Raw genomic sequence first — 125,169 nt, forward strand, 5'->3', positions numbered from 1 at the left:
GCAAGAAAATGGGGAGAAGAAATTAATGGCACTATTTTAATGTCTTGGCTTAAAAAATCCCACACAATGGGATAGTAGGACATATTTACAAGACCTCCTATATCTCTGACAATTTTTGGCAACAAGCAAGTACTTTTGTATTAGAATTTTGTCCGTTGTCCCCACATTTCTAGCCCTAAAGACTGGTTACCTGCTTGGATCCCAGCACCCAGGAGTGCCCAGCTGGCGGTGCACTATGTCATGTCACTGGGGAAGAGCACAAATCTCACAGGTTTATAAAATTCAGGTAGAAAGTAGTTTTTCTTTGAGCAAGGGGTTGACAGTTATAGAAAGAAAACTAGCTGGTTTCTAAACGAGCCAGTTCGGGTGAAGGAGTTAGCTTTAAAAACCACGCTACAATAAGCTGGTGAGAATTACTAAACCTACCCTCTCCACAATGAACGCAGTTATACCCCGGGAGGCTGGAACAGCGTTAACGTCAGTTTTAGCATAAACGATGAGAACATCTGCATCTGGCCCATTGGTGATCCAAAATTTGTTCCCGTTCAAAACAAAGTAGTCTCCTAGAAACAAAGAGCGGCAATCTGTTAGTCCACAGCAGAGCAACACCTATGTCCTCACTCCAGTTACTTCAAAACAAGCTTCCAAGGATGCTCTTTAAGACCCCCGCACACAGCATGCACAAAACCTTCCCAAGTTCAAGAAGACTCAATTTCCTTAATTTCTGGAGTCCAAAGACAGTTTAACAAATGCCTGACAAACTAAGGCACCTACCGCCGGTTCCATCATACCACCAGCCTCCACCACCACAATCAGAAGCCCACTTTTAGACCTTCAACCATCCACCCTGTGAAGGTGGAATTTCACTTTTAGACCTTCAACCACCACTACCTGCCTTTATATCATGTTGAATCTCCTGGGAAGCAGCGCAGTTGAATCTCTTGCAAACGTGGCCCGGTATACCCAAGACTAAGCACTGTATCTCAGTGGTGCTGAGGAGGTTAATCTCAATTTACAGGAGATGTTATTTACACCGGCTGTCTCTCCAGGAAGCACACAACAGGCTTTACCTTTCTTATCTGCTTTCAGCTTCATGGACACAACATCAGATCCAGCGTTGGGTTCGCTCATTGCTAAGGCTCCAATGTGTTCCCCACTGATGAGCTGGAAGAAAAGACAAATGTAGGAAAGGGAGGAAGGACAGTAGCATCGTTTCTCTTCCCTCCTTAACCTGCCTCCCTTTTTTTTTTCCTGCACTGCATCTCCCCGGCAGCAGAACTGCAAACCAGAGCTGTAGTTCCCAGCAGAGCCCCTGCAGGGAGCAGGTGTGCCTGTGCCGAGGGAACAGACCCCAATCCCAGTGGGATGAGAAGGATGACCCCACTCATGCCTGAACTGAGGAGAACAGCCCTGCTCACAGAACACCATCTCCAGGAGGGTGCCAAAAGAACCAGGCAGGCAGCCATATGCCTTTCCCAAGCTCCTTGTTCCGTGCTTTACCACTGCCCTTTTACATAAACAGGAGTTGTTAAACACAAAAGGCCAACGAGGGGGATGAAAAGAGATTGCAAAGTTCTTTGCAGTGTTCTCACAGCCTGGTCCCCCCCACCCACACCACAACGGCAGATGGACACCCTCCTCCTGTGCCTGCTCGTACCAGGCTCTGGTGTAGCTGCTGCTTCCTCTGCACTGTTCCTTTCATCCTGCCCTTTTCTCCTTCCTTTTTTTCTTTTTTTCTCCCTGTGTACTTTATCTGTCTTCTCCTCCTTTTGATCTCTTATTTTTTTTAAAACAGACTCAATGCTTAAGATACATGTTCAACCAATTCAATCCATCAGTGTGTTTCTACAGAAGTCTTCATGATCTGCTCGAAACTAGTTAAGTACCACTAAGTCCTCTGTCATGAACCGAGACAAGTAAGAACTAAGTACGTCTCGCTGAAAGGAAGTGAATGAGGGCATTAAAATACACCTGAGCAGCAATGAGGACAACTCAGGGTCACGCATTAGCAGGCTGCACAACGCTTTGAGGAAGTGACACTGTACTTTGCATGTGGTTTAAATCAAGTTCCTTGCACTGATAATTTCACTGATAATTTCGGTAGCTGGTATTCAATGGACTAATTAAGTTTTTCCCTGCGTTTAAATACTGAAAACTGTTTAAAACTGGAAACTCTGCTTTTGAGTCATAAACATCAATATCCCAAAGGATGAAGAAGTTTCACATGTGATTAATTAGCATAGGCAAACCATGCATTTGGGCAGTGAGAAATGGAGAACACAGAACAGGGAAGCAGTGGCTGTCATTCAGAAATCTCAAAACTATTTGGGAAGTTGGCAGAATATCATCCAGCATCACCTCAAAGGCTCATTTAGGAGCACAGCTCCAGAGAGCTGAGCTATGCTGCTTACAGATACGGGTCTGTATGAATTAACAGGACAAAAATTAGCAAGCTGGGGAAGGGCAAGTTTGGCAAGTAAAATATTTCCTAAAGGTTGGGTCACTGAAATCAGCAAGTGCTTAAAATGCTGCATACCATGAAAGACACTCATCCTTCCACGCAGCCAAAACCCAAATGCTTTCCAGTTTCCCCCTCTTCCAGCCACACACCTTGGGCAAGTACTTCTTCTTCTGGGCCTCGTTGCCGTTCCGCACCAGCTGGTTGATACAAAGGTTTGAGTGGGCGCCATAACTGAGCCCAACAGACGCTGACGCCCGAGAAATCTCCTCCATCACCAGCACATGGTCCAGATACCCCAAAGCAGATCCACCGTATTCCACTGAAAGAAGAGAGACCTCCCGTTAACCACCGTGGAGCACATCACGCACACGTCCCAGGGTCGGGCTCAGCCTTGAATGAGATCCGAGACACCTGCAAGAGAGAGTCTGGTTTCGACTGACACTGGCCCTGAGTTGGGCACCTCCGGCTTTCCCCATCCTCCCTGTATTTCAGTTTTCTTAACTTCAAGGCACAGTGATACTACTTCTTCAGCATAATTGCTTGTATAGCATAGTTTTATACATATAACACACATAAGGATACATCTAAAACGTGCTACTGACACTTGTAAATAGCGAGTCCTTCTTGTCAACCATCCTGAAGCACAACCTTAATGTGATCACAAAGATTAAATCACGAAGGGGCAGCCTGTATTAGGTGAGAGGGCAAGGGAACACAGGCAAAGTCTGTAAAATTGACACGTCTGTCATAACAAGGACCCCATAACAAACGAGCAATCCTCAAACTGCTCAAAAAGTGGGGCACTAGGGACTTTTCCAAGCCCGCAAATGCGCAGGAGAGCAGCATTTTGATGGGTGGCCAATTCAGGATGAGAATGATCCATAAATGTAACTGCTGTAAATCACCGGTGGCAAGAATGAGGATTTCAAGAGAGGATGAAGTAGAGTGAGCAGCACAATCATAGTGTCCGGGAGTCTCGCTAGGCATGCTGAGCTGAGCCTCAAACCAGTGGTAAAAATTAAAGGTGCACAGTGGAACAGGGAGAGAGAAGGCAGGAAAAGGAGAAGGCTGAGAAACGCACGATGGCCTTGAGCAGCTGACAGCCTACATAAACACACACACACATATATACCTACACGTACATTTATATACATACAAATACAGTCACATCCCAATGAAAAGCTTTGTTCTACAGGCAAGAAGCAAGTGACTGCACTGCCAAAAGAACTCAAAGAGTAGGACATAAACACCGGGAAGCAGTCGGGGAGGTAAATTCGGGAGCACTTTCTCTTAATCACCGTGAGCGCTGTAAGCAAGGAACAACGATGGCAAGAGCAAATATGTTTGTGTGCTCAGAGTGGCCACAGAGCTGAATTCATAACCTGGGCTCAAAGGGGGCTGCTGACCCCAACTCATTAAATTAACACAACAGCCACTGGTGTTAATCGCAGCCTTTCCTCCCTTGTCACTCACTCTGACTCCTGTCTTTATCTGCAGGGCTCTTTAGCCTCTGAAATCACCTCTCTACCACAAATCAGAGTTTAAGGTTTTACTATCAATATCCTAAAAGATGGGTTTAACAATTTCTCATATATGCCAAAAGAAGAGAGTTTTCTCTTCATTCACAGAGTGGGCGGGTTTGGTGCTATTGCCTCAAGAAAGGACAGGTACCTGCCTGCTGTAAGCGGTACTGGCCCGGGATTGCTTTGTACCGCAAGAGGTACAGGAAAATAATCCTGCCAGACAACTCCACAAGTCATACAAACCACAGTGTGATTCAGAATGATGCTGCCCTTCCAAAATTACTCTTTATATATGGCATGCCCGCATTATCGCTCCATGGTAGCTACATATTTGCATTTCTTATCTTAGCTCTTTATAAAATAACTGGAAAATTACATCCAACCAGCATAGTTTTCTTAGTTTTGAGAAGAAAACAAAAAGCACTGTTATTTAAAATGCTCCCTTTATAGGCTTGATCCACTGGTGCCAAAACATGCCATTTAATTGACCATATGCCCTCATAAGATTTCACGTTACCTTCACATCCTAAACCCCAGTCCCCACCTCCTACAACAAAACCAATGCCAACAAAGAACGTGCACACAACTATACAATCAAAAATAAGGCAAAAAATTCTGAGCATAGGAGGATTTTAGAGGTAAATCTTTGAGGAAATCAAAAAGGACAGGACTCATGAGGGGATGGCTTATTTATAGTGTGGGAAACTGCTGTAAGCCTCAGGCACAACATCAAAGAAGAAAGAAGGTAAGAGTGAGAAAAAGCAGGAGCAGCAGTAAATTGGGAAGAGTAAAGAGAAAGAAAGCAGAAATACAGACTCTTTCAAGCCGACTCAGCGCCACTGAAAGAAACGCAGAGGCTTTATTTTGAGGCATTGCTATTCAGCTTGCTTCTGCAGAAGCTTTGCAAACGCACATCCAGAAACACAGACTTTACGATGGGGAAATAAAGGCCCCATTGGCTGCTTTTCTCCGCTAAGGGCTTCTCCTCATTACACTGTGTTAGTGCATTCAGCATGACCACCGCTGCCTCAGTAACCTATAACATTAATCAAAACACTTTTCAACTAACCTGAACAAGGCTGAATGAGATTTACCCTGATTTTTTTTCTGACTGGTTGGATGTGCTCAGCTCTCCATTAGTTATCACAGCTTTTCAGAGCATTGTTTTATGTTTTATACCCTTTAACTTCTCCTATTAGAGATGGATGTTTGTTCTAGGATACTTTTATCTATAGCTCTCGTTCTTCAAAACTTGCAGCAAACGCTTCATATTAGAGAAGTACATACATGTTTGAGTTGTGTATGTGGTACCTGGAGAAACCATTTCCGAACAGCACTTTTAAACTGTAAAAGGCATTTGGTAATCATCCAGAAGTCTGACAAGGAAAAAGGATTCCGAGTCAGTGAAGAATAACAAAAGTTGCGCAAGAGTTTTTAAAAACACATGAAGATAAGAACTTCCGGACAAAACTGATGTCACATCACAGATGAGTTTGTTACGAACTGGAAAGTGCGAGTTTAAGAAGTCTCTGTTTTGTTTGAAGAATCACCCAGCTGAAGGTAAAAGGTGGGAACAGACTTACCGGGAGCTGTGATCCCCAGAACTCCCAGTTCCCCGAGTTTCTTCCAGAACTCCTACAAACACAGAACAAGCAATCAGTCCAGACTCCCAGTCAGGGCACCAGTGTAAGAAGTTTTCCCAGGTAGCTCACCGGACACCTCAATTTACCTAATTCTTGCGATATCTCAGAAATACACACACCGATACCTATTCCTCCTGCAGCAGCAGCTCCCCTGTTTGGACTAAGAACCCAGACAGACTCAGGGATGCTAGTTATCATAGAATCATAGAATCATTCAGGTTGGAAAAGACCCTTGGGATCATCAAGTCCAACCATCTACCCTACTCTACAAAGTTCTCCCCTACACCATATCCCCCAACACCGCATCTAAACAACTCTTAAACACATTCAGGGATGGTGACTCAACCCCCTCCCTGGGCAGCCCGTTCCAGTGTCTGACCACTCTTACTGGGAAGATCTGTTTCCTAATGTTCAGTCTAAACCTACCCTGTTGCAGCTTGAAGCCATTCCCTCTTGTTCTATCGCTATTTGCTTGTGAGAAGAGACCAGCACCAACCTCTCTACAGTGTCCTTTCAAGTAGTTGTAGAGAGTGATGAGGTCTCCCCTCAGCCTCCTCTTCCTCAAACTAAACAGTCCCAGCTCCTTCAAACGCTCTTCATAGGATTTGTTTTCCAGGCCCTTCCCCAGCTTCGTTGCCCTCCTCTGCACTCGCTCCAGCACCTCGACATCTCTCTTGGATTGAGGTGTCCAAAGCTGGACACAATACTCCAGGTGTGGCCTCACCAGTGCTGAGTACAGGGGCACAATCACCTCCCTGCTCCTGCTGGTCACACTATTTCTAATGCAAGCCAGGATGCCGTTGGCTTTCTTGGCCACCTGGGCACACTGCTGTGTGTTATGCTACACACGGGAGCAGTCTGTTGAATTCAGTGAAAATTCACAACCCAAGTTGAATTCTGCAAGGAGGGGTCCTAACATTTAACTCATTCCCCAGTTAAAGGACAATTTTTTATAAATTAAAACCTCCCATTAATTTCAAAAACTGCATTTCTAGGCTTTTATATACTACCTCTTGCTAAAGATCACTTAGGATGTTACGGCCTAAATTTATGCATGTCTTTTACCTCACGCATCCTTGTCCCTGTGCGTTGGCAGCCTAGGGGCCTGTGGTTGCCGCAAACAGTGGTTCGAATAAGCTATCTGTAACCGGAACCCAGGAAACACCTAGAAGAGCTCCATTAGCTGGCACTTTAAAACTCTTCTAGTAAACCAGAAGCTGGTAAGTAAAGCCAAGGAAGCCACCTTGGGACAGAGTAAAGAAAGGGGATGCTACAGCTGGGACAGACAGAGGTGCTGCCCGCCCTGCAGGTGGGACTAGGAAAGTTATAAAAGATGACCACAACAGAGAATTTGTGAAGCTAAAGGAGCTGAATCCACAAGGGCCACCCAAGAATGTAACCTGTAGGTTCTCAGGACTGCCAGGACACATGGGGCTGGATGGCATTACTGAGCTATCCATAGCTGGACATGTACTCTTCAAAGATCACCTGCCAGAGGACAAGCTGTTCTCCGTGACTCCTCCAACTCCTCTGTTTGCCTCTTACCCAGATTTGTCACCCTGGCAATGCCACCGCTCAAGTGACAGCCACATGACTGGAGGCACAGAGACATACCCATCAGCTGTGCCCGCATCACGGAGGACGAGGGAAGCCATGAGATACTGCAGTAGCAGAGGATGTCACCAACGAGGACCACATGTACGCTGGAGGGGACACCTCTTTGCTGCTGCTTTAGCCTCTCCTCCTCTCCACGAGGGAGACACAGGGGAAGGCTTGTCACACAGCCTCAGAGTCCAGCGCTAGGATAATTATCAGTGAACAGTCTCCAGAGACTTCAAAAAGTATTATTCAATCGCTCGGGCTGACATCTGGTGCGCCAGGCTAAATTTATATACTTAACTTCAAAGCTGTGCATATATCCCTGGAAATGTCAACATCAGAGCTCTGGGAAATCCTAGCAGATGTTCTGAGCTTTTTAAAGTCTTGTGGAGCTTATGAAAACCAATAGTTAGATCTCTCATTTTCATCAATCAAACCATCCCGTTGCACTGAATTTGTTGTTTTTATTAGGAAGGCGAGTTTCAGCTCAACAGTCAAACAACTCTACGCTTCAGCATTTGCACACAATATTTTCACAATAAATTTGGGAGGAAACTCAGATGTCCAAGAAAGGACCCTAGCCAGGAGAATACAAAGCACGTATCAGAGAAGGAATCCGAATAGAGCAGAGCAGAAATACCACAATGAGAATCCGAACAAGACCGTTATCAATCTATATTTTTTCATTATTCGGATGCTGGCTGGGTTCTGCCCCAGGTCGCTGAAAGTTGTTAAGAAAAGATAAAACAGGAAATGAAAAAATTGTTTTCTCAATGGCTTTCAAGTTTGAAAAGTTAATGCATGTGTTGCTGTGGTGTGGACCGGGATTCTTCGTCTGGACTAACGCACAGATCAAAGCACAGACAGGCTTTCACTACCAGCTTTTTTAAATGCACACATGAAATACTTGCCCGCATGCCTTTGAATTCATTTTCCTGGTCAATCTGCTGGGCCTTCGGAGCCAAATGCTCTTGACAGAACTTTGTCATGGTCTGTCTAAGCTGGGGAAAGAGGTGAGGAGAAACACACACACGTTACATCTCATCAATACATTGTCATCTGCTTCCCCAGCACGCGGCCAGGAACTCCAGCACCCCGAACCCAGGAGCACAGACCGTGAGGAGATCAACCTACCCGCTTACTGCCTGAAAGACCATAAAAAAGGCCTTTTAGTGTTTTAAAGAGAAGATACTGCTGTACTTAAGCTCCTCTCAGCATCTAACCCTAACAATTGTACCCCAACAGGAGAGAACGTTACTTAACTACTGCCTGCTGCAGGGGACGGTTTTGGTCAGGGAGCTTTGACAGCTGATGAACACAGCTTATGATGCATTAACCCCATCCAGTAGCTGCCTACACTTTCATTTAACTATATGCAGATGCCTGTAATAAGCATGTATGCTAATTAAAATGTGTTGGTGTATCAAACTGGAACTACATTAGCTATCCCACTATTTTCCACAGCGGGAAAATTTGATAGGTATGCTCGGTGATCCAAGTGTTAAGAGTCCCAAAATCTTTTCCTAAATTTTAAAATCTAAATACTTACACATATGTATTCTGCAGAAGTCTATATGCATACTAAGAAAATACATACAATATCTTAAGTGTTTAATATATTTTAATATCAAGATTTAAAAACTTTGCCTACATATTATGGTAGAGTTTAATAATCCCATTTTTCCTTCTGGCTTTTTATTCCCACAAATTAATGCTGGTGAAGGAACAGTCTTAGAGACTGAAAGCCTCTGCTGTTTAACCAGCACCTGTAGAAGGGGTAGAAGCAACAAACCAAAATACACCCACACTTTTCTGCCCTTCTTCTCAACCCCACAACCAAAGCAGCCACTTTTTTACAATTAAGAAGTTAAGTTAGTTTCCATGGCTACACAGACCTCGGACTCCAGTACCACCAAATAAGCTTTCCCTGCATTGATAGATTTAAAAACTGTTAAAAAACCCAAACCACATTAGATATGTGTCCATTGTGACAAAGTTGACAGCAGTAAACTTGAGCATAAAGCTTAAAAGAAAAAAAAGTCTAAAACCATAATAAAAACAACTTAATCAATTAGAGACCGAGCGATAGACTCAGACAGGCATCCCTCGTACTCTAAGACAGTTTAGAACAGTTACAGTGCTCTTAATTCACAGCTTAACTAACATTACTGAAGGTTTATTTCTGATCTTTTTAGCTTTTTCACCAGCCAGATGTGAACTACAAGAATATTCTCCTCCTTTTACACCTGCTGAATGTAGAAGCACAAGGAAACATCAAGTTAATTTGAGCTGATATGGCTAGAAACCACGATCACAAACCTGGTAAAGAATAATTCTGTAGTAAGAAAGAACGAGTAAGTTTATTTTGTACATCCATACACTTGCACTATCATAATTATCTAGAAAGTGTGGCTATAGCTCCAGACCTGAGTAGCACCAAGAAAGAGTTTCCTCAGCGGGAGCCTGTCTGGAGCAGCAGGAATAAGTGCTCTGATAGCTAGAACTAGGCTGCTGTGGAACACGGGAGGGAAACAGCACAGCTAAGAACTATTATCACAGAATTGTTTAGCTTGGAAAAGAACTTTAAGATCATCGAGTCCACCACTAAACCATATCTCTAAGTACCATGTCTGCTCGTATTTTAAATTCCTCCAGGGATGATGACTCAACCTCTTCCCCGAGCAGCCTGTTCCAAGGCTTGACAACCCTTTTAATGAAGAATTTTTTCCTAATATCAAATCTAACACCCCCTGGGAGCAACTTGAAGCTGTTCCCTCTTGTCCTGTCGCCTGTTCCTTGGGAGCAGAGACCGACCCCCCCGGCTACACCCTCCTTTCAGGGAGCTGGAGAGAGCGAGAAGGTCTCCCCTCAGCCTCCTTTTCTCCAGGCTGAACACCCCCAGCTCCCTCAGCTGCTCCTCACAAGACTTGTGCTCCAGACCCCTCACCAGCTCCGTTGCCCTTCTCTGGACCTGCTCCAGCCCCTCAATGGGGCCCTTTTTGTGGTGAGGGGCCCAAAACTGGACACAGCCCTCGAGGTGGGGCCTCACCAGTGCCCAGTGCAGGGGGACGGTCACTGCCCCAGTCCTGCTGGCCATACTGGTCCTGACACAGGCCAGGATGCTGTTGGCCTTCTTGGCCACCTGGGCTCACTGGCTGGCTCACATTCAGCCAGCTGTCAACCAACATGCCCAGGTGCTTTTCATCCATCGTAAATCTTTAGGACTCCTATTGGGCGAGAGAACAAGCTGGGCAAGCTGCAACGCTTCTTTAGAGACCACTTGACCAGGCTCAATTAACTCGTTTCCTTGGTGATCACAATTCTGATCACACAGGCCCATGTAGGAATGAAGGAATTTTTATTTCCCGCCCCCGCCGCCCGTAGTGCTCCGTTTGCCCTGTTTATGTTGAGGAGGCGCCTTCCCCCGACGAGGAACGGCCAGACCGAGCCCCCCCAGGCCGGGCCCGCACCGATCGCTCCCGCCGGGCCCAGCGCACACGTGTCCGGGGCGCGCCCTCGCCGCGAGGGGCCGCGCCACGCCCCCTCTGCGCGCCCGGTGATAGGCCAACTCCCAACGACCGCAGCCAATCACCGCCCGCCACCCTCGACACACCCCCGAGTGGGCGGGACGGCACGCCGTCGGGGCCCGGGGCCTCCCCCCCGCCCCGACCCGTAGGGCGGCCGCCAGCGGGGTCCCGGGCGGTCCGGTACCTGCCGCTGCTCCTCGCTCAGCCCGTTGACCGTGTCGTCCACCGCCAGCCCGGCGCAGCCCCGCCGCAGCAGCCCCAACGTCTGACGCCGCCGCGCTCCGCGCAGCCCCGCGCTCACCGCCGCCCGCCCGATCACCGCCGCCGCCATGGCTGCCCACGGGCCGGCACCGGCGCGCAGGCGCGGCCCGGCCCCGGGGGGAGCGGCCCGCCCCGCCGCCCGCCTCTCCGGTGGGGCCCGGGAGGAGGAGGCGAGGCAGGGGGCGGCTCAGCACCGCGCCCGGGGCGGTAACGGAGCGTATCCCATTCCTTCCAGCACGTTTATTGGGTTAAAAACGGGAATAGTTACAACGCGGGGATGGAGCAGACCGGACGGGGACCCTCACCGGCACCGGGAGGGGCGAGAGGCCTGGGAAGGGCAGCGGGAGCGCTCGGCCCACGGGCAGGCAGCCGGTGCTGCTGCTGTCCCCAGCGGGGCGGTGACCCGCTCGGGGTTTCAGGCCACCAAACGTAAGACCAAGGTTTGCAACGTAGAAACTACTGAACTAGGAGTAAAACATCATCAAAAGAGAGACAGCACAGTCCGTCCTCACGCCTCACTTGGCCAGGAGCAGCTCCAGCTCGTCAAGGATCGCTGAACATTCCTTAATTTCCGCTTGGAAGGAGGAATGCTTCTCCAGGGACTGCTGCCTCCCTTCTTCCGCCCATTTCCACTTGGCCATGGCTGCCTGCGTAGAGAAGTCAGCGTACACGGCCTTTTACCAACACCAAAGCACCAAATAGCAAAGCCAAGCTCTAAAGCAGCTCCAGCTAAAACACCTGAACTCTTCAGCAGGGTCCTGCCTGCCAAACTAAGTCTCACCTGACTGGGACGCCTTCTACCTCGGCTCCTTGAAGAAAATGGCAATTTACCTGTGACCAAAGCTTAGGAAATCTTATACAATAGCAATTTCATTAACCAAGAGTTGTAGAACTGTGATTTAACGACTCTTTTGGTCAGTGCACAGTATTATTGAAGCTGCTTGTGCTTGCACGTTCCCAGAGAGATACCCAAGGTCACTGCTCTGCAACACTTTTCATCTAAATGGGCATCTCCTGAATTCCAGCCTAACAGCCAGACTGGTGGGTCAGCGCTCTGCCAGTGGGGCTCACAACCCCCTGCAACACAGTCCCGAAAACTCGAGGAGCTGGGCGAAGCAGAGGCAGCTCCATTTCCAGTACTGACATCGGCATGTACTTTGGAGCTGATTCAGCCGAAATGGAAAGCCGTCAGTCATTAACATCACTTTCACCTTCTACCTTGTTTCAAGGTCAATTGTGTACGATACAACTTGAAATGACTGGGGTGAGAATTAACATTGTCCCACCATAAACTTTGCTTTAAGCCCTCTATTTAGGAGAGGAATAAGTTTCCTTAATGCACGTATAACAGAGCAATAACCACAGGCTTTGCTGTCTGGTATCACTTGGAGACTGAGGAGCGCTGGGAGGAGCAAAATAACCTTCACTCTCACTCAGCAAAGTGCTCCTTACCTGCTTGAGCCTGAAACAAAGTCACAGTCTTACCTCGAGCTCCTCCTTCTCTTTTGTGGCTGTTTGATTAAATTGCCTCAATTCTTCTATGAGCTTCTCGGTTAACAGCTGTAGAGCCAAAAGGAAAACAGTTTAATATAATGCCAGTCTCAGCAGCTGTTCCCACATCTGGAAAGAGCAGTAGCACACAGACCTCTCCGAGCCCACTTAACTCCCTTCGCTATGTCAACGTTTTCTTACCGTTGTCTGCTTCTGGCATTCTTGTGTCTTCTCTTCCTCCTCCAAAATGTTGTTGCCTGTAACTGATTCATGAGATGCATCAGTGAACCTCTAATGCAGACAATTTTGCTTGTAAGAACAACTTTGCAAAGTAACTTTGTACAGCAAGAAAGACTAAATTATTTTCTAAGTTTATCCAGGACAGGGCCTACTACAGGAAGTAGCTTTTTCTCTTAAACTAGAAAAAAAACCATCCAAATAATCCCCTTACAGTTACAGCAGTATTTCCTTAACGAGGAAGCAGAGCCCAAATGTCTTATAAACAGTCACAACAGGGGAGGAAAAAAAAAAAAAAAAAGGGTTCTGAAGAACAAGTACCCGAATGGTATAAGTGCACAGTCACAGTCCTTACCAGGATCAATGTTCCTGCTTTCTAAAATCACCATGCAAGTCTCCTGAAATTTTTTGAGCTTCTCAACTTCTTGTACCAGGCCTTCATTCTCCTCCTTCAACTCCTTTATAGTGCCCTGTCATTAACACAGGTTGTAAGTGAATCAAGTTTCCAAGGAGATTTTCTTCTCATTAGTCAGTCACACCAAGTGCTCCACCAGCCCCAGGAACAGGATCTTGCCCTTCTGTCTCTGCCACCACAGCAAATCACCTGCTGCAGAGCCTTACTCCTGCTTCTTGACAGGATTAATATATTTATCACATCCACATGCCATAGCAATTACTAGAAAAATTTGATCCTAGCAATAAATTCCTTTTAGGCAATCCTAGCATCCCTTTTCTTGTGCTTCCTCTCATACATATAAATAATTCAAGAGTTTGACGCATTGAAGAGCATACAAACAATGGGAAGGAAAGGGCATGTTAGAATCTTTAAGGCACAGCATTATTCCCTACACAGTTCAGGCATCGCCAGGCAATGGGATAAGCTGATCAACCTCACAAGTTGAAGGTGATTCTCCAGGAGAATCAATAAGCGCGTGGATTAGGGTGATCCAGCTGATAGCGTCAGAATCTTTTTGAACATGTCATAGGAGGTCTCAGAGGCTCTTAAAGAAATCAAGCTGTGAGATAAGAGGAATGATCACCTCGCAGATTAGTAACTGGTTGAGAACTAGGAAATGAAGTGAGCTTCTACAGCTGGAGGTTACCAGTAGGACCTCTTGCACATGACAGAAATTGTGCCAAGTGTGTCCCAGAGTGGTCTGTAAGAGGTGGTGAACAATCAAGTGCCAATTCTGAATCTAAACTTGATTCAAGAAAGTCAAATCTGTCTGAAACAGAATCCACTGAACAGTCCCAGCTCTCTCAGCCTTTCCTCCAGTCCCTTGATCATCTCAGTGGCCCTTTGCTGGACTCTCTCTGCTATGTCCGTGTCTCTCTTGTACCAGGAGCCCAGAACTGGACACAAGACTCCAGGTTTGGCCTCACCAGAGCTGAGCAGATGGGGAAAAAACTTGCAGAAGCATAAAAAGACACTAAAAGATAAGGCAACAATATGACATAATAGTGCAGGAAGAAACATAAGTTTTATATAAACTGAGCTCTGCATTAAATACACAGAAAAGAACAAGGTCATTGTCCCTCAAACTTAGTGCTCAGCAGTGACTAAAATCCAAGTAGAATGTTCTTCATTACTAAAACGAGACCACACAGATTCCTGAACTTGCATCTTCAATCCTGTACGCGCTTTCACACCATGCTACGTGATGGGTCAATAAAGCCAAGAGAGATCGGGCAAAAGGAATGAGGAAATTGAATAGCTTATCTACCGTATGTTAGGAGCTACAGAAGAAAAAGAATTCATAGACCTCAAACCATCAGTGGCAAGTGATTATTTACAGTTGTAGCTAGGAAGCATCTGGCAATGTTGAGGCTGTTTTAATAAAATTTCATGTGAGTGTATAGATGTGAACTTTAAATATTCTCCCGCAATGAGTTTAAAATGGAATTAGAGCTCTTAATTAACAGTGATCTGGATGCCTTATCCATCCAAAGACATCTGCAGTTCTGCTGATTTCCAGGCTTCAGCAGATAACACAGGTGACAGAGGAAAAAACCCAGCCCACTCAAACGCTACTGACTTCTGATGGAGACAGGAAAATGAGCACAACAAACCTTTTATCTGACCCTCTAGGGATCAGAATACAAGAATTATTCCGTGATTTGTTTATTTACACCCTCTCTTTCCTTACCTGTGCTCCTGTTAGTCTGGAGTGTAGCTGTTGTTTGGCTGTTTCTAAGAGCTGATTCTTGGTCTTCAGTTCTGCTTCTAGTTTGTATCTGTTGAGTGGTCTGTAGAGTCAAACATCAAAGATTTAAGGGCAAAAATATCAGTATTACACACCTTCTCTTACAATTCCACAAACATGGCCTTTTTCAAAGCATTTGCTCTTGTTTCTGACCAAGCGCTTTAATCAGCAAACTTGGCAAGAAAGCTGCAGATGGGTGAGAGCTCATCGTACCCCTCCAAGAGCAAACCTTACTGCATGAGGGCAACTAATAAAAATTGGAGGAAACATACCCTCTTGTAGCCGTCTTCTTTGAAAGCGGTTCCACTTTCTTGGCAGATTTAGGCAACCTTAAAAGACAGGTAAAATACAATTACCAGAAGATCACTGCATTCTTGCAGACTGCTTTGAGGGTGCCAGAGCCCTGGAACAGGCTGCCCAGAGGGTGTGGAGTCTCCTTCTCTGGAGATATTCCAAACCCTCCTGGACATGTTCCTGCCCAGCCTGCTCTGGGTGACCCTGCTTTGGCAGGGGATTGGACTAGAAGATCTGCAAAGGTCCCTTCTAACCCTGACCATTCTGTGATTACAGAGTCTGTTAGTTTGACAAAAACTGCAAAATTCTAAGCCATCTTTAGGACATTTGCCAAGTAACAAATCCATCAATATTTTACTTTCGTTTACCCTTGGTTTGTAGCTTTGAAGACACCATCTGCTGGAATGTTTGAGCTAAAGTTAAAATTGGGATCTTTGTTGAACTCTAGATCTGCTGTTTTGCCGACGCATTGTTTCTTTGAAGGAAAAGCCATTTGCACTTCTGCAAGAAAAAGACAACAATGAAAACACTACAGTGTACAAGAGATCACCATAATACTGAACTACGGGAACTCTTATGCCTTCAATTTGAGGTAAACCACAATTATATCTGGCTAGAACGGAGACTTTAAGGTAGCGACAACTAAGGGCAGTCTTCAAACTTTACCCAGGATTAAGGGTCCAGAACAAGCCCCAGATAGCTCAGGTGGCAGGCAGTGACAAAACATAGTTAGCAGGCTGGCACTAACGAGAGAAAGTTTGAAAGTGATAACACAGGCATGACAAAAAAGGAGGTCCCAACATCAAGCAGCCAGCATGCCAGGGGCTCCACGCAGAGCTGCTCAGGACTGGAAGCAAAACAAACACAGTGCCTTTGAAACTCTCAGTTAAGAGAGCTTCAGATTTTATTCACACTTCTCAAATAACACTGTAGAGAACTAGCCTTCTATGTAAAGTTCACCTGGCTTTAAACCACAGCTGTTTGCGTATATTAAGCTTTGTTCACACAGGGGGTTCAGGAAGCTTTCCCCCCCCCCCAAGGTAAGTATTTTTCAGATGACATACACATAAGCACATTTATATTGCAGTTACACGGGAGTTCCCACTGATACAAATTAGCTCCCACATTTTTAACGTTAAGCCTGGGTGCCTCACGCCTCTAAACTGCTGTAAGTGGTGCCAAAGAATCCTGTAAGTAAGAGCCTGTGAAGAAAAGCATCTTTACCCTCAGCGGGGCCTGCCTTCGGTAAGGGGAGATACAGGCCCTCGGGCCTGCATCGCAGAGCGCCTCAGCGGGACACGGCCCGCCCTGCTCGGGGGTCCACGCTTAGCAAAAAAAGCGTTAACCGGAGTCTTAAATCCAGACAAAGCAGTTGGATAAAGCCCGTAATTAGACTTCGCGACTGCCGCTACCAGGCTAAGGCGGCACCGGAGCTCTGCGCCGGCCTAACCCGGCCCCCGGCCCTCTGCGCCCCGCTGCCCCACGGCGGGGCAGAGCCCTTCTCTCCTCCCGGGGCGGGTACGCACCTGCGGGCGGCCCGGCGCGATAAGACTGGCCGTAGACGGGGATGCGGGAGATTCCCCCCTCCATTCTCCGCCGCCGTTTGAATCGAACCCGCCGCCAAACGGTCCGGCGGCCCCGCGCATGCGCAGCACCCGGCGGCGCGCAGGCGCGGTGGGCGCCCGGCGGCGGCGCGCGCCGTTTCCCGCCCTTTCACTCAGGGATGGCGTCCGCGCGGCCCGGGCTGGGCGGACGTTGCTTCCCCTCGTAGCCGCCCTCAGGGCAGCCGGCCGATGGCGGGGAGGATCCTTCCTTCCTTCCTTCCTCCCTCCCTCCCGCTTCCCCGCTCTGCGGTTTGGGCACTCGGGGTCCGGAGCCCTCAAGGCCTCTGGCGGCCTTTGGAGGCGGGATGCCCGGCGGGCCGCAGGGCTCTCCCTGCCCGTGCCCTCAGGGCGCCGGTGCTGCCGCTGGCACCCGAGGTGGTTAAAATCGCCTTTCCATTCTGCGAGGGGAAAGGAGGCATCTGTATAAAGTGTTTCCCCGCTTTATTAGATGGTTTTTCAGTGTTTTCCAACCCAGTTTTCAAAATGGGTGAGAAGTCCAACGAGAGTCACGGAGGCGGCGCCCGTGTGGGAGGCGTTTCGGTCAGTGCTGGCTCCCAGGCCGAGGGCGGCCAAAACACCCACCTGAAGGCCCAGAATGAGGGTGGCACCACGAAAGCGCGAAACCGAAGTACTTTGTATATTTCAAGCATTGTTTACCGGCTTTAAAAGACATCAGGCAGTTGTGGCTGGTACCCCAGAGAGCTGGGGAAACTGCTTGTGAATGTCAGAGGGAGCCAGTCTTCTCAAGATGTGTATTTTCCTTTCGCTGATTATATTGGAAAATATATTAGACACTTACAAGATGAAGAAAATGACCCACAGTGTTCTTGGCGAAAATGAAGCATCACTCAGATTTAGGAAAGTTTGTCATAAGCATTTATTTTACGTCAACTTGTATAGAGAACGTTTTCTCTTTTTCAACAGATAAAGGCAAGGAAGTGTTTGTTTTCCTGCTTGTTTCCGGTAGAGAAAAAAATAAAATGTAAAATTCAAGATTCACCAGATACGCAAATTTTAAAAAGTTACATGTTTGTGGGGAATGCCTTGAGTGGAAACAAGCTTTAAAGATGACACACAAAGCACCTGGGTCACTGAGGGGATGAGGACACTTTTCTCAAAGGGGAAATCTCACACTGAAAATCTTTGGCAGGACTGGAATTTCTTCTGATAAAACCAACTGAAATTGTTACTGAAAACAGATTTGGGCTGGATTCTGCAGCCTCCTCCATGATCAGTAAAAGACTATCAACTCAAAAGTCTCAATAAGATTTTTTTAATAATATTTGAACTATTTTGATGGGATCTATGAACCTGGACTTCACATAAAGCAGCTTCTGAGTCAGTAGAAAATGAAGGACTTTCTTTTTTTATTAACAATACACTCTTCACTTGATATCTAGACATTCAATAGTTGTGGGTTTGGGATTTTTTATTTTTTTTTTAACGCGCTCTCTTTCTCAGTTGTTAAATATCTGGGAAGATTCACCTCATTATTTCCCTCCTATGTGACCTCGACAAGAAAACAAAATCTAATCACCTTGTAGTTAATGAGAAAACAGGTTTACTCCGTGAGTTTTGCAGTAGAGTTGTGAATATGGCACCACACACTGGGAGGTCAAAGGGCTGTACTCCATCAAGATTGATCTCACGTCCTCTCGCTAGTGTCAGATTTGCTGGTTCTGTGAAAACACAGGAGAGGTGGGAGGGAAAAACGGATATTTACAGTTCCAAGGAGATTTTGACTTCCCCTTTCCCTAGCAGGACAGTTCTGTTTTCTGCAGGGTTTCAGCTGTTGTAACCAGAACTTTGTGCGCTAGATCGTTTGATCCAAACATCGGGCATGTCTGGTTGGCTGTTCGGTAACACCACCGGACCCTCGCTCCCTAATCCAAACCGGTGTTTCCACGAAGAGCTGTTCTGCTGCGACGCTGCCGGAGAGACGTCAAATACAGTCTCCCTCAGGTCCAGCCGCAGGGTATCTCTCTTCCCGTTCAAGTAACCTCTCTCCGTCTGACTGTACGAATCAGACAGCTCTAAGACATCGGGACAAGAACTGGCTGATTCAGCGAGCTTCAGGCCTTGCTCAAAATCACTGATGGACGTCTCACTGGAGATGTTGAGCATGTCGAAAGAGCTGCCAAGAGAACAAAGGCATCTGTGAATTTTGTAGATGTCAGCAGCAGGGAGATGGCTGTTGTCTGAGGTATAATCCGCCTGCTGCTGGGCAGTGTCACTAGAGCACTGTGATTTATTGAGCTGCCCTTCTTCTTTCATGCCCGCTGGCTGGATATGGTCCAGCCCAGGCCCATCCCAAGCTTTTGGGCCGTACTTTCGACATCGACAGTCTCGGCAGAGTCTCTCCCTGTGACTTTCTGCTCCTGAGCTGCTGTGCTTGTACGGAGAGGAGGTTTGCAAGGCGGGACACTGGCACAGGCCGACCTGCTGGTCTCCAAGGGTCTCCTGCAGGTTCTGTCTCTCTCTGTCAAGGGAGGGATGCATTCCTACCCTGGGGCATCTGCTCTCTTCAACTTGTGTGTCCTCAGAGAGCACCGAGGGCCGGTTGGACAGCTTGCTTGTGGAAGTGCTGTTGTCAAAACTGTCGCTGAGTTTTCTGGACAAGGGCTGGAGCTCGTACTGCTCATTTGCAGTGTTGGACTCCTGGACCTTCCGCAACCGGTTTTGCTTCTCGCTCCCCCCACAGGCGAAGCTTCCGTTCAGCCCGGAGTCATCGGAATAGTCTTTCATGGTGTGGGCACAAGGCCAAAGGATCTGCCCACAGTTCTTCTCTGGGCCAAAGAAGCAGCACAGCGACTGGAAGAAGAAGCTGGCAAACCCACAGCTGATACACTTGATCATCATGATGAAGATCCCCAACTTCCGATACGCCAGGACTGTCGCAGGCAGCATAATGACCCCTGCAGAGAAGAGAGCAGAAGCTGCCATGGCTGTGGCACAGCTCATCTGCTTGAGGGAAAAGGCCACTCGGCTCAGGCGGTCAGAGTGGGGGCACAGGTGGTAGGAGATGCAGTAGTTGACAGTAAAGTCAACGGAGAGACCCACCGCAGCTGAAATGAAGAGAGACTCCACTGCATTGAGCTGCCACTCCAAGAGGACCAAAAGGCCAATGGTTACCAGGACAGTGCCCGCGATGGCAGTGACAGAGAAAATGCTAAGGAGAACATTCCAGGTAGTGAGCAGCAGCACCACGAAGGAAATTGCTATGGAGAGCCCCATGACCACCGTTGTTTCAGTGCTGAGACTGTGCTGGAGGTTGTATAGCTCTAGTTTACTGGTAAACCACCCATTCTGAAGCCCCACGGGGGCAGTTTTCATTTCCTCTGTTACCCAGAGGTTGATTTCCTCGTAGAATTGTTTGGCTTTGCTGTAGTTGAAGCTATAGTGATAAATAGTTTGAAACTGCAGGACTAAGGCAGCGAGATTTCCCTCCCCGTCAAACCTGAGGCCCAGATCGTATGTTTCTACCCCTTCCCTGCCTTGTTCCAGGAGCATCATTTTGATGCAGTGTAGGAAGACTTCGCTTCCATAAGGGAAGGAGAACTGGTTACAGCAAAGGTTGAAGCTGTGGTCTCGCTGGGAGCACTGGCGGCTGTCCATCCACCTGAGGAACTCCTCCATGAAGCACACAGTAGATTTCTGCTCTGCGTTGGGGTAATAGAAAGTTTTGTTCTTCACTTTTTGGCAGAATTCAAGGAGCCACTTCTGGGCCTCAGGGTTTTGGATTGCGAAGGTGCTGTCTGTCACTAGGGTGCCATTGCTTTTTGGGTTGAAATGGTCCCCGTTATCCACAGGCAGAACCCCCCAGACTATGGTGACGGGCATACGCTGCCCTTCTCCATGCTCCAGCCTCTCAAACATGAACTGGTGGCAGTACTCGGAGTCGTACCTCTCAAAGGGGTGGCTCAGCCTAAACACCTGGACAGATGACGTCTCGAGGGTCGGGAGCTTGAGTTTTGGGTTGGAACAGGAAATGTAGGCACCTCCTATCGCTAAGGCAGCAAACCAGCAGATCCAGATGTACCGAAACTTGATGACCCCACAAGGCAGGAGCTTTTCAAATAGCAGCTTGGAGGTTTCAGAGAGCGTGTTCTGGAGACCCCTGAGAATGTAGTGGAGGGAGAGAGCGACTCTCTTGTGGCCGGTGTTGTCCCAGTAGTCCTCTGGCTTGTAAACGCAGGTGGTTGCTATGTAGCGCTCGTACAGCACGGCCGAAGAAGGGAGCCAAGTCATCATGAAGACCAGATTCACCAGCACGGAGGTGCCCATGTAAATAGCAAAGCAGCGGATGGCTATTATATTGCTGATGTAGCTGGCGTAGAAGGCAGCGCCCGTTGTGAAGCAGGATGCCAGCACGAGATAGGCGAAATGGTGCATGGTTTGACTCACCCAGTGGGAAAGCCCAGCGGAAGGGCTCTGGCTCTTGCTGAGGTTCCAGAGGTCGAAGAAGACAAAGGTGTGGTTGGCACAAATGCTGCTGAGAATGATGACTGCCGTCAGGTTTACGAAAGGGAAATAGGTGAATCTGAAGGCCACCGTATACAAGAAGTAGGAGATCATTAAAGAACTGACAACAGCGAGCAGGACCATCAAGGTAATAAAGACTGAGCGTAAATAAAAAGAAATGCTTAGAAAAATAGCTAATATTGCCAGGACTGGATACTTAGTATCCAGTAAAAGATAGTGCTGGAATAGTTTCTGTTTAAGGCCCAGGTCCATTCCAGTGATAGACGTGTAGTTATCAAACAGATCCCAGGATTCAAGATTGTCTAAGTAGATCCCCATCATAGATGCACCTTTCCTTGTAGGCAGAAAGAGCAGGCTGTATTTGAGAGATGGCACTTGGTACTCCATCGTCTGGGGACTAAGGAAGTCTCTGTCGACCAAGAAGTGGAGAAGCTGGTAAATGGCGTTGAAGCGGGTACATTTTTCGGGGAGTTTGGCACACTGGGAGTGTTTCTGTCTCACAGACTCAGGGCCAATGCAGGAGGGAGTGAGGATGCCTTTGTGGTAGTCTGGAGCACAGGCGCGAAGGAGGGCCAGGGTGTGGGAGATGTCTCCCTGGGTTATCTCCAAACAAGAGGACCTGTTGTACAGGACGGCAATGTAGTTCCCCAGAGACCAGCTTGGGCAGCATTCGTTGGCTTCGGTGCGTTGGCAGAGGTCTCTAAAATGGACATGGGAGCGTATCTGAAAAACAGGGGAGGGGGCATCGTGTCAGACCCTCTCTGCACGCTTCATCTGGCAGCCCCACAGTGTGCCTTGCTCTCTGCAGTGATCCTCCCCTCTGGCTGGACAAGCCATGGCTTGCCATCCTCCCAGTGACAAACCGGGAGTGCTACGGCTATGGAGACATGCTAGCCTTTTGCAAAAATTAAACCCTGCCCATTATTTGTATTTTATAACCTCCGATTCGAAAATTTGGATCCTGTGGCGAACACAGCTAATCCAATTAAACTTCCCACTTGCAAAACTTGCTGTCACAGTCTCCAAGCTGACAGCTCCATTTTGGTGATTAGGTTCTGCTGCCCAAAATTGTCAGCAGCTTCTGGTGGACACCTTTGGCTTCTGGACCAAACTCCTGTTCAGTGTCTGTTTATTCTTGTTTAATGGCAGCTGCTGCTTTGCAGCTGGACTTTAGTGACAAGTGGAATGCCCCGTGTGTTGCTAAGTAGTTACAATGCTTTGGAGTCCTCTAGGCTGAAACCTGTTCTGTAGCTTATGTTATTTTGGTCTGGCTTCGTTTCAGCTAGAGATTAAAGATTACAGCAGTCAGAAAAGAGTCAGCATGTATATATGTTCTTCCTGACATTACTAACCTTGTCTTGTTCAATTTGGCACATGGACTGAATAGCTTGCAAGTTCCATAAGCTCCCGGCAGTTGTGGACATAAATACCAGCTGGGAATAGCTCTTTTCTGAAATAAAGAGGAAGAAAAAAATATTAAAAAAAGGATTAGGTAATGAAGATGAATCAGGCAGGCTGTTTGGAGCAGACTCTCTGTGCACAGGAAAAAAAGATAGCTATATATATTTATATTGCTGTCTCTGTGACTGCTCTGGAGGGCTCCCTGAAGGGAAGCAGGTCACAAAGACCTGCTTGTCATGAGTGCTGCCATCTGCCCTGTGTGATCTGACATCTGCCCCTCGCCTGTCTGTCAGGGGCAGGAGAGCAGCACCGGGGCGTTTTCAAAATCCCCTCTCTGTGGTCGGCAGGCTTTGGGTGAGTGCTGGCATCTGGTTCTGCCCCCCTGGCACAAAGAGAGGGGCTCGAGTTCCGCCAGAAACTCCCGAGGACCTGAGGGTTTAGTGTTTGACTGGCTTCAGAGGTGGAGCAGAGGCAGGGAAGGGAGTAGAAATATCTGCATGCTGTTCCTCTTTCTTCTACTGTCCATTTAGAGACAATTTTTGTGTGTCTTGGCATTTTCCTCTTTTTTCTTTCCAACTTGTACTGCTACTTCCATTTTTCAAGAAGAAAAGAAGGAACAGGGAGGGAGTGGGAACAGGGACGGAGTGGGGCGTATGCCACCTTTTTCAGAGTATTCACTTTCGATATGGGTAAATGGTGAAAACGTTAGTCCCTTTACTGGTGCTTTTAAGGCATTTTCTAAAGGGGAAAAAGAAGTATGGCAGAAGGTTAAGGAGAAACAACTCTCCTCCAGAATTTCAGAACAAGGTTTTTTCTAACCACGCAGCTATGAAGTGCTGGATGATGGCTGTCCGAAGGGTGGCAGAGGTTTCACAGGGTGGTACTGTACACACTGATTTCTCAGAGCACTTTCAGAGCATTTCCCTGTGTCCTAAAGCACTTCGACAGTTCTGTAAGCTGTTGAGTTTTGGGTGTGTAATACTGACTGCCCCATCAAGATTGCACTCACCTGGGGGCCCACAAAAGAAACCATCTGCTCCATAGATTTGTTCCACCATTCTCCGTGTCCTCGCCTCTTGTTCTCCCTGAGCAGCCTTCTGTCCTCTGCTAATGCCGATGTCATCGTAGCTAGCAAGAGATGAGATTATTTGTGTAAGTAGAGATCACGGCTATGAGTTACGTTCGCTGACAGGGCTCTGGTGCCACAAACAACACCACCACAGCAGTAAGAGTCACAGGCTTGAGAGAGCATTGCTTGGTGCTTTTTGGTATCGGGTTGACCGTGTAAGAGTAAGTGAGAAACGGCATCCTCTTGTGCAGACAGCCTGAGTCGCCTCTGCCGTCTCTCAAACAGTGAAGTAAGCGCACAAAGAGTTTAGAGCCTAATTCCTGGTTTCAAGAATAGGGAGCCCAAATCCGCTGCAGACAAACAAACTTCAAACCCTCCAGTGCCTTGATGGCTTTTAAGCGTAGCATTTATGTTGTGATTCACATAGATATCTTAGAACATCGAATCTATAACTTTACAGCCAACATCTTCTTCAAACCCCCAAACCAAACTCAAATACCTTTTCTTCTCGGTGTAGGGAGAAAGGGAGAAGGTCTTCTTGTAGCCCGTGTGGCTCTCTATGTTCCTCCACACAACGAGCTTCCTGCCAATGTCAGTATCTCGTGGCTCGAAACCCTGCAGCCAAAGAAAAGGGTTTTGTCATCAGCTTGCATTTTAGTTTAGCTTGGCTTTCCTTAATCCTCCTCCTAGACATAGAAACTATATGAGATTATTACTGCATCTTGGAGAGATACACAAATTGAATTTTCCCTGGAAATATTGCATCCCAGAGCTGACAGAGAAAAATATTTCTCCTTTCCTTTCCTTTTTGGGCAAGGATGGCTATCATTCTCTCCCTGATCTCATTAGACTCTTCAAGTAAAATAGTCACTTACAGAAATGGGAGTAATTTTCCTCTTTCTGGACAAACTCTAGCCTACTCTTACTTTCTTAGGATTTTCCCATTAATGAGAGACAGGGATGACTTTAGAAAATGTGGGATCCTGCATGGAAACAGGATCCTGTGCAGCCACGCTGGGAACAGGGCAGCCTCTCCATTTCTAGAGCCTCCCACACAGGCTGGAGGAGCCAAAGTCAGGTCCTCCATCCAACCTCCGCCCAGCCCAGGTAGTCCTTTTGGGCAACCCCAGCCTGCCAGCAGTGGAAGGGGAGCAAAAGGAACAATCCCAGTTTGTGCTGGCAGTGTCTCCACACGAGGTGAGGGCACTGGTGTGAGCCCAAAGCAGGGCTGAGGTGGGTGGGTGGCTGTCACTGGCACAGGCTGTGCTCTTCCTGTGGTGTCACAGAAACAGCAAATACTGTGCTTTACTCTGGCACATTGTGTTCATCCTGAAGGAATCTTGCTTTGGTTGAATGCTGTGAAGATGTGGGTTAAGGACAAGCAGATCACTGATAAACGTGGTCATTTTTGCTTGTGGGTTTGATGTTCTCCTTGATTTACTGTCCTGCCTCGCTGCCTCTCTCTGCAGAGAAGGAAGGCAGCACAGGCTCATTTCACATGGCAGAAAGAATACGGCTGGCCCGTGGATTTGCCGTGGATATGTTCACGTCAACGTAGCGTCTGTAGGGACTTACCATTAAAGGTTCTGAAAAGTCGGGTAAATTTCCAACAAGCAGGCCAGCTAACGAGCAAACAACAGCCAGCACGGAACACAGCACCAGCACAGCTACGGGCCACTCCGCCATCATTTGAGAATAACTGGAATCAACAGGAGAAGAAAAAAATGCAGCTGTTAAGGCGCTTCTGCTGTTAGCGTGAGACCTGCTGTTGAACCAATGTAGTGCTAGGAAAAGGAAGTAAAAGAATTAGGGCTTTCTGGTTTGAGCATTTATTTATTGAAAAGCTTGGAGGCTCTAGTACAGCTATTAATGAACATATTATGCCTCCAACTGGATGTTTGCAGGCAATCCTAATTATCTCGGGTAATTACATTTTGCCTCTGAACATTTTCCTGCTTTTTCAATCAGAAATAATAAAAAACAGACTCTTGTGTCCTAGGGCAATATGAAGCTTTAAATATTTAACTTAAAAGATTGCATTTAAAAAGAGCTTCCTCGTTTTTCTCCCCATGGTGCAATGTAAGCGAGCAGCTGCCCAACAGTTTGGGCTGCAGATTTTCAACCCATGGACCCTGGGAAGTCTTGGGGCTATTCTGAAGGGTCCCCTAAAGATCACTAACTCAAGCAAGCCCGTTGTCATTGGTCTAAATTCACTCGCTATGCAGGGGCCTGCCTTACTGTTGGGAAATGTATGGACATTGCACAGCAAAAAAGGGTGGAAACTGCCTATTTGGTGTGTCACCGGAGTTAGGATTGTCAGCAGCACTCACGGGGTGGACAAGTGGTTTCAGCATCCGCAAGATGAGTGAATCACCCTGATATCAGAAGCAGCTTATTCTGGCCAAAACTCTTGCCAGTTACTTTTGCTCTTAAGAGATGGTCTGAATTTTTCCATCCGAGGTCTCTTTTTCTTTTGGGACAAACTGTGTCTCCTATATTTTACCAGCGCAGGTTTTACTGCCTCAAGATTTTTGACTTCCTCAAAAATACCTGTTGAAATATGAGATATCGGAATGGGTTCCTGCTCTGCTTTGGCAGGTTCTAGGTAGTTCTTCTGTATTATGATATATTTCTGAAATATAAGAAATTCTTTGTTCAAAAAGAGTTGACAAATATTTGAGCTTCATGGGGAAGTGCAATATTTATGAACTTTAGAGCGGCTGCACCAGTGTGTATCAGCCTCGGGGTGGAATGTTCCTGCTTGCCCACTCTTTGGCTTCTCTTGCCTCCAGCGTCACTGAGTCAAATAATGAAGCTATTCCTCATAATTAGAAATCATCACAAGCCCTTCACATAGCTTTTCACATGACTTTTGGTCCAGCCTGGTATTTTTTTCTAATTTAAGACTGCTTTATCAAGTTTGTTTTTAATAGATGAAGTCTTTGCTATGAAAATGAACAAAAGTTGCCCTTTAAACATAGAGTACATAATTGCTGGAGGCTGTTTTGGGTGATTCTATGTCCAATTACCAGGGAAAAAAAAATGAAAAATAAAGAATCAGCTGCAGTGTCTGATGATGGAAGATCCTTACCCAAACCTTCCAGAAAAAATAGTTTAGAAAAAGCAGCTTTTAAATAGAAATTGAAAGCAATCAGATTATTTTAATTTGGAGAAATGTATTAAAAATCCTCTGTCTTTTGAAAAGGTGAACTTATTTCATGGGTGGGCTATCCTGATTGCTCATCTGGTGGGACAAGCTGGATTAATACTATATATATATTTATATATGTACACACAATATATGTACACACATACATATAGAATTATTATATATATCAAAAGCTGTTGTACGGACTACAGCCAGGCCCCGGCCCCAGGAACAGCTCTGAAGACAGTGTTGCTATTCATTAGTGCAGGCTAAATTAATCTCAGAAGCGAACTGAGGTTTTTCCGAGCGGATGGGAGCCCTGAGCGGGGAGCGCTGCCCTCGCCTCTGAAGCTGGGCCTGTCGGGGATGTCACCGGCAATAATACCCTGCCCTTCCTAATAGCGGGGTGGGAGAGCAGTGATAATAGGGTGGAAGGACTGGAAGCTTTTGATATTAAACATACCTTTTCGGCATCCTGAAAGCTTTGTCATGTCTGCAGGCAGAAAAAAGAAGAAAAAGATGCATTCATTTATTATTTTCCTGGGCTGCTCACAAGTGAGGTCACCCTGTCAGGGGCTGTGGAGCACCCAGCCGAGCCATTGCCGCAAGAGCACTGGTAATACGTGAATTAGTCTAATGAGTAATGGAATCTTTTCGTCTCCCGTTGGCATTTTAACCAAAGAGGATGGGAAGACATGTAGTCACTCCTCCTTTTTGCCCCTCTAAGAAAACCCTGTGGAAAGTAATGGACATTAGCAATGTAATCCCGTAAAAATCACACCACAGCTCTAGCCATGCAAATCCATCTGTTTTAAGCCCTTTCCTACTGCATTTTTAAATTGTTTCTTGACGAGAGCATCCCTCTTTATCAGATTTCATCAGTTGGGCTAGCAATGCCTGTAGATAGGTCTTATTTCCTGTTCAGCTCAGCAAGGATTTTCCAAAAAGCTGGCTCTCCCTTGTTTCCCGGGCCCTTCCAGAGACAGCGCCTGACCAGTCTAGGGGAGCAGAAGCCCAGTGGAGCTGCTCAAACATTTTACCGGGGTTTCCTTCCCAGGGGAGCATTTGTCATTCCTGCTTGTAGGGCTCTGAGGAACGAACTAAAGAAGCCTCCCTCAGGGAATCCAAGGTTATGTTTGTTAATGAATCCCTGAGGACAAGCTTTCCACTGACAACAGAAAAGCTGCACCTCGGTGGCTCACCGTATCTGAGGGACCTTTCATTCTGCTCTCTGTTTCCACTGAAATGTCACCACGGCCTTGGGTTGTGATGCAGCTTCCAGCAAACTGCTCCCAGCCATGGCTTCCTCCTCTCTCCAGGACCATACCAACCTCGGCTCAGCGAGCCCTCCCTCCTCACTTCCCTCTTGGCTTAAACTGGGAGAAGCTGCCGCTGCCCTCGGACATCTGCATGGGGCAGATGGCCCTGCTCTGTCCCAGGCAGCCAACTGGTGACCTTGTGGCACCTCATCCTTCCTGGCAGGTTGTTACGAATGGAAGAAATGGAAAAGCAAGGGAGGATAGTTCCCCATGGCAGAGTCACTCTCAGTGGCACGTGTAAGAAATTATATTGTTTTTTCGTCATCACACTAATGCTCTGTAGGTTTGGGAGAGAAAGGAGCAAAGAAAAATTCTCACCAGCTTCCTAGAGAGAGGTGTCTCTGGCGGCACACTGCCCATCCTGTGCTAATTCTCTCACAATAGCTTCTCAAGCAGATTTGCTTGGATTAAAAACCCTATTCTAGCATTATTATGTTATCACTTTTCTGTCTGCTGGTGCTGCACGTTCTGCCAGGGATTTGCAATCCAGCTGCGCTTCCGACTTAAATAACCTGTTACAGAGAACGTAGTTGACAATTTTGTTGATAGCGTACGAGCTAAAACAGATCCAGGCTCCGCTCCTCTGACTGCAATTGCTCTACCCTGCAAACACAAGCAAATTAAATCCTCTGCTAATGGCTAGAAAATGAGACCATAAAGGGCTTTTGTGCCTAGCCCTGCACTGCTATGCAAAGGGAAGGGATCCTGTGCCATCTTTTACCGGATTTTGGTGGCTACTGCTGTGGTAGCAAAGGGGTCGTGGTCTTCAGTGCCCACAGTGGGCTCCAAAAGGCACACGCAGGAAGGACGGGTGGTGCTGGAAGGGGCAGAGGCTGTAGCTCAGGTGTTGGGGATGTCCATCCATGTGTGTCCTAACAGCGCTCCTGAGAAACGTCCACCACCCAAGCTCTGCACACAAATGAAGTTTGCCCGACTCTGTCATGGACAACAGAATTTACACCCTCGTTGCCACCCAACCTGAAAAACCAAATAATCTTCCCCACTTGTGTATTTCTCACCGCTCAGCTGTAGCCAGTGCTTACCCTCGGCTGCCTCTCCCTTCCAGCACAGGCAGCAGCTTCAGTGGGGGGAGAAAAAGGAATTAACTGTGATCTTATCACTGAGAGGCTCTGCCAAGATAAAGGATTAGCCAGCTGGATGTCTTGCAGTACAAAAGGAGAAAATACAAAGATCACAGAAGATGGGCGCAATCACAGCTGCCTGATCTAGGAGCAACCTTGGCTTTATCCAAGGAGTCACCTTGAGCGGCAAATGCTGCCTCTCGCTGGGGTGGGACTGGCAGCTCCTGTACACTCTTCACAGACTGGATCCCTCTGTGCCTTGGTGGGGCAGCTGCAGTCCCAAACTGAGGAGCAAAGCCACGTTTCATGCATCTCCACTCAGACCCTCCTCATCCCCTCCTGCTTCCCACCCCAAAGTTCAGGAGATGCTTTTTGAAAGCCCCTGAGCCCCTCCATGTGCCTCTTACCTGACTGTTACAACGTGATGCTGCACTGGCCGCCGCTGCCCGGGGGACCACTGTTTCCAGGGGGCTTCCGAGGCTTTGTGGTGGGAAGCTGGCGCAGGATCACCACTGGAAAGGTGGGAACACAACATGGGCCTCTCGCCGTGCCCGGGGAGCGGGGGTAGGCTGTAGCTGCCCCGGGGCTCCTCCTGGTTGCAGGGGTAATACAGGTGAGGCTGCTGCGAGTCCTGGGAGCTCGATGGCACCTGGCCATTGGACTGGATGGAGACTGGCCCGAGCGTGTGGCTGGAGGAGGGCAGGTGGTCTCCCCCCAGCCTGGGGGATGCAGGAATGGGGCAGTGATGGACCGGGCAGATTCTTTCCCAGGAAGTGCCACTGTAGCTGGGCTCAGTGTTCCCGATCTCTGGCATGGCGAGACAGGTCTGGCAAGGTCCCGCATTTTGTTTTCCTCTGTGAGAGAAGATAAAGGTATGATAAAACAGCCGAGGAGTAGAAAGGCTACGCAGGGGAATCGCATCCTGCAAACTGGAGACTCTCCCAGGCCTCCCACATAACACCAGACGTAAAACCTTGCCCGCTATTTGCTGTACCAAGAGCCAGACTCAGGGCTGAGCCGGATTATGCTTTTTGTAAAGACATCCATGACTCACTCACTCCAACTGATGGAGAATCCATCATATATTTGTGCGTGTAGCTCTAAAAGTCTGAAAAATTAGGTAACATCTCCTCAAACAACTCTCCAAGATATTTCACCGTGGAGGGGACAGAACACACTGGCTGGTGATAACGGCAGGGCCCTAACTCGGGACCCCAGAGCGACTACAGAGATCTGGGGGAACGGACACCAAAGGAGGCTGCATGTGAAGACGACACTCAGTTATCTGCGCTTCTTGGGAAGATGAATTTGTTTGATTGCTCTGCAGAAAGACTGGCTCTGCTCCACGCTGAGACAGTGGGAGAGTGAATCATCCCTGGGACCAAAAAATCAGAACAGTGAAGTGTTCAGGGAACACAACTGATGGCTGTGACAGTATAGAAGGGGCTTCAGCCTCCAGCCTGGCACATGCCCTGACAGCTCCCACGTCCTGCAGACTCCACTGGGATCTTCAGGATCATTTTAGACATACATCTCCCAAGGGTGTCAGCAACGGGTATTATTGGTTTTGGTCTGCAGGAAGGGGATGGACTAGGATCTCTCAAGATCTTTTGAAGCTTGACTTTCCTCTGACTGCTCAATTTACTGAGAGAAAACATTTGCAGACTTCCATTCCCAAGTAATGAGGTCTCTGCAGGTTACGCTCTCTTCTCTCCACAGAATTTAAAAAAATTATTCCATTCCTACAGGTCTTGATTTATGGAACCTGAGAGATTTTGCTAGCTTGGAGAAAGTTTGGGTAATACTTTGAGGGACTGGTTAGTCTGTGTGACACCGAAAAAACCTCTTCGCACACAACAGACTGAGGTCACGCTGCCCCCAGAAATGCCTTAGGAGTTGCTGTCTCAGGTAATGCAGCTGGCCAAGGCATCAGGGAGTTTCAGGAGCACCCTGCAGTCTGGAGCTCGACAAGAAAGCACAGTGTGGAACCACCAGTAGTCCATGGTTCTTGTTCAGAACACGTGCCATGGTGTCTACAGCTGACTTACGGGTTTTCCTGTAGTATCTGGTGTCGAGGATTAAGTATGACGAATGATTCAGGCCAGCTAGAATCACAAAGTGTCTTGAGTCATCAAAGAATTATGAGTGCTGGAGTGAGACTACAGTGAGATGAATTTTAGCCTGAGGCACCTCATGCGATGTGGGAAAAAATGAAGGCCAAATGTTTGAGAAAGGAATATTTTTGAAAATTTACAGAGTCCTTCTCATTGCTTTTTCAGACCGCTACAGAAGTTAAATGGCATGATAATATCAATGACAAAAGGGCTTTGAAGAATACTATTAGCTCAGTATTGCTTGAAAATTGGTATTTTTTCCAGAAAGAAGGCCATATTGGCCTTGGCAGCTCATGCTATGTGCTTTCCAACATCAATTGAGTTTATCAACACTGAGAAACTGTATTACATGGCTGTACAAAATGGGCTTGTTTCATTAAAATCATTACAACAGAGTAATGTGTGTGGTAGCAGTTACACCAGTGGAGACTCATGGCCCAGACATTGCACCCAGCTCTTCTTGTGCAGTGAACCAGTCCAGGGACTAGGAACAAAGAAATCTCAGCTGCTCAGACACACTGATTTTAGCTTTTAAGGCAGAAGAAAGCTGCAGCACAGTTACAGAGGGCATGCTCATGGGTCCTCATTCCAATGACACTGACTTCAGAAGCAGTAACTGACATTCAAATGTGGATTTTCTGAAGCTCAGGCTGTGCAGGAATGGGGAACTACATGGGAGATTTTACTTTGAGTCATCAAATTCCTTTGCTGAATATTTTTTGGTAGTGGCCAAGGAAGGAGAGAAGAAATGGCAAAATAATATTAAAATAGTATGCAGATATCTGTGTCAGTGACCTTCTTTGCATCCTTGGAAGAGGCTGTGCACCCAAAGAGAGCAACATCAGAAGAATCTGCATGACCGTTAACGTTCCCCTGTGACAATGGATGGACAAAGTGGCTGGAAAGAAGTGACAGTTTGCACTGAGGCAGGTGCCCACACCCCATTGAGATAAGCTTGGCAGGTTGTCCCCAGCAGTTTCAGTGCTCGGTTGCCTCTGCTCTGCAACCCAAAACACCAGTAAGGTTTGAGCCAGTCCAAGGTAGCAAAAGGGAGTGCTGTTGGGCTGAGCAGGAGCTCCTGAACAGATTGTGGCGACGGTATCCCACTCACCCACAGAATTTATCAAATGAAATAATATCAGCCACATTACATGAAGTCCTTGCTGTCCTGTCCCAGATGGATTAGGGGCAGGATTATCCAGCCTCTCAAGCACGTGATTTGTGTTACAGTTCTATGTAAAGGTAGTTTACAACAGACTACAAATTTGTCACTGGTGTGTATGGATTCAATACATGAGATTATAAATGGAATGCCAGCAAAGCTGTTTATGAGGTGTCATCTCAAGTCTTGCCTGGAGTCGTTACAGCCTCATCAGAGCCAGCCCTGCCCTGGGAGGGATCCAGGTTCAGCTGGTGCAGCACGGGGCAGGTGCGCTGCAGGCAGGCGGAAGAAAGATTGTCCTCGGTAGGTAGGCAACATATAAAATGGCATCTTTAATTAGTCATTGCCCATCTGCACTAGTTATAGAACCAACCTGACTCAGAGGTGCTATCCACCACATCCCAAACACACAGGGACTGTGTTCCTCCATCCTCTCTCTCAGGCTTAACGTGTAATTCTTCTCCCTCTTTCCAGGTGTCCAGTGACTGCAGTGAGGTTTGTAGTTCTGTACTAACAGTCCTGGCTCAGGGAATTTTCATCAGAGAGTGTCATGCTTTGGCAAGGTCTAGACCTTTTCTCACTCCCTTTTTGATGCTTCTAAGTTGCTGTTTTCCCTCTACCTTGATCCTCTTGTTTTTCCTAATTTTTGTGCACTTTAAATAGGTGGTGGTTTCCTACAATGCATAATAATTCTCAGAGACGCTGCTGCACTGACAACTTGTGCTTTTGGTATTTCCACATCTGTACAATATTTCTGTTCTTTTATTTTTCAAAGCAAAACCAAAATTCTTTTTCATTTAACCTGTTGGATCTGCATAGGGGATTGGGACCAGAGGCTTTTCGTAACTAAATTAGTCTGATGGCTGTACTGCCACATCTGCCTCATCTGATGGTGAGTATGTAGCCCTGGACAGAACAGAAAGGCTTTCACAGAATACACTGTGAAGATGGTCAGGGAGCTGCAGGAGTCATGCAATGAAAAAATCCTCCTCCAACAACCCCTCAGCTACAAAACCTGCTGGTGGGGAGCCGATGACAAACTCTTGGATATCGCCGATTGCCTCCAGTTTTTATGCACATACGTTAATGTATTGGATGCTAATATTTCACATGAAAGTCTGTTCTTGTTTACCATCTTTGCTGTGAAATGCTGTCAAGTTCCGTCCTTCCCCCGCACATTGTCTCTTAACTCAGTCCCCTGCCTGCTCAGTGACTTCATATTTTAGAATAACTTTGGCTACTTCAAATCATTCATTCGTGACTCTTCTCCATTATCTCCTTTCCAGACTAGACAATTACAGCTCTGTCAGTCACCCTCAGGATAGGAGTTGCCTTATGCTCGCCTCTCTCCAACTCCGTAATGATGTGACCTTGGTTATCCAAAATCTCCAGGGAAACCTGGAACTCACCAATAATGATGGGTTTGGATAATCGCTGCTGGCAGCTCTGCAGAATTTGAGCCTTCACTTGCGACTCTCCCAATTATCCACAACGCTGGCAGGCTTAACATTTGATCTGCTGAGGTCTGCACCGGGGATGTCGGCTGCTCCTTGTTTGCCTGCAATCATGTCGCTATGACTTTTCCGGGCCCGCAGGACCCTGAACTATGCTAGAAAGATGGTTGTGGGGGAGTTTGTGATACCTGTTTGGTGTCAGACAGGAGAAGAAGTGGGCAGAGCAGCGCACTGGGCTCTGCTTGCCACGCTCACGTTGGGAAAGACCAATATCAGGGGAAGAGAAATTTCTGTTTAACATTCATTCCCAGTCTGGGCCATGTCAGATACTTGCCATCTTTGGGACTGAGTGGGCAGAAGCGGTGTCCCAGCCACAGAAAAGCCAACAGAGCCAGCCTGACAGTTTTCTTCTTCAGGCTCAGCTGGATGCAACCAAAGAGATGGTGGGAAAACAGGGAAGGAGGAGGTGTAGGGCAAGGGGCAGACTGGAGTTAACTGCTCCTGTTACTCATGGCAAGGAGTTGGGTTTCTCACGCTATTTGCTTCCCCATCTCTTCCTTTGAGATGTCTAGACAGTATAATAATCCAATTTATGGAACTGCTCAAGCCACTTTGAGTGCAGCTTTTCTGAGACAAGTACCAGGGCACAGGTAGCCGACTTCCCGGGGGGGAACCAGAGAAAGGACTGAAGCTTTTTCCCACCAGAAACCAGGCAAGATGGTCAAGATTTCTAAGGAGAGAGCTTTCTGCCATCCCACCTCTGCTGGGCCGCGGAGCAGTGGAGACACTGCAGAGTCTGTGGGGGGAGAATGCTGTGAGCGAGCATTCAGCAAGCGCTGAATGCTGTGAGCCCACCCCCAGGCATGGGCTACCTCCCTCCCCCCAGAGACCAGTGTCCCGCTATGAAGCTCAGACTCTGCCCTGCAGAAGGTGTCAGCAGGACGTGGCTTTAGCTGCCCACCTCCCCACCAGCCTCAGCATGACAGCCCCAGCCAGAATCACGCTGTGTCAGCTGCCAGCCCCCAGCTCCATCCCCCTCGGGACCGTGTCACTCTGCCAGCACAGGGTGGAGGAAGGTTTGTGGGGCAGGGAAATGACAGCATGTGGTCACCGTCCCTCTCCTCAGCCGCACCATCTCCTTGGCACAGGTCTTGCTTCCCTTGGAGCCAGGCAGCAGCAGAGCACGTGCGTCTCTGAGAGAGCAGAAATGGGCCAAAAATATTGCACATTTTGAAAGAATGGCTTCTTTATTGGTTTGCCTAATTAGAATCATAGAATCATAGAATTGTCCAGGTTGGAAGGGACCTTTAAGATCATCTGGTCCAATCATCAACCTAACTCTGATAAAACCATGTCTCTAAGCACTGTGTCAACCCGTCTTTTGAATCCCTCCAGGGATGGTGCCTCAACCACTTCCCTGGGCAGCCCATTCCAGTGCTTAATAACCCTTTCTGTGAAAAAATTTTTCCTACTATCCAATCTGAACCTCCCCTGGGGCAACTTGAGGCCGTTTCCTCTTGTCCTGTCACCTGTGACTTGGGAGAAGAGACCGACCCCCCCTGGCTACACCCTCCTTTCAGGGAGCTGGAGAGAGCGAGAAGGTCTCCCCTCAGCCTCCTTTTCTCCAGGCTGAGCACCCCCAGCTCCACCCTCATAGATTCATAGATTGGTCCAGGCCGGAAGGGATCTCTCTGTAAGCACTTCTTTTTTTTCAATGGAAAGATTATCTCACCCTCTGCTTACTGAGGAGAGGGTGAGGAGAGCAGCACTTTGCATATGAAAGCCGGGAAACACGTACGGGGTGAACGGAGCTGTCTGATGCCAGAGTCAAACTACAGCTTCTCCTGTTGACAGAAGAATCTCAAGGGGGAACAAAAACAAGCGAGAGAAAGGGCAAGAGTCTGTGTCTTGGCTACATCCAGAGCCCTTTTCCCCCAGGAACCTGTGCTCAATTAGACATTAAGCACTGCAAAATCTCATTCATAAAAAAAGAAGCTAGTTTTATTTTCTTGCCCCTTTTTTCTTACTCTGGCAAGGGTTTGCTTGCTGTACAAGTTTTCCCAAATGAAAAAAAAAAATAAAAATTCTTTCTGAATTAAAACCATGTGCTTCCATCTAGATTAATGGCTTTTTCTCTGAGAGCTGTAAATGACTTTTTAAGAATGGGGTTTTCTAATGGAATATAAATAGAGGTTTTCTCTTTGAAACACCAGCAGCAAAACAGCAGTGGAGCTCTCGAGAAAAAAAGAGCTCCTTCGCTTGTGTTTCCTGAGGAGCTGAGTGCCGTTGCCCACAGATTAGGGAAGGGTTCGCCGCACTTCACCCTCGCCTTGTTATCTCGCTGCCCTGTCTGGCTGATGGGGAGAGACAGGCACCTCCCCAGCGGTTTGTCTCCTCCTCGGGCTGGGTCAAATCCCCCTGCGGAGACATTGCTCTGTGGCTGGGATTTGTTTTGCTTTTTCGGTCTAGCAGCGGGATAGTGTGTATCCGTGAGAACACCTACAATCTTTTTGTTAATGAGACTCCCGAGTAGGTTAAAATCATCATGAAAAATTAATGAGACTGCAAAACACTGCTTCCCACGTAGTCTGCCAAGGAAAGTTTAGTTTTATAATCTTCCCCATTGACTTGTCTGAAAAGCCTCAGCCCCGGCAGGTACTGCTCTGCGGGGCAGGTGTGTGTGATGGGATTCCACCAGCCCCAAAGGGCTCGAGATCCCCACCGTGTCCCCAGCACCAGAGCGGGGCTGGATGCACTGTCTACCCTGGCCGTGTGAAAGGCGCTGGGAAGATCATGTTTGCTAAGCCTGGTTTTGAAGAAAAATAAACAAAAAGAAATGAAACCAAACGAAAAGAGGAAGGAAAACACCGCCTAGCTATCCCAGTGGGAAAAAGGCCAGAAGGAAGGCAGTGTTTTCAAACACCTGTAGCTTTCTGATGATGAATTGAGCACGGATGATAAAGAGCATCGGCGAGGGCCAGAGGATGGGGACGAGAGAGCTAACCCTCTAGCGCCTGTATGAAGAGCCTTGCATTTACGTGTACGCATGCTCAGGGGGGAGAGAGCTATCTTCTTGCGCTTCATTGCCATAAATTTTAGTTCCTGAGTGAGCAGCCCGAGTGAAATTCAAAATACACCTGTTTCAGATGGCTTAACTCACCTGTGACTTCACTCTCGGGGGTGCAGCATTCCTTCCGAAAGCCCTGTGTAGCTGAGCAAGGCTCACTCGGGCAAGCAGAGCTTCAGCCACAGCTCTGACCCCACCACACGCCCGAGACTTAAACCCGGGCAGTCACTCAGCGAGACCCACGAGCACGCCGGCCTCTGGCCGAGATCTTCAGAGCCCTCTAAAGAGAAAAGACCGCCCCGTGGGTGCCCCCAGGCAGGCGGGGGTGTCTCAGCACGAATATCCTGTATCAGACCGAAGCGAGACTCTCTGGCTTTCAGAAGGAATTTGTGTGCTGCTGACCTCGGGCTGTGCTCTGGTCAAACACAATCGGGAGAGCTCGGAAGATCCGTTGCCTCCGGTCTAACAAATGGCAACGGGCTTGCGAATTTGGGGATGGCTCCTTGCCCGTGGTTATGGGCTTGTTGACGTTTCCAGAAAATGACAACGCTTGTGGCTGCCAACCTGGTTTGAGAGAGCAGGTGAGGGAGCATATGGCGCAGCGGGGAGCGGCTGCGGGGGGTTAGAGATCTTTGGAGCGAAAACCCTGCTTGCCCCGAGCCTAGTGCAGTGGGGCTGGAACACGCTGAGCTTCACCGACAATAGCTCACCCGCTGCTGCAGAAGGGAGAGCTCACCATGTTGCAGGATAAAAACCATGCGGGGAGGCCGAGCCGGGCTGTCGCCCCCGACACGGTGGGCTCGGCATGGTGTGCGCGGGGCAGCCCGGGCAGCGGCCGGGCACCACACAGCGCCCAGCCCCAAGCCGGGGCGGGCAGCTCGGCAGGGGCTTTGCCGAGAGGACGGGACACACCTCAGTGGGGCCGGGGGGGCTGTGCCCGGCTCCGGCTACACCGGCCGCCTCCACGCCCGCCCAGTCGGGGGTGGCGGCGGGGCGACAGCTCCCACCCGCCGGGGCACCGCCTCTGCCCCACCGCACCGGGCACGGCCTGCGTGGGGGGAGAAGCCCCCGCGCCCCCGGCCCCGCCGTCCCGTCCCCCGCGGTCCTACCTGGGCGAGGCGGTGCCGCGGCCGCGGCGGGTCCCCTCGGGCCGCTGCTCCCGGCGCGGCGAGCCCGGCGCGGCCTCCATGGCCACCGGCGGCGGGGCGCTGTCCGCAGCCCGCGGTGCTGAACGCTCCCGGCGCGGCGGCGGCGGCGGCGGCGGCGGCAGCGCCCCGGCGCGGTAACGCGCGGCGCTTGCGCGGGCGCGGAGGCGGGCCCGGCGCGGGCGGCCAATAGCCGCGGGGCGAGCGCTGGCCCGGCGCTGCCGCTGCCCCCGGGAGCTCTGCGGGGGTGGCTGGGGGGGTAGGGGAGCGCCGAGCACGGGTCTCCCGGCGCCTCCTTCCGCCCCCGGGGACAGCCCCGCGCCGCGCAAGGTGCGGGACGGGAGCGCAGGGGCACTTGGCGGTGAGGAAGCAGGGGCTTCTCCAAGCCTGGAGATGGAGCAAACCGCCTCCCCCGGCCCCCAAGTCCCCTTCTTCCTCACCCCGGGCGGCGGCGTCTGGTGGGGCTGCATCGAGGGGGGCTGCAGGCTCAGACAGTGCACAAATCATAGAACGGTTTGGGTTGGAAGGCACCTTAAAGATCATCGAGTTCCAACCCCCTGGCATGGGCAGGGACACCTTCCACTAGACCAGGTTGCTCAAAGCCCCATCCAGCCTGGTCTTGCTTGGGTGACAACGCCCTCATCTCAGCGGTTGTGCTCCTGCTTTGGCCCAAGCTGGGAAAGGTCCCAGAAGCGCTCCCAGCCCCACCTGGCAGGGGCAGGGCAGCATTTGGAAGTGTGTGGGTTCACTCTCTGGATTTTAGCAGCATTAAATAAGTAAGAAATTTCTTGAAATAGATGGTAGTTTTCAAACAACTGAGTTGAAAGCACAGAGAACACAAGGAGGTCAGACACGTTCCCCTCCTTGCAGGATCCTGCTGACATTGGCTACTGATACCACGAAAGTGCCCTGAGCTGCATGGCAGCCACGCGTGTCCCCTTGTGCCAAGGGGAGAGCTTCCCACCCAGCTTGTGGAAGACTCAGGGTGGCTGCTCCTTCCACAGCCTCTCCCATGCCGATGACCATGACACTACTTGTGCTAGGAAGGGCCTGGGCCTTTCTCATTACTATGCCTATGGCCATGGGAGTGACCTTATCCCTTCTCATCATCCTGTGTGTGGCCATGGTGATGGCTACGACCTCCTTTCTCATGGCCCTCGCTGCGGCAGTGACCTTCTTTCTCATGAGGGTGGCACCCTTTTCGCTTCACGTGCTACAGAAAAGCTGAAGGGAAAAGGGAGAGTCTTAGACCAGAGAGTATCCTGTAACTCCCACTAATCCTCTCGCTGCTTAGAATAAGCCCTTCCTGCCTTAATGACTTAAATGCCCAAGACAGTTTAAAGGACAAGAAGCTTTTCCTAATGCCGGGGTGGGTGATTCTCTCCGACCGTAGGCTGATGCCTCTCCCAACCCATCAAGAGGGAGTTTCTAAGGATAGGCTGCAGGCAACGCCAGTGTCCCAGCACCACGATCCCTGCTGGCCTGTAGGGTGCTGCCTGCACCCAGGGGATCCCAGCGTGATGATCCCTGCTGGTTTGTGTCGCAGGGTGCTGCCCATACCCAGGGGACCAGCCCTCTTTTCTGAGCCTTAGCCACAGAAATGTTGCTTGCCTGGTAGGATCAGATACGCCGTGAGGAGCAGCTACAGAATAGCTTGTATTATGTGGCCCAGCAGGAAAGACTGAAACCTGGTATCTGCTGAAAAGACTGGCTGGCATTAATGCGATGACAAGGACATGGGTGCTATTTCCTTTTCTTTCTTCCTGGTGCTAAATAATAATACTTGCAACAGTAACGATAATAATAAAGCCATGGGGGCTGAAAGGATGGTGGGAACAGGCTGAATTGCAAACATCCCACAGCTTCTGACAGACAGTCACATCCTACAGCTTTTAGCTTGGCTCAGCCTGATGTGTGAACTCCTTGTCTGTGAAGTGGAGGGGGGATCACACTTCCTCACTCCCGCAGCTTGACAGGTTTCCTCTGTGGCCTGTGAGGTATTCGAGATACGGATTAATTTTTTTTAATTGCCCTTACCCAGGGCCTACAGCAGGGCTCGTGCTCCCAGTGAAGCACTGTGGGAGGCAGGCACTGGGGCTGCCGCATCCCTTGGGGTGACTGTGACAGGCTGGGGCTGGGGCGGCTGGTCGGTATGTCACGTCACCTTGGCTTTTTTCTGCTCTTTGGCAGTGCGGGAGCTAGCTCTTTGCCATGGCAACCCACAGTAGAGACCTGCCAGCATCAGACCCATCCAGTTGGTCCCCACTGTCCCTCCGACATGAAGGAAGGTGGAGCAGGGTGACAGAGAGAGACGTGACCAAAGAAAAAAAAGTGGAAGCAAAGAGAAAAATAGCAAAAAAGGGTCAGGAATATTAAAAAAGCCGACTGACAGTAATGGATATGTGTGGAAAAGAGAAAAAAGTTGGTGAGCAGAGAAAGGGGGAGAGAGGGAAATATATGAGCAGGTGAATGGGACAAAGATGCACTGGGGGTGATGTGAGAGGGGGCTTAGGGCTAAGGCAGGTTGTGAAGCTGGTGTGGTGCAAAAAACTCTGTCATCTGAGACAGCAATTTTCTGCTGCTGACCCTGAGAAACTTAGGGGATCCATCAACTGCTCCTCCTTTCATGAAAAGTATCCAAGAGTAGAAAGGCTGCTGGCTCAGGGCTTGAGCTCCCCAAGCGGGGCTCAAAACCTCTGCTGTACTAAAAGGCTTAGGTACTGACACATGGGAAAAGGTCAGAAAGTACCACTCCTGGGGAGCCAGGACATCCGTCCCCTCTGCACCACTCCTGGGGAGCCAGGACATCCGTCCCCTCTGCACCACTCCTGGAGAGCTGGGGCAAACATCTCCTCTCCTGCTCATACCCGTTGTCTCCACAGGAGAGGTGAGGCAGGAAGGCTGCCAAGGGCACTGTGTAACGGTGCCCTGGGAGGCAGAGTTGGGTATTTTTAACACTAGTTCTTATTTGTGGCAATTGAAGACTGATTTCTTACCTCTCCTGCTTGATCTGTGAGAGAGATAAGAAAAAAAAAACATCACATTTGAGCTTTGATATGTTTTTTACTTGAAGCATCTCTTTTCTTCGTGTTGTATAGCTTATTGCTTCTCCTAGCCCTCCTGCTCACCATCCACTTGCATTTCTCTCACAAACGAAAAGCAGGACCTTGTCTCTGCAGCTCTCCTTTGTCTCGGGAGAAGTCGGGGTCAGAAGTGAACACTTTACTTCATGTGCTGTGTGTCCAAAGTCCCCCCAGTTTGGAGGCTCCTCCCTCTCCCACCACAGTCAGTAAGAAGGCTCCCTTTATCTTTAGGAGTACAAGCCCAGCTTTGGGAGTACAAGCCAGGAGTATCCTTAGAGAAGTCCAGGAAGACAGAATAAGGCTTTAACCTGATGGGCTGGCAGACGTGACCATTTCCCAATGGCTTTTCTTTGCGCTACAGTCACAGCTCAGCAGGGCTCGTTTCACGGTGTCTGATCTTAGCACTGTTACTTTCAGCACAATTCGTTTTCCTTCACCGTAAATCAGCATTTCCCCAAGCAGAATTCAGCTCGATTCCCCATGTCCTGGCTCCTGCTAGCAGCGCTCAGCGTTTCACACACCAGTCGTGGAGGCTCAGCACAGCCCACGCAGCAGCCGGGAAGGACAGGGTGCTGGAGCAGTCCTGGGCTTGCAATGTTTGGCAGTCTCTTGCCTGATTGCTAACATTTGCCATTGGCTATCTTGGCTCGGATCATTTCGGTTCATCTCCACTGTCGCTGTCACAAGACAATCCCCCCCCATGCTCTGCCCTTTCTGCTTTTGCTCCTGTTCCATCGTCAGGAATGGGCAGTGGATCCATGCGGATCGGGGGCTACCAGCTCCCCCATTAGCCCACTTTTGCTACTTAGGCAGTGCTGGCATCGCCCTCTGAGATAACTATATCTCTAGGACTGGCATCATGGGTCCCTGAGCCTCCAGAATCCCTCTTGTACTCTTCAAATAGATTAATTTAATTTAAGGCCTTGATCTCTTTTTAGCAAGGTGGACCTACAACCCGCTGTTGAGTCCTGGGCATTGGTTTTGTCATCTGTTTCTCCCTCTTGCTGCCCTGGGAGATGTTTCGGGGTTTGGCCCCTCTGGAAGCACAGCCCAGGCTATTTTGTGGTTCTAAACTATATAACTAATTGTTAAAGACACTACACCGGCTGGCATCCCTGGGATGGCACAGGGACTGAAGGTGATACCTGCCCCTGGAGCTACACGTGCTCTTCTTCCCATGACTGCCAGTGACATGACTTCCCATGACTTCCTGACACTTGGCTCCCTCGGAGTAGGACAGAAAGAAAGATCCAGTGTCAGCAGCAGCCTGCAGAAGAAAGCCAAATCTTGGGCAAAACCTGAGAGCATCTCAGTAACAGCCAAAGGACCACTCACCTGGTCTGTAATGGGCTGTTCCACCAGGAGGTGACCAGTGAAGAATAGGGCAACAGGAATAAAAAATGAAGGTGCTTTTATTGCAGTTGAAGAAGCCTCTTTCTCAGCCCCCATGTGTGCCCGTGACTAACACCAAACGCTCTGTGCCAAGGCCGGTCCCGTATGCAAAGAGGCTTCCGCTCACGAAAACGTCACTGAGCTGTGCACGAGCTCATGGCTGGGCTTGAAAACCAGAGAGAGCTGTGACGGTCATCTCGCTCCTCTACAACACAGACCATCATATTTCCACCAGTCACTGTGTGGGTGAACCTGGGGGCTGCTGGAGACACACACAGCTCCCAGCAGAGCTCCACCACCCACCCACCAGTGGCACCAGCTGCAAGGCAGGCAAGTGGTGCTCTCCTGGCACCAGTTCGCTTAGGGTCCTGGGGCTTTAAAATAGCCATTTTGGTGGTTTGGTGGATACCCCAAGCACCGGGGGCAGGAAAGTGAGATGGAAACATTTCCTACACACCAGTGCTGCTTCCAGCTGGGGCAAATCCTCAGGGTTTTGCTTCCCTGATGGAAGCGATTCACAACAAGCAGCACGAGAGCACACACACCACATGGTTATCCCCCAGCTGGGGCATTTCCACCAGCCGGTGCAGCCACGTTGCAGAGGGATGCTCCAAAACAAGGCCTGCCTTTCTGGCCAGACACCCGCATTCTGCCGCTTCCCCGCTCTACTGTGTGTGTCTGGTGTCGTGAGCAGCCGGTGCCAGCACGGAGGAAGAAACAGCAAGTCCTGCAGTCCTTCTGCCAACTGAGACGAACAGACTGCTGCAAATATGGCTGCGTTGGTGCCACGCCATCCACATCCAAGGAGGGGCCTGGCAGGGAGCAGGAGCTCCTCCCAGACCATCGCCTGGACCTGCTGTGTGGGCTCGCACCCCCCTGCAGTGGGGCTGGCTGCGGTGGCCGAACGGCTGGAAGCCAGGAGTCCCTTTCTTCAAAATCTGCTTGGCTCTTGCCCCCGCACTGCAGCAGCGGAGGAGCTGCCTGTGCCCATCGGCACACATCATCAGCACACATCGTTGGCCGAGAGCTGCTGCTGTTCCCAGTGCCTGTTGCCATTTAGGATATTGCCACTCTGTGGCCTCTCTGTGCTTGGCCAGTTTGAGACTGGTGGAGGAGATCTCAGTGCCATTCTAGGGGAGGCACGTGCTGGTCCCCACGTTTCATCCCCTTACAGAAAAAAAAGCTAAGAATGAGCAGGAAGGATGAGCAAATGGGGCTCCCAAACTGTTTTAGGAACAGAAATGATGCCCAAAAGACAATTCACAGAATCCTAGAATGATATGGGGTTGGAAGGGACCTCTGGAGATCATCTCCTCCAACCCCCTGCCAAAGCAGGTCCACCCAGAGCAGGTCCCACAGGAACGTGTCCAGGGGGGTTTGAATGTCTCCAGAGACAGAGACTCCACCACCTCTCTGGGCAGCCTCTTCCAGGGCTCTGCCACCCTCAAAGTGAAGAAGTTCTTCCTCATGTTTAGATGGAACTTCTTGTGGTCAAGTTTGTGCCCATTATCTCTTGTCCTATCAATGGGCACCACTGAGAAAACACCAGCCCCATCCTCCTGACACCCACTCTTTGAGTATTTATAGGCATTGATCAGATCCCCCCTCAGCCTTCTCTTCTCCAGACTAAAAAGCTGAGACCATCCTTCATCCAGAGGAACGTTTTCTTCCCCAGTGCCTGGCAAAGGATGATGGCTGAGTCGGCAGGATGGAGACAGAGTGGTCTGGACCGGTCTCTTTGGAAGGAGATGCATCCCTGCCTCTCTTGCTGCAGGCAGTGCTGCCCTGGGTCGCAGGAATTCCACACTCAAAGCTGACTGCTTGCAACGGTGACACCACCACAGTGTTTTGGACAGTGCAAAATCACTTATGTTATGAGTTTTTCCTGGACAGCCAAGGCCTTGGAGTCAGCGTGGCCAAGGCAAGGCTGGAGATGGCTGTGTAGCTGTTCCATGTGCAGCAGGCTGCCTGCTTCCAAGCGATGTGCAACGTCTCGCAGATCCGCAGCCAGCTATGTTCCAGCCCCGGCCTGTCACTGCTCAGTGGAGCAATAAAATAGCAAGGGTATTTTTGCTCCTCAAAGCCAGCGACAGCGTGCCAGGCACCTCCTGCGCTGGAAGATTTCTATGGGTACAGCAGCAGCAGTCCTGGCCTCTTCTGCTTCATAAACCTCCCGTGGTCTCAGCCCGTGAAATTGCTTCCGCAGCCAGAGTACGGGTCCGTGGCGGGGCTGGTGCTGTGTTAGCACATCGAGCCCCACTCACCTTCACTGCACAGGGCTTGTTTTACAGGGGAGTGTAGCCACCCACCTTCTGCAACCTCAGGAGGGCTGAATTTAGAGATAGAAATACGCTTTAGTCAGGGTTGGAATGCCAAGACCTGAGTCAGGCCTGTTTATCTGAACAGCCACTTACATCTAGGCTGACACTTGTGCCAAAAACGCCGGCGCTGGGTGCCTAAAGAGAAGGGCCTGGGGGCATGGTTGGTCCCCCTTACAGAGCCGCTCTGATCTGCTGCTCATCTGCTGTGCCAGCAGCACGGCCCGGCAACGCCGTCACGCACAGCAGGACGTACGTCTCTGCAGACATTTGCACCCACCAGAGCCCATCTTTTTCCTCCTCACAACTCCACCTCCGTGAGTCAGCTGAACCGGCCCAGGATTGCCTTCCTCTGGCTTGTGGGCGCACTGATGATGTGAATTCTGAGAGACATAACTACTGAAAAAGTAAGATTTAGTGCCTATTTATTCAAAGCCATTTGTGACCGCTCTGTCCTGGGCTGGGCTTGGAGGAGCTCTCACCTTCCAAAATCTGCACCAAGTTGTCTGTGCCGATGGGAAGCACCCTCCACAACGTGTGCATCGGTGTAAGGTACGAGATTTCAAAGGGACCGAGGAATCAGGCTCACGGGACAATTTAAATGGCCAGTTATCATTTCTGCCCATCACGTGTGCCCAGGGTGTGTGCTGGAGCACGGCCCACATGCCGCGCAGGAGGAGAGGTCCCTGCAGGGTCCCCCTCTGCTTCTCGGGGTGACTGTGAGGTCCCTGCAGAGCTGGAGACCTCTGAGTGGCTGCTGACACAGTACCATGGGCTGAGAAGGTACCAGGCACATGGCAGTTACGTTTCTGGGCACCAGTACATTGCAAAGCGAAGCAAATAAGAGATGTGATGAGTTTCCTGCGTGTTTGAAGGGGCAGGAGGCCCACGGAGACCCAATTCAGCATTGTCTTGGCAGAGAAAAATCTCCCTGTAGATAGATTGTACCCTTTTCTGTGGTGCCTCGTGCTGGGAGCGCAGCCACGTTTGCTCTGAAGCAGCCCATATGTTCGCACCGTTTCCCAGCGTGACTGACAGTGAGCCAGTTCCCTCAGAGCATCCCCAGATATCCCAGGCTGGCTGATCCTCTGCCTGTAAATATTCTTCTTATGAGGATTTAGGACATAAGTTCTCAGCCTGGGGAAGGCCAGAGAAGGTGTTGGGATATATCAACATACCTCGACTAACAGTGTCTGTTACAATGCCTTCTCCAGCTTCAAAAAGGTTTGAAAATCACAGCAGAATTTTAGCGGAACTGAGGATCTTGCCAACAGCCTGCACGGGGTGGCCCTGCCAGGTCTCAGCCACATACTCCTCTGAGATCAAACACTTCAAAACCAGCCATCCCCTCTCCTAGGCTCCTGCAGTTCACGAGCCCCACATTTCAAGCCTCATTCTGCAAAACAGGCTATACCCAGGTGTCTCACAGCACGCTAACGCCCAGCATTGAGATACCCATGTCTCTGGAGTATAGGAAAGGAGACCTGGCCATGATAATGGGGCAAACACCCTCTTTTTAAACCTTAAGAATAAATAAAGGTGTGTGACCACTTATTGGGAAGAGGTTGAGTCTTCAGGAAAGCCCTGGTGCCGCACTTCTGCACACCCTGCTTTTCTCAGGCTGTACCTGCTCCTGGCTCCATGCAGGGAGATATTGCTGCTGAAAAGGGCGAGTTGCAGGTCAGTGAGTCTCAGGCATCAAGTTTTCACTCCAGAAGGATGGGCCGTTAATAACCGTGACAAGGAGGACAGCGGGGGGACCATGTGCTGGCAATACCTGGGGCCTCTAAGCTGTACGGGGGCCCAGCTTTGCAAAAAAGCGGGGTTTTTGGTTGATGCTGAGGAACACGCAGGTGAGAGGTGAGCTCCTTTCTGCTGTCTGTGAGTCTGGGCACTTTGTCTGGAAACACAGAAAGGGCCACAGATCCCAGATTTCACAATACTTTTTTCTTTTGTTTTTTTTTTTTTTTTTTTCATAGAATCATAGAATCATCCAGGTTGGAAGAGACCCTTGGGATCATCGAGTCCAACCTCTGTTTTATACAGGAGATTTGCTGACACAGGGCTTTTCACGTGAAAAAAGTCTCTTTTTCTGAACTGACATTTCAATGGGGAAAAAATGTTATAAAAAACCCTCGAACTACCTGAAATATTGTTAGATGGAGGTAGATACGCCCTTGGAGACTTATGTCCCCTGCTTTGCGTAGAGCCCTCCCGTGTCAGCAAAAGCGTTTGCATTCAGAGTGTTTCGGCAGAGCCTCCTCCGAGGAGCCGTGCGATGCTCCGCAGTGCTCACAGCTCTGGGGCTCCCTCCGGACCCGGGGGTCCCTCCTCCCCTCAGCTCACTCCCTTCGTTAGCGGTGATGCTTGCAGGAGATCACCAGCACTGCCGGCTGCCGTGGGTTTGTCTGCCAGCTTTGCAGGCTGATACGACCCGTGTTATCGCCGCTGGGCAAACACAGCCCGGGTATCAGTCACCAGGAGACTCTTGGCCTTGCGATCTAATTTTTCAGTAGGGAGGTTGGCCTGAGAGCTCCAGGGAGCTCCCGCTCTGGCCCCGCGAAGAGAGGACGGTGTTGCTCTTTCTGTTGTGGCAAGGCTTATTTCAGGGGTTCCCGCTCTCCCCTTCCTCTTTTGGGGGTGTGAAGGCAGTGCTGACAGAGGTAAGGACATGAGAAAGCCCCAGCCTGCGTGAGCCTGTCCATGCCGAGGAAAAGAAAACCAGAGGAAGGGTCCAGCAGGGGTCTCAGCTGGGAAGTTTAACATGAGGAGAGCTTTTTATTTTACAACCTTATTGTGTCAGTCTTTTCTTGATGAATCTAAGCGTTGCCACAACACATTCAAAATTGGAATATTACAGTCTTGCCAAGGATGAGTTTAAATTCCCACCGTAAGAGCTAGCGCTAGCAGGGGTGGCTTCCCTAAAATCGGGTTGGTGGTTCTGGCAGGTTTCTGGACTGTTGTGAAGGTGATGGTCAAAGCTGCAGGGGGGAATAGGACCAGGTGTAATGAAGGACAGAAGAATTACTCTGAAATGCAACCTTAATCCTGGCTGTTGAATGTAGCCTTAACAAGTGCCAGAGAAACGCCTCCTGCCTGCGCAGGGCTGGCAGACGGAGACATCCCATCCTTGCGGGGCTGAGCTGCCAGCCCCATTCCTCATCGCTGTTTTAATTACTAATCGGAGCTGAGCTACTGTTAACCTTCCTCCCGTAAGCTACTTAGTGCTGCCGGCACAAGCCGTTCCTTAGCCCTCCGAGCCTTCATTGATAAAACACGGGCAGCAGCTGATGCCCGCCCAGACCCAGCCCATCGCGAGCCCAGGGCCATCACAACCCCAGAATTAACCATGAACCAGTCCCTCAACCTGTATTCAGCTGTGAATTTGCCCTTTTTACTTCGTAATAACAACCTTAATCCTACTCACACCACAAATACTAGCTTTATGGCTGGATCCCACAAGATTACAGCTGCTCTGGCTCCCACACGGTCCCCTGCCATGGGAGGAAAACTCCAGCGAGCAGATCTGGCCGGGAAGTGCTTGTGCCGGTCTCATCTCAGCCCCACGGGACTTGCAGGATCCAGCAAGAACCGAGCTCTTCTGTCCCAACGACATCAGTGCCAGCGAGTCAGTGACACCCAGGGATGACCCAGTTGACATTTTTGGAGAGGAAATTGGCCAAAATGGTCCATTCTAGGAGAATCAAAGCCATGGGGGGGGATGAAAAGCAGTTGTTCTGGCTTAAAAGCAAGCAGAAGAGTGGAGGGAGAAGGTTCCATCTCTCAGATTGCTGAAATGTTTCTGCTTTTTTGGTTAGAAACTGAGCTTCAGAAATGCTCAAAATATTTCACCTGATGCTTCCAGAAAAAGGCATTTTTAAATGTTTTTTTTTTTTTTTCAAACCTTTTTCAACAAAAGGTTTAAATAACAACAGGTCAAAAGAAGAGTGTTATTTAATCTGTTTCTCCTGAAGGTACTGAAGGAAACACAGTATTCCAGGGAGAAAGGAAATGGAGTTTTTCCTTTTTACAAACCCAGTTCTAACCCCTGTATTTTAGCCCACCCTAATGCCATGTGTTTGGGCTGCACAGTGCCCCCAGCCCAGGGCCATGTGCTCGCCCCACAGCAGGGACCAAGGCAGAAGGGCCAGCAAACTGCCCACAGCCCCACAGCCACCTCACTCAGGAGCTCCCAGAAACCTGAAATGGGTGCCCAGAGAAAAGCAAGAACAAAGCAAGTGCATGTGATGGCTCCCAAGTGTTTTACAGGGTTTATTTTCTGAGTGTGATGTGATGTGCGCAGTTAAGAAGCCTCCCAGGGGTAATTGTGTGGTCTCCTCTCGGACCTTGGTAAATGCGATAGAAATTTATCACAAGCTGAGCCTCCTCTGCTCGTTCAAGAGTTGAAATAAGGCCAAGGTGGCTCAAATTCTGGCCATAGCTGGGGGAAGGACCAGTGTCTCCAGCTGGGTTTTAATTCACCCTCTCGAATCATGATTTCCATCCTGCTGGAGCATGGATTATTTGCAATTTCAAGAGTTTTCTGCCACTTGAGCGAAGCACTCAGCCAGCCAGGCACAGCCAGCAAGTGTCTGCGAGTGCTCCATGCACCTCCACCCTCTCTCTCCACTCAAGTATTAATTATTGTTGAACTGGTCCTTTAATATTTAATTGCCACCTCGACTCTCCTTTTCATCTCCTCCCTTCTCAGGCGTCTCTGTGCCTCTTGCAGGCTGGCCCTTGCGCCTTCCCTGGGCTTGGCCCCCAAACCAGCTCCGTCCCTTAACCCTCTGCGCAAGAAAAGCCCGTCTCGCCGCCGGCTGAGCCCAAACCGACCCCATGCAGCATCGGTGCGATGCGACGCCGCTGGAGTCCCTGACGAGTCCTCCGTCCGGCTTAGACCCTGGAGCCAAGGTTGGTCTCTGGCATTTGCTTTTGAGTTCTGCTGGCCAAGGGAAGTGAAATGGTTTGGTAGGTTTTAATGGAGCTTGGTCGGGATGAGAGGCACCCGTGGGCCCAGAGAGCAGCCGCTGAGTTTGCCAATTCTTTCTTCCTGCATCGGACTGAAAGTGGGTCACGCTGCCACCGGTGTAGCCCCAGAGCAGCCCTGTGTCGAATAATTTTGACTTTTTGTAGTTCACAAGGGGCATGTGACCATGGTAACAGCCAGCTGGCTCTTGGCATGCTCGTTTGCAGCTTGTGAAGTACAAGTTAGAGGCCATTGGGCTGCCCACGTCCTCCGGATCTGGGCTGAAGCCATGGGCTGGAATGGGGAACCTCCCTTGGGCCCTGCTGATGACAGCTTTTGCCCAAGGCGGACCAGTTGGTGTCTGCAGCTCTCCCTGCTTTCCCCAAGGACTGCATTTCCATAAGAGATGGAAAGAACCTGCCCGACTGGTTGACCCGGCCACTTGCCACGGCCTGGCGCCCTTCCCGAGGCTGGGGCATATGTCCTACATCTGAAGGCTGGGGTAGCAAATGGGGTCAGCACAGCTGCATTTGGCCCTGCTGTGCATGTCTGGAAGTGGGAAGAACTAAGAGGACGGATCCTCTTATCGTTCGCTCGGCTTCAGAGGCCCTGCACTAGAATTACAAGTTTTTCAGGAGCGGAAAATGTCAGGTGAGGTGATGAGATCACGAGTTATTCGAGGTGGCATTAGAGGCGGGTCGGCACAGATCTCACCCACAGGACTTGGGGCAAGGACCTGCGGGCTGGGACGACGCACAGGGAGGGGGGAAAGGGGACAAACTTGTCCTCCAAAGGGGACAGGGCTGCTCTGCACCTCCCGAGAGGGTTCTGTGCTGTGTTTGGTGTCGCTATGGGAAGGCAGCTCCAACAGGCAGATGTGATCTTCACTGATTTTAAGCAGGACCAAGCTGGCACTATATCCTTTAAGTAGCTTTGGTAGTTTTCCTTTTAATTGTGTATTGATACATTTAAAAATGAACGTCTCAGCAGTCCTTTAATCCCTGAGTCTCTCCAGCTAAAGCCTGTTGACTGGTCCCTCCTCCCAGTCTAGGGAATATACTGGCCTTTCTCCTGGCTGGCAGGAGGAAACGCCTCAAACACCTTTTAATCCTGCAGATCCCTGGCAGAGGGATCGGAGCGGGGGGAAGCAAGGGAGGCAAAGGAGGAGTTTGCTTATTGCGGGGAAGTTTGCTGGGTGGTTGATAGGAAAGATGCCTCCGGGCTGCCGGGAAACTCTTTTTTGACAGACCGCGTGTTCCCATCCCTCCCTCCCTCCGACAGGCCTGGAGAGGGGTTGCTGGTTCTGCTCGGGAGCGAGATCTGCGAGCTCATGGCTGCACAGGGCAGAGTGCAGGGGTGCCTCCGAACCTCGGCCTCTCTGCAGTCCCCATACACGATATGAAACCAGCCTCCCAAAACTGCCAGACTTCAGGCTGCTTCTACAGTGGTGGGCTTTTTGGCCGCCGGCTCCCAGCTTCTCCCGGCAGTTACCGAGTGCCATCTGTTGACTAAATTGCAGCCATGCAAAAAAGGGAGAGGAGCCAGGATGAAATGGGTGAAGTGCACTTGGGAGAAGTGGCAGCATGGGACTGAGTGGCTCTGGAGGAGTTTCACCGAGTGCAGAAGGAAAAGGAAGGAGGGTTTCAAGCCAAGGTGGTTCCTGCTGGTGGACAGGCTGATGAAGGGATGCCAGGAATGCTTCTCGGGGCAGTCAGGTTTGGGTTTATTGGGGGATCAGATTCTTTCCTTCAGCCTTTGTGTAAGGCAGAGACAGAGAAGAAACATACAGCTTTGCTGTCAAAACGTGCAGCAACACTTTCTGCAAGTGCTGAACGCTGTCCTGGAGCAGGGAGATGGCAGACTCCGGTCAGAGAAGACTTTCTGCGAGGAAACTGGTCAGGGAGAGGCTTTGCAGTGCACAGCTAGAGAAAGGGGCTATTTCACTGTCACGAGCACAAAACGGACAGGTCAGTGCCCTGATTTCCTTCCTCTGCCCCAGAAAAATCTCCAGCAGACTTTGTGCTGAGCTGAGAGCAGGGGCTCCAAGTAGTCAGTGGGAGGCTGTGCTTACAGGAGCTCAGCCGAGCCTCGGGGGAGCTCAGCCCCGGCAGGGAAATGCAGCAAAAACCCCCTTTTGTCCTCTTGATTCCTCCAGCTTTCAGGCTTTCCTGAAGAAAGCTGCCGTCCGCTCCAGGGACTGCTCCTGCATGGGATGCCAATAGTTAGCAAGAGCTCATAGATCCTCCTTCCCTAAAGCAGAAGCCGCAGAGCCAACCTGGGGTGTCTACCCTGGGTGCGCCCCACAGATTCTGCGCCAAATAGGCTTTGGAGACGGCACAAGCCAGTCCACGGCAGCCAGAGCACAATGAAGAACCCAGAATCAGGCCATCCTGCTTATTAAAGGTCTTCTGGCGATTTTAGAAGAATAAAGGGATTAACTCTGGGGGTGGTGGACAAATTCCCGGGTGAGTAATTAAGCTGGTTTCTCCAAACATCCTTCCTGTGGCACATGGATGCAATACTCGCTGGCTGAGGCACTGGGTCAGGTTGCTGCCTGCTGGGAAATAGCTGCTGCCAACTGCCTGAGAGAGCAGTACTGATGTGCTTCACCCACCAAGGTGGGGGTGCTCGTGTGAAAAGGATTCAGTGTGTCCCGAGGTCCTGCAGCACCCCCAAAATGCCACGCAGCCCCCATGCCCTTCTCACTGGAGCAGGAGACCGGGGGCCACCCTTGACTCCTCTCCTTCCCAAGGGGCAGACCTCTGGGTTTTGGTGCTCCCTGGTGCTGGGGTGATGGTCCTGGAGGATCGCCCTCACCCTGCGGGAGGCACAGACCCCATGGGAAGGCAGTGCTGATCGCGGGACTTAAGAGCATTGGACAGTTCAGAGCAAGCCTTCAAGTTGAGGACAAGCCTTAGTGTTATTGCAGCCCTTTCTGGCCACGACACCAGGTACAAGCAAACATATGTGGATGTATATAACCCCATAAATCTCAGCATATTTATAAGATTCTGATTTCTACATCCCATGAGAGTCCCAAGAGCACAAACAGGTCCCCAGACCAACCTGTTCTGCCCCACTGCTGAAGCTGCAGATGCTGCTCCCTTGACTGGGCCCTTTTGCCCCTGGGTTTCTGCAGCATTAAGTGAGAATTCGCCTCCTCGTCGGTCTCAGATGATGATGCAGAAGTATATGCTTGTCATTTATGCCACTCAGACATAGTAAAGGGCAGCTGAGAAATGTCAGCTCTTTGTGTTGAGGGCAGTGGAGGAGCCGACGCTGCCCTGGAGGGAACTGCAGCTCTCCAGAGAAATTAGGAAAGGCAAAGCTATTTTGGGGCTCTTCATGCCTGCTCATGGCACGGCTTGTTGCTGGAAGAGCTTGTCACTGCTGGAAGAGCTTGTTATTGCTGGAAGAGCTTGGCCACACCATTGATAACAGCAGGGACTTTGGATGCCACAGCTATGAGGTCTGTAGAAACTCCTTGCAAGCACTTAGCTTAGACGTGGTCCCTTAGCTACGGTGATCCAATGGACCCCACTGTACACGGTGCTTCCCGTGCGCTGTGCAAAGAACCTGCCTGGTGTTTGGGATAATGGTGTGGGTCTGTGTTAACCTGGACCCGGGTGTTAGCAGCATGTACAGACTCCTCAGGCCCAGGAACACAGCCACCACACAAACAGGATAACGCACAGTTGCTGGAAAAGTGTTTCCATGAGCACTGACTCCCTGGCTCAGCCCAGCATCACCTCCCAGGACTGACCTTGTCCGCACAGCCACCAGTCCAACCAAAAATGGGCCATCACTCCACCCTCACAAGGGGCTGTGCCAGCTTGGAAACCCAAGGCAGCACCATCCTCCCATCTTCCCGGTGTTGCCAGGGCAAGGAAAAGCCCCGTGTGGCTCCGGTCCGGATCTCCTGCATAGGCTTGGCCACCACAAACCTCTTGACAAGCAGCTGGGCTCTAGCAAAGCTCCTGTGTCTTTTTCCCAATTTTCCATCCACAGCAGAGTCTTCCTTTCCTTCCTCAGCCTGAATCCAGAGGCAGTGCCTGGGAAATGGTTTCAATTTCCTTTCATCATTTGAGTAGCTACTAATTAATGTGGGTCAGTCTTTCCCTCTAAGCACTTTTACTAAGCTGTGCTTCCATCTCTTTTAGTGCTTCAGACCTGATCTCCAATGCTGCCTGTTTTGTCAAAGCCCCGCTATTTGTGACTCTTCTGGGGGTCATTTTGGCAGCTTTAAGACAAGGACTTACTGGGGGCCCTCTCCTTTGACTGTGGGCTTTCTGCCAGTCATGGTGCTGGCTGGCGATGCCGACCCCACAGCATCGCTTCTGCTCCCTCCCTGAAAGGCAGGCACATTTTAAAAGCGGGGAAATCATTCCCGGAGAATACTGAAATTAAACAGAAAAAGGCAAATCCAGCACTTGTTTTCCCATGCAGATACTCGCCCTCACAAGACATTCAGGACCCCAGATATTTTCCCGGTCCCCCGCCAGGCGTGCAACTAGCCATGCATAACAAATCACACGGCCCCATCAATGGCCACCAAGTGAAGTCAAGCTGTTTGCCTGATCCATTTTTCATTGTTCACCCGGCGTTTCCCGCTTTGAACCAGGGCTTGTGGCATCAGGAAGTTAAAAGGAGTCAGGAAGGGGGGGGGGGGGGGGGGGGGGGAAAGGGGGAGTGTTTCTTTTTAAAAGAGAGTGAGATTGGAGAGGAGGACACAGGCACTCAAAACCCTGTCTGTGCTTGGTATATTAGGCAGCCAGTGCTCTTGGCTGGGAGCCCAGGCGAGGCTTTTGTAATCAAAACATGATCTTGTATGCTGTGCAACCAGTGCTGAGAAAGGCCGTCTGATGGCTCTCCTCTTTTAGCTCTGCTCTGGAATCCGCCGGGCTGCGCCACCGATGTCCAACATGCACCGAGCCGTGAGTGCTGCCGTGGTGGGGCCTGGGAGGGGCGCGGGGCGGAGGGGTCCCTCACCCAAAAAAGCCACCAAAGGACGTGCACGGGCTTCCTTCGGGGTGGCCTTTCCCTGCTTGTCGCTTTGTTGGATTTTTTCTCCCCTTTCCCAGCTGCCAGCAGGCACGGGGAGCAAACAAGCCCTACCGCATCGTGGGGGGGTGCTGGGCGGTGGGTTCTGGGTGCCGGGGTTTGCGTGGCCGTGGCCAGGGCAGGTTGCAGTGGCTGGTTCGGGACAATGTGCCTCCTGGGAGGGTGGGAGGCCGGGGCAGAAAACAAACCGAAACCCGGGCGGTGCTGGATGTTCCCTATCCCAAGGGTTTCAGCTGCAGCTGTCAAGCCAGAGGATATTAAAAAGAGCGGATGGATTTGCTTACGCAGAGGAGTGTTAGCGAAGGGCCCCGCTCCTCTCTCCTCTTCCCTCCCCCCCACCTTCTGTCTTTCTCGCTTTCCCAGCCCCGCTGCCTCCGAGGTCTCTCGCTGGAGGAGCAGGCGATGGGAGAAGCATGCGGGAAAACACTGCCTGCAGAGACAGTCTGGAGCGGGGCGTCCCTGCGGCCCCCGAGGAGCTGCGTAGCGGGTGTCTGTGCCGCTTAGGAGAGGGGGCTATGACAGAACCAGATGTCGTCATTTCATTGAGGCACGAAGCCGCTCGCTTCCCATTTCTCCTTTTGTGACATTTTTATTTGCGATAGAAAGAGGCCTCTCGTTCTGCGGCTTCGTCGCTCGGCCGTGCTATCGAGGAGGCATCGGGCTCGGCTGCTTTCTGATTCAAAGCCATGGCACGTTTGTTCTGCCAAAGCCATTTATAACTCTCCTGCCGCTGTGACATACGGGCACCGTGGCTCCCCGGAAGAGCTTGACTCTGGGGAGGGCACGCAGTAGCCACTTTTCATCCCCAGCATCAGCTTGGGCACGGGCTGGGGCGGCCGATTCGTTCCAGAAGGGGAGGAGAGGGCACGTCCTCCTGTTATCGGCCGGCTCGGAGCGGCGGCTGACGGGCAAACGCTGACTTGGCTTAACGTGTACAATGGGGGAGCCCCTGGGGGGGCTCCAAACGCCGCTCGGCGATTCTGCACGCACTGGGGCTGTGCGGGCAAGGGAGCACCTCTCGGCCGCAGCTCCCCACCACTTGCTGAAACAGGTCGCGTAGAGAGAAATACGTTAATGGCTTCATTAATAACGGGGGCAAAAAGTGCTGAATACCAGCAAAACTTTCCTTCCAGGGACTCGTTTCCAGCTGGAAATGGAAGGACCCCCCTCCCCCCGGCACTAGCTGTGTTGCAATGTAGACAAAATGCTGACAAATGTGCAGTCTCGTGCCGGGAGGGAGAACAGCCCGACAGGTCTTTCCCATCCTTTGCCTTTGAAAAGAGAAGAGCACAAACCCCATCTCTGCCGGGATTTTTAAATTCTTGTGAGCCGGCAGCTCTGTCAGCCCTCCTTCAAAGGAATGTGAAGATGAAAGGGGTGTGTTTGAGGGCACGCACCCCTTTGATCCCACCCTCCAGCAGCCAACACCCCAGCACTCAGCGAGCCTGCCAACTGAGCACTCACACAACAGCTTCTGTGCAGGTAAACACCGAATTCAGCGTTAATCAGCCTTGCAAAATGGCCATGAAAGCGTATCCACCCACGTATACGATATACTCACCTGGCGCGTACCTGGTTGATGGAAGGCGGTGGAAAAGCGCGTCTCGCTCTCCCGCAGACCCTGACAAAATCCCATTGTCCAGCAGGAGAATGCATGGAGGCGGTTTGAATGTCCCTGTTGTTGCACCTGAACACAAACGGGCGCCTGTGTCTGGGCAGAGCGGCCCTCGGCAAGGGCAGTTAAATCAGCACGGATAAAACACCCCTCCTTGGGGGTAGGAGGGAAGATGCGCTTGTGCAGGGTCTGCTTTAGCAAACGGGGTCTCCTGCCTCTCCCCTCTCTGGTTCCTGACACCCAGCAACACCTCCTCGGTGATGGCAGCACGTTTTCAACCTTTAATCCTTTTTCTCCAAAGAACATGATGTACCCAGACCTCTCCCCCCATCCTTGGCCCTATTATGTGCAGATCAAGTCTAGATCTGCTTGATCAGAGCTGAAACCTAGTTACCTCTGGGGTGCTTTTTCATGTAAAGCCCTTGAAAGGTAGACCTAGTGTCTCAGGGATGCGCGGTCATTCAGCTGGATCCCTTCCTTTGAAGGTGAACGCTGGCCGTGGACGCAGGGGACATTTGCAGCCCTGGTTCCTGGAGGCCGGTGACACTTTTGGGAGAGCAGTGACGCTCACCCCTGGCTGAGTTCCCACGCGCTACCTGGAATTATTTTTGGAAGGTCCAGCTGATCAAACCCGCCCGCATTCTTCCCTGGTGCCCATCTCCCCAGTAGCTGAAAACCCTCCCGTGTTAAGAAGGTAATTCCTGCAGCTCGTCTACAATCCCGTGCTTTCAAATGGGCAGGATATTCCCACCCGGGTGAAATGCTACACGACCCATAAAAATCAAGGGTCAGGTTCATAGTGCCTTAATTCCGCCTTGTTCGATGCACTGGCACAGTATAAACATACATCTTCAGGAGGCCGGAGCCCCTGTACGTGGCTGGGTAGAGTTCACGAATGTAGTTCCTCCCCTGGGCTGTAGCATCTGTGGTTTTACTCTTTGCCTTCGAGCTCGGGTTCCCACCGCGTGTTTGCTCAGTTTGCGAAGGCACCCCTCCATCCCTTCCTCCAGACCTCCGCCGCTCCAACTTGTCCTCCGGTGACCTCCTTAGGACCGGCCAAAAGGCAGCCGAGGTCTCCAGGAGAAACCCTGCCTTCCCAGGAGAAAGGGTTTTGCAAGCCCGTTGGCTACCGCTGGTGGCCGGGCCCTGGGGAGCCCGGTGGCCTGGCCCACAGCCAGCAGGACGGCACGCAGGGCATGGCGGGCGTCAGGGCCAGATCCCGTGTCCCCAGCTGCCGTGGCTGGCCCCTGACGTAGCCTTCCCCGAAGGAGGTCACACCTGCTATGTCATGATTAATGAAGGAAAAACCCCTCCTGCCTGCGCAGAAGCTCTTCCCAGCCTGGAACGCTGCAGGGCCCGCCGCGGAGGATGCTGCGGGGGGTTTTGCCCTGGGGGTGGGCACGGCCATCGGCCCTGAAGAGGGGAGAGCAGCAGGAACACTGGCTCGCAGGGGTGCGGCGGGGGTTCGTCCCATGAAAATGGGGAAACCGACCGTCGTCCTGAGGGTCTCGGTGTGTCTCTGAGGAGTTTGATAGGAAGCCAACAGGGATGGGCAAAAACATGCCTTGCCCATGCATCGTGAGCAGAAACACTTTACTGCTTCAGAGAGATTTAATCAATTTTACTTGCCAATTAACCCTCTATTAACAACCGATTCTGGTTTTAAAGAAAAATAAACCCAAACAAACACACCCTTAGGAAAAACACCCCTGCTTCCCTCCTTGTACTACTCTCCCCTGTTTTTTGGTTCTCTGTCCCCCTCAGCATGGGGCACCCCGTCCCTTTGGCAAGCTGAGGGCAGCACCAGCGAGGGGGGGGTTTTCTCCCCTGGTGGCTCCCCCCTGGGTTCCTCAAGGGTCCCCACTTGGGTGGACCTCTGCTGGAGCAGGGCCAGAGGAGGCCACGGAGATGCTGGGGGGGCTGGAGCCCCTCTGCTGTGAGGACAGGCTGAGAGAGTTGGGGGGGGTCAGCCTGGAGAAGAGAAGGCTCCAGGGAGACCTCAGAGCCCCTTCCAGTCCCTCAAGGGGCTCCAGGAAAGCTGGGGAGGGACTCTGGATGAGGGAGGGGAGCCATAGGAGGAGGGGGAAGGGTTTGACACCGAAAGAGGGGAGATTGAGATGAGATGTGGGGAAGAAGTTCTTTGCTGTGAGGGTGGTGAGAGCCTGGCCCAGGTTGCCCAGAGAAGCTGTGGCTGCCCCATCCCTGGAGGGGTTCAAGGCCAGGCTGGAGGGGGCTTGGAGCAACCTGGTCTGGTGGGAGGTGTCCCTGCCCAGGGCAGGGGGTGGCACTGGGGGGGCTTTAAGGTCCCTTCCCACCCAAACCATTCTGTGATTCTATGATTCTCTCCTCCTCCCCGCAGCAGGGCCTTTCTCTTCTCGACCTCCTCCTGCGCTGGCCCCTTTCCCCCTTCCCTCTCAGCCCGCTCTCCGCACACACGCCATTGCTCCCTGCAGGGGGCTGAGGAGCCTCGCCCCTCAGGGACCTCAGGGGCACCATGGGTCCCCCTGATTGGCTGAGAGGCCCCACGGGCTCCTCTGATTGGCTGAGTTTTGGTGGGCGGTCCCTGGGGGAACTGGTTGGAACCGGTCGCAACCCTCTGGGGGCGGCCCATGGCCTCCTCCCTCACAGGGCGCTCTGCAGCCGCCTCCTCGTTACTGAAGCCTCAGCAGTTTTGCCCACTATAGCCATGAATCTGGGGTGGTTGAAGGACCAGGCTTGTAGAAGCCATCAGGTTAGCACTGGGTGGGGGACTGGGAGAGTTTCCAGGGCTGTGGTTGGAGGTGGGTGCAGCTTCCCCTGGGCAGGCCCCTCTCCTGCCCCCGGGGTATGGCTGGGGGCCGAGGTGCCCAGGAGCAGGGACTGATACCAGCCCCAGAGACCTCGACAGGTCCAAGGAGGGGACGGGGACAAGCTGGGCCTGTGCAGCACTGGGGCCACGGAGGACACTGGCACAAAGAATCCTCTTTGCCAGCCCTTGGGAACCCTCAATATGCCTTTGACCACACTGTGGCTGTTTCCACTTCACAGGGACACAGCCCTGAGGGTCACCCAGAGGAGCAGGATCCGGCTGTAGCGAGATGGGTGATGGTTTTGCACCATTTGCTTCTCGATTCCTCCAAACTTTGCCGGCGCTGTGGGCAGTATGCATCGCGTGCGGCAGCTGGATTTGCTGCAGTGCACGTTTACTGCACAGGGGTGAATGGCGAAGGGAGCAGGCTGGGGGCAGCCTGTTGGTGGTTAGAGTTGGAATCCCAGCAGAACCGAAATCCAGGCCTGCAGTGCCTGCTCAGAGATTTGGGGTTCCTTTCCTTCCCTCCCCACTCTCACTTTGTCTTATCCAGCACTCGGTGTGAGCGGAGGAGAGGGAATACGAGATCTCTGCAGCATGCAGGTGCCATGCTGATAAGGAGAGCAAAAAACACTTTTTAAAAATAAACCTGTAGTGCCTTGGAGATCTCAGCCTTGCCACCTTGCTCTTCATGCAAACGCCAGGTAGAGTCTAGACGATATGGATCCGCTTGCTGCAGTGAGTCAATACTCCTCAGCATTCATTTTCGCTTAATGCTGCTGTCACTAGAATTTTAAAAATGCAATTTGATATCCCCTGTGGTAACCAAGGTGCTCTCTGAATGTAAATGGAGGGGAACTGATGTGCCTGAGAACACCTGAACTAACAGCAGAGAGAGAGGTGTCATTTACTGCATGCAGCCAAGCAGGGTGTTAACTCTGAAGCCTACCGACAGCCACCAAAGTGGGGCAGCAGCTTTTTGCTCTAACTACCTCATTGCTGAACAAAAACTGTAAGAAAAGAAAAAGTCAGTTCTGCCAGGAAAAAGTCAGTTTACAAGATACGGTATTCCTTTTAATGGAGGGCAAAGGGGAGAAATGGTGGGGAAGGGCTTGCGCTTCCCATCCCATCTGTACAGGAGCAGGTTTCATCCTGTTTGGTGTGATGACTGAGAAGATCTTCGCTCCTGTTTTCAGGATGCTGCTGTGGATGATGCAGTCTTAAGGAAGAAAGAACAGAAGGATGTTGAACTCGATAAGAAAATCCTGGCTTTGCGGAAAAAGAATGAAGCGCTCATACGGAGATACCAGGTGAGTCTGCGGGTTCTGACCTTTCCCAGCTCCGATTTGGAGTCCTCAGCTCGCAGTGTGCAGAAAACGTTCAGCAGTGTCAGAGTGACTTTGTTATGTATGTAACATTTTAATATCAGAAAGCATTCGGAGCAGATGGGCAGAGCTCTGCCTTTAGCTACAGCTCCCCAATTGTGTTGGAAAGCAGGGTCACTGACACTTGTCTTGCTGCTGCAGCATCTCCTCTCGCCCTACTGTCTTCCTCTGTCTGTATCACACCTTTCCCACCCCTGCATCTCATATTCCCCTCACTTTCCCCCCCGTCTGTCCTTCCCAGTGCCTCGTGCTTATCCTCCTGGATGCCTAGGTGGTTGCATCCTCAAGACATTTGATAGGTTTATTTTCCCTACCAGGGCAGTGATATGGGTCGAAGCTTTTCCCTGGCCAGTCCCAGTGTTTCCATGGAGCACAGAGGTGTCCAAAAGAGTTTCCATGAAAAAACAAGGAAGAGGAAGGGAAACCAAAGCTTTAGCAGGCTGTCAGTTACTGCAGCCTTACTCTCTGAATTAGGAGGAAGTACTCCAGCTACACCCCCTGGTTTTTTGATCCTGCCTTGGCCAAGAGAGTCTGCCTAGTGGCCTGCAGGAGGTAGCCAGCCTGGCTTTTATGAGCTGGTTTGGGTGACATTATGGTGCAATGGAGCTCTCGCTGTGGGTTTGTTTATTCTTCACCACAATTGTCTGCATACGGCAGTGCAGAGTAGTACAGAGGGTACCCCTTGGCTTGTCTGAGGTATTCTCCCGCCTGTGCCCGAGGCCACCTGGCTTTAGGGGCTCTTTAACATTCACCAGCTGGGTGGGCAGTCTGGAGTTCGACAGAGAGCCGTGCTGAAAACCCAAGACCCAGAGGGCACTTTGTGTCTTGGATCCAGAGCTGAGAGATGTGAGTGGTGCTCTGGGCTGGGGCTTGCTTAGAAGATATTTCCTTTGATACCATAGAAGCTATTTTGGACCTTTTCTGGTGGCAGCAAAAAATGGCACATAGTGGAAAGCAGTGGGAAAGGTCAAATGCCACAAACAGCTGGGGGAGAGGAACTCTCACCCCTGTATGAAATGCTACCCATCTGCCACCACCCCTTGGCTTCTACGAGAAGCTGCCTAGTAGATTGCTAGATCTCAGCCACCTTCCCTTGGCCACAGATGATGCCTTGGCCCCAGACTGGCACAGGGACCATGGCTCCTCTGCACAAGCCCTCCCTTTCTGCAGGCCTGGTGTGTCTTCCAGCCTCTGTGCTTGCTTCCCATCGCATGTACTGGGACCACAGCAGACACTCTTGAGTCAACAAGAGATTTACTACGGTGCCTGTGGCACAGGGGCAGGTGATGCAGGTCACAGCTGCCTGTGACACCTTCCAAGGGCACACGGATGGGACACAAGTTGGTCCACTCCCTCTTAGAGGTGGGTCCATTTAGGAGAAATCCTAAACAGGAAGATGGACATCTATGGGCATCCAGGTTCTGGCTGATGATAAGGATATATATCTATTTCAGGAAATAGAAGAGGACAAAAAGCGAGCTGAGCAGGAGGGAATGGCTGTTACCTCCAGGAGACCCAAGCAAGATGGACTCACAATTACTATCACCAAGGCTCACAATGTAAGTGCTGCCTCTCCTTCACCACCGGCCAGCTCTCACTCCAGTCCTGCCTCAGCAAAGTGACATTTCTGAGAGGAATAGCCTCCACAGCAAAGCTTTTTCTGGCGTGGGACATAGCTCCTAAGCCGTCAAAAGAGGATGTAAAAACTGCAGAGGTGTGTGCTCAATGTGATTTTAACTGATCAATGTAAATTTTTCAGCCATGCCCAGGCACTTGTACCCAAACATGCAGATTAACAAACAAGTAAATGAATGTGTGAACAGGCACCCTTGGCCCTTGGTTGCTTTGGGGCTTCCCACAACTGGGGCAAATCTTGTAAGTGCCAGTCTTCCTTCCTAACTGGACTGAATCTGTGTCTGACAAGCCCTGTCCACCCCTCCTTGCAGCGTGTGGCTTGGTAAAGAACCCAGCCAGTCCTGCTGAAACCCCTGGGGGAAGTCCTCTGCCAGAGCGAGCCAGCCCACCCTCAGCACTCCTGGGTTGTTAGATCCAGGCTAGTGCATTGCTCACTTCTCAGCCATGCCCCGGCCCTTGCCGTTCTCTGGAGGTGCGCTGTTGCACACGTTTTTCTCTCATACAGGACCTGAAAGATGCAATTACCCAGACTGAACACTATGGACAAGATAGCCCAGCCCTCTCGATGGTGAGCACCACCCTCAGGAGCCAGCCACTTGGCTTCCAAGGCCATCTCCATCAGAACTTAGGCTTTCCTGATCTAACTCAGAGTGCTGCAGAAAGAGATGAGGATGACATTTGTTTCCTATGACTCTGGCATTTTAGTCTGAAATGTCAGATTTGTAAGTGCAAAGGATTTTCCAGACCCGCTGTAATTGTGGGTTTTGCTACTGAGCAGACAAGGAGCCCCTTGTTCCCTAGGAATGTCACAGCACCGCGCGGGGCACAGAAAGCGTCCTCGGGGCAAGGCCTGCCTTTTCTGTAGCCGGCCCCCCCGCTCACGGGCAGGTGTGTTTGGGGAAGGGATCGCATCGGTGAGCCAAGGGGCCTGGATTTGCTAATGGAAATTATTCATTTTCCAGGACAAAAGGATTGTGAGTGAGAAATGGGGGAGCCCCTGTCCTACAAGCCCGAGGTTCGGCATTGGCAGTGAGGAAGAGGAGGAGGAGGAGGAAGCAGATCATATGTTCACATTCAGGATGGGGAAGAGGATGCAGCTGGCTGTTACCATGGACAACAAAGCCAAGGTGAGCAGGGAAGAGGTTTCCTCTTACACTGCAGCCTCTTGACTTACAAAGGAGCTTCTGTTCTGCCTTTCACTTGAGCTTTCTCCTCAGCGTGTCCCCCCAGTGTCTCATCTCCAAAGGGAATAGTTCCCTTCCCGCTCCTTTCCTGTCATTTCTCAATCCTTAAGCGCAGCGTCGGTCTTCATCTCGAATTGCCATGCGTTTCCCTCCCCATGTCTGATTCATGGGAACCAGCCCCCAGGCTTGCTGAACCCCTGCGGCTCCATCCAGCCATGCGGAGCCGGTTCCCTTTCTGAGAGATCCATCCATTGGCCTCCTGGGCCACCAGCGGGTTCGTTAAACTGTGTCGCTGTGCCTGGAAAGGGCATGGAAATAAGCAGGAGCTCTGGCAGATTTAGTTGTGTTACTTCCCAGCTATTCCTAGGGAGGCAGCGATGTTTGGTGGTACAACCAGCATCATTTCTCCCTGTTCCTGTATTCCAGGAAGTCCTAAACACAGAGTAAAAGCGGAGTGACAGGGGTATCTGTTGGCGTTCCCAGTGTGATGAGCAGAAAGTGTGACACAGTATTTGCAGACTTAATTAAAAATTGTGCAAACCAGCAAAAGTAATTGGAAATGCTACTTAATTTTTTAAATCCCAAAGCATCCCCTCCTGGGCACTTCCCTGTCCCGTGTGGAGTCACAGCAGCACTGGAAAAAGGAATCAGTGGCAGCAAATGGTGCTCCCCTGGGTCCCCCTTTAGGCCCAGCAACGAGCTTGGCCCACAGAATGAGAGTGGGCTCTTTATAACAGAGGTCCCAGCCAAAGACATTCCCCAGAGTAATGAAGCAAAACCCCATCCTACCTGCTACCCTGGTGCTTTGGGGCAGGAGCACTGAAAACCTTGGCTGTAAACAAAAGGCAAAGACACATTTCTCCCTCTGAGGCAGCTTGGAAATATTTTTCTGATTTTGTGCCTTGAATGCCTTTCATTTCTGTTTCTCCGTGACTTAGTTACCCTTTCTTTCCATGAAGAAATAGGCCACAATCACTCTGCCATTATAAAGTCATTATATGCTACCTTGAGAGAACTGAATCATTTAGTAAATAATGCGCCTTTCAGAATGATTTTTCAGGAGAAAGTGTCTGAGGCCTTTCATTTCCTTTGTTCCAGATAGATTACTGGTAGCATGAACATCCCCTTCAAATGAAATCTCATTCCAGCACAACCAAACCACCTCCTGATGTAAGGGGAAAAAATCTGGTTTTTCTTAGAATAGAGGGTACACAGAAATCTAACCATCCTCGTTACTGACTGAGCTTTGCCAATGTTCAGGGTTTCTTGTGTCTATGTAGCTCTGCATGGGGGGCTTCTATCTGAGGCAATCACCTTTGCCGAGTGAGTGGCTCCCGCAGGCAGGCTGTGTCCGCTGGAGCTATATCCGTAATTTATGGCTCAGAATTCAAGACCTAGACTGGGATTTGTATTAGCGCAAAGCACTGGCAGCTACATCCCTTTGCTGCCTTAAACTCTGTGCCAGGGATTTTCAGCGTGGCCGATTAATAGACCTCTGAGATTTTTCTGCTGGAATCACAGACCTCTGTGGAAGCTCCCTGTAAGTTCCCTCTCGTATGGTATATATGAATTTGCTTGCATTCAGCGCCTTTCCCAGGCCTTAGCAGGGCCCCAGTGTCTCCTGAGTGTTGGTGTAAAGCACAACCCAGCAGCCTGACTTGATGGCAGAGGAAAGCTGATTTATTGGTGAATGTTCTAGTGGCATCAATCCAGAACCTTCCTTTAGTTACTTTAAATATAGTTCGCAAAATGGATGAGCAGGAAGAGCATGGGACTCTAATGGGTGAGAGGGAAAAATTACTGGTAGTTTGGTCAAAGTTGTGTTTGTTATCACATGAAGTACAAGCTTATTTGTGGCTGCTGCCCCATTAAGGCATCCTCTGGGCTGCTGAAGATTAAAAGAGAAGGTAGATAATTTGCTGCAGCTTCCTAGTGAGCAAGGATTCACCAGGTGTCCCTGGAGAGACTTGCTCAGTGATGCTGGGATGACCGAAGGGGCCATCGCCAGCCTTCCTGTGACTGTTGCAAGACTCAAGCAATAGAGCAGCTGGGCTGTGCAGAAAACCGTTTACATTCAGTCCTAAATACCACAAATCATTGTAATGGGAGAAGCCCCAAAGGAAAGGCAGCTGGGAAATGGCATCAACTGGACAGAAGTCCAGGGTTTTCCTTTGTTCCCCGTGTTCTTTTCCTGACACTCCTCAGATGGGCATTTTTAACCCTACCTTTGCGATCTGGGGCGTGCTTCAGACAGAAGGTGGGCACTTGGCAGTGTACAGTCTCTCGGTGAGATGCTGCAAGGGGAGCAGTGTGGGTTTGTCTGACTGCAGCTAAATAACTGGTGCTGGAGTCTGGAATCTCCTGCGGGCAGTGAGGGAGCCGGGACAGGCCCTGTGGCAGGGAGGAGGCGGCTCTGCCAGGCACTGCCGGCTCTTTGGGCCCCGCTCTCTGTTCCCATTGGCTCTGCATGGGCACTTTCCTCCGCTGACATCCCTCGTTTTGGGAGCTGGCCCACCGAGGGCCAGGATTTCCCAATGTGGGACAGGCAATCTAGGAAATCACTGGTATTCTTAAAGCGATAAGCAAGCAAAAGAAGACACATGTCAGCACGTGTTGTGGAAAAATATGCCGTTAATTTCAGAGAGGGCAGTTAGTTAGAAGAGACTTAACTGAAAAGTAAAATTACTGAAAAGAAAATTGATTCTGTTGTATCTCAAAGCAGGACAGCACATCAGCAGAACGTGCCTTCAAGTGGTGCCTCTTTGCCAGAAGCAATACGGGGAGCGAGGGAGGGAGGGAGGGAGGGAGAGAGGGTATTACCTCGAGAAGCTGGTGGTCTCCCAGCCTCTACACGTCCAGCTATCACAGCTCTGCAGAATTGTTATTTCCTCTGTCAGCCTCTGAGTCTTCCTTGCCATCTGCTCTATAAACTGCAGGGTTTAATGGCTTTGCCAATGTGCCAGCCTTCCCACTGGGACTTTTAACATCTAATGGCCCAAGGAAGGTGCCGCCTCCCTGTACAGCTAATAGCGCACTTGAGGCTTCTGTCCCGCTCGTGGATTTGGGTACAAAGTCCTCTGTGTTGGTTTTCAGGTATTCAGGTAGCAGCTTTGCTGTCGCTTGTACTCAGGGCCCATGTCCCTCCTCAGGAAGGACCTTCTCTGACAGCAGTGATGTCATGGAATCATGGAAGCATCTTCCAAACATCATCCCCGGTGTGGGGCCTCCCTGGCAGGAGTTACTTGTGACCACGTTACTTGTCTGAAGAACAGGCCGTCACCACCAAAACACTGAAGAGCCCTAGGGAACAGCTCTTGGCCTAAGCAAGAATTAAGGTTTGATGTACAAGTTACGGATTAATAGCTTGCTATTACCTTGCTAAGCCATCACTGGGCTTGCTTTCTTAATTAAAAAAGAAGTTAACTAGAATGGTGAACACCTTGTATCGATGCTCTGTTCAGGGCAGAACAAGCCCAGCTCTCCAGTTCACACCTGGGATTACTGTGCATGCCTCAGCGCTTAAAGCAGGGAAGGTTCAGTGCCTGGAATGTCCCAGGAAACTCAGGATTATCCTTGGAGCAAAGATATTTCCTGGGAATAATAACCATTGAAGAGCAAAGCGATGTACAGCTTCAGCACCTAAGTATCTATTGCTGGAGCAATTCAGTGGTTCCAAAGCAAAGCCAGGCTGTATTTTCAGCCTCTGAATCAGGCTACAAACAGAGCAGGGAGACAGGACAGTGAAGAGCCTAATTCTGCAAGGCGTAATGTGTCCGGCTGCCTTCAGAGGATGTCAGCAGATCTCAGCTCTTCCCCAAAGAGACTATGGACATGCAGGACTGGACCCTGTACAGGAGAGTAACTCGAGTCGTTCCCGTGATTCCCAAGAGCCTTGGAGAACCCCGTCCTTTGTGGGGACTGTTTGGGTGTTGAGGAAACAGCAGAGTCCCTCGGTGGCAGCAGGCAGCCTCCTCGGCTGGAGGGTTGCTGCCAGGGAGGCAGATGCTGGGGAAAAGAAAGAGATTCTTTCATAGAAAATTGCTTTACAGATTGCTTTGGGCAATTGCCCAGCTGGCTTTACAGAGCCCTCCTCCCCAAAAGACGTGAGCGAGGAACAGGGCTTTACAAGAGGAGAGGCTACTGTGGGGAGAGAAAGGAGAGAGGTCTTGTGTACACCAGTTCCAAACCAGGGAGGCTGTATTTGTCCCTCTTGCGACTCCACTGACATTTCTGGGGTTAAGTCACAGACCCATGATGTGTAGGGGGCCTAAAAAAAGTGCTAAGCACTTCTCTTCCATGCGTCCAGGCATAAGAAGGGGTTTAGTTTTCCTTATAAAGGGGAACTGTGAGGCACACACAATGGTGTTTATCACTTCGTCCTTTCTGGCTGTGGGAGCAAGTTTAACTGGGAAGGCTCAGGTTTTCAGAGGGGCTGACAAGATGCTGGTTTTCACTACCTTGTCACCACAATGGGAAGTGTTTGTTCATATATCTGGAAGACACGTGATTCTGTTAGCACAGCTTTGCAAGCTGCCATGTAAGAGATGTCCATTTACATAGTCTTTAATGGAAGAGTTAAATAAAACTGCATTTTCCTGTGTTTATCACAAGGTAAAAGCACCAGCATGGCCTGCTAGTGCCGATACACAGTAACTTCCTAAAATGACCGTGTTAATACTGTATTTCTGAGCTACTCAGCAGCTCCTCAGTTTCTCAGCATGACTGCCAACGCGAGTGAGACCAGAGGATGCTCTTGTGGCCGCAGACATTGCCCCATGAACCCAGAGGCGATGGCAGGAGAGATTTACAGCTTCAAATAATCCAGCCCAGCTCTGTGGTCTGAAATACAAGGCCAAGAGTGTCTATTCACAAGGTTAATTTTTCTTCCACCCACGTCCATTAATAGTGACTTGCACTGACATAAAGAAAAGCCACACTGGTTTCTTCAACTGCAAGCAGGAATCCTGTGCTGACCATTCTAATTCCAGTCTCCGGTTTCAGTGAAATTTTGGAATAAAATATCTGAATCATAGAACATAAACAGGATTTCAGGATCTGAGATATTCTTTTCATTTCAAAACATCCTGTGTTTGTATTGGCTAATAGCTCTGGCAATGGAAATACCTTACCTTTGGACATGATGTGATTCAGGCATTCAGAAGCAGGTGCCGCTTAAAAGCCAAGAGCTACGTGCTTGGGAGCCTTGGGGCTGACTGATCTTCAGTTCTGGTCTCTGCTGCCTAGTTCTAGGTGTATAAAAGCCTGCAGAAAATAGGCAAAATTACTAAATTCATACTTGCATATTAAATCAGTTACTTAAATACATCTGCACACATGCACGTGTGCATATAGACACTTATACAGGTGTAAAACCTAAGTAAGTTTTATTTCCCAGTTGAAACAGGCTGCAGATTGTGGGCACAAGCGTGTCCTAGGCTTGGTTACCCTCCACCAGACTCTTTCCAGTTTGTCTGTACCTCCTTCATCTTACGGTGAAGGGAAACTGGACACAGTACTTCAAATATGACCCAAACAGAAGGAAATAATCACTTCTGCCATCCTGATGTCCATCCTTGTGCTAATGGAACCAAGTGAGCGACGAGCCTTCCTCACTGTTTACTTCTGGTCAAGCTGTTGCCCACCAAAATGCTTCTGCAGAGCTGCTCCCAGCCAGCTGGGCCCCAGCCCGCAGCGATGCTTGGGATTCTTCAGGGTTCTTTGGTCCCAGGACTTGTCATTTGTTTTTGTTGACCTTCCTCCGCCTTGTCAAGGTCCCTCTGAATGACAGCACCATCCTCCAGCCTATTAGCTTGGTGTCACCGGGAACTCGATGAGGGTGTAGTCTGTCCTGCTATCCAGACCGCTGAAGGAGATGCTCGGCAGTAGAAAGCAGCCTGACAGCACTACACCCTCAGCACCTTGGATGCAGCCCACCCAGTCCCACCTTCTTACTTTATTTAAATGGTCCAAAACTGAATCTTCCAGGACACTGAGGGAGTGAAGCATTTCTCTGACTACTGCTAGGTTAAGGGGCCTATGGGAGGTAGATAGCAGACCTTAACCAGTAAAAGACAAAGAAGGAATGGAGTAAATGGTCTTTTCCATGCCCTAAGTTGCCCACCCCATTCAGCAGAAGGCCAACAGCTTGCTTCAACTCTCTTCACTGCTAATGTATCCACAGAAGTCCTTCTTGCTGACCTCCACATCTTTCACTTGTTTCAACTCTGGGTGAGCTTTGGCTTTCCTAACTCCATCCCTGCATGCAGGTCCTGCTCCTGTCATCTTCCGTGAAAGCCTGTCCCGTTCCACCTCCCCCCCACGCCCTTTAAGTTCAGCCAGGACCTCCCTGCTCAGCCCAGCGGGGCTCTTTCCACACCTGCTCGTTTTCTTGTACAACAGGAAGTCCTTACTTACGTTTTTGTGCCTTCTCCATGAAAATCAGTCAGGTCTCCTGGGCTCCTTTCCCCTTCAAGACAGTTTCCTGCAGGATCCCACCTACCGGTTCCCTGAACGAGTCAATGTCTGCTCTCCTGAAGCCCGTGGTCTCTAGTTGCTGCTTGCCTTCCTTACTGCTCTCAGCCCCCTAAAATCCACTGTCTTCTGCTCACTGCTGCCAAAGCTGCCATCGACCTTCCCATCTTCAGACAGTTCTGCCTTTATTTTAGGAGCAGGGCAGTCACTTCCAGTAATGCAGTCACCTGTACCGCTGTGACAGCAGTGGGATGTGTGATTAAGGACAGCGTAGCACGCTCTATTCAGGGAGGGGGAGTAAAACTAGGATTTCAGAGCAGTTTAGATTCTGCTTTGAACTTTCTGGCTCTGCTTGGCCTCTGGTAAAATCATATCCTTGTTAAGACAGATACATAGATTAGGCCTTTAAAGCAGCTCACAGTTCATAGGTATGGGGGCTTTCCCAGGACATATATCCTGGTAAAAGGATAAAAGGACACCTAAATGTCTGGCTGTGGTAGATGCCAAGACAGTTGCACTCCATATTTAAATAATTGCCTGTTCTCTTGACTATCAGGTTTTACTCTCTCAGGAAAAAGATCTTGACGTCTCTGGGGATGGCTCCCAGATGTTGGGCCTCGGCAGCAAAGTAGGAGGGTGCATTGACACAAACACAGAGAACAGCAGGGAAAGTGCTAGAATGGCACTGAGCAGATTGGCAGCAGATCCTTGCTTTGAATGCAACATGTGGCTTCACTTACTTCAAGAAAAGCAGAAACAGCAAGGGTCCTGCTAAGGGCAGCAAAACTTGTCAGGAGCTACGGCTGAAGCCTAAACCCAGAGCTGTATGTACTCAAGGAATGTATGGAAAGGTTCCCACCATGGCCCACAGCTCTGGCAGACAGGAGGAGGGCAGTGCAGGGACCTGCTCCTCCCCTCGCACGCGTCAGGCCAACTCAAGAACTGTCTCTGCTGAGACAGCAAAATTACACAGATGTGAGAGAAGAATAAACAAGGGACTGAAGGGCTGATGCTGGAAATACTCCAGTACCTCCTGAAACATCTATCATCTGTTAGGAAGCTCGATGACTGGACAAGCGATAAAAAAGGCCCCACTGATGGAGGCTGTCTGCAGCAGGGCTCCCTCCAAGCTAACATCTGCGCTTCTGGTGGAGCCAAGTGAGGATGAGGCTCACGCAAGACATCTTGATATCGTATGTCATGGCAAATCCACTGAGCTCGCATGACGCCCATACAAACCAGAGGTCAGGGTGTGCTGTTTTTGAAATCAAGTTTGTAGCAACAAAGAGTTCCCAAGTTTCACTAAAATTTACTTGGAGATTTTGAGCTCCTTTGAACTCAAGACTCCAATATGGGTGGAAACAGGGAGAAAAACAGAGGACAACATGCCATCCTGTAGAGAGGGAAACTTCTGAGGTTTGTTCATCCCTGGTAAAGCCGAGCAGAAGAATCATACTGTTGAAGATCAGAGATAAAGATGGAGATGACTTATTATGTCTCTCCTTTCCTTGTAAGGCAAAAATAAAAAGGCACATGATGGAACTGAAAGATGATACTTTTAAATGAGAAAAAAGTATGTATTTTTGTACAAAAGATGTGCTCATTTTGTGGAAGTGATGGCTGAGGGCACTGGCTCAGCCAGCAACAAAGATAATTAACAGAATAAGAACCAGATGTAAATCCATGCAGTAAAGTCATGAACTGATACAGACAGCTGGAAGTAATATCTGAAAGGGGTAAACTGTCCTTGTTCAAGGAGTTTATATATCGCTTTTCGAAACTATTCCACTGCAGAATAAATCATTCCAGAAATACAAACGCACAATGACGATGTAGATGATAAATCATCAAGTGTCAGTACACTTCAGGGTAGTAACTGCTTTGTGGGCAAGGCTGGAGGGGCCACCACTGTTTCCCTTCTCTTTCAGGTTCTTGGCTTCTGCTCCAAAGTAGCCTCACATTTTATGGGACGTGTTGCTTGGTGAGAGGACAACTTCACATTTGTTTCACAGACGCAAATGCAAGATGGCTCGCCTGTCTAAAATACAACAGCAGTCAGTGTTCATGCTGCAAAGCATCTTAACAGGGTCCATCCCACCCTACCTGAGTGGTGCTCAGTTAACCAAGCTTATGTGATGTTACATATCCCTTACAGCATCTAGGCTGGCAGGTTTATAAACCAAGACGACTGACTGTCTGGCTCGCGTTTCTGATCTGCCAGACCAAAATCCTGTGCAATTTTGGGGGTGGCCACTCTCCCAGGAAGGGCAGCGCACAGGGTGTCATTAATTCATCCTGTCCTTTGCAGGGCAAGCGCATCGTCAGTGAGAAACGCGCTGAGTGCTTCCCTGGCCCCGGCAGGGTGCCAGACCTGAGCGAAGAAGAGACGGACCATTTGGTGGCTTTCCGCCGGGGGAGAAGGATGCAGATTGCCATCACCATGGATAACAAGGAAAAAGTAAGTGCATTGCGAATGACGGGACTGCAATGAGTGAGTGGCATCCGCTGGTTCTGCTGGCAGAAGGGCCATGGGGACAGATTCGGCGTTAGCCCAGCAACAGGACATTGGGAGACAATATATATTAATAGTGTGGAGTTTGTCACCCTAAAACTCTGGCTTCCATCACTGTGAAAGAGGAAAGGCTGCAGTCCTTTCCCTTCTCTGAGCTCCTAGCTAGAGCTGGCAGGCTTTTCAGCATACCGGGTCCATAAGATGCTGTTTTGGAAGGATCGGTGACAGCACTGCCGGATATAGGGCATGAATCTCACCTCCTGTCTCTTACCAACTGCTTTTTTGGGGCCACACCGCAGACTGAGTCAGGAGCCCTGTCCTCTTGACACATGGCTTAGAAGTTAACAGAGCTGGGCAATGACTGCTTCCAAACCCGAGTCCCGCTGTGCCTGGCCATAACCTAGTGGGTGAGCAGGCTGCACTTTGTTAATCTTTGAAACATATTTCAAATACTTCTTCGCAAATACCTTCCTCTTTACACACACGGAGGCATGTGATATTTTCCTATTTGAGCTTTTGCACAGATAAGTAGGAATGCCTGCAGCAAACGGGGTCAGCAAAGCCTATGAAGGAAAACAACACTTGGTGTAGCTGCCAAACACACCCAGGAACACTGGGGGACCTGTGCAGCTCCTCTCTGGGACAACAGCCAGCCATCTGCTAACTGCCCACGTTCAGCGTCACCTTCTCCTCCTCCCCAGGGTTTACCTAGGCTCTGAGAGCCCCGGCGCTCCTTTCTCATGGCTACCAAGCAGTTTGTTGAAAGCCATAAACCTCATTTAGGCTGCCTGAGTGAGTAACTATCCATTTACCAAAGGTTCACGTGGCAGTTGTCCCCTGTTTCGGTCTAGGCATCACGAACACACCTAGACACGATGGTGGCATGAGAGTGGCCTGCCCATGCCTGTGCCGTAGCTGTCCTTGAGGCTGTCAGTGTAATTCTGTCACGTGCAGGGCAAGTCTCTGCTTTTGCTCTTGCTGGGCTTGTTTAAATCTTTACCTCTGAGGTCATCGAGGCTGGGACTGTGCTAGGAGGGAGCAGCAGGAGGAGGGCCTAGATTTTGGCTTCAGATCCTGAACCCCGTTTTAAAAGTGTATGGACAGCCCTGGAAAAGGTCGTATCTCATATGCTTTTATTATGGAACATGAAATCTGAGGCTGAGGGTCCTCGTATGTGGTTTTGGTGATGGCTTGCTCATATTGGCCCCAAAGCTGTTAGAGAGCAGGCCTGCAGCTGCGCTAGCTTAAAGCCGTGTCTGCCTACACCTTTTCTTATGAACCACTGAGGATCTGATGCTTTGAATCGTAGGCTGGCAAAGAGGGTGTGAGGTCTCTAATGCCTGGCAGGTTTGATTCTGGTGTTTCAGCAGAGGTTGGTGTCTTGGGTCTTGCTCGTGCTACTTTCAGCTCCCACTGTGCTGCCGTTCATTCCATCTCATTCCCAATGAATGCAGTTGCCTCCACAGAGCAGCGCAAGGAGCTCACGTAACTCTGTCAACCCTCCTTTCCTCAATTGTACGTAGCTGCAGTGGTCTCCTCCACACAGCTTGGGTTGGAAGGTAATCCTGATAATCCTCAGGAATGCAAATAACTCTCTGCTGCTTCTCCTCCAATACCAAAGTTCATTTAAAGTTTTCCCTTTTTTTCCCCTTAATCCAAACTGAGGGGCTTAGTTGGCTGGGGGTTGGACCGGGAGAAGGATTGTGCAGAGCCTTTTGGTGCCTTCACACGTTGGCTGAACAAGAGAAGGGTCTCTGTCAGGAGCACAGGAAAGCCCCAGAGGCTTCATAGAACTCTTAACTATTGAATAACACTACCAAGGAGCAGTATGTACCCTCAGCATTACTTAAGACTGAAAAGAAAGATGAGTTTTGCTTGATCACCCGGTCTTCTGGCTGCTTCTCAACAGTGGTGTTGGACTAACGTTGCTGGCAAGACCCATTTAGTGATAGCATCATGCTTCTTGCTGGCACAGAAGAATTGTCCCCTGCTTTCTGTCACTGAGCTTTAAGTCATACCTCCCCCAGCCTCCTGGAAGCTGAGGGAGAGCAGGATGTGAGCTTGCTGCTCCCTGGAAGCCAAGGTGCTTTCGGGACCACATCCTCACCCAACCTGCACAGGGACTGCCACAGAGCACACCTCCCACGGCTGGGAAACAGAGGGGCCGGAAGAGCGTGTTAATGAGCTTATTGTGAAAATGGGCTTTCGTGGGAATGCTTCTTGTTGTTCTTTGGATTCCTCTTATAATTTAGAACAAAGGTATAAAAGTGTTTGAAACTCTGGTTTCCAATACCTGCTACCAGCTGGATATGTTTCAGAGCCCAGCTGTGCTCGGGAGATGTCCTTGTTCCTGGTGATTTCCCTGGATTGGTCCTGTTCCATCCCTAGTTAATGAGGATATCTTCGCATTACTGTTTTAATTGTGTAACTTCAGACAACAGCTACAACAGCCAGGACAAAATCCAGCTCTCAGGACGCAGGCACCTTACAACGTGACTCAGAGGACGTGGCTGTAAGAGAGTTAAACAGTGGGATTTCACCGTCACCTCTGCGAGCTGCTTTCTTCCATCCCCACTTGGGCAGCCTTTTCCCGGGGTCAGCGACAGAAGCAGATGGGGCCTGAAGTGACAGGTCACGTTGGCATCTCACACTCCGTGCCAGCTCGGGCTGGCTGAGTCAAGGGAGGATTGGGCTGGCCCAGCCATCAGTTCAGCTGTTCCCGAGCTGCGTCAAGGATTAGTGTTTTAACCGAGTGCTTCTCTTTACTGGTGCTTGAAAAATTGACAGCAGGCAAGTCTGTTTGCCATGCTGTGCCTCAGAGCCATGTACTTCTCCAAGAGGCACTGGAAGGCTGCAGTGCAGAGAGCAGATCACAGTTAGTAATACCAAAATGGATAAAATGCTGTAGTAAACAATTTGAGCCTGCGGAACTCGGTGTGTGTCACGGGGATGTTGAATACGGCAGTTCAGTCTGGAAACGGAGGCCGAATCTCAGCAGCACCATTGGGATCGCAGCATCCCCGAACCCTGCCAGCCCCGGGCTTCGGTTCCCCCACGGAAACAGGGCTATAGCACGCCTCTGCCATCCCGGCCGGGGTGCCACAAGCAGGGGATCGAGGCTGGGTGGCTCGGCACTGCGTCACCTCAGGAGAGCTGGTAAACTGGGAACCAGCTGGTAAACGGGGAAACCTGCCCGGGTGGGCTCTGCAACCCAAAGCCACCCCAGCCCTGCAGATGGGCTGGGACCTGCCCAGTGAGGGCCGGGCACTCGCAGGAGTGTCAGTGCAGCAGTGGTTGCTCTAACGAGTGCTAGTGCAGCAGTGTTTGCTCTAACGAGTGTCGGTGCAGCAGTGTTTGCTCTAACGAGTGCTAGTGCAGCAGTGTTTGCTCTAACGAGTGTCGGTGCAGCAGTGTTTGCTCTAACGAGTGTCAGTGCAGCACTGTTTGCACTAACGAGTGTCGGTGCAGCAGTGTTTGCTCTAACGAGTGTCAGTGCAGCAGTGTTTGCACTAACGAGTCAGTGCAGCACTGTTTGCTCTAATGAGTGCTAGTGCAGCAGTGTTTGCACTAACGAGTCAGTGCAGCACTGTTTGCTCTAACGAGTGCTAGTGCAGCAGTGTTTGCACTAACGAGTCAGTGCAGCACTGTTTGCTCTAACGAGTGTCAGTGCAGCAGTGTTTGCACTAACGAGTGTCGGTGCAGCACTGTTTGCTCTAACGAGTGCTAGTGCAGCAGTGTTTGCACTAACGAGTGTCGGTGCAGCACTGTTTGCTCTAATGAGTGCTAGTGCAGCAGTGTTTGCACTAACACCAACATTTGCAGCAGCGTTTGCACTAACACCAAGCGTTTGCAGCAGCAGCACAGCGGCAGGGAGAGAGCAGAGGACCAGGGAAGCCTGCAGCCAGCCCTCCCCTCAACTCAGCACCCCCCAGGGTGGAGGCTTCCTCTGCCGAGAACAGCATCTTTCTCCTTGACAGGCTTTTTCTTGCCTGGATACTAATATTCTATTTTATTTTTTGAGTCCATCTATACTTTATCCCCCACAACGTCTCCAGCCAGCAGCTGCAGTGTTTACTGACGTGCTGTGCTGAAACATCCATCCCTTCTTTTTCTTCAAACTTGTTCCCTGATAACTTCATCCGATGTTTCTGCACCACGGGAAGCAGCGCGTAGATCAGCCCCTCTTCACTTTCCCACAGCACAAACGATTTTATCGACCCTTTTCACATCTCCCTTCAGCATCTCTTCTGCAGGTTGAGAAGACTGACCCTATTGAGACGTGTCCAGTGAGGAAGTAGGTCTATATTTTCGATTTTGTGCCTTTGTTATTTTTACTATAGTCTTTTAATACAAGAAGCCCAGAGCTGTACCTGGTATTCAAGCCGTGGGCTCTTGTGGATGTACTCAGTGACATAACAATGGTTCCGGCTTGTTCTCTTTTCTTCCTCTAACAACTTTGCATTTTCTTTACTTTTTTTCTAAATAAGTGAGCTAACATTTTCAGAGAACTAGTCACAATAACACTAAAATTCCATTTCTGAGTGTTAATGATAGTTCAGGCTTCATTCCTGTGTGTGTATATATAAGAAGGGGCATTTTTCTCCGTGTGAGTTATTTTGTATTATTGATATTGAATTTCATCTGCAGTTTTATGATGCAGGCATTCAATGTCAAGAGATCTTTTGCAGCTCTTTCCTGGCAAATTACATTCTTTGCCCTGGATGATTTAGTATCATCAGCAAACTGTCATCTCTCTATTCAGCTCCTTTTCCAGACCATTTATGAGCATGTTGAGCAGCGCGTGTTCCAGTGGCACACCCCTACTAATCTTCTGCCATAGAAACTGGCATTTTCTTGCCACTTTTTGTTTTCTATCCTTTAATTAGTTGTTAATTCAAAAGATAAACTTCATTTTTATCCCCAAATTGATCGACTACTGGGGGATCCTGATGGGGTATCGGTGTTGTCATCCAAGAGGCTGTGTGTTACGACCTGAGCCGAGACCCCCAGTCTGAGGGTTGGCGCTCAGCCTCCCTTATTGCCCCAGCACAGTCCATCCTTTGGGGTTTTTCACCTCATGCCCCAGCTGGTTCCCTGCTCGTGGTGGGTTATTGGTGTCCTCCCCCACACAGAGGCCTGTGGTGCCCAGGAGAGAATATCACATCCGTCACCCCCCTTGGTAACGTCCCGTAGCCTGGCCACTGTCAGATTTGTCTCCTCTTCTCTGCACTTGCCAGATTTATCCTATTAAAACATTTGATGGGCATCCTCGTCATCCCACATTTTTCTCTATTTTTATTCATGATGAAATTCAATTAAAAGAAGAGACTTCCATTCTTGCTGCCCTTGGTGCTTCCCGCTAGCACCACATTGTCCGTCCCAGACCACATCGCAGCTGTGGCAGAGGCTGCCAAAGAGGAAATGAAAGGGAAAAAAAGCTGTTCTCGTGATTTTCTTTTCCAAAGCAGCCCCAGTGCCTTGATATTACCCTGCCATCTTGAAACCTGTTTTTTAATACCCAGTGACAGGCTCGCTCGCTCTCTGTTAGCACCAGACAAGGCTGGAGGGACTAAATTATCCTGTCTCCTTGTGGAACGAATTAGCCTGAGCACGTTGCTCTACTGATGCCACTTCACGCCCTCCCGTGCTGCTGCTGGCTTGGAGGTGCCACATCTGGGACCTTCCTTCCCACCTCTGCCTGGTGCCCCTAAATCTGCAAGTGGGGCCAGGGATAACACCTCATGATTAGCACCAGTTTTCCTAAAAAGCTGCTCCGTGCTCTGGCAATGATTCAGGCTCATTAATGCATTAGAGCTGCAAGCTGGCAGCCCCGGACCAGTGGAGTACAATGCTTAATTAGCAGGTTACAAATCATCTTTTAAATGGACAGTTGATAGGGCTTCGGGGCTTTTAAATTGTCCTTTTATTAACAGAGTTTCCCAGGATGGTATATCAGAAATGACTGTTTGTAATCAAGAGGCACAAAAGCTGCTTTCAGGGACTTACACAGATGAGTCTGACCCCGGTGCTCGTGTGGGAGAGGAACCAAACCTGTGGCAGGAGAAACACTTGCTTTTACATCGCAGGTGGGAGGGGAAGACAGGCAGAAAGGGTGGCTGAGAAGTCTTTAGCTCCCTTCAGGCAGCACAATTAGTAGGCAGATTTTTCAAAAGAGTCAGAAAAAAAATACACTTTCATGTACTAGTTTCAAAAATCCTGCCCAGTGGGGGATCTGAGCACTGGAACACCAGCTCTAAGCTCTTACAAAAACCTCCTTCTGCAGAAGAAATGCCGAGAAATGGCTGGAGAAATGGCTACCAAAAGGTTAATTTAACACATCTGTTGGTACTTATTTTTAAAACAAGAAGACAATGAAGTAGCTCAGAGACGTCAAAGCTTTTGGTTTGGAGAACTGTTAATACAAAGCAATACTTAGCATGGCTGGAGAATGGCATCAGCACCGTCCCCACTGCACATTAACATCAGCGGAGGTTATGTGCGTCTGGAGGTCGGACCAACCCAGCGGCAGAAAGCACTTGGGATCCCAGGACTGTCTCCTGGTTAGGAGCAGGCTCTGCCCTCCCCTGTCCCAGACCCAGAGAAATAGAGAAATCCTTGCATAAATCTCAGGATAAACAAATGTAATCTTTTCTGTCTTCTTCAGGTTTTTGCTCCCTCCTCACGTCTCTTCCCCTGCTGTACAGGAACAGTTAAACTATGAGATGATAATGTCCTTGTCATATTTCATAATTTTGGGGGCGGAGAGGAGGAAGGAGGAGAAAAACATGTTTTGCTTCCCCATGGCCCGGGTGTGTCATAACAGGCTGACAGCAGCTCCGGGGCAGCACGGAGCAACTGCGAGAATCTGCTCCTCAGCCAGTGCAAAAGCAGAGCTTCCAACCTTGACGATCCTATGATTCTGTGTTTTCTTAACAGCACAGCTCAGACCTGCTTTCCTGGTAGGAGAAAACCGGATTTTTTTGGTCCTCTCTGTCTTCCACAGTGCCCTTTGAGAAGCGGTAATAGAAGCAGACTAAGGGAAAAGGCAGCCTGGCTTTGAGTGAGGGGTGTAAAGGGATGAAGAGTTGTAGTGTCCCTGTGACAGCAATTTGTGGTGTGCGCCCAAGAGCTGGTGCCCAAAACAGGACAGGCTCCGGGTTACGGGTCTCTGGCCATGCAGGAGCTGTGTCTTCTCCTGTGTCTCACGAGCTGCAGTGCGGTCTCTCAGCCAGGCCATCTCAGCACGTTCCCTGGGCTCAGGCTCGCTCTTCACTTGGCAGAGGCAGGGCTGAAGTCAAGCTGTGCAGGGCTGCGCACAGGCGGAGGCACTCTGCTCCCCCCGCAGCTTACGCACACCCTGGCTCCCTGCTCCGGCTCTGCGGATGCTCTGGCTTTCCGGTTCCTGTCTTCAGGGACACAATCAGGCATTGTGAAGGGTCCAGACTGAATCATTCTTTGCATGAGCTTGCAGGAGAAATATGCAGACACAGAAGAAACAATAAGCACACCCATGCAGCTCCCTGCCTCAGTTTCCCCATCAGTTATGAACTGTTTGGCATTTCCGAGGCAATCAGTGCTCCTTCTCTCCCGTCTCTCTTCCCACACAAGGTTTCCCCTGGGACAAATGGGGTCCAGTTCTTCTGCAGCAGCTGTTCTCTTTCTAAAATGGTGAGTTTCTTTTACAGCTGCTTTAAAGGCTAACATCCATCTGCACCGTGCTCCCCCGCCAGCCTTCTCAAATAAGCAAACTTCCCAGATCTCTGCTGGTTTAATCTCTCAATAAATGCAAGGACTCAGTTTGGGGCTGCAGAGACCCGTTAGATCCCTGGCTAACAGATTCTTCACGTGGGGCCGCGTGGGCTGTTGACTTCAAGCCTGGAGGGAGCATTTTTGGGTACATAATTTTTTGCAGCAACTTTTTGAAATAAATACCCAGTATTGTCTTTCACTGTATCCCGTCCCATTCTGCAACAGGCCAGGGTATGGTGGGGGTGGCTTCTCTGAGAATAGACCCCTCTGCTTTTTTTCCCAAATCATTGCTGGGAAGTCCTAGGATAATGTAGCTAGCACCTTCCTCGTTTCCAAGGATCTGTTTACACAAGCTTCCACCTGTACTGGAGCTACACCAACTTCACACCAGTCAGACCAGTGAAGCTGTGGTGCACTGAGTGCCATCTCCATGAACACTGCCTGTAAGGTCGCGCTTCCACCTGCCTCAGATTTAGCACGTGTGGACAGTCCCCAAAAAGACTGTCCCCAGCTCACTCGCCGGGAACACAGGCGTGGGCTGCAGCGGGGGGAGTTGCCGAGGAGGCTGGGCAGAGCCAGCAGGTATTGAGTCTGGTAGCCCAAATTTCACGCATCCAGCCCTGTAATGCTGGGCTAAACCTGGGGCTGGCAAATGACTGGAATAAAAGTCCTGTTCCCTGGACTGATGCTTTCTCGAACGGCTGACCTGGCACTTTGTGCTGCCACTTTCCTCTTTGTATTTTGGTTTTGCTTGGCGGTGCAAAACGGCAGCACGATAATCTCAGCCCCACACGCTCCCTGCCCCCCAGCGGTTGAGCGGGGAGGGGAATTTGGGGATGGCTCAGCTGGGCTGCAGCACACTGGGGCCTCTCCGCTCACGGCAGCGTTTGTGCGAGGCAGCTCCAGGGCTGCCATGTAGGGTTACGGAACAGGGGGAGGCAGCCCTGATAAATGCTGAGCCACTTGGCAGCCACCGTGCCGCAACCCACGTGCTGTGGCAGCGTCCGGGTGGGAGTGGGAGTGGGATGAGTGGCCAAGCCCCAGACAAGCACCAGCCCCTGCCCTGAGGGTACCCCGTGAGGGGTTCAGCAGCATGGGGGGCAGGCTGGTACCCTGCCCACATCTGCCCGGCACACGCAGCGGCCCGCAGCTCTCCCAGGAGCACCCCGACAATCCTATCTAACCAGGGCAGAAAGCCTTTCCTAAAAGATATTTGTGCTCTACAGACTGTTTTGCTAACACCCACTGTGACCCCAGCCTGGCCTCGGACATGGCTGTGTCTGCGTCATCAGTGCCATGATGGGGCAGAGAAACTCCTGGTCCATGGGGTGCCTTGTGTTTAGTTCATCAAGTCATTAAGTCAGAGGGACTAATTTTTACCTCCTGCTGGGGAGGGGGATACCAACACAAGAGCAGAGCTTGCCAGTCTGGTAGCAGCATGGCTGAACGCAGCGGGAGCAGGGATGGACCCCGGCAGAAAGGCACTGTGTTTGACAGGGACAAGAATCGCCCCCAACGTTACCATGCTGGCTTTTAGCTGCATCTTAGGTGGGCTTCCAGCTCTCGTACAGGTGAATCGTAAGCTGGGTCTTTGGCTCAAATCTGAAAAGGTACCTGAAACTTGGTCTGCCTTGGAAAGAAATGAGACTGTACAGGACACCTCTGCCTCTAGCTTGGGAGGAAGAGGGACCAGTGGGAACACATCCCTTTTTCTTGCTTTTCTCATACATCCTTTACTTTCTGATTTGTATTTTTTCATATCAGTTTCATTCAGGCCCCCAGAAACCAATCTTTCCTCTTTTGCTGACCTTTTCTGGGCAGTTCTTACATGTCCTGGTGGGCACAGGGTCAGGCACTTGCTCCTCTGCCAGGAGTCCTTGCTTAATCCTAGAAGTAACTCGTGTGTCTGTGCTCTTGCAGGCAGAGGAGAGGAGAACAGCAGAGAAGAGGAGGTCAGACAGTGACAGAGGCCCAGAAAATGAGCACGGCCGGAAGGTGAGTTTGGCCCCATGTCCCTCTGGGGGGACCATTGTCTTGGAAGAGGAAACCAGTAGGATGTGCCTCCCAACCAGTAAGAGTTGCCTCAGTCCTAAAGGAAGCAGCATCGTGCTCTGGTGTGGTCCCCACCATTCATTCCTCTCATCATCCAAAGCTTTGCTGAGCTGCTAACACACATGAAACACAGCAGCTCTGGAAAGGGGTGGTAGGGGACCTGCCCTTCATACCTTGTTGTGGCTGCTGAAGTCCCTAGCACAGCAGCAGGGACCTTACGAAGGGTGACACACGCTCTCCCGTGCTGCAGCACAGCCCTGGCTGCGTTCTCTCCCAAAAACACTTCCTTGTGGGTTGAAAGGCTCAGGCCGCATTAGCTACAGCTCCTCACTTCAGCAGGAGCTGAGCAGGATGGAGGTAAATTAAAGCACGGGCCTTCCCACTGACTGTTTAATGCAAACCCTGGAGGACGCGCTGGCTCCCCCGAGCCTGCAGATGCTGTTAATTAGTGGAGCACAAATTGAATAGCCCCATCTCAACGTGATTCATTAGGAGGACACAGATGGGCTCTTAGACATTAATTCCAGCTGAGCCCCCCAGAGCAGAAAAGGGGAGCACGATAACGTCATGGTCCAGCTTACTGCAGCTATGGGTGGAGGCCTGGTGAGGGACCAGCTCCCCCTGCTCTGCAGGCTCCTCAGCCACCTCTGCACCTACCCAGGAGACAGCATGGGCACCAGCCTCCATCTTCCCCTCCCTCTTGGCTTCCCCTTTGCTAAGGGTCAAGGTGGTGGCACAGGGCACTTCCCTTGTCCTCCAGCTCTGGAGTAGAGCCCTGCTCTGCCTGGCCGTGCGCTGCTCAGCTCCTGCAACCTTCTCCTCTATGGGGGCATCAGGATCCATCATGGCAGGACCCACTCTGCCTTGCCATGGGGCTGGAAGCTGTGGGGCGCATCTCCAGGCCAGTGCTTGCCCTTACTTTCCCCTGCCTTTCTGTGGACCTCATCTCTCCCTGCTTGGGAATGTAGTCTCAGGTTCCCCGGCTCCTGCTAGCTAACGAACGGAGGAACAATTACTGCCACCCCATCTCCAGCCCACGCACGTGGGTCTCCTTGGTAACAGGGCTTTCAGTCGCTCCTTCCCCGCTGCTCTGCTTTTAACAGCAGTGCAAGGCTGAGGAGTTAATTCCCATTTGGGGAAGGGGTGAGGGAGGCTGGCGTGGAAGGGCACGTGTGTGAAGTGATGAATTATCCGCTGGTAATTAGCACCCCAGGACTCGGCTCTGCACTAAGCTATTTGCTACACAGTGTTGCTTGACAACACACCATGGCCAGTTGGCTCCTGTTTCCACCATGTCCATTAACCTGACAGCTGGGTTACCCACCTCTCCCTCTTCATGTGCTCCATCAGCTCTGAACTGTCTTTTCATTAAGCTTTGCGTTTTCGAACAGTGGCAGCCCTTAACGAGTCTGTCGGGAGGAGGAGGGATAAACCAGGAAGCTGAAAGCAATGAGGGTGACATTTGCCCTGTGACTGTGGGCTCCTCTGGGTGCCTGCTGGTCGCAGAAGGGTGTCTTCCTTCTTGACCCTGTCCCTGTGGAGGATTTCATAGGCATAACTTCGATTTAAGTGTCCCAAAGTCTTCAGGTGGGGAATTCATCAGCCTGATTCATCTTCTATGGGAGTTCAACCTCTCAAACTCTGTTGGGAGATGTTGCAAGCACTCCAGGAACTACCTGTAGGCCATAAGGAAACCTTAGCAAAGTGCCTCTTCTGAGAAAAACTGAGAACATTTGGTTTTAAAACCTTCAGGTGAGCAGGACCGCAGCAGGTGGAACTACTGTCTAATTTATGCATGTGGTTAAAGTGACTGCAGGTACCAATGGGGGGAATCAATCCTGTGGCCGTTTGCACACAGAATTACAGAGGAATGCTTCAAAAGTTGGTAATTGGGTACTGAATATCTAGAATTAAAATCTACATCTTGTGGCAGCCGCTTCACGGGTCAGGAGGTTCGATATCACTACAAGAACCAAGGAGATGTGGCGGTTCAGGTTAGGGAAACAGCAGTGAAGCCCCATCTCATTAAGGCAAGAGGGATGTATCCAGATGGCAAAATCCAGGGATTTAGGTGGAAGCAGTTTTAATCCTTTGAAATGTAATACTGTTCACGTAGCCTGGATGAAGTGCAACAACTTGTCAGGAACACGTTGCCACAATATATCATTGTCATTGTTGAATATCCCTGGGAGGGGACGGTTGCTTGTTCTGATTTGGCTCCTGATTTACAGTGTGGCTCCAAGCAAGCCATGTAACTTCTTCCTGCTTGCATTTCCCTCTCTGTAAAGTCACCCAACCCTGGGACCAGGGTATAAACCCTGGGACCTGTTTACCAGTGGGCAAAGCAGAGCCCTTCTGTGTGCACATCACTTTAGAGAGAGAAGTTGACCTTGCTCCGAGTTGTTTTCAGCTGTTACTGAGCATTTCTGGTGGGGACAGCACAAAGCACACCGAATGCTGCTGTTTCAGACATTTTTATTAACAAGAATATTATTATTTATTAGAATATATATTATTTATTAACAAGAGCTCTTTTACCTCCCCAAGGATGGTGGGAAGTCAGTCCAGAAGAGCCCTGGAGACCTGAGTTTCCCCATGACTGGACGGGAACGCTCGGAGTACATACGCTGGAAGAGGGAGCGAGATCAGATTGACCTGGAGCGAGTGGCCCGTCACAAGAACGCGAAGGGCGAGTGGCGACGGGCTTGGGATGTGGAGAAGTCGGAGCACATGTAGGTCCTCCCCAGCCCTGGGGTGGTTTGTCTGCAGCAGGCCATCTACAGCCAGCGATGAGATCTTGTGCAGTTATTTATTGCTGCTTAAATCCCACACTGTCCTGTGCCTCTCCCTAACCAAATCCACACTGCTGCCTCTTTCTCCCCCTGACCATGTCTGTCAGTGGGACCAGATATCATGGCGATTCTCATATTTTCTTTCTGACATGAGGTTTCCTACCCGGATAGGAGATACCACGTGCTGACAAAGATTGCCTGCCTTTGGCCCCACCAGGACATGGCCTGTGGGAGGGAGGGGAGTGTGAATCACTGCTCAGTCTACATCTGGAGTGCCCTCTCCGTCTCCACGTGGACAAATCCAATGGCAGGAGGGTGCAGGTGCTCTTCTAGAGACAGGGATGGACAAACTCGTGTTGCTAGTCCACAGGTTTTCTCACTGCCCGGCTTGTTTCTTCCTTTCGGTCACAGGACAGGCCGATGTGCCTAAATCCTCTGCACCTCAAACTCGGCCCATTCAGGCACTGCGGTGTGAGGGGGTCACTTCAAAGGGCCACTTACGGGAGAACTGCTGGGGACAGCAATATGGGAGAGCTCTTAATGGGCTCTGACACTTCCCTGTGTTAAATCCTGTCCCTCTGACTATGCTTGTTTGGCTGGGTCACACCAGCTCGAGAGCCTTGGGAGATGACATAGCACCTGCAGCAGGGTAAGGGTTTGACAGGGTGTGGCGTTAGGGGATGTTACACAGATTTGCTGATAAAAGAGTTTGTACAGGGCAGAGAGATGGGACAATCTTCTGGCTGAGGAGTGGGACCAAATACATAGATTTTTAGTCACTGAGACCCCAGTAATTGGAGGTGAATTGACTTAAGTGGGTGCTGAATGTTGATGGCAAGACAGCTCTGAGCCTTACTGTTCTCCTGTACATCAATTTTTAAGAGAAAAGTCATAATACAAACCAAGCAGGATTAGAAACCAACGAAACGAGTCTGATCCACAGGTCTAATCTGAGATCACAAGTCCTGAAGCTTCTTCAGATAGTATTTAGAAGCTTGGGAATCTCCGTCTGAGCACAGTACAGCTACACTGCAGGCATCTATAGGCTTTGTGGATGTTCACAGAATTATATATATACATATGGGTACTGCTGTAAAGGTTCTGGAGGTTCTCCTTTGGGGTAGAATTGCCTCACAGCCTCATTTCTCCTGGTTAGTGCATGCAGCTTCAGCTCCTGCTGATAAACCTGCACATATTTGCCAGTGGGCAGGTGCAGAAGGGCCGAAGGCTGGAGCCTGCATCGTCTCGAGGTCTCCTGTCCACGCTTTTGCACACTGGAGAGAACCATCCGGTCTGACAATGCCTGTTTTTAACCTGCAGGTTTGAAGAGGACTTTGTTAAGGATGGGGAGCCAGCCTTGGATAATCCCAGCAATAAGAAAGGTTGGCAAGGGACACCTAGACTCTGTCCTGACGCTAGCGAATGCTGATCGTGCGAATCCCAGTGCCGCAGCAGCTGTCCTGGCTGTCAGTTGTGAAGCTGTGCTTTCCTGGGCAAACGCCTCTGAGCGCAGTGTTGGGGTCTCAGCCCTCTCTGCCTTGCAGAGTGCTCAGGGGATGGGATTTCAGCGTCTGGGTGCTAGTGCTTTTTATCCTCCCAGGGAGAGCAGTGGCTTCTGTAACCTTGTACGACACAATGCGGAGGCTCAGCGCTGCCTCCTTTCCCAAACACTGGTTTGAGAGGCAATCCTGTTCCAGAGCACATCATGTCTGATCCCTGTGGCACATGCTGGCTTCTTTACTAGCATAAGTCCATCATGACTCCTGTTTCTCAGGAGATGGACTGGCAGAACAAAGCTTTCCCTTGTGACACCCTATTTGAACATTAGGCTTTCTGCTGCCCGTCCATGACAGAACCTCGCTTACTTCTGTGCATCCTTTGCTTTGTCCTTTCAGGGGGAAGAAACGCAAGGAAATTCCAGCACAAGTCCTTTCCTCCCAACGGGAGAGGTGAGTGAACCACATGGCTTGGTTGTGTCCCCCCACTGAACACCAGTGCCTCTGATGGGCACTCATGGAGAGAGCTCTGGCAGATCTGGAGGGGCCTTTTGGGGACACGCCGTGTGGTTGCTCTCATAGCTGTGCGGTACAGTCTGTGCTGCGTGGCAAGGCAGAACAAGAACAAGTCTTCCAAGAACAGCACAAGGGAGACTGTATCCAAGGAATAAGTTTTAAAGTTACAATTGGAATTTGGAATGAAAAAATGCAGAAGAAACACCCCTAAATTCTCAGTTTGCATTTATTACTTTAGAAGATGCACACACAGTGTACATACAGCTTCAGAGGCTTCCCCCTCCAGAGGTACTTTGCAGTGATAGAGGGATGTTGGCCCCTTCAGTGGTTCACCCCCTGGTTCTGCCTGCTCTTGCATGGCTTTTCCATCCTCTCTTCTAGGTGGGGGACAGCATGGAGTGAACGTGAGCGATCCGGGTGCGAAAGCGGTACCTGCTGTGAGCAGCCGAGCCAAAGGAAAGGACAGGCTGACGGGCAGAGCCAGGAGGTGAGGAGGCGGCAGCAAACCAGTGGTTGTGATATATGTGTCCGGGTCTCATTCCTCGCCTGATTGTGAAGAGGGACACACAAAAAGAGATATTGTTCAACAACAGCATCTTTTCAGAGGGGTTCATGTTGGCTGGGGCCACGTCTGGCAGGATTTCTCTTAGTGGGGTTTGTAGTACTTGTGGGGTGCATCATGGTGATACTGACCCACTGCTCAGCTTTCTGCAGAACAGCCCAGGGGTCAGGGTTTCTCTGTGACCAGCGGTAGGTAACACTGGGACATGTCCCCGCAAGCTTTTGAACACGTCTTACCTGACTTCCAGGCACTGCTGATAGAGAGGAGCGGGCTCCAAAGGTAATTCCCAGCTGACCAAATAGCAGTTAGGATGGGTACTGTGGTACAGATGTCTTTTCTTCTTAAACGACTGTTCTTAAAGATGTTGGGAGGGAAGTGGCCGACTCCTGCCAGCTGTGGGCAGCACACAGCAATATAGTGATTGGCACAGAAGGCATTTCAGAATATCAGCAAAACTAAGTGCATTTTACAGGTTCGCCCACATCCTCCCGGGGGCCCCGCTCTCCTGCTGCTCTCCATAATTAAATTTCAGTGCAGTCTCCAGTTTCCTGGAGCCGCGCTGGCGGTTCAATAACACTAATCGTCTTCACAGCACTGCCGTGCCCTTTAGCTGGCAACGGAAGGGGGAAGAGCTGATTACATACCCCGAGCCTCTTCATTCATCCAGAACACAAAACCATCCAGTAGCTTTTAACGTCAGCGTTCTCCAACCATCCAGGTCCGTGATGACCACAGAGTTAAAGAGATGCATAAACAGCCACGTGCTTCGTAGGGGTACTCACAGCATTCCCCAGAAGCGAGTTAGGTGGAGGTGTGAGCTGCTGCTCGCTGTTCCTTGGCTGAAATGAAGAGCGTTGGGCAGGGGCTGTGTGTGCAGGATTCCGCTGTCAGGACAGTAGCAGGGCTAATATGCAGAGCCTGGCACTCCCTGGAGATTTTTTTAATGTTGCTTTTGTTTCCAGCGGCTGTGCTTTGAGGAGATGCACCTGGGCAGCTGTAACTCTCAGCCAGTTAAACTGTGGACTGGGAATCTACTTACAGTGTAAAGATGGGTTATCTTCTGTCTTCCTAAGCCCTGTTAGTTAAGCACACTTCTAAAATTAAATTTAAATCTGATAAATTGATGAAGAATGGGCTCAACAGCATGCAAATAGTGAAGTCAGCTTTGTTTGTAAGTTACATCCCACCCCTTCCCGTTCTTCAGCTCCATCCCTGGTAAGATATCCTTGGGAAAGAGAAGCAGATGAGCTTTGCTCCTGCTTGCGCTCCCCAGCCGCCGACTGCGGCACCTGGGAATTACAGCGGATCCCGGAGGATGAGCAGGATGGGAACGCCGAGAGATTTGCTTCATGTTGCTGCTTTCTGTGAATACCTTAGCAGGCTTCAGACCAACGCTGCTGTTGAGAACTGTGAAAGGTGCAGTGATGACACCGTTCTGCCCCGACTGAAGATGCCAAACCAAACTCCCAGACCTCAACAACCGCCCTCAGGAGCAAGTGTGGTTCTGCTTCTGAGGTTTGCCTCTGAGATCTGGTTATTTGGGATAGTAAAAAGAGGGACAGGCAGCTGGCCAGAGAGAGACGCAGAAATAAAATTTAAAATTGATGGGCTACAGAGCAGAGAGGGAAGAATTAAAAACGGGGGACAAGGAGAGGGAGACAAGAATAAAAAGTGACAGGCTACAAGGCAGTGAGGGAATAACTGAAAAACGGGGACAGGGAGGTGGAAGAGAGAGATAGAAAGAAAACTTATGCACAGGAATGACTTCAACAGCTGCACTGGGGAAGAGAAACAGAAGGAAAAAATATATCCACCTGATACTATATCTAAGAAGAGAAAGCACAGGCAGCTGTTGGGCAGACGCTGCTCCCCCCACACTGGTGGTAGGATTTTTAACAACCACAAATGACCTGACTTTAGGTCATCATCCCTTCTAAAAGGCAGTACTTCTTATGGAGTACAGCTTTCCTAAAATCACACATCAGTTTTGGGCTAAACTGGATTCAAGGGGAAGGCTTCTGATGACCTTCTGACTACTGAAGTCTTTACTTCCTTCTGAAGGGAACTGGATCAGTCATTATTAGCTGTCTCAGTCTCCTCCAAGCAAATCAGAGAACGCTGTCTCCTGAAACACCTTTCCTTTGGACTTTGATCCATGTCTTCCTTTAAAATGCACATCTAGTGCCATCCCTTCTGCTCTGAGAAGGGGTCACGGGACCCCTTACTGCTGCAGAGCGGGTTGTGTCTCATTGCAGAGGAGATGCTCAGTGCTCCCGAGGGCTGGAAGAAGTTGCACAGAACCAGCAGCTTGTGGTTTCTGTCAGTGTTTGCCGGGACCCTGAGTTATACCCACTGCAGAGATCGTTTTCTTCCTTTCTCTCTGTGGTGATGTGTCTGGTTTGTCATGTCTTGGTCACGTCTCCAGCGGTTGGCCATGCCCAGCTTGTCCTACCAGGAGGGCTGGGATGTGTCTCGGCACCCTTGGGGGGGATCAGGTGTACATGGCGTGGGATCAGTGAGTTCTTCATCCAGATGTGGCCCAGCCCTGTCTTTCCTCCCAAGCAGCAAAATATGAGGAAAGACTTCAGAAATAATGGTGATGTTAGAAGGACCCGATGACACGATAAACCTCATGCTTCCGGAGTTTAATCTTAAAAGCTTAATCCTAATGCAGTCATTCTTTTCTGCTCTGTGGACACTTCAGCCAGACAACTTAGATGCATGTTGCTGGTGACGTGTGTGCTGAGAACAGACTGTAAATGGAAGAGCAGTGTTGATTTTTGAGCAGCTTCTTGGAATGGACAAAGCGTTTGTTGCTTCCCTTTTATAGGCAGTGGGGACGGATGGATCACGCTATGACCCACTTCTTCCTCACCACAGCCCACGGGTCAAACCCCAGCGCTCAGGTCCTGCCTTGGGCTCCATCCCTGCCCCGGTGGGACCCAGGGGAAGGGATGAGTGCCTCCCCGCTCCCCTGTACCCATCTCCTCTCCTCCTCCTTGGCAAAGGTTGACCGATGCTCCGAAGTGGGTCTGTGATGCGCAGATGCTGACTGGTTTCCAGAAATCATAACAGGATCTTGAGCCATTTCTTTCTCCTTCTATGCTGAGCTCTCAGAGCCATGCCCAGAAGGAATGCCTTGGCCAGCTGTCTTATGGCAGAAATTCAAAGAAATAATGTTGGTCTGGGACTTAATGTTTTGTACAGGCTGTCTCAGAGGCTCTGACTGGCCAGCTCGGAGCTCTGTTTGACGACATCTCATTGAGCTGCGCCTCATTAGCAGCCCTGGAGTCTGTTCCTGTAGTGCTCTCTGCCTCTTCTGCTCCAGAGCTTGGAGAGGCTGCAGAAGGCAGCAGCCTCCTCTCTGGCAGTGGCTGGGACAGTGAGCACCCTTTCAAACCGAGCAGGGTTATACCTGGGTGTCAGCACTTTCACCTGCTGTAATAACACAGTATTACTCCCTTGCTTGTCCCACCTCCCTCCGTTAGCAGGAGATTTGGGCAGCGAGTCCAGCAGACTTGAGATCCCTCGTGCCTTGGACATTCCTGCTTGAAGCACATCAGAGTCAAAGCTCACCAGCAACGTCAACCAGTTCAAAGTGATGGGGGTTTCTGGATCCATTCTTTATCTGGGAGAGGGGAAGGTCAGCCAGCCAGATTGCCCAGCGAGGTCTAGCACCTTCTGCTGGGAGGCCGAGAGGACACGTTGCAGGGAGAGAGAATGCCTGGCTTGTCATAGGCTTCCACAGCCTGTTCCTTTCCTGACAACAAACCGAGGAGGTGTATTTTCCAGTAGGTGTTTGTGTCTCCAGTGCGGAGGCTTGGAGGCTTTTCAGTGCATCTGACTCCTCCAGGGCTGCTGGGTTCAATCAGGATATTATTCATATTCAGTTACAGGCGTTCAGGCTCCAAAATGGCTGGTGCTAGAATCCTGTTTAGATGCCTAAATTCTCTTAGTGATGAAATTATAAAGTTTTATATACTATTGAGTCCACAGAGACATTCTTTATTATTGTTGTTTTTCTTTTTTTCTCATTTTATCTCACAGTGAAACAATACATCATACTCCTCCCTGAACATCCTCCATTTAGAAATGGGGCTGGAAAGTGTCTTGATTTTTTTTTTTTCATTCTTGTTTGCTTTGCTTCAGTACTTCCTCTTTATCAGCTACTAGAATGGAAAATCGTGGGTCATTTAAAACTACAAAGAAGTATCTTAAACACTAGTGATGTGAGTAGCTGGAATATGGAGTTGTGCCATGAAGTCCTCTCCTTCACCTGTGGACCTGGGAATCTCAGGGGAAATGAGGAAGCCAAACACTTGTCTGCTGCAGTGAGGACTCTTCCCTCAGCACCACCCGATTGCTCTGTCCTGCCAGAGTCGCTGTAGAATAGCTCTCCTTCTGCCCATCCATCTCACTTCATGGACTTCTGTTTTTCTTATCTCCTCTTCACTGCATCTTCTGTGTCCTCTGTTAATCTAGAAGGCATCCTGTGACTCTCTGGTGATGTGATCTTGTCTCTGAAGCTGGAAGAGCGTCCTCTGCTCTGCTGCTGCTCTTTGGGAAGAGCCATTCCTGAAGCTTTTCCTCTCATTTCAAACCTCAGCTCAGGGAGCCTTTGGGGTGCTGAATATTCCTTACCTGCCCTTATACCCGTCCTTTATCACTTAGAGATTCCTCTCCCGTTTCAGTCCAAGCCACCCAACAGTAAGGCCCACTTGGAGCATCTGGTGGTGACTTCCAGCAGCACCTTACCCAAGAAAGAGTTTGGAGCCAAGTTCCCAGATGAACATCTATCGTGGATGGCACTAGCCATGAGCATTTTCGTTGCAGCTGAGTGATAAATAACACACTCTGGGGTGTTGGGGGTAATGAAGGGGAGGAGGAACATGTCGGATGGAGACACTAAATATTTCAGAATTGCTGTCTAGCTGGTTTTGGCTGTCTTTAGACCTGGGAGGGTGGTCTGTTTTGGGCTAGCTCTTCAGAAGCTGTGCAGTGGTAGTCTAGACTGAGCAGGGAGAGGCAAACACCTGCAGTCGGCAAGTCATTGCTCTGTTTAGGGGAATCTGTCCCCAATATATAGATACCCTCGGGGTATCTGTCTGGGAGAAGCAGCCGTTGGTCCCACCAGCGTCAATGCTCAGGGGACTTGATCCCAAGGGCAGCCCAAACTGTAATATAACACGTTTGACTGTGTATGATGAGCTCTACCCACACAGCTGGACTTCAGAGCTCTCGCAGGGCACCCCTGAAAATACAACCCTAGCGGTGGGGGCTGCTTCCAAGAAACAAGGCCCTTGTGCGGTTTGAGCTGTCACAGTCGGTGGCAGGGACCTGCCTTGGATTCAGGATGAGCCCCCACTGGCCGTGGTTTGGGTGCTGGCTCTGTCGCTGAGCCCTGCAGGACTGCTCCAAGCTGCTTCACCCGGGGCTTGTTGAGGACACCACACCCAGCTCTACGCTCTGAAACGCAATTCACGTCCGCCCTAAGGACTTTGCTGGATAAAGACAGTGTGAAGCAGCTCAGTGTGATTGCCTGATGGAGCCTGGGACGGTAATTCCCCCACAATTTTCACAAGGGCACGTGGGGTCACTGTACCACATTTGCCTCTGGAAATGCCTGACTCTGCAGTCACCTCAACGCGCCTTTTCTTTTTTTGTATCTTGGCACAGATTTGCCAAATGGAGAGGCCATTAAGCCCCTCAGAGTCTGTCGAGAGAATTAAATCTCACACAGCTTTGCACTTGGGTTTTAAGAGTATGGGGCAGGGAGAAATAGGTGTATGTGTGAGTGTGTATATATATATCTATATAAAAATGTTTGAGGGGGGGTGTGTGTGATATAACTCACATATGAGAAGGTAAGGTTACTAAGCCCCCTCCTGCCCAGTAGCACTGCACGGGCAAATTCAGATTTATAGTCACCCTAGCAAATTCAAACAGGCAAACGGAAGCAGTTCGTCATGCAGGCTCTAATTAAGCTGTGGCCCTCTTTGGCACAGGATGTTGTAGCTGTTGCAAATTTATTATGGGGTCAAAATGCACTTACTCAAATCCTTGGAAGAGACCGTCGACTGAGCATGACTCAACGCAGAGATACCATCTCCAGCTCAGGAAATCCCAGAGCTGCAGGTTTCTGGAAGCTGGGTAGGGCGCTGGGGAGGCGTTCAACATATTTGTCCTCTTTTCAAACTCTGCGCTAAGCCTCTGCTGGTGATGCTGAGAGGGGAGGAGAGCCTGGGCTGGCTGAACCTTCAGTCGGATCCTTATGGCCGTTCTTGCAGCCTGCTTGCACATGGCAACGTCTCCCTCTCCCAAACTACTTCCATTTTATCCTTCGCCGTCTGCCGCTGTGTCTGCCCTTGTGGAGATCTGGGACACTCGGGCAAGCAGGACAAGACCGGGGCAGACACCAGTGTAAGCAAACCCTGTATCTTATTAGTCTAATGACAAATGTCTGTTCTGGCAATCGGATTTTATGTTTTCATTACATTTAGAGTTATAACAACCAGCTCATTAAGATTTAGTGGTCTCAGATGCATGTCTCTGGATGGGCTGAGTGCGTCGCAGGTGCCAAAAGGGACTGGACCAGTTACGTCTATCGCCTTTATCTCTCGTTGCGTGGTCCAGGGGCTCAGACAAGGAATGTGTGGCCATAGTAGAAATTCCAGGGAGGGTCGCTTTACCATATGAGAACTTGAAGACCTAAATTCTGATTTTTTTTTTTTCTTGACAGATGGGATGCAAAAGAAGGCGAGGACATGTCTTTTCTGAAGGATGACGTTGATGGCCAGGTGAGTTCATGAGTTAAGGGCTGGCTGCTGAGTTTTCTTGCACGTGCACTGTCAGGGGAGTTGGAGGCTCTCAGCCGGCGCAGAGCGGGGAGACCTCCGTGTTGGGGTAAATGTACCCCTCATTGGCATTCTCTGGATGGTACGATGTGAGAACAACTTCTCTTCTTGCATTGACCCTCTGTCAGCACAGCCCTACCTATTCTGGTCCCCAAACACTTCTCTACCTACATCCTTCTACTTCCTTTAAGAACCTCCGCAAATTTTTCCCCAAGTTTTGGGAACCATCGTAGACAGGGAATATCATATACTAATATTTTAATAAGCTGAACTAAATATCTCCTTCTGTTCTCAGAGGAGCCTTGGTAAGGACAAGCGGAAGAGCAGAGGTGAGGAGGGGGTAGAAGAGAACTGCACAGATGAGCTGGAGGAGAAGGTGAAGCAGCCAAACCTCCAAGATCATGGGGCTTCCTCATCACAAAGGCTACAAAGTGGAAAGGTCCAGTCTGCCCACAACGGCCAGAAGGAGGAGCAGAGAGGAGCGAAGGAGGTGTCTGTGGCCAGCACAGGTGACTCAGAGCCAGGGCCCGAACCAAGGAAGGAAGGTGTTGGGGAAGATGCCAGTGGGAAGCCTGGCTCTGCTGACATCTCCCAGGAGAAGGAGAGCACTAACAGCACCGCTTCACAGAGCAGCCTTCCAAGCACCGGGCAAGCCACCAGCCATGACAGTGAGGAGACCTTGTCATTGCCCGTGGGAGTGAATGTAGATGGAGCTGGCGTAGAGAAAAACACAGCTTCAGAACAGGAACCCACTGAGGAGCCTCCAAACGGCCATGGAGGAAAGCTTGATGCAGCAGCGGGAGACAGACTGGATGCAGGTCAAGGACAGCTGGTGAGAAAAGGAGGGGAAGAAGTGACTGAAGACACTGCCCTTCAGGGACAAGCGCTTGCACTGAAAGGAGGTGAAGATGCTGAAGGCGCTGAACACAGAGAAGAGCCTTTGCCCCCAGGGAAAGCCAGCTCTGACAAGACTGTTGTGTCTGAACAGGACGCAGCAAAATCACAGTCCAGGGAAGGGGACCAGCCTGAGGATTGCAAGGACAAGGACAGCGGGGACACTCTCAACTAGAAGAGATTGCACCGGCTTGCCTGACACAGAAGGTGAGTTCCTTCCCCCGCTCCCCACGAGGTGTTTGTCACTCCGTTACACTCTCAGCCGTGGTACATAACAGCATCACAGCAGATAACTGTCCAGAGGGGTTCACTGACAGCGATACGGATCCCTCAGGTAGTCGCTGCATCACACAGAGCTGCCCAGGAGTAGATGGGGAAACAATGGGAAGTCAGACAGGAAAATTTGGACAGAAAACTGCTGAGTCTGGTTGGTGACATGCATTAATTAGGGCACAAACTGAACCTATTGCTGGGAAGGGATAACCTTAGCAAGGATAGTGGGATGAGTTTATTTCTGCCTCTGGGATGACCACAAGTAGAATAAGTTGAGGCCACTGTAGTCCTTTTCCCAGAAGGCTTGCAGAGCTGTATAGGCCCACCTTGGGGACAACAGTTTGAAGAAGGATTCTCTTCCCAGTAGAAGATTGGTGAATGCTACACTTTGAGTTATACTTGTGGTAACACTGCTGTGCAAGGCAGTGTATAAATACAAAGGGTGAGGTGGCTCCCGTTGGAAAGGCCTATGAACCAAAGAGACAGGAGGAGGATCAGATCTGGGTACGCAGCAACGCTCCAGGCTTTGCTCAAGCAAAGAAGTTTCTTCCAGAAAGGCAAATTTAGAACAAGAACAAAGTATGACAGGCAGAAAAATAAGGTAGAAATTAGAAGGAAGGGTCAAAGAGAGATTGTAGAGGCTCTTTGGCAGTTACCTTTGCAAGACGTTTTTTTTCCAGGCGATGTCACACCCAGATCAGGACGTCACACCCACAGGTGCTAGAGCAGACCAGTAAGTCAGGATGGGATCCTACCACCAGGTTAGGCATAAGGTTGCAGCTCACTCCTCCTGACTCAGGCCGAGCACAGAAGCGCCCAACCTAAGATCTGGGCTTCGTTTCTCTTCAAAGGAGAGAGATGAGCTCTTCCAGAGCACGACCCTGCCTGCCCAACACCGGAATTGTTCTCGGGATGCTCCCGGCTCGATCCCTTAAGTAGAGAGGCAGCAGCTCTATTCCGTAAGTCGGCACTTTGGGCAATTAGCTGCTCGGAGCAAGGCAGGCAGAGCGCCCCACCAAGCGCCTTTCCCCGATTCCAGCAGGCGTCTCTGCAGCCCCCGGCCCAGCAGAGCTGCTTAGCATTCATCCCAGGGGCTCGGAGGAGCTTAGGGATGGAGTGGTTAAGCCGCTAACAAAAAGACTTTCACTATAATCCAATACTGTACAAAAGGCATGGAGAAGCGCAAGCGTTACAGCTATTGAAAACAGACAAAAGACCAGGAACCAGCAGGAGCTGGTTCTGTATTTGAACTAAAAGTCCTTCAAGTGAGGGAAATTAATTCCAACAGCATTTAGGAAAACATTAAGAGACACCTGGATGCACATAGCAGGAGTTTACTGTCCAGGCCGTGCCTCTCCAATCTACCAAAAATCCCCTCCAAAGTAGACGATGAAGGAATTAAAGTTATCCCGAGTGAGAAAAGTAGTAATTAATTAGACACCTGCTAAGAGGAAGCAATAAATTTCAGTCATCCATTTTTATCTCAGCAATGGAGATTCCTATGGTTTTTTGCTGAGTCCACTTCAGCCTGGCTCCGTACTCCATCACTCCTCACTGAATTCATTAAGGCAGGTTTAATTATAACCACAGCCTTATGTCTTGGAGAGGAGAAGGTGACTTAACCTGGTGTTTGCACTTGAGCACCCACACATTCCGTGATTCTATATCTGCATGGCGTAGAGAGACCCGTATTGGTCTTGAAAGTATTTACTGCTTGGGAGACACCAGGTGGGCCAGAGCAGCAGTTTTCTGTGTCCCCCATCTCAGCAACGGGGCTCTCCTGTTTTTTTTCATTCCGTTGCCTGCAGGAGCATTTAGGGAATGAGCACACGAGTGCTGCTGGGCTGTCACTCTTTAATGATGTTCTGGGGCATCATTGTCGCCTCCTCTCTGCTGAAGTCACCACAGAGCAATGTGACCTCTCCCTTCGCACCAGTGACGGGCCACAGTCAGGGCTGGCATTCCCAAACCAGATCACTTGGGGACAGAGCAGATCCTGCCATGATTTATTTGCAGTAGGGAAAAGAGCCGAGAGGAAGACAGAGGGACCTGTCTTTAACTGTCTGCTCCCTGGCTCCGGCTTGTCAGGAACATCCCCCGGCAGACAAAAACCCGCAAGCCCTGGATTTCTCTGGCACTAACTCGGCACAAGCGGAGCAGTTCGTGTGCGTGGCCTGACAGCAGGGCTCCGAGGAGCCACAGAATAGCAACAATGACAACAACAACAACCACCACCGAAAAAGCAAAAGCTCGTTTGGCTCCGGTCGGTTAAGTTGTCAGTGTGTTTGGAGCGAAAAGGTCTCGTGTCTGTTCCTGCTGTTGCTTTGAAGTTCCCAAATCGACATGACAGGCTGCATAATGACACAGATGGCAGGCATAAATAACCGCCGGCTGCCAGCACTCCCTTCCCTTCTCCCTTGGCCTCTGTCTCCTAGTGCTCTACAGACACGTTAGTTTTAGCTCTACTTTATTTTAATGTAATTCTGCCTAAAGTGTTATTTCACAGCAGTTCTTCGGAACCAGACCCCTCAGGACTGCCCCCACTTGAGGTGTGTTTGAACCCTTGGTGGGGTTTTCTGTTCAGTTTTTTGGCTTTTCGAGCCTGCTGCCTGCGGCTGATGCCGGACGATGCTTTAGGGCAAGGATTGTCCAAAATGCAACCCATAGGAAACCTGCAGTCAGCAAAGCATATGGCCCCCAAAGGGACTTCATAGATGCGTCCATCCTGGAGGGAAACCAGTCCATCGCCTGGAGCCCCTCCTGAGTGTCACCATGTGTGGCAGGCAAACGATCCTGCCTTTTTCAGCCTCTCTCAGATAAGTGCGGCGTCACCGGGCAGAGCTGGGCTTGGCAGGAAAAGAGCATCGTTCAGGAAGCTGAAAGAGCAATGTAAGATCAAGCCTTAAACAACGAGCTGCGCTTTCTTGTTAGAATGCAAAATGAAAAGTTTATTCATTCCTTTTGTGTTAGAACCACGAATTCAGATGCCCAAACCACTTCAATTCTTTGCTTCCCCTCATGGCTTGCATACAGTCTTTAAGGAAGAGGTAGTCCCAAGCGAACAGCCCGTAGCCCAGGCTGAGAGACTGAGGTCGGGCCAGCACAAGTGCAAGATTATCCCATCGCAGCAGGGGAAGGAGGGGGTTTCTCACCCTGTGGTGTGTGAGCAATGCTAACACAAATTCTCTGCAGAAGGACCGCATGTGGCCGGGTAACTGGGTTCTTACGGAAGCCTCCAGGAGGTACTGAGCAGCTCTGTCCCGGGAAATCCAGGCCAGCAGGAAATCTGCACCGTGCCCTGTGTCTGTGTAACCAGGGGACGTTATACTGGGGAATGCCCTGAAGTGCCTGGTAAAAAACACGAGCCAAGTCTGTGCCACAAATGCAAATCATACAGTCTGAGTGACTACTGGCTTGGGGGACAGAGTTTGTAGCAAAAAAAAGGAAGATGATTATTGTAACTGGGACCCACGTGAGATGTGACCATCCTTAAGGAGAAGCATCTGGAGGGATGCACTGTTGTGGACTATCAAGACTGGTTAATAATTTCCTGCCAGGAGGTAGCAGGTCACTTCCCAGTGAGAGGGTGGGGTTTTTTTTGTGAAAATACGGATTTGACGAATGCTGTGCCTGTCCCAGAAATGTGTCGGCTTCAACATTTCGTATTTCATAAAACCCAAACTGGAGCCCTCGTTAAACCTTTTCAAACCAGGAAATTTTAATGTTACGTTTTTAAATACTGGTGATTCAGTTTTGATACGGTGCAATTTTGGGAAAATCAGCGTTGAAACAGATGGCATGATTTTGCAAAATACAACCTATCAACCCCGAAAGGAATGGAAAAATATCATTCCATTTAAAAAGTTTATATCGTGGAATTTCCATCGAGTAGAAAATCCCGTACCAGGTCACTTCACCTGCTGCCAGGGCCATGCTCTGATCGTGGATGTGACAGGTCCCAAAGCACGGCAGATACCTGCAGTGGCAGCAAACACCAGTAATGAGAGAGAACGATATTCTCTCCACCTGCCCCGCTCCTGGGCTTTGGCGGGGTCGTGTCCCACACGCATTAATGTGCAGATTCCACTCCCCACCGCAGGTGCTGCCCATCCATTTCTGCAGAACAGCAGCTCCTCGCAGCAACCAGCCACCGGGTGGGTTTCACAGCTTCCACTGCTGATGTCTATTTATGGCACTAACCATCTCCAGCACCTTCAAACTAGTAGGGGATGCTGTGCAGAGAGTGTGGGGGGGCTTTCATCCTTTGCTTCAAATAACAAGGAATAAATATTTACCCAAAGTGCGGGACTGGAATCCCTGGAGAACATCCAACAAGTCCCAGAGAAGTAAACGATACACAAAAACCACAGAAGCTTTTCCCTGAATTCTCCTGAGAAAATTAATCTTAACATCTTTAGGGCAAATGCAGCTGGGGGTGGATTTCCAGAGCAGCTCCAGGGATCTGACCTCGCAGCTCTGGCTGACGTCAACAGGAGCGGGGCCGGCAGGGCCTGTGTGCGGCAGGACCCGGGAGGTCGGAAGAGGTCAGCTTTCTGATGCAAACCAGTGCTGAAGGTTGGTGCAGGAACCGGGATGAGCAGAAACCAACGCTTCTCAATGCAGTTACGGATCTACTGAAGGTACGTACCCGTTTCCCCAAGGTTCAGGAGACAAGAAGATGCCCTCTGTGATGTCTTGGACGTGACCTGGGATTGGGGTCTCAAGGACTTGAGTTTAATAGCATTGGCCTCCCTGGTCCTTCCTGCAGCCCACAGCACCTTCTGGAGCCCACCATCGTGCCACAGGCACTTCAGATTCCCAGAGCACATCTTGGCAGAACGTACCACCACAGCGGAGAGTTTAGTCCTCGTGCAGAATTAGGGCTTAACACAGGCCTTGACGCAGTTACCGTCGTACCTCTGTAGTTATGGAAGGCCTTTCCCGTGGCACAACATGGGAAAATACTAGTAACGGGAAGACACAGGGATTCTGGGAGAGTGGTTCAAGAGAAACATACTCGGATGGAAGAAGCGCAGGGAAGACTCCAGGGATGTGCAGGGAATGGCTGTTCAGTCGGGCAAATTGAAGGCAGAAAGCGATGGGGTTGTGATCTCATCCAGTGGAGGAGTAAACACCAGGGAAGAAGAACCATCAAGCCAGGAAACTAGGCTGGTGCAAGAATAAATGTATCGAAGAAGCCCCTGAATAAATATGGGAAAATTGGAGAAAGGTTGCTCCCTGTCAGAGGAGGGATGACTTGGAAGCGTGTGGCGGTTGAAGCAGGGACACTTGTCACCTTGGAGGCTGGTCTGGCCAGCGGCTGCTGGCAGGTAATGTGTGTGACAGCGGCAGGATGAGCCTTATGACAAGCTGCGTGTGCCCAGAGCTCAGCTGCCTGTGTTAACCCTTTAATGTAACCCCCAGATGAAAAGCAGTTGGAGAGAAACGCACCACGTTGTGGTCTGCCCTGCCCAGGGCACGAGACCCTTCCCTTCTGCCGGCTCTGCTGCTCCGAGGGAACGGAGAGGCTGCAGAGAGCGATGAGATCTTAAGCCACTCCAACAGAAATCTCCACCAAAGACCATCTTTACATATTTAAGCTCATCAAAGGTTGCAGTGATAATTTTTCTACCAGTGCCAAATATAGACAGGATTAGGATCGCCCCCCCGCCCTTAAATCAGTCAGTTCTAGTTCAAATGGGAATTAGTTCAGGGATGTCCAATGGCCTGTGCTGGACAGGAGATGTCTCATGATCTTGCTTGTCATTTTTCTGGCCTTACAGCATATGTTGGAGCAGCAGATCTATATCCATTTTTTAAAAGCTAAGTGAGAAAATCTGGTGTAATGATGTCTAACAGCTGGTCCTTACACCTCACGTCCCAGTTTGCCTTGTGGTGGTTCATGAGACTCCGAGCGGTTCCACTAAGAACAAAACTGTCTCTGGGAACTCCTGACCTGCCCCTGGAGAGACCCAACAAAATTACACCTTCCAGCCCGGGCAGAGGTGGGTAACGCTAATCTCGGCTGGGGGAGGAAGGGCCAAGTTGCCAGGTTTCATCAGGTCCATCCAGCCGCAGTCTCCAGGGACTGCAGGTACACCCACGGCACGGGATTTAACCGGTAGCTCCCACAACGGAGTGGTGTTGGCCGTGACAGTCCTCCCGGTGACGGCCCGGGTCCAGGCTGGGAAGCGTGAGGCGGATGGGGCCGTCGGGACAGACCCTCATGTGACAGTGACACGGGGAGGGCTGCGGATGGCAGAGGCAGCACCAGCCCCATCGCTCCCACAGCCGTCCCAGCGCCCCTCCAGTTACGCGTGGGAAATGAGAGAAGTGCTAATCGCTGTGTCTAATTACCGAGAGAAGTAATGACTCTCAAGCCCACCAGCGTCCTGGCTGTAAAGGCACAGAAGGGTGTCTGTATCGAAAGGGTAATATTGCAAATCAGAAAGAGAATCGTCCACCAGCGCTACCAGCGCAGCGCTGTCAGAGAGACTTTTGAAACCGTTAATAATAAAATAGATCAATAAGCAGAGCTAGCTCGGGAGTCACCTCAGACTCGCAAAACAGAGTTCACGGTATTTGGAGCACCAAGCACGACTGGAAACCTGCTTCCCGGCCCTTCCCAAGAGCGCCGAGCCCCCGAGTTGTGCTGCTCAGCGCCGAGCACCCCCTGGCAGCAGGATGCGGCCGCCCCCGCCCGCTGCACACGGACGGCGCAATGGAAAACGGCTCCTGCAAGTCCCCAGATCTCTCAGCTGCACACAGTGGTGATGATTGCAGCACCTCGGGTGTGAATTCGGTGCAGCTCCTCATTAGCTCCCCGTGGCCGTGTCCTGAAGTGATTCCTTCAGAGCTTTCCTTTCTGTGCAAGCCGGGCTTATTATCGCCTCTCCCGCCTTCGTGGTATCTCATCTGGTTTTCTTTTCATATCCCCCCTCTGCCCTTTCTTGTGAGCTTTCGGTGCCGAAATCTCCATCGGCCAAAGGTGGATCTGTGGATTTAAACGTGGATGCAGGAAAACGCCAGCTCAGCAATTCTGAGCAGCATCCAGGCATCCGGCAACTGCAGGATAAAAAAAAAAAAGAGTCTGCCTTTGCCAATGAAAATCCACGTGCCCGGGTCTGGAGGCAGGCGGAGGGCAGCAGGCTCCACTCGGGGTCAGTCTCTGACTCGCGGGAAGCCGATAGACCCTTCTGCCCTTGGGGAGCACAAGTGCTGCACCCCCAGGGCCGGTTTCACAAGAGGGGCACAAAGCCCTGCCCAGAACCAGCCCCTCCTGCACCCAAAACCGTGCAGAGTTTATTGTTCTTCAGAGAAAAGGAGAGAGAGAAGGAGCCTCACCGACCCCAGAGGAGGACTGGGAGCACGTTCCGTCCAGACCCACACATTCAGCTCATCCCCTGGGCCGTGGAGCCCCCCGTGGGCTCTGGCAGGCAGGTATCTGGGTTATGCTTTGGTGGGATCCCCCGGGCAGCCCCAGCCGCGCGGGAAGGACAGGTTGGAGCTCAGCAGACATTTTTAATTTACTGCTCAGCAGGTCCCTAAAGACTGACGATCCCGCTGCTGTCTCTGCTCTCGTTTCGCAGGATAACGTGCTGGAGGTGGTGGATGAGAAGAGAAGAGGAGCACAAGCTTGTCCTCGCTCTTTGACCTTTGATGAAACCGGCTTTCAGCACCTGCCCGGGCCCTTCCGCACCCATCCACGACGTGTGGGGTCCCCGTCCCACCCCTCTCCCTGGTTCAGCATCACCCCTCCCTCGCCCTGCGCCAAGGGACAGGGAAGGCTACACACACTCCCAACCTTCGAAGAAAACTGTCACTTACTTTTGTATTTGTTTTGCCTTTACTGCGGCTGTGTGGCAAGCCAATGGAATGTCTACTGGATGCACTTTATTTTATTTAATAACTAATGCTGTTTAAAGTTAAGATTTGGGTTCCTGGGCACCCCCGTTTCCTCCCGCAGAGGCTGGCAGGGGCTGTGCCGGCTCTCCCTGGCTGCTGGGCGAGCGGAGCGTGAGGAGACAGAGGGAGAGGCGGTACGTTGTAGTTCGGTAGGTGGATGGAAAAGTAGCGTTGAGAGCAGCTCCTGCGCGAGAGGCGTGCGCGTGGCTGACGTGTCGGCAGGGACGGATGTAGTTGCAGGGGGCACAGAGGGGACGGAGCAGGGAGTCGCACCGTGGTGTTTGACACGCACACACCAACCCCAGCGTTTCATCCTTTAAGAGCTGGCTTTCCTCCTGGTCTACATAGAAGGGCACAGGCAGCAGAGGCCAAATCAGTGCGTCGGGAGACTCTGCTTTTTTCTAAGGCAGGCGGCTGCTGGCTCGAGCGGGTCTGGGCCCAGCAGGGCAAGGAGGAGGGCGGCACAAACGCAATAATCTGCCTTCTCCACCGCACCCCGGAGCTGGCAGCAGGACCCAGGCCAAACGGGAGCTGAAGGTCTAAGGCTTCCTATCAAACTCCTTCCACCTCCCTCCTTGTGCCTTCCATAGCCTTGTGCGTGACGAAGAGGGCAGCAGCTCCCCGGGAGGCTGCCCTGCAGATGTTCTGGCCTTAAAAAACACCTTTCAAATCGAGGAGCTGGGTGAGCGTTCAGAAGCATAAATGCAGAAGAATCCCAGCTGTTTGGGTCTCCAAGCAGCTACGAGATTCACAGCAAACTAGGACCGAGCTCAAATACAGCTACTCGTTAAGGAGAAGGCAGGAAGCAGGCACAAGGAATCACACACCGTAATTCCTGACTTCTGAACCACAGAGGGGGAATCGCCCTCCTTCCGAAGCGCTGCTCTAAAAGGTGACGCAGGAGTAAATGTACGTGCAGACATGGATGTGTGGAGATTTATTGGGATTTCCTTGCAGGATGAACTCGCTAACCAAAAGGGCTGCTGCCTTGGTGATAAGCTTGGCACGTGTGGACTGACATACTGTACGCTGTTTTAATAAACTAACATTTGCACAGATAAACATCTTGGTTTTCCATGTAACTTCGATCCGCAGCGCCTCTCTCGTGAAGGACGAGCCTGGGAATTTCCTCTACGTGCCAAATTCAGGAGAGTTTACTGGCTTCAGATGAGGTATTGTCAAAGAAACAGGGCGTGCAGCTTTCATGTTTTATCAGTAGAAACATCTTCACCCCACCAAAGCCCAGGTTTATTTGGACTCATCCAACGGATAAAAGGACAGATAGATACAAGCTAGATTGTAAAACTGCTCCAGGTCCTGGAAATTCTCCATCACTGTTACAGGCTGACTTTCCTTATCTGACGGGCTCAAAAACCTCCTTGCAATTGTTTAATTTTTTAAAATTTATTATTATTTTGTACATCAGGTCAGTGACCTCAAATCTTGGTCCCCTCAGACTGAGTCCATGCGAAACGCAGTCTGTGGAGCTCAGCGCCATCGGGCAGACTGCTGCACTGCCCCCTCCGGCACCCAGCCGGAGAGAGAAATCCCGACTGCAATTGTTTACGGATCTTTACCTTTTTGAAAGGAAAACTTTTCCCCCGTTCCCTCCTTTTTCCAAGTAACTCTGCACTTAATGATGCCTGGGAAGGAGTGAGCCTGTGCCAGGCCCAGGGATGGGACGCAGGGATAGTGCCTGTTGGAAGTGTAATCTTTTCCTGCTCGTTAGCGCTTTGCTCAAATGCACTTTGGTTGGTGCCTGGATTGCGGTTTTTCAGAAAACTCTGCCTGTTGCTTCTTCACAGCGACAGACTGAAAAGTTAAGAAATCTGGTGTAGAGGGATTATTTATATGAAATAAAAGTTGTAATGGGGAAAAAGCTCCAGTTTCTTAGTGTTTCTCAGTCCCACAAGTAGAGTTTCCTGAATTGAATCATTGACCTCCGCTTTTTAGAGCGGCAGCTCCAGTTCAGATTGCTTTCCCCTTAGGAAAGAGCTTAACTCTTGGGCCAGCTCGGCCCAGAGGAGACGACACCAACTCACCCGAGAAGGTGACAGCACACACCGTAACGTGAGGCTCACTGTTTCCCGGGCATCAAAGCCACCTCGCTGCCACAGTGGCTCCTCTTGCCAAGCAAACCCGTCGGCAGCTCGCGGAGCGCAGTCACCTGCCTACGGAGATACCTCTTCCCTCCAGGGATTGTGTGCGTTATTCCAGCTCTCCCAGCCACGAGGAACGCAGCAGGTGTCCCGGGCAGGACACCTTTTTCTTTAAACCAAACAGCTCTCCGTTAGACACTCTTCTCCTTGGCAAAATTTACCATCAATATCAACACGGCAACTCTGTAGCTAAAGCTCCCATCAGAATGGATTTCAGGCTGGTGAATCGGCTCCTGAATAGAGAGATCGATTTAAAAAACCTCAAGCCAAGGACAAAAAGCGCATCTGGATAAAGCTGGAGACACTCCAGCTGCCAAAGCTTGACCGAGGCAATTCCTGCAGGAGGCGACAACGTTAAAGCTTGACAGAAGTTCCAGCTCTCCCTTCCCACCTCCCCAAGTGGAACACCTACAGCAGCAGCATCCTGCACCAACGACCAACAAGTTCAGCCCCTACGCAGAGCCCAGGACTAGAAATAACAGAAGCGGTCACTCATTTTCCATACCAGTTCCCCTCCAGTTAAACTGGTTGCAAACTGGTTGCACAGGAGCCTGCAGCTAAACGGGCATTTAATCAGAAATTTGTGTATTTAAAGCGCATAATACAGTAGTTAGTGCTTTTTTAAGTTACGGGGAAAGCTTTTCAAGGCAGTGGGAGGCCCCGTGCAGGAGCAGGGTTCTGCTCTGAGGTTCCCAACGCTGCCTTCCCGGGGGCAGGCTGTCCGGCAGCAGCTCCTCCGGCTCGGACCCCGCAGGTTCCGGCAGCCAAAGCTGACACGTGGGCAAGTCCCCGGCCGTTTCCCGATGACACGGGCTCGGCGCAGCCACGCAGCAGCTACCAGATCCGAGGCTCTCCCAAAACCTCCTCCGAGCACAGGAGGAACAGCCAGAAGTCAAGCCTCACCTCCTTAGTGTCACGCTCCAGCTCGGGTGCGAGTGTTTCTTACGCCGTTGCCCTTCTCCACACGCCTCGGCACCCCCGGGGCCCCCCGCCAGCCGTCGGTAACACCCCCCCGCGCACAGCCCCTTCCAGAGCAGCCCGCTGAGATTGCTTTGACTTCTCTGAAGGAGATCCCCGATGCCCAGGAGCCACCGGTTTTGTTACCAACACGACACCACCAGACGGCTTTTCAGTTGCACTCGGGGATTAAGCCGAGATCTGGAGTAAAAATGCCAGCACCTTCCTGGTCACAAGTACCGGGATGAAGACGTTTGCGTCACCTCGGCTGAGACCACGGGAGAACACGCGTGGGGGAAAAGGCAGCTTTCAGGAGATGAAAATGTGGGCCAGCTGCTGGAGCACATTACATGCTCCAGTAACTGTTTTTTCCAGCTATTTCCCCTCCTTCTGGTCCCTCGGCACGAGAGTTACACCCAGCGCGCTCTGCTTGGACAAACTGAGCTGAAGGGACAAGACCAGCGCGTACAGGCGGAGGGCAAGTAGTGTTTGTCAAAGAACAGGGGTAAACCCAGAGGCATCTACATGCGAGGAAGGAACCAAGAAGGTTTATAAAACACCCTCTGATCCCGATACACCTTTGACTGGACATAATTAATAATTCTGCACTTATTTCTCCTCCTTTTAGGGAGCGTTTCCATTTGACAGAGCTCACAGTTCAAATGCTTCTGTAAGGATGTCTTCAAGGCAGCGTTACACCGTGCTGGAGGGTCACCACGGTCAGCCGAGAGCTGGACAGGGCAGGATTAGCAGCAATTCTCTCACAAGAAGTCTGATTCCTCCCTCGTGAGACTCTTCTCAGCCAGAAAGGAAAAGCAGAACACGGCCCAGTCTTCTCTCCATCCTCTAAAGCGATCTCTGTGGTTAGGAACTGGAAAATCAACGCCACCGTGGTATTTACCTTCCCTTGACCACGCTGCGTTCCATCACCGTGCTTCAGAACTACGCTGCACCTGAAGCACAAGTGTAAGACAATGTCTGTTCTCTCTGCCACAATTTTTTAAAGGCTCTTAGAGAGCTAAAATCTGGAACTCGGGCCCTAAGTGACACAGAGGCTCAAAGCTCGGAGGAAGGTTGGCGTTGCGGAATTATCAGCAGGTTTCATCGATAAAAAACAGAAGTAAAAAACCAGAAGCACAGGTGCCCCTGTTCCAGCCACGTTCTTAGAGCTGTGATGCTGTACGGGAGCATCCCCAGTCCCGAGGCTGGAGACTCTCGTTCGCTTCCTTATATGACCAAAGCGAAGGGCCCGAGACCCAACGTTTCTTTCCTGTCTCGCCATCTCCTTCCTCCAAACCGAATTCCAGACAACTCCCTGTCACAGAGATCCGCACACGCTGCAAATACGACAGTCCTGTTCGCAAGTACCGCGCAGGACGGGAATAACCCTCCCCAGCAGCTCCAAGGGACCCACGTTACGAACCACGAGGTTCCGGCCATCCCTCTCTCGGAGGCAACACAAAAGCCTGGGCCTTATCTCGCCCGATACGATTACACTCCCCCAACTGATTTGGGTTTTTCCTTGAGGAGCAAGGAAGGGAAAGACCGAGTTGGAGCTGAAGCAATAGCACAGATAACAATCTGCCTTTTACAGCTCAGGTTTACCCCAGACTGGTGACTGCACCGTTTCAGGGCACTAAAATAATTCTGTTCAGGCACCCATGACCGGCTCAGTGCAACGATGGCGACGTGGTGCAAACATTCCCACTCCAGGGTGACAATCCGGCTGTTATCTGTAACAGCCAACCTGCTTCCCAAGAAATCCCTAACACCTCCAATTTTACAAAGTTCGCCTACACCTAGAAACCAGGCAGGACGAGCCCTTTCTGTTACTAGAAGTATTTGTGAAGTGCACTTAGTCACTGATTTCTCGGACAGGCTGCCAGCAGGAGAGGAGTAAGCGGAGAGCCTGGCTCTTTGCGGGCTGGCGGCAGCGGGATCTCACGGGGAACACATTTCCCTCCGGAGGACCGTGATTCCTGGCTGGGGAGATGGTGTGAAAGAGATTTAAACTGAAAAAAAAAGAATTTAGCTGAAAAAAGGTCCAAAAGGGCTTTGGGAAACATGGCTGCTCAAATGACAAAAGCCTCCTGGCCACTGGGCCAGCGGGCAGGGATCCTCCTGCCCCTTTCCGAGGCAGAGCTCCCCCCTTGCACGCCCAGCACAAGAGCAGGGAGGCGAGAGGATGCTCCAAAGCCAGTTGTGAGAGGTACAGAAACAGAAGTGTTTCGCTTCCATCTCAGTTCGTCAGCAGAGGAGAAGATGCAAAAGCAGAGCCTGGGAACTCATCAAGCCTGCACTTTCCTAGAGGAACGAAGACAGCCACAACCATCTCCGTCCTGGCTCATCAGCTATTTTTAGCACCAGAAAGGGAGGCAGCCATCAGCAATGGGTCTATTCCCTATGACGAGGGGGATCGGAGCACTCTCACTGCCCCAAGGATCCTTCACCACCAAAACCACAAACCAGGTGAAGAGCTTTAAGTTGTTCCTGCTCCTGAACCCGCGGCGTCTCTGCACAGCTCCACGGCGGGCTGGACGAGGGCCACGCGGCCCATTTAATTCAATTGGCTTCCTCTCCCATCTGCTCCGCGCAGCCACGCTCTATTAGTCTTCTGAGAGCAATTGTATTTAAAGTGAAAAATGCCAGGAGGCCGGGTACATGCAGCAGACGTCGGACGCGCTGTTCAAAGCCACTACAGTCACCAGCTCTGAGCTGCGGGCCAGGATCACAGCAATCCCAGCCTCTGTGTAATTCCACCCAGCTTTTATTTATATTCAAAGGGTTTAAAAGTTAAAACACAAGCTCCCTCCCAGAGACGCTTCCCAACGGGTTCTGCATTTAGCACCGGAGCCAAGACACAGACTAAACTCAACTGGCACCGAACGACGAGCCTGTTTTGTTTCTCTTTTACTCATTCCTCCCTCAGAGAGCTGCGGAAAGCCTTTCCCTGGACAAGCAGAGGTGGATACCAAGGAGAGCAAACAGCGTCCTTCTCCCCAGGACGCACAGCTAGTGCAAACAGGTACGGGAACTGCCACGGGAGCCACATCGCCCACCGCTACAGAACGGACACACGTGGGGCTAAACCCGGCCAAACCCCTGGGAAAAGCTGTGACCCGGCCCCGCCGCTGCAGAGGAGGCACAGGAAGGGATTAGAAGCAGCAGGAGGTGACAGGGCGGCAGAGCAGCCGCTGCTCCAGCAGCTCTGGGCTTTCGGCTCCTTCAGCAGTTCCTCCACCTGCCCTGCAGAAAGGTGGCAACCATCAGTCACACACCGGCTTTTGCCCAAAATGACTAAGCATCATCTTTTTCCCCTTCCCACCAGCCAGCCACCTTTTTTAGCGCGTTAACAACGTACAGACTTTCCTGCAGGCTCTCCAGAAAATGGAAAAGGCAGGTGGAAGCTCACACCCAAACCGCTCCCCTCCTTTTGCCCAATTTCCCTCTGAAGCCCTCAGCCCCGGGTTTGCGCCCGTCACAGATGCTGTAAAGGAATGCCCAGCTGGCGCAGCCTCAGCGCAACACCACCAGTCCAAAGCATTTCTCATCCTGATTTAGGTACGAAACTGCTATTTTCTCCCCCAACTTTAAAAAAGTGCCATATTTTACAGTATCTTCGTGATTTGCACAACTGAAACAGGTACACCGAATTAGAGCACTTCTTTAATCCCTCAGCGATCTGAACTCCTGGGATGGTTTCAGAGGGAGGCGGAAGAGCCCGGCAGCCTCACAGTTAAGGCGTTCCACCGAAACCATCAGTCTGAAAAGCAGCCGCTCGGAATGAGAGAGATCCTGCAGCTCCCCAGCTGACAGCCCGCATCCTACCGTCCTTAAAGGCCGCTGTTTTGCACAGCTCATCAATGAGTAGGGCCGCACGGAAGGTCTCGGAAGACTACGGGGCAGGAAAAGACCCGGCTGGGAGGAGAGCCTGCCCCCGGCACGTCTCCAGCTCTCACAGACCTACCCCCTGAAGATCAAACCTTCTTCCACCGCCACCGCTCGGCTGCCGTGACTAACGGGAGTTTGGCATGCAGGGAGGTTTCTCCAGCCTCACCTGAGGAGACCAACGACACATGAATCAACACCGATATTATGCCACAGTGGCCCACGACAGCAAATGGCAAACCATTCTGGCTCCCCAGAGAGCCCTTCCAGTTCCTCCTCAACTCCTCCTCCCACCGCCACAGAGAACATACTGCATTACCGAGACTTTCATATTGGGAAAATATTTTAATATAGTAAACAAGTCAATTTACCTTTCACATGGTTTTTAAATAAGTTTATGCTCATTGTTAAACAAAACTGTTTTTACCTAAACAATGGATTACAGCCTCTAAACTCATATTGTTCCCAGCTGATCCTGTAAATAGTGAGGAATTCTGGACACCGATATCCTTTTATAGGTAACAGACGGGCATAAATAGCGCAGGAATTCGATGCAGGTTCAAAGGGAGAAGCGAGCCCTGGTGCGGAGCAGAACGAAGCCACAAAATTCCCTTTTTGAGGAAAAACGAGGGGGGGGGTGGGGGGTGTTAGAGATCCCGCAGTTCTACCCAGTACAAACGCGTCCTTCCCCCGCCGGCCCCGGGGCCGCCTCAGTCCCCGGCCCGAGCTCTTCGGGGCTCCCCCGCCGCCGCATCCCCCCGCTGCCGGCCGCGCTCCGCCGGGCCCGTCCTGCCGCCGGGCCGGGGGGGGGGGGGGCGATGGGCTCAGGGGCCGCCCCGCACCCCGGGCGGCTGCGGCGACGCGTCCGGGCGGTCGCTCCGGGCGAGGCCGGGCTCGGGGCCCGTCGGCGGCGGCTCCTGCGCGGGTCCGGCTGCGGGGCCCGGCTGCGGCGCGGCGCGGGGCTGCGGGGTGGCGGCGGCGGCGGGGCCGGGGCCGGAGGAGGCGCCGCTGCCGCCGCCGCGCACCGGCTGCCAGATGAGGCTGTAGTAGACGGCGAGGACGATGGCGGCCAGCGAGACGGAGAGGACGTAGGCCAGCACGGTGGCCAGGCGCACCCACTTCTTGTTGGTCTTGGCCGCCATGCGCGCCTTCTTGTCCCCGGTGTAAGTGGCGGGCTTGCCCCGCTCCGCCCCCGCCTCCTTCTCCTTCATGGGGGCCCGGCCCTTGGCCCGCTGCTCCACCGACCCCGCCGTGCTGGGCCCGGCCCCGGCTCCCGCCGCCGCCGCCGCCGCCTCAGGACATGCCGCCGCCTCGTGCCGCCGCCCGCGCTGCTCCGGCCGCTCCGCCGGCCGCGGGCGGGGGCGAGGGGCGGGGCTTAAAGGGGCAACGCCGCCCGGCGCGGGTGGGGTGGGTGCCGGTTAAAGGGGCGATGCCCCCTCCTTTCCCCTGTCAACGGGAGCGGGGTGGGGCCGCTGCGCGTGCGCGGCCGTTGGGCGCTGCTGGCGGGGGGGGGGGGGGCGCGAGGCGGCGGTTGGGGCTGTGAGGGCGCGATGGCGGCCGGCCCCCTTGCCCTGGTGCGCCGGCCCCCTTGCCCTGGTGCGCCGGCCCAGCGTGGGCGGCGGTGGTCCTGGGGCTCTGCCCGCCCCCGTGGGTAGTCCTCAGGGCCCGCGGGGCGGGGGGGCATCCCGCCCGCCCATCCGGGCCGAGGTTAGGGCTTGTCTTCAGGGCCCCGTGAGCAGAGGAGGGGGGAGCGTGAGGAAGGCTCCTCGCAGAGGCCTAGTGCAAGAGGAGGGGGGTCAGGGATTTTCCCTCTGCCCCCTCTTCGCGGTGGGAGTTGCTCTTCGGGCCTCCCTGCAGGTATGTGGTGCTGCCGGCGCTTCTCCTGCCGCTGGGGGGTTGCCCTGGCTGAGCAGCAGCTCCTGGGGAGAGGCTGGGTTAGTTCCCTGCAAACTGGGCTGATCCCAGACCTACTGAGATCGTCTAAAACTGCATTATTACTGTTAGGGTTTGAATTTATTTTATTCTCCTTAGTCCCTCACAAAAACATTCTATTGGCAGAAGCAATATCCTAGGGTATGGATCAGCCTTTTAATTTTTTTTCTTTATAGTGCAAAGTGTTTATTTTTGAGAATGACTTAGTTGCGCCTTTTACAGTCACTTTCTTTTTCTCCCTCCTTTAAATCTTAGGCCAGTCAGGTGTGTTGCAGCAGAAAACCTCTTGTAAACAAGGAGCTGCAGCTCTGGAAGAGGCTAAGAGCAGCTGGAGCAATGACTGTCACCCAGAAAGGCACCAGAGGAAGTGAGTGAGTTTTGAGTTAACGGTAGCATTTTATTTTTACACTTAATAGCAAGGAAGACGTGGAGGGTTGAGAGGGAAAGGGAAAAACCTCGGAGCTTCTGCAGGAAGAAGTATGGAGCTTGCAGCTCTGAGGAAGACTACTGAAGCAGACAATGTGTTAGGGGATAAAGTGGAGTAACTTCAAAAGAACTGTAATTCTTGGAAAAGTGGTGGATTGTGTTGACCAAAAGCTCCGGGGCTCTGTGTGCGTGTGGAAGGGTAGCCCTGCCACGATGGTCTGTGCACACTGACCCTCGGCTGGGCATGGCAGGGAGCTCCCGATGTCCAGCAGGAAAGGGAGGCTCTGGAAGGGGCTGTGAAGCCCCTCAGGGCGGGGGCGAGGGCTCTGCCTGACTTTTCTTACAATGGCAAAGGAATTTTGGGGACTAAAGTTTTTTGAGAGCGAGGAGCTATGCAACATGGGATGTTCTGTATCTGGATCCTGCTCTTGCCTGCATGGAAGGCGTAAAGGGTGTAATATTGTATTGCCAGCTGCCTTTTGAGATCCTCTGCCTTTTGGCCTCAGCATAAATCTCATCTCTAGTAATACGAATCATGGCTATGCAGTGTAGATGCAGGAGAGAGTGGATCCCACCCTGGCTGCCTTGCCAGCACTGGCGAGGGAAGCAGTAATTTCACTGCCTGCTCAGGGCAGAGAGGGCTTATTGCCCATCACAGGGGGATTGGACTAGATGATTTTTAAAGGTCCCTCCCAACCCCCAGTGATTCTGCACCTGATGTCATGCTCCGTTCTCATGAAATATTTAATTTTCATGAAATGTTGCTGTGACCCAGTATGTCTAGTTATTTGTTAGTGGGTATTATGACTTTTCTGTGCCCTCCCCAACCGTTAATCTCTCTTGCCCTGATTTATTACACCTGACAGCATCCCTCTTGTTAGACTCAGATTTTGTACACCTGAATCAAATGAGCTGATGGCATCCAACTGACAAAGCTTTCCTGAGTCACAGAAATGCATCTTTGGTGTTCTATAGATAATATACACAAATTGTCTTGGGCTATATATGTTTAAGTAGTATGCTTGCATTTGTAGCAATTCCTACCAAATGGATTTTCTAGTAATTTTTTCAGGCTGTTTTCCCCCAATGATGGGTTTGCTTCAAGCCCTTCTCCCCTTGCTTCTAGTGTTTCGTTCAGCAGCTGTCTGCTGCTCCAGCTTTCCTTTGCATTTAAAATAAAAGTTCTGTAACTTGATGAGGACTTCACACCTTTCCTCCGCTTCATGTAGGTCTCTGAGCCATTTATTTTTAGGTCGGAGACTCATTGGTTTCTGTGCTACAGAGTATTTTAGGATTGAGTTTGGACCTTTTGTGTCTAGCATAACTTCTTAGATTTTCAACTTGTTTTTTAATCCAGCCTCTCAGCTGCCAGTCTCTACTCACGTTCTTGCTGGCCTCCGTCTTCCCGCAATTGAATGGTGCGAAGACGGGCAGAGGCGAAGCCTCGCTGGGCTGTCATCCGTGTCCACTCACAGTTCTTCCTCAGATCATCCGTGCAGAAATCGGTTCATTCCAGACCCTTACTCTCTCTGTGGTATCTGTTGTTGCTGCTGATACAATTTATCATTTCCTCTGGTGAAAGGATGATGAATTACTACTTGTCACCAGACTGTTCCCTGTGCTCCTCCTTAATTCCAGTTCTGGAATGTTGGGGGAGAGGACTGACATATACAGGCAGTTCCTTTGGGGCTGAATGAGGCCCTGACAGGTTTTTCCTGATGCTTTTCTAGCCCATGTTGTCTTCCTGCATTTTAAGTCTGTCCTTGGAGATGCTACATCCTACTTTATTGCTTAACTCGACCCTGTTGTAGCATCTAGAATATGGTAGACAAAAATCAGAGCCCTGGTGTTGCTGGGTATTCAAAGGTGTGTTGTGTTGAGTTTGATAAGGGGTGTTTAAAAGAGTCAGCAGGTTGATACAGGAAATAGGCACAGAAGGTAACAGCGAGCTGGGAGGGATCAGTGTAGGAAAAAGTCATTGTAGCTGCGTATCTTAGTCTTGTGTCCCCCAAATTAGTTTTCTCCTCTGCTGGGAAGGGAACCAATCCTTCTTAATCTCTGTGCAAATGATTTTTTTTCCCTCTGTTCATGAATCCAACAGTTACTGGCGTTCCTTTTCCACCAGTGGAGGATTGTCTTGGCAGAGGACATGCAGTGGAGCTGTAGAAGCAGTTCCAGCAGAGGTGGCGAGTGTGGTGTGGCTGAGATCCCCCTACACCTCGTATCATTTGAATGTAGGTTCGAGGAGCAACTAAAGCTGCTCCAGCTAGAAAACGTGGCAGTAGATAATTCGGCACGAGTTACGCTCTTTCCTGCTTTCCCAATTTTTACTGTGAACAAATAAATGGGTGTGAGTTGCTCCCCAGGTCCTTTTGTTCAAGTGCAGGCAGCTGCCAGAAGGCGTGTGCCTTCTGTTCCTAAACTTAGTTCCTTGCTAACAACCACCCATAAAGGCAAATGAGAGCCAGGAAGCCAGAGCTGCAATAATGGTATTTTCTTTGTCCTCTGGGTTTTAGCAGAAACACCAAGCTGTGTGTTGAGGAGGCTCCTGTGGTGCAGAAATGGAGCTCTGGGGTGCAGAGCTCAGAGGTCTTGTGAAGTCAGTGAATGTGTCAGACAGTAGACAAAGTTTGCAAATTAGTCCCCGCTGACATTTTTGCCTAAAGAACACAAAAGAGATCGCTTGCTTGAGACAAATGGAGTCAAGGGCACATGATGTGCCCTGGGACTGGACCTCCCAATGAAGAAGAGCTGTATAGCCTTGAACATCGAGCCTTTCTCCCACGACCATCCGAACACAGGACTCTTCAGGGTCCTGTTGTTTATATCTCCAATTTCTTACTTCTGTTGCCTGAGGGTCCGCTAGGAAACTCGTTTACTTACGAGCTTGCTACTTACTGCCCTACACCTGTGTTCAGTTGAAAACCCAAATGCTGGGACAGGTTGTTGAAGATCTGGTGTTCCACCTACCTGACTGAACGGCACTGCTTGAATTCTGCTGCTACCTGGTGGCGTGGGATGTTTGTTTGGTCTCCAAGGGCCCCTGAAGGATGTAGCTAAATAAACTTGGATTATTGATTTCCCATGTTCAGAGTCAGTGGATGGTATCTAGTGCTTCAGGACAGAGAAGACTTAATTAAGGGAAGATTATTGGCCTAAGATATTACCTCTGTACAGACCTTGCTTCTGAGTGTAGTGAAACACAGGCTTGGATGATTGGATTGGATTCCCCGGGAGGTGGTTGAGTCTCCCCTGTTCACAGAGGCCTCCTGAAGCTCTCTGAGCTAATGTCTGTCAGGGCTGATGGATGTCACAGCTGCTCCTGCCCTGGGACAAGGGCTGGGCTGGATGGTTTCCCACAGTCCCATCGCCCCCACGCTTTTGATTCAGCGAAGGCAACTCCTCTGCGTTTCCTTCCTGTGCCCTGTCATTAGGAGACAATCTGATGTGACACCGCACAAATGGTGGCTTGTTCTGTGGGCTGTGCAGCTTGGTTACTCCACTTGCTCCGTTTGTGTGACTCTAAAGTCGTCACTCACTGCCATCACGCTTGTCTGAACTCTCACCCTGGTTGTTGTTCTTGGTGTCTGCCTCCGGCAGAGCAACTTCTACTGGGAGATTATAGACTTCATAAAGATTTGTAACTTTTTTTTTATTGGCTTTTTAAACTTTATACTGTCTCCTTGGTCACATTTGTGAGCTGGGCGGGGGAGAGATGGATGAGGTCTTTTGACCTGCCTCCTAATGTTTAAAGGATGGAATGGGTATGTTTAAATTCATCTCTCTTTCTTAGCTGAAGTCCTTGAGCAAATATTTTGCTGGACTGAGCTTTCTGACATAGAGAAGGTCTCTGCTCTTGACAGGGGATGATCTCTCATGCTCTGCTGTCTGCTCTTCTAAAGGAAATACACCTTATTTCACACTGCTGTTCCAGTTTCATGTTGGAGCCTGCAGGGAATCGGATTCTGTTCTTCTCTGGCATTTTCCTCTTGCACTTCAAAATCTCCTCTGCCTTATGTGGGAAGGTGCTGTCTCTCTTGTTAATCCAATAACAGATGGGGGGAGGCTGGGGATGTTCTTTTAATTCCTTCAGTTTCTGATTTAGCTGTGGCAAGTGAAGTTTGCACAACCCACTGTCTTGCACTGACTTGGAAAGTGATCTGCAGGGGTTACAGGGTGGGTGGGAAGACACTAGAAGTGATGCTGAATTTGAGGTAAAACACCAAGAGATCTGGCTTTGCTCCGGATAGAGGCCTTGGGCAGAAAGGCGGCAGCTCAGGGTGGGGATGCACCAGCAGCTTCAGCCTTGTATCATCAACTTGATGAGGCTCATTCTGTGAACCATCTGCATGGTATGAAGAGTATGTCCAGCTGCAGGAGAGCCTTGAACTGTGAATGTTTTCTTGACGGCAAAACTCTTGAGAGAGTAAGAAGTGTCTGATTTATTGTTCTGGTTTTAATGTTTAGAAACTTGTGTAAGCAGGCGATGGTTCAGACTCTGGGGTGGGGGGAGCCACTTGGCTTTATGGCAGAGGTGTTCGCAATATTTCGGGAGCTCTGCCTTTATTTGCTGTAATTTGAGGTTCGGTGTCCTGCTGAGTGGAGACAGGTCTTGGTCGGCTTTCTGGAGGCAGAGTGTTCTCCCGGATAACCTGAATTGTCTTTGGCCTGTTGTTTCCGTGACACGTTTCTGAAACTGAGGAAAGGCTGACGAGGGCTTGACAGTGCCCTGGGCATTCACCGACATGAGAAACCTTGCCATTTGCTGGAACATGAAGCTCCAGTCCCAGGGGTTCCCAGTGCTCTCAGCTGTAGCTTTCACACAACAGTCTGTGGAGAGGAAAGTTGCCCTCATTTCACTAAGCGCAGAACTCCAAGAGGTGAATGTTGTTTAAATAAAAAGTTTCCCTTTGGGTGTGAACCTGTGCTGTCTTTGTTGGTTGTGTCTCTAAACTCAGTCTCTGGCAGAAATCAAGAGTCAAAAATCAGCACTTTGTTGTTCATTTTGCAAGGAGGAAATGTGCATGTACACACACCCACACACGCTTAACATCTGAACACCCTTCCGAGGGCTGTGTTTTGAAAATAACCACCACTTTTCAAGCAATAGGACAGCGATGATTAATGGCCGTGTAAACTGACTGTGTATCTTTGCCTCTGGTCTTCATGGTCTGAAGAAGCTGAACTCCCCCACCTCTATGTGTGGAAAATTCATGTGTGTGAGTTGTGCCTCTCCCTGATACACGCAGTACACATATCTCTATAGTATGTGTTCACGTGTATGTGTGGGAGAGCACTGACACGGGTCGTCTGAAAATACAGCTTGTAACGGTTGCAGAATGACAACGCTTCATTCAGAGTTGCAGCAACTTGCAATTGCTCCTACAAGCACTGGAACAGGATTTTCATGGAAGGCCTTATCCACAGTCTCTTAATGCAGCCCTGAAGCTAAAGTGATCCTGGTTTAGCGTGGGTTACTGCTGTTTTAATCTGGGATAGTTTTGGGGGTGGAGATGGAGAAGGGTGCTTTTTCAGTAGTTCATTTGTGTGGGATTGCTCCAGCCGTCGTTGGGGCCAGCTCTTGGTGCAGCCAAGCTCTTGGTTAGGCCAAGCAGCGTGTCCATTCCTCAAGGTCAGCTTGACTTAGCTTAAGTTTGGGTCCTTGCCTAGTTACGCTAAGGCAACATGAAATTTTAGCTGCTTTAAAGATCCAAGTAGATTATCTTATATATGAGGTCAACGTGGGTTTTCACCCTACTTAAAAAAATGTAGCTTTGAATGTGATAATGCTCCCTGATCTCATAGTAGTTTTTCCTTGCAGAAAAAAAATCAAAAGCGACTGTTACTTTTTTACTTTCTCCATTTGTGTTTGCTTGGCTTTGGTAGCTGAATGAGGAAAATGTGCTGGACTCGTGTTGATAAGCCTGTGCAAAGGAAGGGTTATTTAACAGAATTAAAATAGCAGCCTGAATCCTCTCCCAGTTCTGCTGGAGCTGGTTCTGGTTACATCTCAGTGCTTTCACGCTGCTGCTGTCCTGGTTCAGGCTGCGATGGAAATGGAGCTGTACAGCCCTAGGAGAGAGGCTGTTCTGATGCTTCCAGGAGCACAAAGCGTGGGAAATGTCAGCAGAAAATTCCGTCCTGCTCTGTTGTACACCTGTGAAAAGGGGGAAGATTTGTTGGCAATGAGCTGAAGTGGGATTCCATACTAATGCTGTGTTGTCTTCAGATAAATCTTTAAATTTTGTTTCACAAGTCACTGGCCGTTCTGTTCAGGAAAATATTTCTTCCAGATCCACTGGTTTGATAATCATCCAAATGTATACATTTCCAGCAGAGGTGTCCAAATGGGTTTGGTTCTGTCACAGTATTATTCCTCAATTTTCTGCGGACTGTATTATTCCTCAATTTTCATCACTGTCACTGAAATACACTCTGGAGGTCGTGTAGGCCTGGGGACCAACTGCAAGGTTCTTGAGCCTTCCCTGTTCCCACCAGTACACCCAGCCTTGTGTTTGTCAGTGTAATTCAGGAACACGCTGCTGCCTTTGGCCGCTCACACACCATGAATGCCACAGAATCGCCCAGTGAGAGACCTTCCTTGTGCTCTGGTAGAGCTTTCCATTCCATTTGCTGCTTTTTCCTATTCCCATGTTTATCTGAGTGTTCCAAAGAAAGCAGGGCTTTCTGCGGTGTTAAATGTTTCCTAGAGAGCTCTTTTCCAAGAAATCTGTAGTCATTTTGTGTGTTTGCCGTTGTTTGTTCCCTGTTTGATAATATGATGAAATAAAAAATCATTTTCAAGATCTAATTTTGACCTCTAGAAAGACAGGAGAGGATTTAAAATACACTGCCCTGACTGCATGCATCAGGGCTAGGAAAGCTATGTAAAAAGCACAAATAACCATAAACAAGGTAAAAAGACAGACAGTTCCTGGTAAGGCAGTCTGTGGGAGAGCAGCGATGGAAGGAAGCGATGGCCATGCTGGGTGTGTGTGTATTCATGGGCTCGTTAGTTAATGGCACGGGGTGAGTCCGTGATCCGCCTGTGCACACAGAGGCATTGCGGGCAGCAGCGGTGTGTCAGGAGAGCAAACCTCTCTGCGAAAGTGAAGGGATTTCATCATCTCATGAGGATCTGAAGTAAACCCTTCCTCCCGTCCCACCAAAGGACACTGCCTGGATGAGGTCTTGCCACTTTAGCTTCAGACATCTTTAGCTGCACCTTTACAGTTGCTGGGGGTATCAGCTGGTGTCGATCAGCTTCGATTGATGGCTTCTGGGGGCTGGGGAGCCCTTGTGAAATGTATTTATTTTTTTCAGCAGCTTTGGTTATCTGGGTGGAAGTTAGCGAGAAACTTGGGGGGGCTGAAAGCTTGTGAATCTCTGATTTTGCACTATTCGCTTCAAACAGGGGAGGCTTTTTTTTTTTTTTGAAATTGTTTTTCCATGGCCGACTCAATAGTGCTGCACCAGGAGGCCAGCTGGGATGGGAGCCACTGTTTCTTGAATGGGATTCATTGGGATGCTTTGCCTTTCAAAGTCTGTGTATTGGGGCTTACACATATGGACACAGTTCTCTAAATCCACGTAGAAAACTTGGTGTGTTTGTGGTGACCAAAAGCCATCCGTGGGCTGAAGGCTACGTTACCTGCCTTGGTTTGGTGCTGGGACCAAGCTGACGCCCTTTGCTTCTCAGCCAAAGAGCTCTCACCTTTCTGGACCCTGGAGGTGCCTGCTCTCAGGGAAGCAGGGGTTCAGTCCTGCCCTGAAGGCTGCACTAATCTGCTACCTCGCCCTGGAAATCCTGTATTAAGAGGCTGCCTCAGAGCTCTCTGAAGGGGAAGAGTCAGAGTGTGCTCAGTACCTGAGCCTGCACCCAGGCTCTTGCTTGGGCTCTTGTCTGGATGGGGCAAGAAACGTGCCTCTTTCCAGTGGGTCTTGGTTTTTCCTACACCCCGAATGCTTTGAGTGAAGCTGCTGTGTATCAGAGCGCTCGCTCTTCATTCTTTATTTCATGATGAAGACTGATGCTTCAGGAGTAATAGTTTGTCTCAACTGACAGAGCGTGTTGACCTTAAAAATATGTAATTTCTCTGTTCCTAAAGCTGTTAGATATGTCTTGCCCCAGGTACTATCTTCATGGTATGTCAGTTTAAGATGTTGACCTTGCTCTTCAACGGCCCCTGAGCTGCTGTTCTCTGTGACCTGCCCGAGGAGACTGTGATCTTCTGGACTTGACTCGCTGGGCAGAGGCAGTGTCTGTGGCAGCTGAGTTTGGTGCTTTGGACCTTCCACAGGAGTTTGCACTTGTAAAATGGGCTTCAGCATCTGACCTTCTCACAAATTGAAAAAATTACATCTCAGCAAGAGAAGTTGAGTGAGTAAAGTGCAGGTTGTAGAGCTGGAAGAGTCTTCCCAGAGAGGTAGTAGATGCCCCAAGCCTGTCAGTGGTTAAGAAGTGTTTGGACAATGCCCTTAACAGCTCACTTTGGGTGAGCCCTGAATTGGTCAGGCAGTTGGACTAGATGATCATTGTAGGTCCCTTCCAACTGAAATAGCCTATTCTAATTGGGTGTGAAAAGCAGAAGCAATGGGGAGTATGGCAGAAGTATTGCAGTAATGCTAAGGTCTCAACCAGGGCTGGGAATCTGCAGTGGCAGGCAGCAAATGTGTTGGTAGAACTCACTTTCCTGTTCTTGCTGTTGTGTTACTCAGGGGAACAGGAGATGGGCACGTTCTGCCTGCTGTGCTGCTGCTCGTCATCCTCCTTGTTCTTCTGTTAGTGACCCGTCTTGGAAATTTTCATGCTTTTGCTAGCAATTAGGAATTGCCTGGTTCAGTCATCCCTGTGCAGTGTTATCTTTGTCCTGCAGTAACGTATAGGATGTTTACGTAGTGGGAGCGCCTGCTTGCGTCCCTCAGCTGTGCAGGTTGGAAATACACAGAAGGCCAGCAGAGTGCTGTAAGCATAACATACTCCTGCTGCATATTCCTGCCAGTGGACAGTTAATTACGGACCTAACAATGTCTTGGTGCTTGGTCAGATTGTTTTTGGGGTTTTTTTTTACACCAAACCTCACTGCTTTTATGGTATTGTGGCATCTGTGGGCACTTGTCTTTCGGTGCTGTAATCCACTGCCTTCTGACTTTCGCAGATGGAGTTGAAGAGTCATGTTGTCAGCTGAGAGCTGTCATGAATTTGTGGTTTGGGCTCAAAGTAGGACACACAATATGCCTCCCACACACACTCAGCAGTTCTCCCCTCCAGGGGTGCTGAGAAGAGACTGGCCTTTGTGGTCCTAATGGTGCCATTAATCCTTTCAGGATTCCCAGGGCTCAGAGGGCAGAATAGAAGAAGGAGCAGCAGGATGAACTCAGCTTTGCCTAGCTGTGACCACTCCTGGTGTTTGAAGGCAGTGCTGAAGGCTGGGTGTGCAATATCACAGCTGTTCACTAGAGGACAGCATTACACATTGCAAGGTATAATTATAGTGGAACGACGCTGGAAGAGATTTACAGATTTTGTGTGTGCTAGGACTTGGCTGGGGTTGAGGTTACAAAGTCATTTGCTAGGACTCGGGAGCCATCCAGCCAAGGTGATTTAATAGACAGCCTGGCTTAAATCACCCTACAGACCCTGTCCTGTAAAACCTCTGACGGGTAACGCTGATTACCTTGCTTCTGCATGCACCTTGTGGGAGGTAGAGACTGCTGAATAAATAGCGCAGGGAGATAAGGAAGAGTCTCCAGGGAAAAAAAGAGGCAGCAAAAAAGACAAAAGGGCAATTTGTGCATATCGGCACTCTTGCGGTGGGTAGTGGGGTGCTCGGTGGTGAGGATGAGGGAAGAAAGCAAAGGGGGCAGAGAGCCCTGAGCAGAGGGGCAGTAGGGTGACCGTACACTGGGTGACAGGCCTTGCAGGAGAAAGAAAATAAAGAGTGGTTGAAATAAATTCTGCTGAAAATGCTGCTGCTTCTGCGTGCTTCGATATCAGAGCTTTCAGCAGAGGGCAGGACTGTTGCTTTAGTCTATCGCTGTTCCATCAGCCATCTCTTCATGCAAGGGACAGAAGCTCCCACATAGAGCAAGGAGTGTGAAATGAAAGATAAGGAGGTTGGGTTATGCAAAAGGAAGTGAGGTTCAGCTTTTGTGACCATCTTTATGCAAGCGGGGATCCTGGCCGCTGATGATGTGCGCAGCCTCGCAGGACAGCCGCTAGCTTGGGCGCTGCTCTGCATCTTGGGGTTTTATTTTAATTTATTGTTTTATCCCTTAGGGAAAGTTGACCTTGAGTGTCAAGCAAGTAAAGCTGTGGTAGGATTCCTGCTTACTTTAGGTTTGTTGATGAGGCAGAGAAAGCTGTTGAATGTTCAGGTCTGAGAGAATGCAGGAGAGAAGCAGCCTTTCTGTGAGGCCCCGGTTCTGGCAGGGAGCAGACGTGGCTCACGAAGCAGTGATAACTGTGGTAAAGACTAGATGGGCCACTGGGACCAGTAGCTGTGACTGCCTGATCTCGCAGAATCACAGAATGCTATGGGGTTGGATGGGACCTCTGGAGACCATCTGCCAGAGCAGGTCCCACAGGAGCGTGTCCAGGTGGGGTTTGAATGTCTCCAGAGAAGGAGACTCCACCACCTCCCTGGGCAGCCTCTTCCAGGGCTCTGCCACCCTCACAGGAAAGAAGTTCCTCCTCATGTTTAGATGGAACTTCCTATATTCAAGTTTGTGCCCATTTCCTCTTGTCCTATCCCTGGGCACCCTACCCCCTATCTCACCTGCAAAGCTCATCCCACCTTTCACTTCTTCACAGCTGGGGTCTTCGAGACCTTCCTTTAGTGCTTTGAGTGTTGCGGAGGGCAGGAGGGCTGCAGCACTGCTGAGCAAGATCAGTGCTCTTCATCCTCTTCACAGCTGCTCCCTAAGTTAAAGTTAAGAAGCCCTGAAACTGCTCTGGCCTTGCGGAAGGGATCAGGTGAGAGCTGAGACAACTTGAACTCCTCACTGCAGCCTCCTCTGCTCCCATGGGCTTTCCCCGGATGTACCTAGGCCTCCGGGTGTGTTCCTGAGTGTCTTACAAGAAGAGCGTCAGACAACACCCACCCAGCAGTGCCTGGAGTTTCTCTGGCATTGCCAAGAGCCAGGCTGTTGCTCCCTGCGCACGTCCAGCTCAGCCTTTGGGATCTGAGCAGACACTGTTGCTTTGTTGCTTGGGAGTAATGGCATTCGCTGAGGTTGGGGGGGGGTGTCCCAGTGATGCTGTCTTGGCCCACCCTGGAGTACCCCAGGGCTCTGTCAGCCGCCTGAGAAGCACATGTCACTTTGCATGTGCAAAGGAAGCTTAATACCACGAGTGTGGCTTGGTTATGAGACCGGAGGTGATGGATTCCCATGTCCCTAGTCTCAGCCCCGATACCGAGCAAGCACAGCTATGGGTAAGCCTCCTTGGTCCACTGCCCTAATAAAATAGAGCTAACAGCCTTGGCTGGGGTAGCCAGTGCTTGGGAAGTACAATGCCTTGTGAAATAATTTAGTAAATGCAGAAAACTCGATGGTAGCTGGAAATGTAGAAGCTCTCTTATTCCCAGGTTGTCAGGCAGATAAACCCTTGAAAGAAATGTACAAGGGCTGTTAGGTGTGTTGAGGGTTCTCTGTTCCTGCAGCAGGCATCTCTCTGAGGATTGCTGCCATCTTTGGGTTTTTACAGCTAGAGCATTTGCTACAGGTCCACTTCATCTCTCCTGCCGCTGACGTTTGAGAATGCCATGAGGATGCCCTCAGCCAGCCTTCCCCCAGCTGTCCAGTCTCCTTTGAAGTGCTGGCCTTATCGAACTGGGGAAGTCAGAGGTGGGAAAGAAGGAACAAACCCATGCAGTTGGCTCCCTTTGCACAGCGGGAGTCTCTTTGTCCACCCTTCTCAGAGAATCTGCTACTTTGACAGTGTCTTGTCCCTCCTGAGCAATGGCAAGTGCCACACCTTGGCTTTCAGAGGAGACAACAAGGATGAAATCCCA

At 50.6% G+C, this 125,169-nt stretch overlaps 5 protein-coding genes across 8 annotated transcripts in view; 1 reads left to right on the forward strand and 4 right to left on the reverse strand.

Moving 5' to 3' along the window:
* Positions 1-11,104, reverse strand: part of IVD (isovaleryl-CoA dehydrogenase) — a 19,785-nt gene extending 8,681 nt beyond the window's left edge. For 2 of the 3 annotated variants that reach the window (XR_012463279.1, XM_074148540.1), the window contains exons 1-6: positions 10,938-11,104; positions 8,138-8,227; positions 5,568-5,619; positions 2,611-2,780; positions 1,071-1,164; positions 427-563 (exon numbers count right to left, since the gene is read on the reverse strand). Coding sequence is in view for 2 of the 3 variants with exons in the window: in XM_074148540.1 (XP_074004641.1) it covers positions 427-563; positions 1,071-1,164; positions 2,611-2,780; positions 5,568-5,619; positions 8,138-8,227; positions 10,938-11,084 (690 nt within the window). In the remaining variant the exon portion in view is untranslated. The remainder of the gene's footprint in view (positions 1-426; positions 564-1,070; positions 1,165-2,610; positions 2,781-5,567; positions 5,620-8,137; positions 8,228-10,937) is intronic. The other variant, XM_074148539.1, reaches the window with a different exon arrangement.
* Positions 11,105-11,241: 137 nt separating this feature from the next.
* KNSTRN (kinetochore localized astrin (SPAG5) binding protein) lies at positions 11,242-16,856 on the reverse strand. The gene is made up of 8 exons (XM_074149859.1): positions 16,767-16,856; positions 15,609-15,741; positions 15,219-15,275; positions 14,890-14,989; positions 13,098-13,212; positions 12,707-12,768; positions 12,500-12,574; positions 11,242-11,661 (listed from the first exon to the last, which is right to left on the reverse strand). The coding sequence occupies exons 1-8, from the start codon at positions 16,828-16,830 to the stop codon at positions 11,530-11,532; spliced, it is 738 nt and encodes a 245-aa protein (XP_074005960.1). The 5' UTR covers positions 16,831-16,856; the 3' UTR covers positions 11,242-11,529.
* Positions 16,857-18,629: 1,773 nt separating this feature from the next.
* On the reverse strand, positions 18,630-38,331 carry DISP2 (dispatched RND transporter family member 2). Its single transcript, XM_074149719.1, has 8 exons — positions 38,252-38,331; positions 29,753-30,199; positions 27,408-27,437; positions 25,372-25,495; positions 24,296-24,411; positions 23,737-23,855; positions 22,679-22,776; positions 18,630-22,049 (listed from the first exon to the last, which is right to left on the reverse strand). Exons 1-8 carry the CDS (start codon positions 38,329-38,331, stop codon positions 18,630-18,632), a joined length of 4,434 nt encoding a protein of 1,477 aa, XP_074005820.1.
* Positions 38,332-54,766: 16,435 nt separating this feature from the next.
* On the forward strand, positions 54,767-105,667 carry CCDC9B (coiled-coil domain containing 9B). 2 transcript variants are annotated; one of them, XM_074149549.1, is made up of 14 exons: positions 54,963-54,983; positions 60,710-60,823; positions 62,353-62,457; positions 63,039-63,101; positions 63,496-63,660; positions 72,497-72,646; positions 82,370-82,444; positions 85,049-85,233; positions 86,614-86,675; positions 87,189-87,242; positions 87,687-87,792; positions 94,607-94,664; positions 95,017-95,822; positions 103,478-104,852. In XM_074149549.1, the coding sequence occupies exons 1-13, from the start codon at positions 54,963-54,965 to the stop codon at positions 95,788-95,790; spliced, it is 1,932 nt and encodes a 643-aa protein (XP_074005650.1). In that variant the 3' UTR covers positions 95,791-95,822; positions 103,478-104,852. The 2 variants fall into 2 exon arrangements, with proteins under 2 accessions (XP_074005651.1, XP_074005650.1); XM_074149550.1 differs by lacking the exon at positions 63,039-63,101 and having other exon boundaries at positions 54,767-54,983; positions 103,478-105,667.
* Positions 105,668-111,621: 5,954 nt separating this feature from the next.
* INAFM2 (InaF motif containing 2) lies at positions 111,622-112,008 on the reverse strand. The gene has a single exon (XM_074149920.1). The coding sequence runs from the start codon at positions 112,006-112,008 to the stop codon at positions 111,622-111,624; it is 387 nt and encodes a 128-aa protein (XP_074006021.1).
* Between the last annotated feature and the right edge of the window lie 13,161 nt (positions 112,009-125,169).

This window comes from Numenius arquata, chromosome 6 (genome assembly GCF_964106895.1).
Source record: "Numenius arquata chromosome 6, bNumArq3.hap1.1, whole genome shotgun sequence".
Lineage (NCBI taxonomy): Eukaryota > Metazoa > Chordata > Aves > Charadriiformes > Scolopacidae > Numenius > Numenius arquata.

What these genes read in the sequence shown, in the direction of transcription:
- INAFM2 (XM_074149920.1), bottom strand. Translation starts at nt 112,008, where the DNA reads ATGAAGGAGAAGGAGGCGGGGGCGGAGCGGGGCAAGCCCGCCACTTAC.
- CCDC9B (XM_074149549.1), top strand. Translation starts at nt 54,963, where the DNA reads ATGTCCAACATGCACCGAGCC. An exon ending in CCATGGACAACAAAGCCAAG is followed by an intron (nt 63,661 to 72,496) that starts GTGAGCAGGGAA and finishes TGTCCTTTGCAG; the next exon opens with GGCAAGCGCATCGTCAGTGA. An exon ending in AAAATGAGCACGGCCGGAAG is followed by an intron (nt 82,445 to 85,048) that starts GTGAGTTTGGCC and finishes TACCTCCCCAAG; the next exon opens with GATGGTGGGAAGTCAGTCCA.
- KNSTRN (XM_074149859.1), bottom strand. Translation starts at nt 16,830, where the DNA reads ATGGAGGGGGGAATCTCCCGCATCCCCGTCTACGGCCAGTCTTATCGC. An exon ending in AAGAAGACGGCTACAAGAGG is followed by an intron (nt 14,990 to 15,218) that starts GTATGTTTCCTC and finishes TTGACTCTACAG; the next exon opens with ACCACTCAACAGATACAAAC. An exon ending in CCAGACTAACAGGAGCACAG is followed by an intron (nt 13,213 to 14,889) that starts GTAAGGAAAGAG and finishes TGTTAATGACAG; the next exon opens with GGCACTATAAAGGAGTTGAA.
- DISP2 (XM_074149719.1), bottom strand. Translation starts at nt 38,331, where the DNA reads ATGGAGGCCGCGCCGGGCTCGCCGCGCCGGGAGCAGCGGCCCGAGGGG. An exon ending in ACTTTTCAGAACCTTTAATG is followed by an intron (nt 24,412 to 25,371) that starts GTAAGTCCCTAC and finishes CTTTGGCTGCAG; the next exon opens with GGTTTCGAGCCACGAGATAC. An exon ending in CCCTACACCGAGAAGAAAAG is followed by an intron (nt 23,856 to 24,295) that starts GTATTTGAGTTT and finishes ATCTCTTGCTAG; the next exon opens with CTACGATGACATCGGCATTA.